The sequence below is a fragment of the Canis lupus genome, chromosome 13, assembly GCF_048164855.1.
Source record: "Canis lupus baileyi chromosome 13, mCanLup2.hap1, whole genome shotgun sequence".
NCBI lineage: Eukaryota > Metazoa > Chordata > Mammalia > Carnivora > Canidae > Canis > Canis lupus.
In genome coordinates, this window is record NC_132850.1 from 38,167,138 (window position 1) to 38,311,316 (window position 144,179).

Consider the following 144,179-nt stretch of genomic DNA (forward strand, 5'->3'; position numbering starts at 1 on the left):
ATACAAATCATTTGTTCCTCTGGGACTTGTATGTTTACTGGGCAGGAAGTATGTGATTATGTCGTACTAATTAGTTTCTAGGTGACAGAAAGAATGTAGCACAATTGAGACTAAGTTTGTTAATTGTGTGCTGTTTAGTTTCTTTATTTACTTGTTATGGAAGAGTTTTTAATTTAATTTTTAATCCACAGGAAATCTCGGGTGAGTATACACCTGGATGACTGAGTACTAACCTTCGTAGGTTCACTCATAGTTTATAACATGCTTTAATAGCTAATCTTATGTAATCCTAGCACCAGTCCTCTGAGGCACGTGTTATTATTGTTATAAAACTCCCTTTACAGATGAACAAACTGAAGGTAGAGAAATTAGAGTAAGACTTGAAGATCCTGGGAGCCCTGGATAGCTTGGCAGTTTAGCACCTGCCTTGGGCCCAGAGCGTGATCCTGAAGTCCCAGGATTACATCAGGCTCTCTGCATGAAGCCTGCTTCTCCCTCTGCCTGTGTCTCTGCCTCTCTCTCTCTGTCTCTCTCTCTGTCTCTCATGAATAAATAAATAAAAAAGTCTTAAAAAAAAAAAAGACTTGAAGATCCTACAAGTAGAAATGTACCATATTACCCAGTATTCACATCTCCTATGGTTAATAATTATGAGGAATGGTAATGAACGGCCAGAAATTATCATTTTATTTTCCTAATTTTCTCAACTACTTAGAACTATGAAAAGAGGAGATAATAAGAAACCATTGCATTGCAGTAGGGATGGGGAATAAAATTATTTGGGTAGAATATGAATTTGGAAAGGTTCACAGCAAAGGGAAAAGAGCTTCAGTGGGCAAAAGCTGAATTAAAAGCCAGTGGAACGCTATTTGTAGTTCAGCAGAAAAGAGGTCTGAGAGAAGGAAGGAGAAAGTAAGAGCAAGCTTAGAAACAGGGACCCACATAGAACAATAACAGGGGATAGACAGGGAAGGACAGAAGAAAGTGAAAAATAATGAGCGAATTCAGTGAAAAAGAAGTCTGTCATTAAACCAAGGCAAGATGGGAAATTAGAATTAGATTAATAATATGTTTGGTTTCTAGTGATTTTTTCTTTAACATTTCAGTGATCGAGAAATATTCATTTAAAGGATAGACAGAAAGTCATTATCTGAAATGGAACAGAAAGAATGGATAGGAGCCCCTTCTACCTACAGCATAGTGTTCACTGCGTTTGTCTCCCAAGCAAATGTTTCCTGAATATGTATGACAAAGCCTTTCTGACAAATAATACAGAGAGTAGTGTTGCCTGAAATACGGGAAAAATGCTAGCTAGCATGGAACCCAAAAGCCCTCAGATATGGGTGATGTGGGAAGAATATTATCTCGGAGACAGCAGATTTTGCTATGCTTATAAAAAGCCTTGGGCAAAATGTAGATATCACAAGAACCTGAGACTGTCATTCTATAGGGGAAGCATCCTGTGATCTGACAGGCAGAGTGGGTCCACCACAGAGGATTGAGCATCACAAACTCAAAGGACATCAGGCTTGATCTAACACCTTTTGTAATCTAGTGCTTTCCTTGGGAATATTTCTATAGATTCATAATAAAAAAAGAATTTGGGGCTGAGGTTATGCTATACGTTGTTACCTATTAGGTCTCAATTAAATAAGCTTCAATCATCTTAGGCCCTCAAGTGGCCCATCAGGAGAACATCAGAAATAATAGATTTTTCCAGAGAAACCAAACCAATAGGATGTGTGTATATACGTAGAGATTTAGTTTAAGGAATTGGCTCAGGTGACAATGAAGACTGGCAAGTCCAAACTCTGCAGAATGGGCTGGCAGGCTTTACACTCAGGAGTGGACGTTGCAGGTGAAGCCTGAAGGTTGTCTGTTGGCAGAATGCCCTCGGGCCTTCAGCTGAGTGGATGAGGCTCATCCATATTAAGGAAGGCAATCTACTTTACTCAAAGTCCATCAATTTAAATGTAAATCTCATCTATAAACCCCTTCACAGAAAGGTCTAGAATAATGTTCTCCCAAATAGCTGGACTCTATGGCCTAGCCAAGATGAGATATAACATTAACTATCACAACTAGGTTGGTGAGATTTTATATTTATTGACTTTTCCACTATTTAAATTCTCTTACATAAGATCTAAAAGGATGTGTGTGTGTGTGTGTGTGTGTGTGTGTATGTGTGTGCATGATTACTTTATCCCCAAAGGAAAGGGAAACATCACTGACTGAGTAAAGAAATCAATATGAGAATGTAGCTTTTTTTGATGTATATGGAAAGCATAATAATAAACGTGTAGGTTAGGACATAACTTTCTGACAACAGATTCCATTAGCTTTGGAAGGTGGTGTCTGTCGAAACAACGGTATGAATATGTAAGCATTGAGATGTATATTTTCATTTTAAAGGAACAGTCTTCAGGTATGTATAATAATGGAACATTGTAAAATTCACAAGCTGTCCCAAAGAATGGGACTTGAGTCTCCAAAAGAAAAAGAAAACTTATCATTGTTTTATAAAGCTACATTGCTACTATTACTACTCCTGCTGCTACTACTACTAGTAGTAGTAGTAGTAGCGGCTAACGTTTGCGAAGTGCTTTACATGCACGGTAGCTATACAATCCTCCAAATAGCCATCCTCAGTCTCTAAGGGAGGAAACTGACCACAGAATGGCTAAATATATGCATTAAAGATACTTAACTTGTCTTGTATCACTAATTCCTTTGAGAATCTGGATCTTTTTTTTTTTTTCAGAAAAGTTTATAGTCAGGAGCACCCACATACCCTGTGCTTTGTTATCTATTAATGAGAAACAAACTATCCTCCCAAAACAACAATAGCGTTGTTTTTTTTTTTAACTCCTCAGGAGTGTATGCATTGACAGGTGATTCTTTTGTTTTACCTGGTGTCATCTGAGACACTGAGGCAGCTGGAAATTCCAAAATAGCCTCACTCACGCTGCTGGCAGTTGGTGCCGGCTACTGGCTTTTGGCCAGGGCCTTCAGGGCTCTTCCTCATAGGCCTCTCCATTTACCTGCTTGGACTTCAATCGTCTGGTGGTCTCAGGGTAGCTGGAATTTTTACGTGGGAGCTGACTTCCCTAAAAACCTGAAATCTTAAAACTTGGTCTCAGAACTGACACAGTTACTTTCTCTAAATTCTGTTTGTTAAAACAGATCACAGAGCTTGCCCAGATTCATGAGAGGAAACTACACAAGGGCATGAATGTTGGGAGGCATAGCTCATTTGAAGCCACCAAATTTATAGCCTACTCTGTGTGCACACAATTTTGAATAATAATTTTGTATATTATTTAATATAGTAAATTTTGTATAATAACTTCAAGCAGTATGCACATCCCATAAACCCATGTAAAGACCCCAAGGACTAGATAGACTCCAGGTTAAGAATTCATGACATAGGATCAAGAAAGAGAACCCTTTTACCCAGTCGGTTTAGTATAGAGAAGATGGGGGACGAGTCTTACTGTAAAAGGAACTGCACACACTCAAAAACATTGGTGAGACAATGCATGGCATATTCCAGGGGGAGTGAGAGATCAGTTAACTGAAAGACTAGGAATCAAGGTTGGAGTCAGATTATGGAATATTTTTAAAGACCGCCTGTGGCGCTTGAACTTCGTTCAGTAGGCCCTGGGGAGCCATTGCAAGTTGTTCTTGTTTTTTTGTTTTGTTTTGTTTTTAACTAGTGTAACAAGCACAAATGCAGAAATAATTTAGGAGAATTACAAGAATTAAGAAACAAGGAGAATGGTGTAGAGGGAATTATGTTAAGGAGCTTTTTAAGGTTGTGGAGTTTTGAGTCAGAAATCAGATTTAAAGTCAGGACTAACAAAATCACCTGATAAAGAATGGAGGCATAAAAATTTACTGTAGAAAAGGATTTTATAGTGCATGATGTGGCAAATATGTAACAATATAGAAGGTATTATATACCTAGTATCGTTTGTGTGATTGGATTAACAAAGAGCTCAGTCAGCCTTTATGGCTTCAATTGATATTTACAAAAAAAAAAAAAAAAGAAAAGAAAAACAAGAAGGGAATTTTGGAAATTGCTTTCTGCTCAGAGTTAATAGAGTCCTTGAGTGCTGAGCTGTAAAGGATAATGAGTCTAAAACTAAAACATTCTGATTTTGGTCCCTAAGAATAAAGAACAAGCCGGTGGGGTCAGAGCAAACCTTGAATGTTAGGTTACTTTCACTAACTGGCAATGTTAAACCTACAGCAAAATCCCAGAGGGCATAAAACCATTGGTAATTGTCCCATTTCGGTTTGTCAACCCATAAAATTGAGCCCTAAGATGGTTTTGGGCCCTAAAATGATACTTGTCATAGTATTGAGGGGATATGTATAGGGGGTGAAGTGGGAGGGCCTAGAGCTCATGTCTGTTGCAGGGATGAAATTTCTTCTGCAAGCTGAATCTGCTTCTTAACATCTTGGAGCCACCGCCATTGGCCTTCTCTGTCATCAAGCCTTAACTCTCTCGGTATTTAGGAGTGGCTCTGCCAGAGGGGGGAATGGATTGAGGCTGAGCTGTCCACATTAACACTTGAGCTTTCAAGATCTATTGGCCAATATTTGAGAGATTGGACAGGATAGGGTTGGAGTGCCATTTATGTCTTAGGGGTGTGGAACTCATCAAAGTCCACTGGGCTGCAGAGATTTTTCTCAGTTCTGGTACTTCTCATACTTAAAAAGAATGCTTATATCTCACCCCAGAAATTCTCATTTAATTGGTCTGGCATACAGTCTTGGAATGGGAAATTTTGTGTGTTTGTGTCTGTGTGTGTTGTTGTTGCTGATTTTTTAAATCTTTTTTTTAATTTAATGAGGAACAATTGGCAAATATAATCGAATATATTTAAAGCATACACCAAGATGACTTGATATACATATACATTGTAGAATGATTACCAAGATCAAGATCTACAACACTGGAGTAGGGAATTTTAACAACCTGTCCAGGTGGTTCTACTAGGCAGCCATGTTTGGAAACAACTGTTTCCTATTCTTTGCTTGTTAATATGGGACTCTTACTTATTGAGTTACCCAGCCATGGGTCCAGTTGTTGAAAGCATCAAAGTTACATGGGATAAACTGTTCTCAGGCCTGTCTCAGAAGATGGAGGACGGCAATAGTAAGTGCAGTGTCTGTGGTATCATAATTTACACACATGCAGAGAATACACGAATTATGTCTTAGAGGAATTTTGGCTCTCTGCTTTCTTACCGGTTACGTATCTGAGGCGGCTGCCAGGCAAAAACCAACCTGGTAAATTCAGTGGCAACAATACTTGCCCTAAGAATGAAAACAAAAGAAGAAGGGGGGAAAAAAAGCCACACACAGCTATCAGATTTTTCATTTAATGTGCCCTAGTTTTGGTGGGTTGTGTGTTTGTCCTCTTGTACTTGATCCAGGGAGTTCCATTCTCCCTTCTCAGCAGCACATTATCACTTCTGGATTTCCATCCTTTCCTGAGCTGTTTATAATTGTCACTTCCTTGTTGCAACGTGTAGCTTCTGGCCCTCAGTCTGCTAATTGTACGTTAAAGCTCTAATTCCATTTTGGCTGTTCTGCACCGGGTCTGGCCTTTCACCTCTCAAATCTGAGTTTTCAACACAGTACCCACTAGCTAGCATTTTAATCAGCCAATCTTTGTCACTCCCTTTCTCTCCCAATCCCTACACCCTCCCCTTATAATCCTATTTCATCTCTCTTTTTCTAACTTTCAACAACCCAAATACAGCCTCTCAGGCAAAAGTCACATTCAATAACTTTATGTTTCCATTCCCTATATTAGAGCACACTTTTTTTTTTCTCACTTCAACAGCAACAGCTTTTATGCTGACATAGCAAGAGCTTTGTTCTCAGTATACAGAGAGCTAAAATAAGTGTGTCTGTGTGTGTATATATACATTGCAAGAGAAGGAAAGAGAAAGAGGGGGTCTATAAGCTAAAATACGGGCAAGGGTAAAGGTCTGTGCTGGGCTCGAAAACTGGTTGGACAATCTGTCTTAACTTTACTTGAGAACTTTTTGTATTGAATTGCCCTCTTGGGGACTCAATCTATTCAAATTGATCTTTTCTATGAGTAGGCACATCATTTTAGAAATGTTTCTGTGAAGATGTGCTGTTTTCATGCTTAGAGAAGCACACTGCGTGCTGAGTGAGACCGAAGGAAATGCCAAATTAATGCATTATTTCTGTGGCAATGTTCTTTTCCCAGGAAAGGACGGCTTTAATAAGGCAGGTGGCTGTGTGTGCCATGGCGAGCCTGCCACTGTAGGAAGCTTGGTAATCCTCTCCCCGGAAAACCCAGCGCTGGTGTTTGTTGTTTGAGGCTCCTGAATGTAATATTAGTTTACAGTCCCACTCCTGACCATATTATATAAACAGTGGGGGAAGAATGACAATGGAAATTATGGCAGAGACTGCTTTTACTCAAGCCTTTCAAAATGGACAGCGTTGTTTAGGGCTGTGGGTCTGTTTTTCAGCACCCTGCCTGAGACAGTGAATGGCTGCTGTTTCCAGCCAAATGCAGGCGATGTTGGGGCCACTTCAAACCATCAGCTTGACAATGTTATCAAGCGGCTGAGTCCCTGCTTCTGTCAGTAAGCCATCATTATTCCTCGTGTGCCAACTGCAGGAGAGGGCCACCTCGACAAATACACCATTATGTTGCATTTTAATGTGTGCCAATCAGCTTAATTCTGGCCCTGACATTCGTCTCAGGTACTGCTCTTTTCCACAACAGATGTCTGCGTGCTTCCTTTCGTTTCAGTTCCCGAAGGTTTCTGAGAGAGCAGGTAGGCACTGTGAGAGGTCACCTCCAAAGAAACAGGAAGGAGCTAAATCCATGGGATGGTTGAGCTTTTTCCAATTAAGTTCTGTGATATAATTCGAAGTCCCGTCAACATTGGTGGCTGAGCAGTCTGCACATTCACTGACATATCTGGGGATCATGTGCTGAGATACCCATCCAGCCATAAGGAACTTCTGCCATCAGAGTTCACCCCAGAGTCTCCTGTCCTTTGGGGACTTGTAGGTTCTCTGAGGGCCTAAATTTGTGCCTTGGGGAGGGGTGTCAAATGTGGATGTGTTGTTTGCCCTCACTCAACATTTTACACTTGGATGTGGAGGCCTCCAGAAGTTATTTCCTTTGAGCTTCCATACCTTGATTCAAAAGGGCTGCTACCTGGGCACAGTGGTGGCTGGGTTGGCGCTTCTGGGTCACAGAACCTGTCTTCCTTGAGGAAGATAACAAAGTCAGTGAAAATTTCTATACAACCAACATTTCTATCCCCTCTGTCATTGGGGGAATGGGGAGAAATTTTATTAAAATATTTGAGTCTGATAATCACTGCATTTTATTTTTTTTTAAAGATTGTATTTATTTATTCATGAGAGACACACAGAGAGAGGCAGAGATAGGCAGAGGGAGAAGCAGGATCCCTGTGGGGAGCCCGATATGGGACTCAATCCCAGACCCGCCAGGACCTGGGAATCGTGCCCTGAGCCAAAGACAGATACTCAACCTCTGAGCCACCCAGGCGCCCCCTAATCATTGCATTTTAAAAGGTCTGAATGTACTTCAAAATAAGACTTAAAGAAGCATACGTACTTTGGTAAACATCTTGCTTATCTTCAGGTATTGTCACTTATATATCAGAAACTTATTTAAAAAAAAAATCACCTTGAATTTCCTAAATGAGTTGAACCTCCTTGGAGGTATTCTAGGCAGTCTTAGTTAAAAGTCTCTTAGCTCTCGCTTTGTAAAGACATCTCTTTAGCCGAGGGTTCCCAAATACTGTGATAATCTACAAGGAAAAGAGAAATGTGATCAATAGAGTAAATTTTTCTTAAAGGTAGATTTATTAAAACTAAAGTTCTGTTCTTTATTTTGAGATTACAAAGTGACCACTTATAGTTGAATTGTCCTTTATGAAATGATGATGGCAACCCATGGTGATTTATTTTTTTAAATGTTCTAACTTGGCAAAATGAAGTTTACACTCTGGGACAGTATACTTAGTCCATCTACTCAGCCAACTAAATTAAAAAAAAAAAAATTTTTTTTCTGGTTCTTGAAATCCAGAAGTCTAGGAACCACTGTTTTACCAAATGAATTGAAAATTTCTAAAAAAAAGATTCAAAGATTCTGTGGGTTCTTCCAACTGCCAAATGGTAACAAACTAAACCAACCCAAAGAGCCAATTTTGTAGTGATTCAAAATGTGAATCTGTAAAAAAGTCACATTGTTTTTTTTTTCTAATTAGCAATTTTCTACTCAGTAGCTTCTCTATCCCTGCTGTTGTCTTGCCCATCAAATATCCAGCTAGTAGATGTTTACTAATTAATGTACATGAAATACAGTTCTTTAACTTAGTCATTAAATGCTTGCCTTTGTGTTATATGTAGCTTTAGCCCCTTTAAAAACGTGTGAACTTAAAAACAAAAACAAAAACAAAAACGTGTGGACTTTGACAGAATCATCTAACACACTCTTAAAGTGACCAAGTCCCTAGCCTATTTTAGACCTTACTTTCTGAACACTGTGGCCAAGGTTTTAAACAATGTGATTTCTTAATGATGGTGTCTATACTTTCAAGCTTCTACCCAGTATTACATAAGACATTAATGATTATTATTACTTTTTACCCCTTCACCCATTTCTCCATCCCCCACTTCTGACAACCACCAATCCTTTCTTTGTATCTATGATCTTTGTTGTTGTTGTCATTGTTTTTAATATTCCAAATATAAGAGAGAGATCATACAGTATTTCCCTGACTTATTTCACATAGCATAATGCCCTCAAGGTCCCTCCATGTTGTAGCAAGATTTCATTCTTTTTTAGGACTGAATATCCTCTGTTTATGTGTGTATCATAATTTCTTTATCCATTCATCCATTAATGGACACTTAGATTGTTTCCATACCTTGGCTGTTATAGATAAAGCTGCAATGAACATGGAGGTACATATATATTTTTGAGTAGTATTTTCATTTTCTTCACATAAACACCCAGAAGTAGAGTTGCTGGATTGTATAGTTCCATTATTAATTTTGTGAGGGATCTCCATACTGTCCTACCAGTAGTGCATCAGTGTTCTTTTTTCTCCATATCCTGGCCAACATTTTTTATTTCTTGTCTTTTTGATGCTAGCCGTTCTAACAGATATGAAGTGATATCTCATTGTGGTTTTTATTTGCATTTCCCTGATAATTAATGATGTTGAAGACCTTTTTATGTACCTCTTGTCCATCTGTATGTCTTTTTTGGAAAAAATTATGTTCTGATTTTCTGGCCATTTTTTAAATTAGATTGCTTGTGGGTTTTTGTTTTGTTTTTGTTTTTGTTTTTTTTCCTCTTGAGTTTTCTATGTGTTTTAGATATTAATCTCTTACCAGATGTGTGATTTGTAAATATTTTTCCCGTTCAGTAGATTGTCTTTTTTTAAAAAATTTTATTTATTTATTCATGAGAGATACCAAGAGAAAGAGAGAGGTAGAGACACAGGCAGAGAGAGAAGCAGGCTCCATGCAGGGAGCCTGATGTAGGACTCAATCCCAGGACTCCAGGATCACACTCTGAGCCAAAGGCAGAGGCTCAACCACTGAGCCACCCAGGCGTCCCTGTAGATTGTCTTTTTATTTAATGTTTTCCTTTGCTCTGCAGAATCTTTTTAGTTTGATGCTATCCTACTTATTTATTTTTGCTTTCATTGCTTTTACTTTTGGTGTCAGATTTAAAAAATCATCACCAAGATGTATGTCAAGGAGCTTACCACCCATATGTTCTTCTAGAGGTTTTATGGTTCCAGGTCTTAAGTTCAAGTCTTAAATCCATTTGAATTAATTTTTGTGTATGGTGTAAGATAATGGTCTAGTTTCATTGTCTTACATGTGGCTGTACAATTTTTCCCATCACCATTGATTGAAGATACTGTTCTTTTCCTATTATATATTCTTCATTCCTTTGTCATAAATTAATTGACCAATATGTGTGGGTTTATTTCTGGAACCTTAATTCTGTCCCATTGATCTGTGTGTCTGTTTTGAAGCCAATACCATACTGTTTTAACTACTATTGCTTTGTAGTAGAGGTTGAAATCAGGGAAGGGGATGCCTCCAACTTTGTTCTTTCTTCTCAAGATTGCTTCAGCTATTTGGGATCTTGAATTTCTATATACATTTCAGTATTTTTTATTCTATTTCTGTGAAGGACGCTATTGGAATTTTGATAGGATTTGCATTACGTCTGTAGATTGCATTGGGCAGTATGGCCATTTTAATGATATTAATTATTTCAATCTATGAGCATGGAATATCTTTCCATTTATTTGTCTTTTCTTCAGTTTCTTTCCTTAATGTCTTGAAGTTTTTAGTATATAAATCTTTTGATTCCTTGGTTAAATTTATTTTATTTTATTTATTTTTATTTATGTATTTATTTTAGAGGGGGGAAGAAGGGAAGAACAGGGAGAGAGAATCTAAAGCAGGCTCCACACCCAGTGCAGAGCCTGACACAGGGCTCAGTCTCACAGCTCTGAGATCATGACCTGAGCTAAAATCAAGAATCATACACTCAACTGACTAAGCTACCCAGGCACCCTCCTTGGTTAAATTTATGACTAGATATGGAAGACATTTTTAATCTGCCCAGCATAAGCTTCCATGATGTGTAGGATTCCATACTCAATATTTGAATCACAAAGCTGGTTTTTTTTTACAGATATATCTTTAAAGTCTTTTGACAGATACATCTTAAAGAGTCACACAGATATAATTTAAAATTTGATCATGTTCATCCATTGCTGCATAACAAGTTATAACAAACTTAGTGACTAAAAACAACACAAATTTGTCATTTCAGAGTTTCCGTGTGTCAGGGACCTGGTCACAGCTCAGGTGAATCAGGGTCTTTCATGGGCAGCCATCAAGGTGTTGGTCAGAGCTGGGTCTCATTTAAAGACTCACATTGTTGGCAGAATTCTGTTTCTGAAGGGTTATTGGAAATAACCCTTCAGTTCCTAGCTTACTGTTATTTTCAATGTGAGTGTCACCCAAATGGCTACTTGCTTCATCAAAGCATGCAAGCTGAGAAGGAAAAAAAAAAAAAAAAGTCAACTAACAGGACAAAAGTTACCATCTTCATAACAGAATCATGAAAGTGGCATCCCATTGCTGTGCTATAGTTTATTTTTTAAAAAGTCACAGGTCCCACCTGTACTCAAGGGAAAAGGATTACACAGGGATATGAATATCAAGAGTCATGGATGATTGGGGGCCATCCTAGTCTGTCTGCCACACATCCCTGGAATTTGGAGGGATGAAACCTATGAGCCATACTTCATTCTTTTTTTTTTTTTTCTTACCTTCTTAGTGAAAAGAGATATTTGAGTTCATTTGGGAGAAGTTAGTCTGAAAGGTCTGAATTGTAAAATCATATAATGGCATGTAATTTTGCTACTTATGGTACAGAATATATTAAAATTAATGCAAATAAAGTATTATCAAGAAAATTTCCTATCTGGCAGTCTTTAATACCTGCATGGTATTCATTTGTGATTATCATTTTGTTTCCATTCCAGTCAATAATTGAGGAAGTGTTTCCTGTGTTCTTTATTCATGATAAATGTGGTAGGGAATACAAATTAAGATTATGACAAGGTTTACTCTCTTAAGAGACTTGTATTTAGAAGCAAATGGTGGTAAGAGGGAACCAAGCACACACAATTATAATGGAGAACAAAATAAAATTATACAAGCTAGTGCTAAATACGTTTAATAACACCCTCAATTCTGGGTACAGGAAACATATCAGTGTTGGGTGAAGTTACTAAAAGCCTTCTGGGGGAAGTAGAACTTGAAAGTGAATGCAATGTGGATAGTAGGTAAAAGAAAGAAAGAAGAAAATAAAGAGAAAAAAGAAGGTAGCAAGAGCCTAGAACTCACAGAGCAGACTGAAGAAACTGCAGTGAAAGGAACAGGGACCAATGAAAACTAATGGATAGTTTTGCTTTGAAGGATGTTGAAGGCCGGAGTATAGATAGTGACTTGACAGGCAAAGGAATCATTCAAGATTCTTCAAGAGAGGATAAGGGCGGTATTTAGGGGAGTCTATTTGGTGGGTATGTACATGATGGATAATGTAAAGAGCCTGGAAGAGAGGTGTGGGGTAACAAAAATCTGAGCTAGATTGGGAGCAGTGGAAAGGATAAATTACAGCAATATTTATGGTAAGAAAATCCATAGTTTGCAGATGAACTAATAGCAGCAGAGTCTGTGTTCACCTCTGCCCTCAGCCATCCCCTTCTCTTCATTTGAAACAGACAGCATTTAGGCAGCTCTAGGCCTAATTAGGATTCCTGTTGATCAGTTGGTTGCACTAACCAGTTGGTATCTCTTGGCTCTGATTCCTTGGACATTTGTCTATTAAAGGCCAACAGCCTCTAAAGAACGATTGTCGGGATCCCTGGGTGGCGCAGCGGTTTGGCGCCTGCCTTTGGCCCATGGCGGGATCCTGGAGACCTGGGATCGAATCCCACGTCGGGCTCCCGGTGCATGGAGCCTGCTTCTCCCTCTGCCTGTGTCTCTGCCTCTCTCTCTCTCTCTCTGTGTGACTATCATAAATAAATTAAAAAAAAAAAATAAAGAACGATTGTCATTTTAGGCATGATAACAGGGGTCAGTAGGGACCTTTATATGCTCATCAAATCAGACTGTATATGTGATGACATGCAAGCTGTAACAGTGCTTTTTAAGGTGTTCTGCAAACCCATAGTTTCCATAGCTTAATAGGTTTTCTGAAAACAAAAAATAGCCAAAACCATATATATGTTCTGGAAAGGCCCATGGTCAAGTAAGTTCGGGAAACCCTGAGTTAAAGTTCAAAAAGTTCAAAAGGTCCAATGTTAACAAACCACCAATAGGAATGTGGGAAGAGCTATAATCAAAAGTGTTTCCCAAACTTCTTTGCCAACAGAATCGTGCGTGTATGTCCTTGTGTGTAGCGTTCATGCACATCATCTATAGGACTAGTGTTCTGCTGAATACACTTGAATAGATGTCAAGCAACAAGTTTTAGTGAAGTCAGCAGCTTTTTAGAAATTATTTTTTTGGCTTATAGGTCATTAGGTTTCTTTTGTTACTTCCTTTGGTATTTTATATAGCTTCATTTTAAAGCTATTTCTTTCCCAACAGTACCTATGTCAGAAATTGGAAAACAAAGGAAAAGAAAAGAACAGGAAAGAAAGAAAAGAAAGATAAGGAGGGAGAAAGGGGGGAGGGAGGGAGGAGGCAAAAGTAACTCTTTGCTTGGTGTTTCTTACAAGTGTTTTGAGAAAAAGGCCTGAGAAGAGAAATGATTCAAACTGAGGTTGCTACCTAACCGAGATGTCAAGTTGCTCAGTTTTCAAAAGTCCTTTGTGGGATGTGTGGGTGGCTCAGCCAGTTAAGTGTCTGCCTTTGGCTCAGGTCATGATCTCAGGGTCCTGGGATCAAGCCCTGAATTGGGCTCTCTGCTCAGCAGAGAGCCTGTTTCTCTGTCTCCCTCTGCCTGCATCTCTGCCTGCTTATGCTCTCTTTCTCTCTGTCAAATAAATAAATAAATAAATAAATAAATAAATAAATAAATAAAATCCTTTGCTTTTTTTTCTCTACCCTTATTCAACACGCACACCTGAGTTTAAATCCTTCCCGCATCATTCTCTTGCTGTGGGGCTTTGGATAAGCCCCTCCACTCCCTCCATTTCTTTCTCTTGTTTTCTCCTCTCCATTAATTTATATTTTGTGAAATTTGTTTCTTAGGAGCTTCCATAGGAAGAGCAAGTAACCCTTTTTAACTCATAATTTGAGTTAAAAGTTTAGGGTTTTTTTTGTTTTATTTATTTTTGTTGTTATTTAAAAAAAAATACCTCCTTTGAGCTATTTTCCTAAATTTGGATTCCAGATTATGGGCTCTAGGGTGCTAAGGAAAGCAATTATAAGAGATGGTGGTTTGTAAATAGATAGGTGTTGGCCAGAGGTATGTTCAACTGACTTACTTTAGTAAACATATTCTCACCTGCTTTTATCATTCAAAATGTGCTGTTTTCTTTGCAAGGTCAGTGTCAAAGTAGAAAATGTTTTATATGTCCATGTCCTGTCATGTTTACTTCCATTTGCAAGGTTTCTAACATGATTTAGGTCACTTAGTTTTTTGTATATGTCTAGTTTCAGAGGGTGGCATGAGGAGAAAGGGAAAGAAACAGTTACTGATAGGATACTAAAATGTTTATGATTTGATTTCTATGTACTAAATGAAAACTTGATGCTCTATAACAAGACCTACAAAATCCTCCATTCAAAGCCCACATAATACGGGTTGCCATTGTCAATGAAATCAATTTTATTTTCATCATCTTGGTCTTGCATAAATTGTTGAAAAACAGAGCTAATAAGTGATATTCCTGTTAGCTTGGGATATCATCATTTGAAGATTATTTCAACTATGTTATAGTTAAAACCATGACAGTGGAGGAAGCGGCCCACAGAGACTGTGTACTTGCATGTTGAATATAAGTTCTAGGAATGTAAATTCTCTATAAGACTTCTAGTTCAAGACTTTTTTTTTTTTTTTTACCTAGCCAGATTTTATAATATCAAGAGAAATCAGTCCTGACACATAGAAAGCTGAATCCAGTAAATAATAGCTCTTATTATTATTATTTATTGAGCACCTTCTATGTGTGGGAATGCAGCAGAGAACAGCAGTGCTAGGTGCGACAACACTGGTTTAGGTCTAAGAATAGCACAGAATTGCTGTTCTCTCAAGGCACACATACTAGGTTCTCACTCATTTTTCCTACACTGACTTTCAAGCCCTCTAGCTGTCCCTGAGACCTACAGTTGATTGTACAGTGCTATGTCTTTTCATAATAGAAGTTTTAAAATTATTAGCCACCTGAAAGACTAAGGTGCTTTATCCATTTCTTGTTTATTCATTCTATTTCCCATTCCTCATGACTGTTATTGAGCTTAAATAGCAGTTAGTTTTCTGTTAATATTCTCCAGTTTAAGGTTTCCTTGTGTTTCCCATCCCTGGCCTTTTAGTATTAGTTGAAATGCACCTGTACTTTTAAGTTTCTAATTTATTGAGTTCAAATTCTATCATCTTATGAGGCTACCTCTATGAAACTTTCCCTGACCTCCAACCCACCCTAGATTGAGCAACTACTCTTTCCACCATTCTCTGCCTCTATTATACTGCTTTGCATGACTGGCATTTAATTATTTAGATGTCGAATTCACAGAGCACAGGAGCTATATATTCATCTCTGTGTTGCTATCACATAGCATAGAGTCTGAATCATAAATATTACTTGAATTGGACTGAATAGACACCCAAACAAAACAAAACAACAACGAAACGCTGCCAGGAATCACAGATAGGAATGTATTTGTCTATTCTTTACCTTGTCTCCAAGCCACACCATATACAAAGCTGGGAAGGGAACCAGGTAAGAGAAAACTCATTTGGAAAATTCCAGTGAATGTAGCCACAACTGTTAGAAGAAAGAAGACTCTTTTTTGCTTCTTTTGATAAATATTAACCAGGAAAACTTAACAGGCAACAGTTTCCAAGAGTTTGCACCAAAGTAGGAAATTTTCAGTGTATTTAATGGTTTGTAAATATTTATTTTTTAAGCATATGAAGACACAAGTTGTGAAATCTGAATGTGTATGCTGGAGAAATGCAGAATTTGCCCTTCTGACAACCTGCTATGAATTTTAACAATATTTGAAATATTTTATTGCTAATTAGCCAATTTGATCTTTGGCTGCTGCCTTAGGGGAATTTACAATGACCTATTAACAATTTAACACTAGGCCAATTAGGTAAAATTTTCAGCTTCCTGAAAATGCGTAAGTATGTAATAGAAGGAAATGATGACATCATATTTAGGTAACTTTGGTTTAACGGTATCCTCCTCATTCCCCCTAGGAGATCTGGATAAACTTCCCAAGAATCACACTTCTGTGGCCAGGGAGCATTCGTAGCCCTCCACATGTGGCTGGGAGTGGTTGTGTGGGGTCGGGGAGTGGGGTAGTGGTGGGGTTGAAGGGAGTGGGCTTACTTCTTCCTGCATATTCTTCCTCCTTCCCTCTGTCTTCTTCCTACTCCCTTCCTCTCCTTCTCCCTCTCCCTTTCTTCTCTACCACCTCTTTTTCTCTCTCCCTTCTCTCTGTCTCTCCCCTACCCCACCTTCCTTTTCCTTCTGCTGAACTACCATGCTGCCTTATCAATTTATATGAAGCCCAGCTCCTTCCTTGGTTTCTTAAAAAATTCACTTGAACCTGAGTTTAGTGACTTTGTTAATGAGTAGGAAATGCAGTAGGGGATGAAATAAAGTTTGGTCATAGAGGATGTGAAAGTTAGTCTTCCTGTTGCATTCCCCGTAACTCCTCTTCTTCTATTATATCCTCCAGTATAATGGTTTTTCCATTTCCCACATACAGGAAAGTTCTATCTACATTCAGAGCTCAATATCTACTCTAAGTTGGCATATCAAAATATCTCCCCAATGAAGATAAGGCTTTTCTTGAAATGAGCTCTAGATCCAGCCACTACATTTTTTTCCTGTATTGTTACTACTAAATATTTAAAAAACTAGTTAGTGTGAGTTTTGTTTAAAGATATATTAAATTATATATATTTTTTATTTTGTTGCAATAGTACTTGGTTTGAGATGGGCAGAGGTAGAGAGTGACCTGCACTATGAAAGTTCTGCAATTAGCAATGTTTTTAGCTCTATCCTATTCATTTTAGTATCTATTTAGTTATTTAATATGCTTGAACACAACTGGTTGTGAGGACCAATGAATAGTGTATTGGCCAATGTTCAGCCAGATAAGTAGAGTGCATGTATGTGTGCATGTGTATGTATATTATAAATAAAGGGTTTATTACAAGGAATTGGCTTACATAAATGTGGAGGCTGGCTAAGCACATCCATACTCTATAGAATAGGAAGGACATGGGCAGGCTGAAACTCTTGGCAAGGGCTGAAGGGACTGTTCACAGACAGAATTTCTTCTCTTTTTGGGAGAAGCTTCAGCCCTGATTTAAAAAAAAAAAAAATTGAATAGTTTTACCCATATTATTCAGGATTAAATCTTCAATATTTTTAGATTTTATGTGACATCAGTTGGTCAGGAGTTTTAATTATATCTACAAAGTACCTTCACAGAAACACCTAAATTACTGTTTGATGGAGTAACTGAGGACTGCAACCTATACTAGTTGCTATATTAAAAAAAAGTCATTACAGATGAATAAACCAGATAAAATGTTTCCCAAGGGATGGTGGTTAGAATGCATTTTAACAAAATTTTTAATAGTTAAATTATGACAAAAAAAGGAAACATACATACCTTAGAAATCTCTGATTTATATTAAACTCTTCACCAAAGGGTTTTTTCTTTTTCCTTTTTAAATATTTTATTTATTCATTTATTTATTTGAGAGAGATAGAGAGCTTGCTGGCAAACAGTGGGGAGGAGCAGGGGGAGAGACAGAGAGGGAGAATCTCAAGCAGACACCCCACTGAGCATGGAGCCTGACACAAGGCTAGATCTCACAACCCTGAAATCATGACTTGAAATGAAACCAAGAGTGAGACAGTCAACCGACTGAGCCACCCAGGTGCCCCCTGAAGTGTTTTTCTAAGGAAGCATTTAAAAATACTGATGGCAAATACATAAATTAAAGAGCAATTGTGCTTTGTACTGGCAAAACAATGCTTATTGTTTTCATTGCATTCCAGAGTTCCACCTAAATTTGTTATGATGGCCTGAGAAAGAAAAAAAAATGGTATTAATTTCTTTTTTAAATGGACCACTAAGATTATTCATAATATACAACTCATTAAGCCAATAAATTCATTCATTCAACACATATATAATGCGAACACAGTGTATGGCAGACACTAATTCTGTGGATAAAACAGTGAATAAAACAAATGCTGACCCTGCCTTCAAGAATTCTGTAGTGGTCAGGGAATAAAGATATATATTAATCAAATATTGACACAAATAATTCTCACAAACTGTGATAGTTTCTATGAGTCTACAGCTCCTGACCTTCTCTGGGATGCCAGAAAGTTTATCTGATGACAGATGTGTAAGCTGGGATCTAAAGAATGAGCAGAAATTATTTGGGTAAAGAAAAGGAAGAAGAGGGGATCGTTCAGTGGTTGAGTGTCTGTCTTTGGCTCAGGGTGTGATCCTGGAGTCCTGAGATCAAGTCCCACATCGGACTCCCTGCAAGGAGCCTGCTTCTTCCTCTGCCTGTGTCTCTGCCTCTCTCTCTGTTCTCTCATGAATAAATAAATAAAATCTAAAAAGAAAAAAGAAAAGGAGGAAGAGATTTCTAGGCAATGGTAAAAACCTGCTTGAGGAGCTTGACCAAAACCAGGGAGGCTGGAACATAGAAAGTGAGAGGGTACATGGCAAAGACAATGCTGTAGCAGCTGGCAAGAGCTAGTACCTTGAAAACTACATTAAGAACTCTATTTTATCTTTATCTTAAGAGCAATGGAAGCATTAAAGGAATTCAAAATTTTACACAAGGGAGTAACCTAATCAATAGATCATTTGTAGCAGGACTTTGCAAGATAGAGGTTCTACTTAAGCCCCTCAGGCAAAGATAGCAGAAGTTCAGCATCTGTATCAGTAAATCTTTGTGCCTTACCCAGGGCAGGCATCATGGCAATTATTGTCCCTGACGAAACCCAGACTTTATAGTCTCAGAACATTCAGACAGCCAATACTAATCAGTGTTATTTGGCACTTAAAACAGACCCTATTTTACCAAATTCTTTTGCTTTACTTAGTAAAAATACAAAATTGTTTGGGATAAGGTTGCTGGACAAAATGCAGGACACTAAGTTACATTTGATTTTCAAATACACAATCTTTTAGTGTTAGCATGTCCCATGCAATATTTGAGACATATTTATACTAAAAAATTATTTCTCATCTAGGTGAAATTAATATTTTACTGGTTACTTACACAAATCTGGCAATCCTCATTTGAGGGGATTAATTGAAATAGCCTAAATTGAAAAAGCCCACAGCATAGTACCTGCTCAAAATAAAGGTTTAATAAATGTTTATTTATCCAAGTTGTTAGTTAGTTCTAAAGGTATAACTTTAGAATAGTGCAGAAAGTATTGGTTTCTGACTTACCTTAATTTTTTTCATGTATTAGTTATAACAAATAATCAAAAAGTTCTGAAGCTATTGTTCAGCTGCTTTCCCATTATTCTTTGGTTTGACTAGTGGCTCTCCATCATTCTTTACTGTACACAAGGGAGTGCAAAAAACCCATAGTTCATTTACTCCACCCATGTCCACTTTATAATTAAAAAAAGAAGATAACATTACTGCATAGGAAGAGTGCTATAGGGTTAACCCACGACACACCAACTTGAGAAAGATAAAAACAAATAGAAATTTTATTTTTTATTTTTATTTTTTAAAGATTTTATTTATTTATTCATGAGAGACACAGACAGAGGGAGAAGCAGGCTCTCTGTGGGGAGCCCGATGCAGGACTCAATCCCAGGACCCTGAGATCAAGACCTGAGCCAAAGGCAGATGCTCAACCACTGAGCCACCCAGGTGTCCCCAACAAATAGAAATTTTAAATTCAAAAAAGATCATGACAGTTATTTAAATCATCAACTCAAGAAAATTCTTGATGCCATGAAAACAAGTTATCCTTCCTGAATTTTGTGGAATTTCCAGTAATCTGCAAGTGATCATACACCATAAGAGGTTTTTGTCCCTGTCAAACACTGTGTGGCAGCCAGCTATCTTTGAAGAATATTTAATTATATTCTTCAGTCAATTCTAGAAGCTGCCTACTTTTAGTTTATGATGCCAAATTATAGTGACTGCTAACTGACTTAGGAATTTACTAGAAAATTAACCTTGGTGGTTTATGTAAATGAAAGCCTACAGAATTATGGGTGATTTACCCAGAAGGACTGAAGCGGGGACCTGGAATCATAGCTCAGGCTGAGTGTTATTCAGTGCTCCCTTGTGGCCCATACTTTGAGAAGTACTGACCTGGGCAGAAGTACCAGCATTCAAACTCTAAAGTATATGGTAGACATTACAATGTCTAAATCTATACCTTCAGTTAAACTTTATGAAATAGAAACAATACTTTCAGGCTTCTAATTTTATGAGCAGGAATTGGGGAAAATGTGAGTTAATAAAATATACCAAGCACTTGGACCTCTTGGGTCCAAAATGTATTATGAAGGCACATTATCTATTATATCTCTAATTAATTCCAGGTCTCTGAGCTGGCTGGAATCAGCACCAGCTCTCTTCTGAAACAGTTTATAGTATCAGCTGAACTACCATCTTTCTTCATTGGATTTGTCCTGGCTTGACTATACTCGTATTATATTCAAGACTGATGCACTTTGAGTTCCTTTGCGGGCTCGCCCAGATTCTTTTCAATATAAGGGTCCTGTAATTAAGGCTAGGAGGCGTGTTTTTGACTGAGTGCCCTGCAGATTGCTCATTAACATGCCATCTGAACAATTTAATAACCTTTTTAATTAATCCAAAATTGGCATGTCCCCCTTCAGGCTACAGTGCAGCTTTTGCAAGAGTTGGTCTCTTGGTAGTTCTCAATTTAGCTTATTATTTGAAAGCTAAATCTGCCCAGGCTAATGAGCGTGACCAATTCCTCTTACCAAGACCACATAGGAGTCTCCATCTGCACTTCACTAAAGGATGAGAGGACCAGATGTCTTGGGGTGATATTCTGGTTCTTGGCTTTTTAAAGACGTTCCCATCAGTCTAGAGATGAAAGAAAATAATTTATAGAGTAGTTGAAAATCACTTTTTACTTTCACTTTATTATTATTATTATTATTATCATCATCATCATCATCATCATCATCATCTCACTTTCGGGTTTGACATTTTAGACTCTTTAGTTTCAATTAGTCCTTCATAATCGGTGCTAGATACAATTTAAAATAATTTAACGGTTTTTCTAATTTGATATCCTGAAGCTTTAGTATTCCTGAAGAAACAAAATTGCTGTCCTAATGTATTTGAAATATATTTGTGGCAAGGTTGAACTTGTACTTTTTTTTTTTTTTTTACCTTGAAAAGGTAGGACTCAGGGACAATCACTCTTTGAAGCCTGAAAAAAATAGATGTGTGTGTGTGTGTGTGTGTAAATGTGCTTGCATGTACGTTTGGGCTTGTATTTTACCTGGCCACAGTCACCAATATTTGAGCTTCTTTCCCTCAGCTGAGCAGAAGATTACTCCCTTAAAATGTGCCCCCATTGTTTCTGCAGGCCCATAAAGGAATGCCTCACATAGACTTACACTCTTGCCCGTCAGTAGCATTCATCATGGTCTATCCATTTTCCTCTCTGTTTTCAAACTTACTTGCCTCTGCCTGGAATAAATGCTTCCAGTTGCTGTTGCTGAGAATCCCAACCATTTATTCTTAAAACAAACATGAGTTGAGTACGTACATGTGCCAAGTGCTATGTTAGAAGTTCATAAAAATCCAATATCTTTGTCCATACTGATACCTCCATACACTTAAATAAATGTTTATCTCTGTAAAGTTACAACAATAGAACTAGTTATTATCTCCCTACAGGGAGAGGTAAGATGCCCTGTCCCCACTAGCTAACACCTGCTGGCCACTTTAAAGCAGCTTGTTTCATGCCCCCACATTCTTAAAACTCTCTTCAAAATAGCCCCGATAGCTTACAAAACAAAGGAAGTTTTAAAATAAAGGTTTTCCTGGTTATACTCCCTCCATCAAAGACTAAGATTTTAGGACAAGATTTACCTCACTTGAAGCTGTGAGCATCCTTCTGGGTGATCATCTGTGTGAGAAGAAACTTGTCCTTGTCCAGGAGTATTGCCTAGGAATAGAATTCTGCTCAACCTTATGATATGACAGTGGAAGGTCTACCCTGTCCTACAGCGATCAGCTTGTGTATATATAGAGAGATACCGATACACACACACACAATTAGCTTGCATATATGTATATGCACATATATATACAACACACACATATATATGTATATATGCACATATATAAAATATATAAATGTAAAATATTTTGCATCTGGAAATGTCAAGTCCTATCAGAATTTAGCACTGGCTCAGGCCCTACCATCTCCCACTTGCCACAATTAAAAATCTAGAAAGCTTCCCCAGTTATCCACATTAACATTCCCCACTAGAATAGTGCCTTTGTTGCAATTGATGTACAGATGGGGGAGAGTGTGCAAGGCGGGGAAGGGTTGTGTGGGAAATCTCTCTAACCTTCCTCTCAATCTTGCTCCCAGTATCTCCCACAGATCTTGAAAAGCAGGCCAGGTGACACCCCAATACCAGGGTCCATCCTTAGGTTGTTAGTGTCAGCCACCATAATGCCCTGGGTTCTTGCTCCCAAGTACAAATACAGATTTGCTTAGCAGAAGGAGGTGGGTAAGGACAAAGCCTGACGGGTGGTAGGAACTGGACAGTGGGGCTCACTGCTATTTGTAAACAGGAGGAAGCCTGATTCCACCTGAACCTCTGGGGAGCCATCCTTTTTATATGTAACATGACACTGGTGGGCTCGAGAACCCTGAAGAACAAACTATCATTTTAAAAAAACATCCAATGTACCCACAGGACTGACATCTGTCCGCATTTCCCACACAGCTCCAAGTGAAGAGCCACGGTTCTTTCAGCCGCACTCCCAATACTCTTGCCTCTTCCTGCCTGCCTGCCTAATTAGCATGGACAAAGGCTGCAGTTCCACCAGAGGGGGCCTCCTGGTGCAGCAGTGGAGTGCTTCTCCCTTCTAGTGAATTCCTCCCTTCTGTCTGTGAATGGATAGTGAGCAAAATAACTGACAGTAGAAAGTGCTAGAGGCTATGTTAGATAAAAAAGACAAATAGCAGAGGCCCTTTTGGCATATATTTTTAATTGGAAGAAAATGTAGGCCTTTGGTGACAGTATTTGCTACATTTCCCTAAATCCAGCACTTAAAAAAAAAACAACACACACAAAAAAAACAAGAAATAGGGTCACCAGGTATATGGAAAGTGAATGGGTGTTGAATCACAGGTGTTCTTGGGTGGGGTATTTAACCTCTGGTGTACAGCAGCTGTGTTTATAACATGAGAAGGCTGGGCTCTTGTAGAAGGAACTGTGAGAAAGCACACAGTTCATGAGATACATGGTTCTCTTCCTTATTTCCCCTTTATTATTTATTAAAAGATTTTATTTTTTCATGATATACATTCAGAGAGAGGCAGAGACACAAGCAGAGGGAGAAGCAGACTCCTTGAGAGTAGTCTGATGCTGAACTCGATCCCAGGACACCAGGGTCACGACCTGAGCCAAAGGCAGATGCTCAACCACTGAGCCACCTAGGTGCTCCCCTTCTTTCCCTTTTAAAGGCTAGGGAAAGGGGCATAAAACCCACAACTGAGGGCTTGCCATTGGTCTCTGTAGGGGAGGAATAGGTTTTCTTTGACCTCTTAAGGTTCCTGGCTGGGTCTGAAAATTAAACTGACAAAGATTAGCAGAAGGAAAGCATACAGATTTGTTTTGTATGACACGGGAGACTTCATAAGGAAATGAAGAACAAGGAAACAGTTAAACCTGGGTATTTTTGTGCTAGATTTGATGATAGGTGGGCAATCGTGGAGGACTGTGATAGGTTAAGGACTACTGAGTAAGTCTAGTAAACTAGTAACCTGTAGGGAACTTAGCAAGGACCTGTTTGCTCAGATTCTTCCATTCTCCCAGGTATAGGGAGGGCACCTCTCAGTGAGGGTTTTGTGACCTGTTTCAGGGAAAAGGGGTGAGGCAGGGGAGGAGGTCAGAACCACCCTCAGTTTATAATACTCAGCATGCCAAGGTGCCATATTTGGGGGTAGCATGTCCTGAACCCCACCATCTCCAGTGACTCACACACAAGAATTTGTGCACAGATACACTTACCAAATTGTGCATCCTGAGAGGAAATGCCTTTTCTCCTTTAGTCCCCTACTCTCGGTTCTCAGAATCTTCTTTATTACAGTCTACTTTTGGGTATGTGTGAGGGGATGAGAGGGATCCATTTGGCTAAATGTCAAGTTGACTTCCGAGCCTCTGTTTCTGTGGGCAGAAGCCCTGCTAGGGCAGGCTCCATGCTGCTGAATGTTTTTCTGTCATTTTCAAAAAGGAGAACAGCAAAGATGCAAATTGCTGAGCCTGCTCTGGGAGATGGGCATACAAAGAGGCAATTCAGGAGGACAAGTGTGTGGGGAAAGAGGGGGGCAGAGGAGGGAGGCAAAGGCAGGGCGCATTCTTCAGGTTCTTTCTTCTGCCTTTTGTTAGAGGATTTATTGGGCTTGTTAAGAACGAAGGAAACACTGGGAGGCTTGGTGGCCTCTGGGCTTAGGGGGCCCTTCAGAATTGGAAACTCATGGCATCTCAGGGCTGTCTGCCTTTTAGGACTCCCTGAGAGCCCTGGGAATGGGCTTCCTAGAGATGCAGAGATGCATCATATTTTTGTTCAGGGTGGCAGGAATATGACACAGGATCTGGCTCAGGCAGGCAGGTAAAAGTCACAGCCTCCTGGAGGCCGTCATAGCCCCCCATGTCACCCCCAGCCCTGACTCGGTCCTCTGTCCCTCCCCACCCTGATCCGGGCTTCTTTTCAGCAGTGGGCCTCCTCCTCAACCGGGACTGTGCCCCCTGAAAGAAACCCACCCAGGCTGCAGAGAGTGAAGACCCTACTGCTGCCAGGAGCATTTTCCCTTCCACTTGCCCTCAGATGCAGCCCTCCCACCAGTGGGGTTTTGATTCCAGCAGAGGAAGTGCTCCGTGGTGTTGGAACACCTGGTTCTGGTCCCAGCCCTAATTGGCACTGTGACTTTGGGCAAGTCGCTTTCCTCCTCTGGGCCTCAGTTGTCTCCTGTAAAACGAGAGGGTTGGGCTGGGGTCTTCGGAGCCTTGTCCTGCCCTGACTGTGGAAACCTCAGTGGCTTTAATTGCCTCATTAGAGCACCAGGGAATGCCTTTCCAGTAATTGTCTCCCGGACTCCTGTCTTACCCACTCCCTACTGGACTCTGCCTCCAAGGAAACAAAAGCAGCTGCTCTCTCCTCTGGGGCTTTCTCGGAACTGCCAGCCCTTCCTGACAAGGACGTATGTGCACAGGCTTTCTCTGTCTGTCTCCCTCCCTCTGTCTGTGGCCTCTTTTGGAGGGTGGGTGGTGCCCCTATTGAGCCCTGCTCTTTCTGTTTTCTGCTTCTTTGGCTAGCATAGCTGGCCTCTGTCCCAGGTGAGATCAAAGTTTCCTTTATTCCTCTCCACCGGCACATGAATTTGGCAGTGGCGCTTTGCAAATAACTATGTGCTCCAGACAGCTGCATCAAGGCACTCCAGGTGAGAGCTGAAATAGCTCAGATGCAAATGGCAGGAAATCAAGAAACAGTTAATCTCATGTCACTGTCCCCGAAGAAGAGCACATTCAGGGATTTGGCAGCTACCCTTAAGAGATGGTCTCTTCACTAAAAACCAGGATATTTCATTTTCTGTTTTAAGATAAGGCCCAAACAGTGTAGATGGTGCAGTGTTAAAATTTGCTAAATGAGCTGGCCCTATGAATCTCTTACAAAACTCTTAATATGTGTAGGAATGTGTGTGTTTCCTGAGAGGTCAGGAAACCATTCAGGTGTGTTCTGCTGGGCATGTGCAGGGCTGGCTAGGCAAGAGATCAGAGATGTGGGAGGGGTTTGTAGGAAACTCAGGTCTAGTTGGACACCAAAGAAACCAGCATGTCTGGGAGAATCCAGAACATCTGAGGGCTGAAAACAGAGAGTGAGTCTAGGGAAGGCAGCCGAGGCAGGAAGGGTCAAGCTCATCTGAGGAGATTATGGCAGGTAGAGTCTAGCATCCAGCAAGGCCGAGATTGAGACACTGTGTGATTTCCAATCCCAGAAAAGAGCAACTGCTGTTTATCTTTCTCAAGTGCCCCTGGAGGATGGGTGTTCATGGGTGGCAGGTTTGTGCCCAAAACCAGAGCTTTATGTCTAACAACTACTCCTGATGTATCCAACAGCCTTTTTTCAGTCATGTGGTATGAGATTAAAGAGTGGAAATCTTGGCTTAGACAGAATGGGTTCAAATTCTAGATCAGCCAGTTTGCTATTTATATCTACTAGCTCTACACCTCAATATTCTTATCTACAAACTGGGAGTAATAATAGTGATTTGCCCGATTTGTTGGGAGGATTAAAAGTGCCTAGTGTAGTGCCTACTATGTTGGAGGATTCAATAAATGGCAAATACCATTATTTTGATATTTACTTACTAGGCTTTCTAATAAGAGCCAGAGGACAGCAAGATTCTTAGGACACTTCAGCAGGCATCAGAATCCTTTGGAGGACTTGTCGACATGCAAGTTGCTGGGCCCCACCCCAGTCAGTGTGGGATATGGTCTGTGGAACCTACTTTGAGAATCACTATTCTCTATCCTATATTCAAGACAATGTCCAAATGAGACAGTTATTTAACAAACACCTAACTAGCCTTTACCATGTGCCAGACTTTGTGTATATACACAATGCATAGCATTACAACCCTTGACTCATTTACTCCTACGGAGACCCTACGAAGCAGGTTCTGTTACACCCACTTTACAGAGGAGTAGCTTCTCAGTGAGTTTTTCAGTCTCTAGACTTGATAGTGCTTACCTAGGTCCTTGCTGTAACCCTGTGCAAAGGCAGTATAGCTGCTGTGAAAGGAGTTGAGACTCTGGAGCCCAAGTAGGGTTAGAATCCTAGTGCTGCCATGTTTGAGCTATGTCACCTGAAGCAAGAGAATTTATCTTTCTGGGCCATTTTCTTTGTCTAAAAGAAGATGAAAAAAAAGGATGAAACTCATAACAGCTTACTGGTAGGAGTTTGTCAGGAACAAAATGAGGAAGCTCATATGAAGTGCTTGGAAGAAAACAGATGCTCATGAAGGATAGTCTCTCATATGTTCCACAAGTCACTGGCCCTCATCTTGCTGTGCCACCAGTAATGGCTTTTGCTTGATGGTGGTAAGTATTTGTTTCTCTCTGCACCCCCCATCACCTTATTCTCAACCCAATTTTACTTTCTCTTTATCAATTTATAGCATCTTAGAATGATAGAACCAGAAAATACCTTGGATCATTTATTCCTGACTGTGCATCCAAGTCACCTGGGGATTAAAAATAATAATAATACAGTTTCCTGGAATCCTGTGGCAACTGGATTATTCTTCACAAGGCTCCATCTTTCCTCCTAATTTCCATGGGAAAAACATAATTTTCCCCTTCGATGTTAGCCTAGACTTTGTTGTGGTCAGTTGGATATTCCACAGACATGAGGTAGGAAAGGCTTGAGATGAGGTTGTGAAGTTAAGCTGGCTCCTTGGCACCTCTGGTGTTGCCATGAGAAGACATGCATGATGTAAGACATTGGTCTCTGGAGTAGGATAACATGCACGCATGCCCAGCAGAGCTGGACTGCCCCAGCAGATGCCAGCCCTCATCAGGCAACTCTTGGCTGACCCCGAGATGTGACTGAGCCAGCCCAGATCAGCAGGGCCATGCAGCTGAGCCCTGCCAAGACCGGTTACTCACCTGTAGACTTGTGACCTAAGTATTATTGACATAAGCCACTGAGATATTGTAGTTCTTTGCTAAGGGCCTGATTTTGGCTTTATTTCCAGATATTCTGAGTAATAGGCTGGGGAGCCCAAATGCATGTTTCTAAAATTCTGCCCCCCACTGCTCCCCCGCCTCCCCTCCCCAGATGCCCCATGCGATTCCATTATTTAGCTCGATTTAGGCACCGTTGCTCTTGGATCTCATCTCTTACAGGGAGATGTTGAGGCCCAGAGAGGTAAAGTGACTTGCCCAAAGTCTCAATACCTGGCAAGGTTAGTATTAGAATCCTTGGTATGCTATATGAATACTCATTCTACTATATCATACTCTTCTTTCTTAACTTGGAAGAAATCATTCATGACTTCATAACTGAAATGCTTTGGGCTGAAGGACTACAATGCTATGCTGACGTTAACCATTGGAAACCCACTGATGGGAGGAAATACACAATGGAAAGAAGAGTATATTGACTTTGGTTGTAATTGTATTTACTGTGCCACATGTCTCAGCTCAGGGTAAAAAATGTGGTCACTAGATCGTGGGATTTAGAAGGAATTTAAAGTACAGTGTTCTTTTTCAACTTGGGAAAGTTTATGCGATTTCTAGGCAATTATTTCCTGTAGGAATAAAAATATGCGTTACTCTTTCATCCTATTCCTCTCACTGCAGTTTCTCCTCATTAGTGGTTTCCTTCCTCTTGAGCTGCAGTAATGCCCTCAAAGTACTGAATCTATTACTGCTGAAGTTGGTCTTTGCGGGCCTGAAAGAAATGCAGATTGGCAAACTGAAATGTTGGTCTTGATTCAGACTTGTATTTATTGAGCACCTGCTAGGTGCCCTGCTCTATGCAAACTGCTCTCACCATAAACTATTTTTATTAAGTGTATAGGCATTTACAAGGAGTAGGTGTAGATTGTGTAGAAGGAAAAGAGAAAAGAGACACTTATGGCTCAAGGCTGTTGTTGCAGACTCTTTTTGTGACATTTCTCTATTTGCCAACACTCTCTTGTTCAGTCTTCCCCATCTATTTAGGAGCGAAAAATCATCTCTTTCCCCACATCACCCTCTAGCCCAAACATAACCTTTTCCTGCTCCATTTACAATACCTAGGACTACTTACATAAATAAAGCCAGATAAGGTGCTAAATATTTCCTGGCTAATCCAGGCAGGAAAGGGGATACTTCCTGGTCTAAGACTCTTAATTGTGTTTCATGTGGTTCAGGACAGTGTCCCCTCAAGTCTTATCCCACTTGTTTCTCCCCTGTATGATCTCTCCTCCCAACTCAGATTTCATTTTTTAAAAAGTATTTATTTATTTATGAGAGACACACACACAGAGAGAGAGAGAGAGAGAGAGAGAGAGAGAGAGAGGCAGAGAGACACAGGCAGAGGGAGAAGCAGGCTCCATGCAGGGAGCCCAATGCAGGACTCAATCCTGGACCCCGGGATCACCCTGAGCTGAAGGCAGACACTCAACCACTGAGCCACCCAGACGTCTCCCCAACTCAGCATTTGAAATGTTATATCCCCAGGCTCACAGCTCTGAGAGGAGTCTTCCATAGCATCTCCCTGCTGAAATCCTTCACTGCCATTCCTTTATTCCTCTGCTCAGCTCCCATCTCATCTCCCCATTCTGCTCCAGACAGTGCTGTCACTTACTTCTTACTCCTCTACTTCTTCTCCTCTTTAGCTGGACTACACACACATGTACGTATGTGCCCACATGCCTGTGACATGATAATCTCTCCTTTCCTATCTTTCGTCATGCTTTCTCCCCAGCCTAAGAATCTCTGCCTCTGCGTGTGGTCTCAGTTTCCCACAGGAGCCCTGTGATGTAAATGAGTGAAGCAGATGGGTGTGAGACAGCGGATGGTTGGGGGGCGGGGAGCGTGGCAAACTGGTGAGGACACAGCAGATCTGAGGGGCCCTATTGCTACTAGACCCTAGTGAATGGGTGCTGTGTAACTCAGTGTTGACATATCCTCTACATTTTTAGAAGCTCGAAATTCAGATTTTGTGTGAAAGCTCCAGACTTTTAAAGGTGTGGAAGTACACTAAAAATTTATTAAAAATTGTGCGTGCATCAAATAAGCAAACCTCCTCTGTACCTTTTGTTTATTCAAATCCTACCAAACCTTAAAGTCCAGCATAGGCCGCCTCTCTCTCCTGAAGCTGCCTTTGATGATTTGGGTTGCTGTGTTCTTTCCTCTCTGGCTCCTTCTACAAAGAGACCCAGATAGTTACGTATGTATTCAGGCTAGAAGCCGAAGACCTGGAGACAAAACTACTTACAAGCTGTGCAGCATTGGGCAAGGTAATAAAACCCCTAAAAGCTCTAATTTCCTTGTCTCTAAAAGAGAGGGGTTAGCCATAGTGTGTCATAGGCATGTGAGAGAGATTAAAGAGAACAGAGATAGGGACGCCTGGGTGGCTCAGTGGTTGAGCATCTGCCTTTGGCTCAGGTCATGATCCCGGGGTCCTGGGATCAAGTCTCATATCAGGCTCCTTGTGGGGAACCTGCTTCTCCCTCTGCCTGTGTCACTGCCTCTCTCTGTGTGCCTCTTATGAATGAATAAATAAAAACTTTAAAAAGAGAGAGAGAGAATAGGGATATAAAGTACTCAACATAATGTAGGACATATAGTAAATTCTCCATAAACATTAGCTATCATTACTTAATTATCCCACAACCTTGAGCATCATAACATAGTGGTTACAAATCAAAGATTCTAGAGCCTAATTTCCAGGGTTAAAACCTCTACTTTCCCACTTTCTAGCCATGTGACTTCAGGAAAGTTACTAAACCCTCTGTGCCTTATTTTCCTTATCTGTAACATGGGGATAATAAGACTCACTGAGTTATTGTGAGAAATTGCCTCCTGGGTCACTTTTTCTCAGCTCTGGTGTGGCATTGTTCTTTCTAACCTTGCGCTAGTTATCAGTGTATAGCTCTCAGCTCCAAATTCAGTCTTCAGTCCAATCCTGCAACAGTGGACACTGAGCATTTGTCTTTTATAGAGAGCATGGTGCTAACCATTACCAATAGAGAATGCTAGAGGAGCATGGCAGGAGGAGGAGGGGGCTTCTCTTCCTGGCTTTTCCTTCCTGTTCCTATGACCTGCCTGGTCCACGAGGGCTAAGGGAATGTGCATGGTGGTGGTGATGGTGGTGGTGTCTGTGTGTGTGTGTGTGTGTGTGTGTGTGCATACTCTGGTGCTGCTCTGTGTCAGCTATGTGCTCAGAGTGTGCAATCTCTGGGCCAACACGCTGACCTGGCCTCGGCTTGGTGACCACCTTGCAGATGTGGTGCAGGTGACCCAGGTTACCACCCCGTCAAGATGCAGACACTGCCTACTTGAGGCCTGTGCCTATCCCTCTGTGTGTCCTCCCCCAGCATTAACTCAGCTGTACCCGGTGGGCTGGTTTCTGCGTGCTCTGCCACTGTGGTCCAGCTCGGGCTCAGCCAACCCAGCACACTTCTCACTTATCCATTTGCTCCAGTGAGGTCTGATCCTCAGGTGTAGGTACTCTCACTTAGCCTTTGGGTACTTGTAGAGTGCTCTTCACATCTCTTTATTTACTACCCTCTAATAGTTCAATAATTCCCTACATTAAACTGCTCCTGTTTAAATTGCTGTGTGATTTCTGTTTCCTGATGAAACCCAGACTGATACATACCTTGCGTCTAAATCTACTGCTTAATAACTCAGACATTCTGCTTACAGGCTCTTCTCTGGATGTATGTACTCTGACACTGCATCTGCTTCCTTTCCTACCGACATATATCTGTATCTGCTACCAACGTATACTTGGGTGCTTAAGGGGTGCTTAATGAGATCTCATATACCTGGATGAATGTGTGTTTGCAGAACCCTTTAACCAAAACAGACTAGTGTGGGCTGTGAAGTAGACTGTTTCTTCTCAATGTGCTATATGTGGTAGAGAACCGTTTTTAACAATTTCAAAATCTGTCCTAAACCAATTCTTCCGTGAAGTATAATAAAAATGAAGTACTAGAAACATAAAATTAAAAAACAAAACAAAACAAAATCTGAGCCTAGATTTTTTAGTATTGGATTCAGTAGACATAATGACTCTATGAAACTGCTGTGAGAGTTTCTAAATACCCTTAATTTTTGTACACGTCTTGCTATATTGGTAGTGACACAGTGTAAAGAGCACACTTTGAGCAGCACTGATCTGGACTATTCACCATTGCGAGGAGTGATACCATGTTCTATACTTTACTTTCACATCGGATCCTCTCATTGCACCTTGCTTGCATTTTGGCGTTTTATTCTCTTATTTTACAGAGACAGTGACAAGATTCTCATCCATGCTCTGGTCCTGTCCAGGTGCTTCTCCAAGCACATGCTCCTACTGAGTGTCATTTCTTGGAGCTACCCTTGCTTATTGCAGTAACTTTGCTGTCTTTGTCATGGTCACAACCTCTCTTCTATTTGTCAGGAGGTGGTAACTGTGGCAATAAACCATCCTCATATTTCCCTGGGCTCGAAGCCATTGAATTCATAAACAGACACTCCACCACTCTTCCTCCCACCCCCCACTATGTTTGTAGCAGATAAGAGCCAGAATCTGAGGGTTATTTGCATATGTGACTTGTCTTGATAGCATGGGATGCACCTACCATTACAGCCAAAAGCCATGTGGCAGAGCCTGGGTTCAGCCAATCAGACAGGAAAATACAAATGACCTGGCTGTGATGTCCAGCAAAAGCAACATAATTGTAGCTTTAAATGTTAAAATGGAGGCTAGCAATAGTACCCAATCTCCTTGTCCTTCTATTCTGATTTGAGTACGACATCCTCCTGTCTCTTAATTATTATCATTATACAAGTCTATCTAAAACTATATTTATAAAATTCTTTGTAATTCATTGCGATTCCACTGAGTTTATTTCCCCATCGGTCCTCTGGGTGTGTGACCTGCCTTCCCAGCTCAGTTTGTCAGCCAGAGATTTATTCTGCATTCAGTAGAGCTTCTATCCCATTGTTGGTGCGCACTAGATTGTAATAGAAATGCCATGCCACCGAACTGTGAGTTGAAGCTGTATTACAATGATACTGCCCCAATTTTACAGATGCTGCCCAGTGCCAAAGAGCTTTAATAAAATACTCAAGGTCACAGAGCAAATCCAATGTAGAATCAGGGGTGGGACCAGCTGTTGTGAATTTTGAGCCCAAATCTCTTTTCATTGTATCAGACTGCCTCTCAAAAACCACATGAGATACTCTTATCAATGTTGTTTGGTGGGTGTTGAGTTCACTGCAGTCGATACTGTCAAATGAAATCTTCAAATGCCAGAAGTATGCTGTCAGATGCTCTTCACCTTTATGAACTCCAGCGTTACAAGCAGCAGCAGCACAGACACAACCAGGAAATCTATACCCACGGTTAATGCTGGTTGTTAAAAGTATGTCTGCTTGGAAGTTATTCTGTGGTGACAATGATCAGCGCTAGCATTCATTAAAACAACAGTGACAAAAACAACAAAACCCACAACCCACCTGAACCAAAATCTAAACTACTAGGACGTTATTCCCTGGCTCCTGCAGAGAAACCTGGAAACATGTCCCTAATAATCCGCATAATCCAATTCAAAATAATGGTAATATTGAATATGATTTTTTAAGCACTACTGTTTTCCTCCTTTCCCAGGAGGGGGAATATTCTGATCACCTCTCCATCCCCTCAGTCACTGGTACCACTTAAAATAGAAGTATAGAAAACTGGATTAAAGATAGTGTAATGTAAACTGCTAGCATTGCATTCTAGGTGTTTAACATCGATTGTGTAACTATTTAGAGAAAATACTGTGATGGATTTTTTTTACTGACATTCACTCTTAAGTCTTACATCTGTCTTGTAAGGTAAATTTTATAGATGGAAACATTGAGTCCTGGAGAAGGTAACTTGCCCATGATCTAGATGATAAGTAAATGGATTTCAAATTGGGTCTTTCTGGTTCTAAATCTTATCCTTTTCCTGCTCCACTCTGCACCTTCCCTTTAAGAAATGGTAAGTCCCATTAATTAATGACAGTGTTTTATTTATTTACCTTTAACAATAATTCGTGCATTGTTGGACTTACACCAGGAGTCAAGGTGAACTGCTCAAAATATAGACAAACTCTGGATACTAAAAGAAGAACAGCTGAAAAATATGAAAAGTCAGTATTCTGACTCTGATTTATAGGTTCTAGTTTACGTTATCAACTGCCTATCACAAAATCAAAGGAAAATGATGAGAAAGGAATTGTAATTTTCCTGGCATTTGGAGATTTGTTCTTTCTCACTTTGAAGCTTGACTATTGAGGGGACATAAGGAGGAATTTGGATTGGAGAAAATGAGGCCTTCTATGGGAGATTTAAAAGGTTTCTTTGTCCTGGGGAACCTGCATGGCTCAGTGGTTGAACATCTGTCTTCAGCCCAGGGTGTGGTCCCGGGGTCCTGGGATCGAGTCCCACATCGGGCTCCCTGCATAGAGCCTGCTTCTCCCTCTGCCTGTGTCTCTGCCTCTCTCTCTGTGTCTCTCATGAATAAGTAAAATAAAATCTTTAAAAAAAAACGAGGTTTTCTTAGTCCTAACGGCATTCCCTACCCCCTTCCCAATTCCATATGTGTCTCCCCAACTTTTTCTCTTGTTTTGACTGAATTAGACTAAATAAAAACAGATTTAAGAATTCACCTTATCCATGGAGTTGATGGATTTCTATGATGATATCTGCAGCTAATTTGGGGTAATGCAGAAACAGTAACAATTGTAAGGATATCTTGAACATATCTGACTCCTTTTTTTTAGCTTTATCAAGGTATAATTGACAAATAATGTTAGTATATATTTAAGGTACAGAGCTTGATGTTTTGATATTGTCTACGTTGTGAAGTGACAACTATCATCAGGCTAATATATCTATCACCACACATAGTTACCCTTTCTGTGGTGGTGATGGTTACACTTAAGATCAATCCTTTTAGCATATTTAAGGTATAGGCTACAGTATTGCTAACTATAGTCACACTACTGTCTGTTAGACTTCCAGAACTTATTTATCTTGTATAATTGAAACATTGTACCCTTTGACCAATATCTCTCCATCTTCCCTTTCCACCAACACCTGGTAATCAGCATTCTACTCTGTTACTATAAGTTCAACTGTTTTAGATTCCACACATAAATGACGTCAGGCAGTATTGGCCTATCTGGCTTCCTTCCCTTAGAATAATGTCCTCTAGGTTCATCCATGTTGTCTTAAAGGCAAGACTTCATTTTTCTTCTTCTTTTTTTATTACCAACAATAAGATTCTCTTACACATTCTCTTCTGTCAGTGGACATCTGAATTGTTTCCATATCTTGGCTATTGTGAATAATGCTGCAATGACCAGGGGAATGCAGATACCTCTTTGAGATACTAATTTCATTTCTCTTGATCTATAACAAGAAGTGGGGTTACTGGATCATATGGCAGTTCTATTTTTAATTTTTTGAGGAAGCTCCATATGGTTTTTCATAATAACTGTACCAATTTACATCTCCATAAATAGTATATAGGTGTTGCCTTTACTCCACATTTTTGTCAAAACTGGGTATCTTTTGTCTTTTTGGTGATGGCCCTTCTGACAAGTGTGAGGTAGTATTTCACTGAGGTCTTGATATGCGTCTACTTATCCCTGCTGTTAAGTAGAGTTGACTATCTTTTCATGTATCTGTTGGCTTTTGTTTGTCTTCTTTTGAGAAATGTTTATTGAGGCTCTTTGGTTTGGAAATATTTTCTGTCATCCTGTAGTTTGCATTTTCACTCTGGTCGTGGTTTCCTTTATGGTGCTGACTCTTTTTAGCTTGATGAAATCGCTCTTGTCTGGTTTTGCTATCTATTTTTGCTTTTGTTGCCCTTGCTTTGGTGTCATATCCAACAAAAAGTCTTCCCAGACCAATGTTTTCTTACTTTATTTATTTCTAGGAGATCATGGCATTCCAAAGACTTCTATAGAATATGTTGACAGTTTTTTTTCAGAATTGATGGGCAGCAGTTAATGACTTCATTTTGCATGTGTCAAGACTGAAGCATCTGGCCATGTTTGTCTGAGGGAATGCAGTCAGTGATAGGGAATGTAAGTCAAAATCTGGAACTCCCAATTCCTCATTTGACATCAGTTTAACAACACATTAGGTGTTTAGATCTTATTGGTATTTGCAATCATTTCAATTTCATTACAAATTTCTGGCGGAAATATATAGAAATATCATCAAAACAGAGTTTCTATAATTGAATTCTAACACTGTGCTAGTCATATGATGCTTAATAAGCAATGAATATGTGAAGATGTTCTAAATGACGTCAAGCAGAGTGTTGGGTCCTCAGAGAACACTAGGAAAATGTGAGACATATCTTACCTTCAAAATGCTCAGAGTCTGATTTGAGAAATTAAACTCACTGCTGCAAAGTCATCACAGCCCAAAATATGTGGTGGTGACCAGAATAACTAGAGGAGTCAAGGGTCAGAGAGATTGACTAGAAACTTCAGGGTCTGTAGAAGACATAACTGTTGAATCTTAAATGGTGGATAAATTTCAACAAGGACAAGAGGAGGGGAAAGAGAATATCTCATACATTTGCATAGTGTTTTTGCTGGCAAAATACTCTGATGTTCATCATGATATTAATACCTACAATAACTCAGCAGGAAATGTTACGAAGATTCTCATTTTACTGATGAGGATCCTGAAGCTCAGAGAAGTTAAGTAGACTCTCTCAGGTGACACAGCTTGTAAGGGGTAGAGCTTAGAGTCAGGTCTATGCCTGATGTGTGTTCCTTTGTGTCAGATTTTGGAAGGTTATAAAACTAGGCAGAGGGAAATTCTTGTTAATCCTAGACTACATATATAATATAATAAAAATGGAGTGCAGGAGAGTTCGAAAGAGGAGACAGGGAGATGAACCAGGATTCTCCCAGCCATCAAAGCACCTCTGTTAATTCTGTCATGTGTTCATAACATTTGGTATGTAGACCATCTCTGGTCTATCTATTCCGTCAACTATAAGCTCCTGGCAGAGGGCTCCACTGTTGATTTCAATAAGGTCCAGCATACTGCTCATCTAGAAGGAGGGGCTGATAATATTTTGAGTGAATGAATGAAGTAGTTACAACTTTGATCTTGGCATGAGGTGATGATAGTCTGGTGACAACAGTGGAATTACAGGAGTGAAGGTAAATCTGTGGAAACTAGTGAAGCAACAAAGGATAGAATTACCTAGATGGAGCCCATAAAGAACCTTAAAAGCCCTGCCCGATATTCTGTTTTTTAGCCTGGATGGAGGAATAAATGGGTGCTTGTTTGCTGTTATCCTTTAAACTGGACATATACAGTTTTATATTTTATATTTCAAAAATAAAATGGGAAGAAATCAGAAATAGAAAATATAGGTAACATTTGGTGACAGACTTGATATGAGAGATAAAAGAGAAGGATAAAATATAACAAAACAACTTCAAGTTTATTCACGTGATACACTGCCTGCCAGATATGGGACATTTGGAGGCAGAGATGAGGTTAATTTTGGACATTTTCAGGGAGCCATGTGACTGCAGATTAAAGTTGTGGAGCCACTTCTCTATCCTGTGGTGTCCCTTGTTTCCTTTGTGCCTGTCTCCATGACCTGGGGAGTTCCCTTTCTTATTCCAAATGCCAGCATCTGCTTTACATTAGGGTGCTGTTCTTCCAAAACAGATTTGGTAGCCAAATCATTCTTGTTAGCCCCTCTCTTTTATTAATGTCCACCCCCCCCCAAAAAAAACTGATAGAGATTATTTGGAGACTTTACTGCTGACCTCTGTGGGACTATATAAAAAAGTTAGCAAAAATTAAAAATTTGCAGAAATTTTACCAAGTTCTGTAACAGTCCAAGTCAGCATTTCTGTGTTTTTTAGATAGTATTCAGAAGTCCTGAGAGCCTTTCTAAGATGATTCCAAATAATAGTCTAAATTTTTATATATATAACTAATCCTGGCTGTTCGCTTGTAATGTGCCAGATGGTATTCTAAACACAGGACATATTTAAACCTAAAAAAACCCCAACCCACCCTATACATATATTATACATATGCAACAATTATATTTATATTATAATGATATAATTATAGTATATATAATATATGTGTAGGATTTTTTGAAGTTTAAATATATATAATATATATACACTACATATATATGCTACATATATGTACTATATAATATATATTATATATAATAAATGTACATACTACACTATATGTATTATATAATAGAATATTTATATTTATGTTTATAGTATAATTTTAATTATAGGATATACAAAATCGTGTAGGGTGTTTTTAGGTTATGATTAATAATTATATATTATATATTATAATTATATAAAGTTAATAATTAATTATATACTATAGTATTATATTATACATACTATTATTATTTCCATATACAGGGAGGAAATTGAGGTATAGAAAATGTGAATGCTGAGCACCAGGTCACAACTAGTATGTAGCAAAGCTGAGATTTTAACGCAGGCAGCCTGGTTTTAGAGTCTGTGTTTCCCTGTCTTTAGAGTGACCACTGCTCAGGTCTGAGGCCAGAAGGCTGAGGCCAGGGAACTTTGTAAGGTTTGATGCAATCCATGGTTCCTTTCTAAATCTCATGGTCCAAAGATAGACCAGTCAGGCTCAAGTTGTCATTTCTACACTTAGACATTAGTCTCTTGGGTTTTTAGGCTACTGTAAAGATGCCTCTCTGACCTTCCTCCGGCTAGCCCCAGAAATCCAAATCTTGTCCCAGGTTCTCAGGGAAATCCCTTCTTTATCTGGTTTATATAGATTTCCTCCCCTGGGTTTTGAAATCATTCTGCATAGACTTGAAATTGTCTCTCCTTCATTCTTCGTTCACTTATTCATTCAACAAATGTTCAACAATTTATTATGTGCTAGGCATGATACTAAGACTCTAGGGGATGTTTGGATAAATAATTCATCACCCTCTTTCTCTAAGCTACTCACAATCTTAAGAGATATACATGTATATAAATAAATACAGTTTGCTATAGTAAATGCTGCAGAGGAGGTATGTACAAACAGTAAAGGAGGTACATTCGGAACATAACCATGTTGAGGAGTAGGAGGATTTTGCAGTAGAGATAACTGTACTTTGGATGGGTTGAACTTTTGTAGATTTATCAAGATGGTGGAAAGTCATTCCAAAGACAGAGTAGAGCTCATGCGTAATTCACCATTGCAGAGAATCATGAATGTGAAGAGTTAATTCAGTGATTCATTCACTCATCCATTAATATTTATAAAGTGTCTACTTTGTGCAAAGCCTCATGCTACATGCTAGTGATGCTATGCAAATGAAGAGTTCATTTGCCTTGATGGAAATTTCTGTTAAGCACTAGGAAATATCGATTTCCTTGCCTTTTCCAGCATCTGGAGGCTGCCTGCATGCCTTGGCTGATGGCCCCTTCCTCCATCTTCAAAGCCAACAGTATAGTATCTCCAAATCTTTCTGACTTTTTTTTTTTTTTTTAGAATTTATGTATTTAGGGATCCCTGGGTGGCGCAGCAGTTTGGCGCCTGCCTTTGGCCCAGGGCGCGATCCTGGAGACCCAGGATCGAATCCCACATCGGGCTCCCGGTGCATGGAGCCTGCTTCTCCCTCTGCCTATGTCTCTGCCTCTCTCTCTCTCTCTCTGTGTGTGTGTGACTATCATAAATAAATTTAAAAAATCAAAAATAAAAAAAAATTAAAAAATTAAAAAAAAAAAGAATTTATGTATTTATTTTTGAGTGCGAGAGTGTGCATGAGTCGGGGGAGGAGCAGACGGAGAGGGAAAGAATCTTAAGCAGATTCCCTGCTGAGCGTGGAGCCCGACGGAGGGCTCTGATCTCACAACCCTGAGATCATGACCTGAGCCAACATCAAGAGGCAGACACTTAACCGACTCAGCCACCCAGGCGCCCCCAAATTCCTCTCTGATTTTTATCCCCACTCTGTCATCCTAGCTCTTTATTTCTCTCTCTTGCCAGGTGGTGGCTCAATAAATGCCTTTTATATTGTGTATGTCCCCAAAGGTCCATGTATAAGACTTTTTTCAAGACTTTTTTTCCTTGACCTTCCAATCTTTTTACTTCCAGGTCCCTAACCAACCAATGTAACCATTCACAGCTGTCCAAGTGTCTATACATGCTTTTATCACACAAAGCAGATGGCCTGATAGGCCACCCAAAGTTTTGTCCAATGAGAGGATTTTTCTCTCACTATTGTCTTTCAGGACAGCGGAAGTGTATTTTTGGCTTGTATTTACAGAAGTGAAAACTCATTTGTAAACCGAGCTCTATCATTTTTCTTTTACTACCAGCTAGTTATAAGAGACCCCACTATGGGACTATTGGTGTGACGGGAGGTAATGGTGCAATAGTAGTGACATGGGAGTCTGGACCACTTGCTAGTACAGCTCACTTGTGCTCTGTGACCCTTCTTATGACTGACCCCTAATGTACTATTTCTGTCTTGTGATGGATCATTATTAGGCTGTTTAAACTTATGATTGTATGGACAAGACATGATTGGCAGTTGTAGATACATAGACACATGATTCCTGTGTTTAGATACTCATCTCTAAGACCCAGTAACATGCCAAGAACTATTTTTGAATAGTGTCTAATTCTCTGATACAGATTTCACAGCCTTGCTCCTGAATCCTACAGGGTCTACATTGTGGTTCTCCCATTGGGCCTTGTCCCATGGCTCCTTGTGAGGAGTTTAGGCCTACTACAAAGTTAGAGGGAATAGCCCACCCACAAAACTATCCTCACTTTTGACTTCAACTTAATGTCTCTTTTGGGGTTGGGGTGCAATTCTGAAACCATGCTCAGTTTTGATAATTTGTGAGAAGGACTTACAGAACTTACTGAAAGCTATTATACTCATAGTTATGGCTTTTTATAGAGAAAAATACAGATTAAAATCAGCCAAGGGAAAAAGTACATAGGACAGAGTTTGGGGAACTACCAAATGTGAAACTTAGTTTGTTCTCATTCTGAGGAGACTGGATGCATTACTTTCCCAGCACTGATATGTAACAGTACACACACAGTATTGCCAATTGGGAAAGTCATTTAAATCTTGGTATTTTGAGTTTTTATTGGGATCCATTAGAAAGACAAGATTGATTGATTGTCCACATACTTGATTTGTCTCCAGATCAACTGATACCACATGACTCAAAGCCCTCACTTAAAATCAGTTGGTACTATCTATGGGTCCAAGGCCCCCAGGCAAACAGAGATTACCTTCCAGGAGGCAAAGGCAAAGGCCAAACCTCTCTTTGTACAGGGTTAATTTCTTTACTACACACTCTACACGGCATTTTTCTCCACCACAGGTATCTCTGTTACCACGAGGTCTGGCAGGTTGTATGACCCAAGCAGCAGGTTATATGACTCCTTGCACTGCAGCTCAGATCAGCTTGGACAGTCTTCCATGTCATTTGGTGAGTGGGTTGGAGCAGAATATCTAAGCATAGGTTATGTTGCCTCTAGAACCCTACACCCTAAGGTTTTCCTAGGGTTTTCCTTGACAGTAGGCATTCAGGTGATCCATCTCCAAAATGCTTCCTTCTTATGGGTGAAGGTATGATATGCCATAACTTGTCCTTTATTTTGAAGGGGATGTCTTGGCATGTTCCGGGCCCCTAGGCTCTTAAATTTTTCATTAAGGAGGGAACCCTTGAATCCTCATAGTTTCTAATACCTCCTCAACTTGCCATATTTTGATCATCATAACCAATTAACATAATGTCATTGATGTAATTGACCAATATCATATTCTAAAGAATGTCTAGATGGTCCAAGCCCCTTCAGACTGTTTAATAACAGAGGGTGGGGGAGATAAGATCATAAACATATATTGTTTTCTTGCCCCATGTAAATTGAAGACTGTTTCAGGTCTTGCTTCCTGATAGGATTGGAAAGAATGCATCCGAAGCTTTGTTGACCTGCTCTAGCGAAGACATCATTTCTGGGCATTTCTGCAGGCTCAAGAGGTTTAGGGAAATCTGACAACTCAAGGTTTTCAAGTGCACCTATCCAAATGTCTCCATCCCAGGTTTTGGGTCCCACTTCTTCCCAATTAAGTCCCTGACCATGTTATCAGAGACTTGCTAGGGTTGAGAATTCAACCTTTATGAGTGCTCTTATCTCATCATCCTGGCCTGGCTTGATCCTCAGCTCCTTTCTGCCTATGGCTGTAGGAGACAAGAGCCTTTTCTGGTGCTTTCAAGGAAGCTCTCTGGCTTTGACAATTCACCTTCAATTTGAGATAAACTATTCTCAACTTCCATTGTCTTTTTCCATTGTATTGATATTACCCAGTAAGAGCCATTCAGTTCCAAAGTCTTTCCCCAAACCTCTTAGACTCCTTAGATAGTGCATCTGCCAGTGGATTTTTCTTCCACTACCATCCCATTCTGTTTCACCATCAATGAAAGTTTCATATACACTACAGCATGCCCAGGGTTATCAGTCTAGAAATGATGGGGCTTTCCTGCCGCAGGCGATCGTTCTCCCAAGTCCCATGTCAAAGTCAGCTTTCTAGGATCCCTCCCAGTACCGAACTCTTAGGTCTCATTTCCCAGGAGACTGACTCTGAGACAGGGATTTGCATACAGCCATTTTATTGGTGGGTGGTCTCAGGGACCATCCCAGGGAAGGAGTAAGGGAAACAGGATTAGAAGAGAAGATGAAGTTGCAGTAGAAGACTTGGCCAATCCTTTATGGAGCTCCATATGGCCCTGAGAGTTGCCCTCATTTGAGGAAAAGAGCCTGGGCCCTTATAACCTAAATTGGTGGTCATTATCCATGCAGGCTGCCCCAGGGAAGGGCCAGGCTTTGGGAGTTGCATCTCTCTTTCACTGAGGGCTATGGAAGCTTTCAGGTCTAAGTTGACAGCAGTCAATATACCAGGCTACTCTGGGGGAGTGAGCACCTCTATCCTGAGTGAAAAATCTGGGAGGTGAACCCCAGCATCTTCTACATCCTGCTCTGTGATCAATAACATTGTAGACAAGGAGCTTCTATTGGCCAGAGTCTATCAACATGAGCAACCACGTGTAGCTAACCCATGTTGGACATGTTTCTCCATGAGAGAGAAAGAAACCTTTGCTTTGTTAAGCCTTTGATATTTCAGCATTCATTTACAGCCTTAGTATAATCTAACCTTTTCCAGCCAGTAGATCCTACGTAGTAGTCATTATTTCCATTATTATTTCTAACCAAGATATTTTATATAGCAGCTATTACTATTTCCAACAGAAGAGTTAAGTGAGTTGATTAACATTACAAAGTAATAGGCAAAGCCAGGATTCAAACTTAGGTCTGCCTAAATAGCTCTATACCCTCACACCCACCCCCTCTTTTTGTTTTTGTTTTGTTTTGTTTTTTCAATACCACACTCTTCTGTGTGTTGGAGTACTTCATTAAAATGTGCTCTGTTCAAACTAAAGACATCCTTGAGAACTGTTATGAACTTAAATCTAATCAGCCAATAATATATAAATATATTTATCCACTGTCTTGTGAAAACAGTCAAGAACAAGAATTGAAACAGTAGGGGAAAAAGATAGGGCAGTGCCCAATAATAGGAAATAGAAAAGGAAAATAGAAGCATTCACATTATAGGACATAAAAAGTTAAGAGGAGAGGCTGGCAGCTCATACAGCAGTTAAGTGTCACTTACTGTTGGTTCAGGGTTCTGGAAGAAAGTAAAGGGTTATTTTTTGTGATCTCAGGATAAGCAGGGGATTCTTAAACAAGAACCCTAAGCAAAAATCCTAATACTGATGGATTTGACTCTATCAAAACCAAACATTTCTGCTTACCCCAGGACATATGGACAAAGTTGACAATTGAAGAGGTATCTGTGCTGTCTAAAAACAACAGGGGGTTAATTATCTAGAATTAGGCAAGAAATTATGGTAAATCAGTGATAAAAAAAAATTAGAAAAATGAAAAATGGGGATAAATAGGTAACTTCCAAAGTAGAAATCTGATTGACTAATAAATAAATGACAAAGTATTCAACCTTGCTAGTAAACAGAAATGCAAACTACACTGAGATACTACCTCAGACCCAATAAATGTGCAAAAATTAGTCAAATCATATCAAGTGCTGGCAAAGTTGTAAGGATGCAGGCACCTTTCAGGCACTTCAGAGTGAAGCATAATTAGAACAGCCATTCTAGATGAGAATGTGAAATAGGGTGTGCGTGTCTCATAACCTGGAATCCAGCTCTTGAGAATGGACTTCTGACAGGCTGGCTCAGGGCCACATGGAGGTTCAATGCAATGATGTTTGTGGACTATCAAGCCCTGTAGGGGTTGGAGTGTCTGTCAGTAGGGGAATCAATAAGTAAAATGAAGGCAAACAATTGAAAAGCTCAATCTCAGTCTCTCTCTAGTTTGGGCACACGTGTGAAAGGTAAAATGAAAGGATATATATTGAGTCTGTTAGCATAGAGGTGAGGAGGGATGAGTATAGTTAAATAAACTTTATGTATCTGAGGTCTTAAAAGAGAAGGAAAAGGAAACCAAATAAGAATTTAGCTGTAAAATCTGTTCATATCTATAAATTATTAATCCATAAACCACTAATAATACTTGTTATTTAGAGTTACATAAAGACTTTTTTCTGATCCCTATCCTTAATTTCATCCAGTAAATAACTCTTTTGAGGGGACCCCTTTTTGCCAAGACTGATTAGCACTCTACTGAGGGTTTGGCTGACATGATGACCCTCACTGCAGACCTATGAGGAGTGGACATATCACAGTCTTTATTGTATAGTTGAGGGAAAAGCACAGAGAGGTTGAGCAGTGTGCTCATGGTTGTGCAAGTTCTCAGTGGCCTGGAATTAAAGTTGACCTAACTCCCAACAATTACATTCTTTCTTCATTATCTGGCTTAGTTCTAGTGTCTGTAGAATGTTGTACAAAAGCAATCACAACTCTTGGAGTTTCAGAGTCCTTATGTTGCCAACAGAAAAAATGGGAAAAAAAAGTGAGTTTTTTGGGGGATGGGGTGGGGGACAGTTTTGAGGCAAATTACAGCCATACACTGGGACCAGAGACTCATCAAGGCTCAAATATCCAACGAACCATGCCTGGCAAAGTTCAGACTTGATCTGAGGAAAATGGCTTTCTCTTTGGAAAGCGCTATGGTTGGCCTCTCAGGTTTAGCCTATTTCTCTCCTTGGGAGCTCTCCATTAAGAATTAATTTACTGGCATAGAGAAATATAATCTTCATAATCTCCCTAGCATCTAGTACTGCTGTCTCTGTTTCCTTTTTATGTTCTTTCTGTACTTTTCTCAAAACTCAGATACTGCGCAGATACGCAGAACTTGGCTAGTAATTTATCAAATACTGTCATGGGAACAGCAGCAACTCACATCTGGTCTAGGGCTTCACAGTTTACAAGACCCTCTCTGTACATTATGGCACTGCATTTTCCTAACTGTCTCTGGAGGGGATGCTCCCCACAATATGCAGAGGAAGAAACAAAGCTTCTAAGAAGTCATTTAAGTATTTCCCTTAGGAGTAGAGCGTGGATTTGAATCTTGCTCCGTATTCTGTGTTATCTTCTGTAAGCCATGCCTTCTCTCATAAGAGCCAGAAGAGTTTTATCATTTCCAAAGTCCTTTTCCATATGGAAAAAGGACTGGATGCTATTCCTATCTCAGAGCTAACATACAAATCCGTGTTGTAGTTGAATGACTTGTCCCATGTCGGACCTTCAGCTGGGGCGAGAGGGTGGGATCAGAACCCAGGGATTCGACCTCCATACCCTTTATTTTGTTCACAATTACAGAAAGGAATACTCCTCCAGTTTAATGTGTGATTTCTCTAATGTTAATCAGAGATTGTGCCTATAAAATTATGCTTAAGGCTGATGAATGATGCTACCCCCCTCCTGTGAGACTCTGAGGGTGAGAGGCAGTTTCAAGAGAGAAAATAACCTGTTGTAACTTACTCAGTGGGGCTGGAATTGGAGCTCAGAGCCCCTGGGCCCAGCCCCTTTGTCAGTGATGGTGAGGCTCTGAAGAACAGCCTGCCAGGGAGCAGGAAGTAGGCTCTAAGATGGAGCAGCCTTGATGAAGGTTCCCACAGAGCTCTGTGAAACAACTGAGATGTGAAAGATGGTCCAAGAGATCTGGATGAGTCAGGGGATGATTAGTCAGTGGTACTTTCCACCAGCCCCCCTTGGTTCTCTGACTCCCCTGGGGCCTGCCTGCCTGCCTTCTCATCCAGGTTTTCAATTGCTCATTAGCACTTCCAGCAGAGGGTGTCAGAGGAGATGAATGCTGGAGCTGTTGGATCCCTTCCTTGAAGCAGGTGCATTCTGGAGTACCAATGAGTTCTTTCTTAGGCCTCTCAAGTCAATAATCCAACATCCCCAGAGTAGAGCTCCCTGACCCTGGGAGAAACAAGTTGCAAATCAGGTTCTTATTAGTAAGCTTAGAACTGGGTCTTCTACGTGAAGACTTGGCTTTTAAAGTCAGTGACCAAGATATGGTTCCTGTTAGACTGGGAATCAAAGGTGAGATGGAATCTTATATAGAAGAGGCCTTATCCATCAATGGTGCTGCGATGGTAGGCTAGTTAGCCTAAGAGCATAAACTCAAGCAAACTAGGTTTCTCAACTGTTCCCAGTGTTCCTAACCTTGGTCCTTTATTGATAAATGTGTGTAGGTCATAGGAAAACTTGGTAGATGGAGTTTTAATGTCTCAGGGCCCCTGTTATCCCCATTGGTGGGTAAACAACCCTGAACTCATTTTCTGACTGCACATGTGTGGTGCTATCTCTGTAAGTTAAAGGACAGTCCTGCCATATCATTGCAGTATAAACCAATTAGAAGATCGATCTCACAGATGAAACCTCTGCAGTGTCCTGGGATCTGTTTTCTCCTCCCCATTTCAGTAGCCACCATAGAACCTTCTATCTAGCTATACTCATGGGCTCTTGTATAACCCCTACTCCCTGCCCCTATCCCTGGCATCCACCCAACCTAAGACATTCAGATTCTCTTTCTCAGGCATGGCTTTCAGTGTGCTTTTTAGCAGTGATGAATTGTCAGGAGACCAAAACCTGCATCCCTGTCTCCTCTGAGCTTTTAAAAAACTTTGTTTTTACTGTGTAGAGAATTTCCTCTTGCATCCTTTTCAAGCAGTTTTATTAAAAGGAAGGGACATGAGAGTCTCTTTCATTATACGATGAGCTTCCCCTAGAGCATGGCTAGCCTTCATCTTGTGTGACAAAAAAATTCTAGCCCAGGGCAGGGTCCATTGTAGCGACCCATCATTTGACTACAGAGTCAGAATATTTATTGTGAATTAAAATATTGTTTTATTAAATATTAATATTAAAATATTGATTATATTTAAATATAATTAAGTAAATATACATATACACACACATATGTCTTGTTACTTCCTCTAGAGCAGGGAATAGCAAATTATAGTCACCCAACCAACTACAGCCAAAACAACCAGCAACTTGTTTTTATAAAGAAAGTTTTATTGGAACACATCCACATTCATTCATTTACATATGCTGATAGGTTCTTTTGTACTATAGAGTTGAGTAGTTGCAACCAAGATGGCCTGGATTATTAAACAGAAAGTATTTACAATGTGGCATTTTGCAGATTTAAAGAATAACTATTCTGAGGGCAGGAATTATGCTTTATTTTTGTATCTGGTCTACTTAGCAGGAAGCACAATAAATGCCTATGGGATAAATTAATCAATGAATCAATGTTTGGTGAGGAGCTATAATCCAAACACTTGTTTTGTTTTGTTTTTGTTTGCTTGTTTCTTTCTTTCTTTCAGATGAACCATGATGGATAACTTTCTGATAATGGATCTATTTTCATTCATTCATTCATTCATTCATTCATTCATTCATTATTGAAAATCTACTGTCAGACACTATTCTTGGTGTTGAGACAAATGGTGAATAAAACTGACATGATCACTACTCTCCTGAATCTTTGAGTCTTCTGAGGGAGACAAACATCATTGAAATGTCAAATATATTGTGTTGATTGTAGCAGGGAGAGAAGGGTACCAGTAGGATTGTCTCCATTAGGGAATTCAAGGAAAGCTTTTCTGAGAAAGTGGCTATGGAACTAAACACTTAGGGAAGAGTAAGGATTAACTGACCAACAGTTAAGAGAGGAGTGAAGAACCAACTACCCTTTCAGCCCTGTTGGCTAAGAAAGGGCTCAAGAAGGGACTGTAGGAGAAGACAGGGGTCTGGTGGAGAGCCTTAGGAACTTTCTCTTTCCTAGGTATGATGGAAGACCAATGAAGGATAAGCAGGGAATTGCTAGTAGAAGTGGAGAGGGATGGATTTCAATACAATTTGCATTTTGCCAAGATCACTCTTTTCTTCAGAGCAAGATTTTTTTAGTGACAGCTGCTTTCAAATATTGATTGCATATTTCTTAATAAATCAACTCAGGAAAATGACAGTCATCTTATTAAATATTGTGATAGCAATACCTTGCACTCGTTCAACCTAAAGAAAAATAGCCCTCTGTTTTCACATCTAATGCTATCTCTTTTAGTAAGTACTACACCTGTAGTGTGATGAAGTAGAACATTTGAGCACAGTTGGTAGTGTCACTCTCCCATGAATCGCAACAAGGAGCATTAGTGGAAGTCTTTGGCCATTAGCTTTAGTCCCAAGGATGATGTTTCTGGATGTGTTCAGTCTGGAAGCTCCTGGTCTAAGCTAGCTGCTTAAGGAAAGTTTGGGCTCCAGTGTCTATGACAATCTCAGTGATGGCAACTTACTGTTGCATTTTGTTCTTAGGTTCAAAAACCTTTGGCCTGGACCTGGTGAGCCACTTTTTGCTAATTATTCTGTGGCTAGGCATCCTTTTAATTCTCTTTCCTTTCCTTTTGCTCCCCCCCCCCCCTTACCTTTCTTTCTACTTAGTCATTACAATTTCTCTGTGCTGCCTTGCCATCTCTTCTCTTACAAGTTTCTCTTTACTTCTCAGCTGGAGCAGATGCCTCCCTCTTGCTTTTCTGAGAGCTGGGATATGGCTGTTGAGGCATAGGGTGGAGGACATAGTGGCTAGGAACACAGGGAAACTTGCCCTGCATAAGGCCAAGACAGTAAAACAAGACACAGACTCCATTGTTTTTGTCTTTTCCCCTTAATTGGACCAGGGTGGCTGGATAGTTGGTAATGTCACATAAAACCCCGAGAAGTCATGTTGGTACACTGGGTCTACTGACCATCCAATAATCTGGGACAGCCCCTGGAATCTGGAAAACACGTGGTCAGCACGTACCTTTTTTGGAAGCAGCTAGTTAATGAAGAAGAGTGTCATGGTTTTCTCTTTGGTGGTCACTCTATCATATCATTTATTCGTTATTTGATGAAGACGCCTTAATGAAACAGCAGCCCTTGTTTAGAAAGAGAGGGATGTTACTCATTTCTGAATTCCATTGTCTTTGCCATACCTGACTCAACTCATACTTCCTTTAAGTCTCACCTAAAATTTGTTTAGCATTTTAATTGCAATTCAATGAAAACTTGAAAATTGTGTCAATAAAATACTGTGAAAGATTTTCTGTTTGAAAGATTCTCTTTGGGATTAAACTATCTCTTTGGAAGGTTTTCTTTTCTTTTCTTTTTTATATTATCCATAAGTGTATATGATGCTCAAATTTGATTGCCAGATCTATGTTTCTATTCATCTTCCTTTTCAGGCACAATTTTTTCTCTCTTTAAATTTTTTTCTTTGAAATTTATTTACTCATTTATCATCCTTTGGTTCACTAGGTTCTTTTTCACTCTAACCATGATTCCATTAATCTCTTGGTCCAGAATGCAATAGTTGGCTGCAGAGAGAAGGGAGAGAAAAACAGATTCAATTTGGGAGCAACCCTGATGATCAAAGAAGAGATGAGGTCTCTGAACCATGAAAGATAAGAACTCAAAGAAGTCTGATATTCATGACCTTGCTCTATATTAAGTGTCCAGAGTATCATAGTTAGTAAAATTACAATAGACATCCTCCTGTTCTGGTCAAAACAAAACAAAAAAAAATAGATTGAAGGAAAATATTATAGATTAATTGGGTTACAAGATTTTGACTAAGACTAAAACTGTTTAAAGACTCATTCAATTTTTCTCTTTCTCTGAACAGAGCTGGTCTTGAATTGATGACATTCCCCATATCTCTCAATGTTAGTGAAATAAAAGCAAATTTGCCATTTATTTTCATTTAAGATACCATCCAATAAAAGTTAATTTAGGGTTACATAAAAGTATAACTTGGCCTGTTTGGTTCTGATGTGGACAGAACAAATTGTTCCCTTCTTGATTTCAGATGTAGTGAGGCCAATTAGCTAGGTACTATTAAATTAGCCACAGACAAAATGCTGCAACCCTACACAGGCCGGTGTGATAGAAATCGAAAGTAAGACAAAGAGCTTTTCCCACCTTCAAGTTGGTTGGGATCAGCTGTTTGAATTATCCCACAGAAGAGCTAGGGTGACTGACTCACACGTTAAAAAAAATGGTTAGGTGGGATCCCTGGGTGGCACAGCGGTTTGGCGCCTGCCTTTGGCCCAGGGCGCGATCCTGGAGACCCGGGATCGAATCCCACGTCAGGCTCCTGGTGCATGGAGCCTGCTTCTCCCTCTGCCTATGTCTCTGCCTCTCTCTCTCTATATGTGACTATCATAAATAAATAAAATAAATTAAAAAAAAATGGTTAGGGCATCCTTGAGGATGCCATATGTTGTGTGCTTCACAGTGTGCTGCTGACAGTACATGACAATCCCAGACCTGAGGTGCTGTGCCACCCCAAAATCCAGTGGACAGGAATTTCTCTAGGCTTTTTCATCACTAATGGAGGCACACTCTTCAATTTCTGATCTTTATCACAAAGTGAATTAGTTAAAATGCAAATTCCCTCTGCCTCAAGAAATCTGTATGTGGCCTGAATTAATAAAATATTATTTTAAAGTACTGCATTGAAAAGATGGTTAGAATTCGTCTTGCCTCTCTGTCACCATTGCCCTGGACACCCTAACATTCTGCAGTCGTTGGCCCTGCAAACCTAACCTATTTGATTGCAGCCTGGGTCTAAAATGAAGTTGTTCCAAAAGCTTCTCTATAAATATTCATTTCAAAAAGCCAAGGGTGACAGTGGTAGAACAGGACCGTTCTGCATACAAAGCAAGTGTATATGGGCCTGTATCATGAAAGGCGCTTTTGCTTCCCTTTTTCAGCAGGCACAGGAAATTCTTGTGCCTGTCATTCCTGGCGAGTAGCCTTACTCCTGCAACGGGGAGCAGTTGGCCTATTGAACGAGCCGTGATGGATGTGTACTGTGTGCCAGTAGCAGGAGCGTCTCCTTTAACGGGCATGGTTTGCTGCATATTTATTATGTATTATTAGAGTCTTCATTGTAACCTAGCCTCGAGTGAAGATTGCAGTGTGATTTCCATTGTAATTTCTTATTTTCATTCACTCATAGCCCTGAGAAATGAGGTGAATTCTTTCATGAGGGCGCTGAAAGACCCTCTTCTTGTATGGTGGCTATTCACCTAGCTCAGTCTGACCCGATGAATGTAACTATAAAGGCACTAATATATATTTTCAGGAGATTGAGAGACGAATGCATGAGTCAGTGATATTTTGCTATGGCTTTTGCATTATATTCACTCTATATTTTTACTGCTGATGGGTCTCTCTATTAGCATGGAGGTTTATGTCACATTATGGCATCCTCTTTAATGCCCAGTCAAGACCCGACCTGCCTGCTAATGGTTGAGCAAAAGGATAGGCCGGAGCAGAGGGATCTTTGTTCCATGTTAGAAAATATGAGTTCATGAGGCCTTTTCTTGCTGTTCTCCATGAAACCCTTCTTCGTTGGATCACTGCTTGACTTACTCCCTTTGTCTCTATGATTTTTGTCCATTGCTCTAAATTCAGTGTTCCAGGAAATTTAACTCTGTTTTAAAGCTGGTTAACTTGAAATGAAGAATTCAGCACAAACATTGAGGTGCTGGACAGATTGATAGGAAGTGGTGACATAACCAGTAAAACATTTAATAATAGGAAGATAAGGGCAGAAGAAAAATAATGGGATGACATGGGATGTGATTAAAATATCAGCAGAATAACATTATTAGATTAAGTTCCAGTTACCCAGAATGTGGTTTATTGAGCTCTAAAATAAAGCTCTCCCCACCTCCCCTACCCACAGGGGGCCATGTTGTTGTGTTGGTTGTATGATTCAAGTTTGAGTAGAGACCAGTGGTTCTCAGAGTAGGGTCCTTAAACTAGCAGCTATAGAAGCACCTGAGAATCAGAACTGCAAATTATTGGGATTATTGGGTCCCACTTCAGACTTACTGCATCAGAGACTTTGAGGAGGGGACATGCAATCTACGGTTTAAAGAGAACCTCCAGGTGATTTTAATGCAGAACAAAGCTTGAGAACAGCTAGCCTAGGTCCTGGACACTTAACATTTTAATCTTTAGATGTTAAGAGAGGCTTAGAATTTAGTACCCTTGAGTTGATCTCTTATTTATGATTTGAACATTTTATTACCAGCGTTGGTCAAACAAAAGGTGGGGAACCTCAGACACCAGACTTTTCTTGGCTACCTTATCTGGTTAATGGGGGACTTCTAAATCAATGACAAGGTAGGTGGCTCTTGGAAAATATGATTCTGATTTTGGTGGCTGTATTATCAGGAAAAGATGAGGATTTTTTTATTTCAGTTTTTGTTGTTGGTCCTTTGTACAACGACCACAGAGTAGACAGTTTAGGTAAAACCACTTCTTCCTCTAGCTCTTTTGCATTTATTAAAATGTGGTAATCCAGTGTACCTGTTAATAGTGACCTCTGCTGTCCAGAAGCAGTACTACAGCCACACAAATCCGCAGAGGAATTAGTTCTTGTTCAGTAAGAAGAAAATAATGGACTTCTTGAAGTTATCTAGGAAAGGAAAGTGGCATGATTTACTGCAACTATTATTTGGCTCTTCCCAAATGAAAATGCATTGTGTCTGTCCTGAAAAGAAAAATGATATTGTTTCTCTTTCATTCCAAGTTACCAGATATCACCTTTGAAGGCACTCCTCAATAGAATAGGAGATTGCTACAATTAAAAGAGAAAGTCCACGTGATTTCCTAACTACCAAGAAGGTTCTCAGTCTTTAACACGTGGCATCATTGCTTACCATCAGGTCCTTATTTCTGATCTGAAATAAAATCTTATAACTCACAAAGTAAAATCAAATAATTTTTTTTTTAAATGCTCCTTTCAAGTATCTTAACGTGAATTGTGCTATTGGTGGGACTAGGGTTCCTGGTATCCATTAGGTGATAAAAAAAAATATCTGTTGGGGATCCCTGGGTGGCTCAGCGGTTTAGCACCTGCCTTTGGCCCAGGGCGCAATCCTGGAGTCCCGGGATCGAGTTCCACATCGAGCTCCTGGCATGGAGCCTGCTTCTCCCTCCTCCTGTGTCTCTGCCTCTCACTCTCTATGTCTATCATAAATAAATAAATCTTTAAAAAAAATATCTGTTGAATGGCCATCTAAAGGCAAATGCCACAAAGTTAGAGAGGTTACATGTGCAATATCTAAGACAATCCTGCTTATGATAGGGAGATCATCAAGATGGTTGATTGCCTCGTTGACATAAATATAGGATTTGACTTGGAATTGAAGGACCATCACTGAGATTACCCTTTCTCTGTGTGTAAGCTTTTCCAGTGGGTAATTTAAGCACTTTGGGACAGGTATCAACTACGCTAGATTACTTGGCTAAGATATATTAACCCTTTGGATGCTACTCTTATGTCAGTCAATTTAGAAAGTTTGTTGAATACCTTTTATGTATCTAATGGTATAGAAATACAGTAGAAGTTTGGACTCTGGAGTTAGACAAATTTTAGCACTGATACGTGGTTCTTCTCCTTATTTGGGGTCTCAGGCAAGGAACTTCACTAACATTGAACCTTGGTTTCTGTATCTATAGAATGGGGATAAGTTATATTTATTGTTAAGAAAAACTTCCAAAACAGGGAATCAAAGGAAGAAGACATAAAGTCTTCTTTATGGACAAGAAAGGACATAAAGTCATTTTTTAATGCCATGTTAAGAACATTTTCTAGAAAGTACACCTGGAAGGACATCTGTCTAGTTAGGATAACAAATTTGCACGGTGGATGAGGGTTTAGATATTTTCCAATTCTGTACAAGTGGTGAAATATGATGACCTACATCTCTGTCCAATAGAGAAGATAGCCCCCAAAGTGACGGTTGTATTGTCTTATAGGACATTAACTAGTTTTGCAACTAAGTAACACTTTCTCACTATTTGTTTTTCTTTCTTCCCCTACTCCTTTCTCCCCTCTCCTGCCTCCTACAGTTCTTGCTTCTCATCATCCTTGTGAACTGGTTTGCCATCCTGCTAGTTTTCCTTAATAACGAGCTAAGTAAAATTCGACACATTCTCACTGTATATTTGTATAAAAATTGTTTTTAACATTCAGAAAATTATGCTTTGACATATTACCTTGAAAAGCTTTTGTCAGAATTGGAATGAGAGCATATGTGGGAACCCTCCCAGCACAGTGGTTGATATATAATATGCTTATTTCTTTTTCTCTTTCCTGGGTTAAAAATGTTTACACGTTGTTCCTGCTCTTGAGGAAGTAAAACTCCAGCTAGAACAACAAAAACGATCACCTGTGAGATAATAGGAGAAGGCTTAGGAACTGAGCTGTGAAGCACCCACTCTGAGGGCAGAGTTTAGAGAGAAGAGATCAGGGCCTCATGAGGTTGCTCCTGGATTTGGGCTTGATGAAGCTGATCCCTAAGGCAGGAACCTGCATATTAAACAAATATCTCCAATGACATAGATTACAAGCTGAAGGGCAATATCATTTAGCAGAGCAAATGGAGATGTTAAGGAGACTCCAAACAAACATTTCAAAAGTGACAGTTTTCAGCGACAGAATATTAAGTTGGAAAGAGGACTAGTCCTATAGTCTAACCGACTCTGGCTGTTGGGTTAGGGAGGTAGGAATCTCACTGCAAGATTTCCAGTGTACTGACAGCGTTTATTCCTCTATGACTGAATTTAATTTCTGTGTGGAGCCGTCTGTCTTCCAGGAGGCAGAAGTTTAATCCCTGATAATAAGAGAGGCCTCAGGGTGGCCCGGGGCTACCCGTGAAGCCTCAACCTTCACAGCCAGCCTGGTTGTCTATCTGTCCTGGGTGTACTCACTGAGGGCCTAGGAGCCATGGCACGCATTGACTGGAGAGCGGGCTGCATTTCCCCTGGCATCGTTACCTGCCCAGGCTGGCGCCTAAAACAATCTCACTAGACAGGTGGTTTCCATTTTGGTTTCTGTAACCACTAGGGGTCCACAAACATAAGCACAGAGGCTGCTGGGCTACTTTCCATATTTCCTCAATTTTTCTTGACCGTCTCCCATTCTTTCTGTGGACTGAACTTGTTCTCCGGGTGATCCAGACTGTCCAAACATTCTTAACCCCGAGATCTTCCTACAGATACTCAGATAATCGAGGAATCCGAGTCTGGTTTCCTTTGAAATGTAGATGTGTCTCTCTTCAGTCCTCTGAGGGCTCAAAGATTTAGGATCAGCATTTCAGAGTGCCTTTGTTTTCCTCCTCTGCATTTAAAAGTGAAGGGTCCACCTGGGGCTGATACAAATGGCTTAGGTGGGGGTAGAGTGTGCTTTGGAGAATGTAGAATGTACCCCCACCCCCACTGTTTGTGCCCTTCAGTGTATAAGATTTAAAAAAAAAATCATTAGAAGCGAATAGGTTAGAATGAGGAAGGTAAAGAAAGTTGGCTACCTTGGACTGAGAGAGGTGCTTGGGAGAAAAACACGTTCTAGGAGCATTGTGCATAAAGGGGGTCCTGGCTGCTAGGGAATCCAGTTTTTTTTTCTTATCACTCCTTCCCCATCCCCTGTTTATCTACAAGTAGCTATTTCTGGCACATGTTCTAAATTTAGAGGTTCTGTTCCCAGTTCCTTTCTAGCCCCTGTCCAATTGGGAAAAGGGGCTTATTCATTCATTCAGCACATATTAATACGCATTGAGCATATAGCAATGGTGGGACCTCATAGCTACAGCGAGTGAGACAGGTGGAAGCTTTCTCCTCTCCCCCCCCCACCCCGCTGCCTCCTTTTGATGGAAGGGACACTTCGTTCTAGAAGGGGAAATTCTAACCCCTTTTTAAGTAAAGGAAAATGTTACAGGCTTCCCAAATTGGAATCCATGGGTACTTTGAATCTCTGCAGACCATAATTACCCCTGAGATGCCCTTTCCCTCCTTGATCATCTGGGACATCCTAAGGCCTTCCTTTGATGCCTTCTTTACTGTGCATCAGGGTATCCCCCTCCCAGTGTCAAGACTGAGAGACTGTACCCCCTGACTTTACAGCATCTTCACACCTCGGGGACACATCTGCTCAAGCACTTAGTTCTCTTAATGCAAATATTAGTTTATTTCAGAATATATCTATTGAGCCCCTACTTGGAGATACTGTAGAGTACAGAAGTCCCCTGCCCCCACTCCCCACCTTTATCTGCAGTTTTGTTTTCCTCAGTTTTAGTTACCCATGGTCACCCACAGCCTGGGAGCCGGTGATTGATGGCTCTTCTGAGGAGTCGTCAGAAGGTCTGTACCAGGCATCACACCAAACTATTTATGAAAACCATCACATTTAATCTCCACAACCACCCCCAGGAAGCACTTATACTTAGCTTCACATTGCAAGGAAGGACAGTGTTTCTGACTGCCTCACTGAATTGTCTGAAGGTAGATGCCTTGCTTGGCCAAGGGAATAATGTTGGCATCAAGCCACCAATGACGGCAGTGGAAGCAGTGAGGGGAGAACAAGCAGAGAAGAATGATCTCATTTCCTGAAGACGATTCTAGAATTGCCTTGAGATCTTCATGGAGATGAACATTAGAAAGTATCCCAAGGCCAGTGGGTGGGTAAGCACAGGATTCTCCATGACACTTGGGTTCAAGTACTGACTCTACTGTTCTCTGTGTGATTTTGGGCTAAGTTACTTGACCTCTAAGCCTTGATTTCTTCAAGGAAATGACAATAACCCACCCTTCAGGTCAAGGGCTATTTGCAAGCTTCCATTGTTTTGTTATCTTAATAGAGGCCAGAAAGAAACTAGTTTGGGAACTGACAACTTTCCATTTCCAGTCCATTAAAATTAACTATCAGTGAGAATCGCTGTGTGGGGAGGGTCTTTGACTATATTCACTGCTAACTGATGTGAATACCTGAAGAACCAGCCCAAGAAATATCCCATAATTGAGGCATTCTGGGCTCCTGATGACATTTGACTTTTTAAGTGCTCTCCTTATATTTAATTTTTAAATTAGCATGCTATCATTGAGTCCATGACCACAAAAACAATACTGAAACTAAAAACAAAGAGATCTGGATTTTTATCTTAGCCTAATCAGTCATTACTTGGATGACCTTCAACAAATCATTTAACTACCCTAGCCCTTCATTTCATAATTCACACATGGGATCATAATCCTCTTATCAAAGCTTCATGGTTTCAGAGGGGCAGGGACAAAATGAGATAATATACATGTCAATATTTTGAAACTGATAAAAGTACCATGTAAATTAGTGTAAAGTTGGAGATGTTCCTTGTTGTTAAGATAGAAATCATGTATTCACTTATTCCTCTGACAAATCTTTCAGACTCTACAATATGAAAGACATTGTTATAGACATTAGCAGGATACAAGGACCATTGCTATTTACAGGGTGGTAAACAGAGGAGAGGTCAGTACATAGAAACTACAAATGTAGGCATATTGGCAGCATGTCTACTGAAGATACAAGGCACAGGATATAGGAGAAAGAGCTAAGTCTGGGGAGGTTCAGACAGCCTTGGAATTGAATTCAAAAGATGAATGAGATTACTGCACTTGGAAGTGAGAGACACAAAGGAGAAAGGAGTTAAATTATCGATGGAATTCCAGCCAGACCACAGATACAGCAGGAATGATTTCCTTTGCCTGGAATCACTGATGAAACAACTAGCCTTAGAAGGAGAGGATGGTTAGGAACCTTATGATCTGAATAATTTCTTTTTCTAGTCCAAGGATTTTGAAAAGTGTTTTGAAATATACTTAGCCTTTCTGCTCCTTATCACTAGATAGCTGTATGCTATTGTAGGGATAATCAGCAATACCTTTTTTTTTTTTTTTTTTTTTTAGCAATACCTTTTTGAATTTGGGGTTCTTACATGCTATACCTAGGCCATGATGCCTTAAATAAATCTTCGTGGGCAATACCTAGAAATGGTATCAGTTTTTACTAAATGTTAGAATTTATGAGCAATTTTTAAATAAGTTGGGTCAAGAGACATGATCATGAAAGGAAAAATGTTGTTATGAGGGGAAAAAGAACAAGAGATCATGAAAGGAAAAATGTTGTTATGAGGGGAAAAAGAACAAGAGATCTACTGAAAAGATAGATCCCTTAATACCCTGAGAAGGATTTATTAGCCCACTTTCTTCCCTTCTGTTGCTGTAATAAAATGAGAAGATAATAAAAGACAAGCAAGTAATGTGTCAGGTTGGCTGGTTGTAACAAGAGAGGGATAAAAAGAGTGCCAGGAACCTTGGTGGGTGATGTCATCCAGGAAGTGCAACCATAACTTGGATCTGGGCTTAGTTACCAGATGTGGGAGAGTGCATGCAGAAATGGCTGCAGTTGTTCAAGCCTCCCAAGATCACCTCCCCTTTGCATGCCCTCCTATCAAGAGGTGATACCTATTTCTATATCCATATATCCTTAAATCCCAGACTGGCCTTGTGCATTCCTTTGGAAATAGAATGCTGTGGAAGTGGCAAGGTGCCAGTTCTTGTGTACCCCTCTCACTCTCTTGAAACTCTGCCCAACTGCCATATGAACAATCCCAGGCTAGCCTACCAGAGGATGTACCATGTACCTACCAGAAAGGCCATCTGGACCAGACTTGAGTTAGTCCTTGTCTAGAGATGTGACAGGCCAGCAAGGTCAGCAAAACCCCCTACCAACCTGCAGATGACTAGAAGAAAGCCCAACCAGAACCATAAGAACCACCCAGCTGAGCCCAGCCCAAATTGCCAATCTGCAAAATTTTGAGCTAAATAAATCATACAGGCTAGACAAAACATATCTGCAGACTGAATCCAGCCCTCAGGCTATCAATCTGTTATCTATGATCTGCCCTTGTATATTCTTCATAAGCTGTCTGTAGACCTGGCTAGAATCTAATTAGACTGACTGTCATTCTTCTGTTTTCTTAGGAAATGATTACTTCAGAGCTATTCTATGGTCACCTTTCTTGTTCTCCTGCTCCTGTTGCAACTGAACTTTCCCTCTTTGTTTCCTAAGCTAACATTGTCTCTGGTTCCTGAAGCTCTGGTCCCCTGAACAGAGCAATGCTCACTGTAATGCAGGACTTGCCTTCTAAATTCAGCTCTCGGCTTTCCATCTTCCCATCACCCTCTGAGGCTGAGCATTTGGGGACCATAGAGGTCACTATTTTATAAGTAATAGCTGGAATAGAAAGCTGTGTGGGTAAATAGGTTTATCATCATTGGAATGCTTCTCTCAAAAATCTCTGGAATCGTTCTGCAGGGTGAGAGGGCACCACTAAAATGTGTATCAGTTATGAAATTGTTCCTAATAGCCACTTTAGATAAAATGGCTGTTGTCATTCAGACGATTCAGACATTTCATACCTTATCCTCCTGCTTCCTCTCTTTCTTATGCTTTCTCCTTCATTCTCTTAGCTATCAAGCTTTTATTAGATGTGCATGAATTGTATATATTTGTGTTCCTTTTCCTAGTTTAGTAATATTTTTTTTTAAATGTGTTCTGCTCAGTAAATCCTTTCTCCATACATTCTTTGTTTGGTTTATAAAAAATATCCCGGCATCTGTGATAGAATAGCTTGTAAATAAACCTGGTGTGTGTGTTTGCATGTGCACAATAAAATAAAGTCTTACTTCTAGATGTCCCCTTATTAGCTTTCTGGATGGTGTTTCGGTGGAGAATTACATTTATATTGAATCTGAGAGTGAGTGCACTTGTTTTCTGAAGCTCATGTCACTCTTCAAGTGATGCCTTTTGTCGATTTGTGGGATAGATCATTCAAAATTTGAATTTTATTTTAAAGCCATATCACCTTAACATGAAATTGTTCTCTCATCTTTGGTGGCTGGTTAAAATAAAATTCAGGTTGTAGTTGAAGAAATATTTTGATTCTGTTAGCTGATTAGCTACATATTTAGACATGACTGAAATTAGAAATTATATGACAACAATCCTGATTCTCATTAATGCAGCAAACTTGTTCCCAGGATGCATTTGAAGGGATGTCATGACGGTGAATGACTACTCACTCTGTATTACTCATGTTTTGATCCTTATTAACAAAGAGTTGGTCCCACGTTCATGCTAAATTGATTGGCTTATTCACCACCCTTCCACCCCAACATCTCAAGTCTTTGTATTGGAGTTCTGTTCTTAAAAAAAAAAAAAAGAAAAAGAAAAAGAAAAAAAAAGTCTTTTATTTCAGTTCCAAAAGACTGAAAAACTAAGATTGTTTCCAGTGTATGAGGCTCTCCCTGTAGTACTCTCTAAAGACGATATCTCTGTTGTCTGTATTTAACTCACTCCTGAGATAAGCTCCTCTCCTCCTGCCACCACATTCTTAGGCTAGGTCAGAAAGGGAAGATATAAACATTAGACTCTTGAAAAGCTCAGATGAGCATCTGCAATATGATTTTAAAGAGAGCAACCCTCTTCCTTTATGTTAGGTCTTAAAGGAAAAAAAAATACTGCATTGCATCAGATATGCTGCAAAACAGGACCTCAGAAGCAGGTGCATGTGGGAAGCCTGAGGGCCGAGACACGGTGGTCTGTAATTGTGTCAGAGCTTCTGCTCTTTGGGGCGAGGGGAGATGACAGCAGGTGGACTTGAGTCTGAGCTGGGACATGGATTCTTATATGTAATTTTCCAAATCTTTCCTTTTAGTAGGACCAGCTCGGTTTCCTACAGTTCTGGGGAAATGGGAGAGTTATTGGGCTGTGTGCTTTATTGACTAGAGACCAAACGGGGCCACAGATGTCATAATTTCCCTATTATCACTTTGCTGAGCACTTCCTGGCCTCCCTTCATTATCTTGCTCCACATTAGCAGTTATAAGTAGCTTCTTTATAGGATCCAAATGCTATTGACTCCCTTTGGCAGTGCTTCTGATTGTGGGACCCAGTGGGTGGACGCGCAGATGCATGGCCCCTGGGTTTCTGAAGTGGTTTAACATGGAATCCTCCACTCACCTGTCTCCCCTAGCTAGAGGGACATTTCCTTCCCCAAATTAGAAAGACAACTATCTTGTTCCTTTTCTTTGCAGACCAGAAGAGAAGGGCATAAACACTGGGAAGTGGAAGGCACAGAGGAGGGCTGAGGGTTGTTACAGACGGTGTGTAGCCCTTTGGGGGCCAGATGCCACCCAGGATGGCTCCTCAGGTGCGTGTGCATGAGAGGGCCAAGTGGCCCAGCTGAGCAGGTCAGACAATTGACTTTTACATTCATGCTCTGAGCCCCAGTCACTATTTGAAGCTTTCTCTTCTCTGAGACTTATTGAACTTAGAAAGTTATTCTTTCATGAAGGAGGCTATAGCTAGTGCATAAGGCTGAAAATTCAAAACATGGACTTCTGACAGAATCCTTGGTAACCACAATACATATTTCTTTATACTTTTCATGTTATCATTGGTTGGGGTTCTTTGGACACTAATGAGGGTGATCTTGGTTTTCTCTCCTCTTGTTATTGGTTATAATGCAGATTGGATGTGTCTGTATGCAACTTTTTGCTCCTTTAGCAAAGAGGTCCAATGGGATTCAGAGCCTAGAACAGTGCCTGGCTCACCATTAAGCCTCAAAATCAATACCATCGATTGGATGAGTGAATAAACCTAACTCCACTGGGCACTAGCTGGAAAAGCCCCAATTTCCTTGTCTTTATGAACATGGATCATTGTAGCAACTCTGTATGGCTGCTGTGGAGAGTTAGATAAGATTATGTATATAAAAACCCCTAAGGGTACCCACTTGTAATAGTCATTAAAGTTGGTTTGGGTTTTTTCCTTTTTCTTCTCACCCCTCCTGGGCTTTTTATAAGCTGCTTGGGGAATAATGGGTGCAAATGTTCTGCAAAATCGACACACAAACACCGTGGTTTAATCATTGTCTGGTGGGTCCTAGTGGACAAATGTAGAAGTTCAATGGCTGTATGTATGGCCCATTTGAAAGACTGCCCATTCTCCTACAGGCAAATGAGCAAGAGAAACAGAGTGAAGTCTGCCTAATGGTACTTTTGTCAGAATAGGTGGGGGAAAGAGAAGGAAAACTCGGCAAGTATAAACGTTCAAGAGTTTAACTGGAATCTCAGATGGCTATGCCACCTGAATTGCTCGTGATATTTCCTTTGAAAAAAAGATTTGCTTGGCCACCTTGAGCATCCAGGACTACAGAAGTATGACTTGCTGTCCTCTCTAGAAACCTGTGTTCTGCTAGAGATGAAACAAGCAAGCACAGGGAGAATGAGCAAGTTTGAACAGAGTTGCATTTTTCAAAAGCTCTTGGAAGAAAAATAACTATTCATTGTGGTCTCTGCTCCACTAGCAGGTTTATAGAATATTTAGGGTGAGGAAGCCTGTGTCAGGGTGTGTTTGTGTGTGTTTATGGGGAAGAAAGGGAAAGCAGGAGAAAGCTTCATTCCAGGGAGAAGGAAGAACTGGAAAGCCAGCACTGAGACTGGAAAACAGAAAGGATCCAGCTTACATAACGGGAGCCAAACTGGGGAATCACAGAGAGGGAGAGAGAAGGAGAGAAATAGAGACGGGGGCGGGGGGGGCGGGGGACATAGGAGCAGCAGGAAAGGAGAGAGGAGAGAGAAAGGCATGGTGGATGCACACAGCAGGGGCATGTGGCAGCCTCACAGGCAGGGGAGCGGGTGTCAGTCCCGGAGACGTCCTCTGCAGGGGAGGTCCAGTGCAGGCAGACAGCAGATGCACACAGCGGGGAGCACAGAGGCTCCACGGAGCCGAGAAGTACAGAAATTAAGAATCCAAGAGACCTGTTAGGTCACTCCCCACTTCCCCCCACCCCCTGCCAGTGTTTCTCCGGTCCTTTTGTTTAGCATATATTTTGAAACGTCTCCTGGATCACTACACCCACTCCTTCCCCTCCAAACCCTTGCCAGAGGATGAGGTTTCTTTCCACATCCTGTAGGTTCTGAATATACATCCAGAATACATAAAGAAAGACCAGGAGAAAAATAAAAGGGTGGGGGGAGGTCCTGGATGCAGAAGCACACACCTGTTTGGCACTCATTCCGTGAGCGCAGCGTGTTCAGAGGTGTAGGCTGCCTAAGCAAGATGCTGCTGGTCCCAATGGCATTGTCTCCAAAGATGATGATCCACACATCTTCAAAATGTTATTTAAGGAGTGAGTTTGGTCCCTTTTGGGGGGAGAAGAAGTAAGCGGGAAGAAATAAGAGCTGGAGAACCTGAAGTGGGAGCAGAAGGACATGGTGGGTGAGGTGGAGAAGAGGTGTGGGAGGCAGAAGAAACCTTAGCTCTAAAAGGGAGAAAATAGAGGGGTACAAAGGGAGATGTCAGAGGGGAGAAGGAGCAGGAATATAGCATATACAGACTCATTCTGTAGTTTGCTTTGAGAGTTCAGAGCACATTATCCATTGTCAGGAACATTTTACAGCTAATACAGTAGTTCTCCACTGGGGAAGAGTTTGCTCACCAGGAGATATTTGGCAATGTCTGCAGACTTTTGGAGTTGAGCCAGCTGGGTGTAGGGGTACTAGGAGCAGCGGGTAGAGGCCAGGGGTGCTCTGCGAAATGTCTTATAAAGCACAGGACTATCCCTCACAACAAAGAATCATCAGGCCCAGAATGTCAGGCCCAGTAGTCCTGGGGGTGAGAAACTAGTGCACATAGACACATGTGTGCATGCACACACAAAGTGAAACGAAGTTTGCACAAATAATACTGATCCATCCTTACTTTGTATAATGCACTCTGATGTTTGTATTCTAGGTTATTCTATCATGGCATTAAATAATGTTGATCACAGTCCACTATGTCAATCTGTTGACCTACTATCTGAAAAATATGGTGGAAGGTGATAGAAGCAGTACAGAATTCTCTGCTCCTTGAAAAGTATGTGACAAAGTAGTACATGTTCATTAAAGTTCTAAGAACTTTATGACCCGGCCCCTGCCTGCCTTTTTTTTTTTTTTTTTTTTTTTTCTCCTCCTATTTCCTCCTTCTCTCTCTCTTTTTTTTCAGTCTGCTGCAGGCACACCACCTTTTTTATGTTCCTTATCTTCTCTGGCTTTGGCTATCTGTCTGGAATGTGCCTCTCCTAGTTTTGGGCATGTGTAGCTCCTTCTTAGCCTTCAGGTCTTACCTTGTATACTTTGTATCTCTCCCCATCAGAATGAAGCTTCTGGAGAATTGGGGATCATATGTGTCTTGCTTACCCCTTCGTCCCAAACATTTATCATAGTCCTTGGAACATAGCAGTCACTCAAGAAAATAATTTCTGCGAGCTTCTAGATGAATGACCAAATGCCTTCTGGACAGTGCAGAATGAAACTCAGCCATGTGGTATTCTTGGGGCAATATTGGTTCAGAATATTTCTGCCTAAAATATGACTAAAGTGCACCCAAGGGTATAGTTAATAGCTCTTATTCTGCCTCTTCTCCAACATCATCTCTTTCTAAGGCACATACTTTATTTTAGCGCTGTTTGAAAGGAAAGCTTGCCCTTTCTATTCTAGAAGCACCTTGAGAAGGACTGGCATCTGCAGTGGGTTTCATCTTACCTTGTGTTGTGATACAGGCATAATTCATAGATCTGTCTTATCTCTTCAAATCAGTAAAATGGGAAATCCTTTCCACTTCTGGAGTGGATTTATATAAGATTTATTTAGACATTTGACATGGCTGGTGCCTCATTTGAGTAGCCAGTGATCCCTTGAATAATGAGGGCACTATCAAGTATTTTTTTTTTATTCAACTTTTACCATTGAGTTACTGCATTTAAAGTGGAGGACAGTCCAAGCAGATAATATGGTCAGAGCTCCTCTCTATGGATGAGATGACTGAGAAAGGGCTGGGGGTACTGAGTCAGATAGATCTTATAACCCCCTTACAAGTGAGGTTTTCTTATGTCTAATCTTAAGACTAGAGGATGGAACATTAAGAGTCTGTGACATACTCAAGCCAGACAGCTGAGAAACGGCACATCCAGATCCAACCCCAGGTCTTCCCCTGACTCGGCATTCAAGATGGAGAGCTGCAGATTGGGGAGATAGCAACATTTATCTAGTGCCTGAAGCCATGGCGGTGGAAAGGTCCATCAGGTAAATTGTGTAGTGTGAGGAGAGATGGGAACCTTGGAGAGAATCTAGTAGGCAGTGTTTAAATCCAGGCAGAGGCCTATAGCCTGAAAATGGTGACTGAGAATGAGCAGTGGAGATAGACTGGGGAGGATGAGGGGGGAAAGCATGGTATTGCAGAAGCAGAGAGAGGAGAGTTTCAAAAGATAGAAACAAACCAGAAAGTCTAATACTGCAAGAGACAGGATCAACAGTGTTCTGGTTGGCAGTGTCATAAGGATCTGGCAACATGGGAGTAAGGAAATGTTCAGTGACCTTGAAGGGAGCTATTGGAGTAACCAGATTTCAATGGATTGAGAAGTGAATGGGAGTTGAGAAAGGAGACAGAGGTGAACAGAGTTCAATGTTTGGTTGAAGAAGAAAGGGGGAGATAATTCAAGATCGATATGGGCTGTGCTTGTTTGTTTGCTTGTTTTTCAGATGAGAGAGAATAATATAAGATTAAGTGCTGTCAAGAAGGCCCGATGCAAGGTTGAGGTTATGAGAAAGGAGAGAAGAGCAGCTTGAGGAGAGAAGAGAGGTTGAGGTTATGAGAAAGGAGATCATCAAGAGCTCAAGACCCTGAGTTGAGGATGGGTGGGTTAGCATTCTCCAAATTAACAGGAATTGAGGGTGACATTTAGGACACAAAACAAACTGAGAGTTTCAGCCTGATGTTAAATATCATGTGTTCATTTTCCATGAAGTCAAATAACCCACATTCAGATAAACCTTGCCTTTTCTGGAGAGACCATTTCTATATACTTGTTCTTTCAAAGTGTTTATAACCTTCACTTACTTATCTTTTTTTCCTTATTTTTGTGTCTGTTCTTTAGTTGATGTCAGATCCATGAAGCAGGGCCCATGCCAGGGAAACAGTCTAAATATTTAGGAAACTTTCCTCTTTGAAACAATCCTATTTGGAAGCTAAGTAATGCTAAGACATAGCTCACATAAGTATGTCTTAAATTCATGTTGAAAAATGAGAAAAAGTAGGGACGTCATTAAAAAAAGTGTGCATGTGTGGATTTGGATTGCATTGAACAAGTATAAGCCTAAGGTCACATAAAGCAAAACAAAATTCTCAGTACAGCTTTTCTCTCCACCTTTGCTTTTTAGCTTGATAATTTTCAAATTAGAAATCGTTAATACTAATTTCAAAAAGGTGGAAGGTCCTGGGTGGAATTCTTAAAATGGAAGCTTTATATGTTCTCTTTCTCCTCTCTCAGGTTTCTCATCTGTCTCTTGCTCTCTGTCTAGCTTACCCCATGTGCAGAATGAACTTGAAATTGCCTGGAAGAAAACTGGAGTACACACTGTCTCTGGTCCTATTTGTTGATGTGATTCAGACCATTGAAATTTTCCCCTCAGCTACTCAGGGCAGGTCAGGAAGCTTTCCAATCTTTCCCTTTTGAGAGGAACTTTCTGTTTTACAGACCACACACTGATCCTTCAAACCAAATAAGATGAAAATGCTGCATCTCTTCCCAACTCACAAAGAGATGGGTGCCTTGGGACTATGTGGGCAGCATTGTGAAGGAGAGGGCAGTGGGCACCATGCAGACAGCAGGGCACAAGGTTTCAGTTTATAATTAGGTGCCAGTACATAAGTGGAATGCTCAAGGGCGTTTAAGGAGACAGGGCTGGATTTAAATTCCGCTCTGTCACTTACTGGCTGGTGACCTTGGCCTGCACCTTAACTTCTCTAAGCATTGGCTTCGTCATATGGAAAATAGAGGATAATTATACCTTTGTAGAGCTGTGAGGATTCAATGAGATCATCCATGAATACTACCCATCCAGAGCCTCAACAAATTCTAGGGCTTTCCATATTTGCATTCCATTTTGCACCCTGTATTACTCTCCTCCTCCAGTTCAATTTTCAGTGAACAATACTATTAAATAGGTAGTTTATATCAGTTGTGTGGTGTGGTAACAAGGACCCAACGTGAGGGAATTCAAAGGAGAATTAGGACAGAGAGGGGGGCAGAAGGTGAGTTCAGCTTGGGGCATGTTAATTTTTAAATGCCTCGGAGACTTTTAAGAGGGGAGCCATCAAAACTTCTGGAGAGGTACCAGCTTGGAAGCTATTAGCATATCTGTGGTGGTTGTTGAAGAGAGTAAAAGTCACTACTTGCACCCCAGGGAGTGCCATAAGCCCGATCTGACAATGACACATTCTAGGAGACTGAGGCATGTGGCACAAGGGAGCCAGGAGAGACCATGGCAAAAGGATGGAAGAAAGAAAGAATTTCTAACAGCACAGAGCTGTCTCTGTTGCCAGGTACAGCAGAGCAGCTTAGTAGGATGGTAAAAAGTGCCCTTTAATGTTTCTAGGACATGGAGCTCATTGGTGAACTTGACGGAAGCGTTTCTAATGAAACAGCAGGGGCAGCCACCAAAACCCTGGGAAGAATGGAAGGTGAGGAAGCGGAGACAGTGAGTGTCAACTCCTCCTTCAGCAGAGAGGGTCACAGCTAGAGAAGGAGGCAGGGTCAATGGTGCATTTGATAGTTCAGAAGGCAGACGGTTGAGTGTGCTCAGAGGGGAAGGAAACTAAAGGGAGAAGAAGAGGTCGAAGACGTAAGAAAAGGAGTACAGTTTGGGGAGAAGTTGAGGGACATAGAAGAGAATAGGATTTGGAGCACAGGATGAGAGGCTGGCCCTGAACAAGGAGTGAGGGTACCTTATCCTCTGGGATCAGAGGAAATATGTTCAGGCAGAGATGTTTGAGATGGGAAAGGATGCTGGATTGATGGAGCTCACTGCTAATCACTTATTTCATCTTTACCCATCAAGATGTGGTGAAGTTTTGGAATACTTATTGAAGGATTGTAATATTTTCGGGATTTTGAGGGTTTTATGGTATTTTCTTAGTTCTAGACTCCTTGCTCATGTTGCATGTGTCCTGCAGTGTAAAGGCCTCCATGATGGCTGTGTCCTACCATGCTGTGGCCCAGGCTTCCAAGCATGGCCTCTGCATCCTTCACCGGTTTCGTTTTTCTGTGGCCAAACTTGAGCATTTATTTTTTTATTTTTTAAATATTTTATTTATTTATTCATAAGAGACACACAGAGAGAGAGAGAGGCAGAGACACAGGCAGAGGAAGAAGCAAGCTCCATGCAGGGAGCCCGACATGGGACTCGATCCTGGGTCTCCAGGATCACACCCCAGGCTGCAGGCATCACTAAACCAGTGCGCCACCCAAACTTGAGCATTTAGGGTGAAAGCTCCATTGGTTTTCCAAGGACAGCATCCATTCAACAGCAACTTATTAGCCCCTTCTTGGAATAAAGTGGGTGAGTTGAATCACATAGTTTCAATTTTTGTGGAGCTTTCAGTCTGGTGAAGGTAATAACAAAGCTAAATTCACATCACTGACAATGGTAAGGCCTGTGAAAGTAGAGCACACGTATGATGATTGGGCCACAGAGGTCTCAGAGGGGTCTGCAAAGTCTGGAAAGATTTCCTCCCTGAGGTAGAGACCTTTGACCGGAGAACTGAAAAGACCTAGGAAATTGCTGGGTAGATGGAGCTGTGGTGGAGGACCTGATGGAATGAAAAATCCCAGGCAGAGAGAACAAGTTGAACGGTTGTCCAAAGTCAACAAAGAGCATTAGGCATTTTCCCCCCAAAGGTCAGTCATTTGAGCAAAAGATGGTGCAATAAAAGGGCATAAAATTGATTGAGATAGAACAGACCATGCTGAGCCTTGTTAGCTATATTAACACTTGTGAACTTTTTGGTGAGATCGGTGAGAGGCAGTCAAGGAATTTAAAGCTGTATTCAGGCCTAAGGATAAGGGTAACATGTTTATTTTTACTACTTAGAAAAAAGATTGCTTTTGTACGTCTTGTGGAGAACTGTGGAAGGGAACCGAGAGTAGAAGGAAAAGATGTAAGAGATGCCTTGATTATCCCCGGGTGAGGATGCATGTTTGGATGAGGGTGGTGACAGGGGCTATGGAGAAAAGAGGATTGACTTCAGATCTGTTTTTGGAGATAGAATCATCCAGGTTTAGACCTGGTATTCCATGAAAGAGAGCTATATGCAAAACGACCCCAAAGGTCAAAGAAACTATAAAACAGAAGAAAAAGACCATGTCCACTTAACAAGAAATGGTTTATTAAGGGGACTTAGAGAGAGCAGCGTGTCTTGAGTCATCACAAGGTGAGGAGATCTCCACAACCCTATCTCCCATAAGACCTGCCTTTATAGTCCTAGGGGCTACAGAGTATGTGCTAGGAAGCTACCCAGGAGGAAATGTTTGAGAATCAGTTATATCTCCAAAGCAGATCAAATTTGTTATGCCCTGGGGGGTATATGTAAGGTTAAACAACACCACCAAAAAAATGTGGGAGGTAGGGGGGTGGGCCCAAGAAGGCTTCAGATCACAGAATGTTCACCATAGCAGTTTTATTCAAGATGGCATTAGTCTGGTTCACACACATCGGCATTAGAGAGAGGGTGCTGTCATGGATGACTCTCAGGGCTCTGTGTCTACTGAGCTCAACTGACCTACAAGTACTTTGACACACCATCACCCTATAGTAGTGTGATATCCTTATTGTATAAATTTATTGCTTATGAATCTATTTTTTGAATTCAGTTGTATTTCCATCTGAATTATGTCTTAATAAAGTAATATTGATCTGTTTCTTCCAATATGTTCTCTTTCAAGCTTCGGGAAAATACCCATCTTAACTAAGACTCATTAAAACAAGCCTTGAGTCATGTTATTTCAATTCTTTGTGATCTAAATTATTTCATTGCTGTGCGACCTTAGGCAAGTCATTTAGTCATGCCAGCCTTAGTATTTTTATCTGTAAAGATAAAAATTTCTGGGTAGAAATTTCAGGGTTCTGTTGGGGATGCACTAATATAGTAACATGGTGAAGTTGCATTTTATGAGATTATATTCCAAACTCAGTATTTAGAATCACCTAGGAAGTATTCTTGCAGCCAATCAAGTATATAGATCTAATCTCCTGGTTACAGGAAAGTCAAGGGACAACAGAACAAATTAGTTCGTGTTAAGAGACGATCAGATAAATTCAGCATGTGGGATATTCTGTCGGAAATTGAGCCTGGTCTCTTCAACAGTCAATATCATGGGAAGAAAAAAAAAGAAGAAGAAAGAGACATATCAATTAAATGCAGTATATGAAACTTGATTAGATTTGATTTGAAAAACCAAAAGATATGCTAGAGACAATTGGGGAAATGTGAATATGGATCACATGGGTCATATAGGGATTTACACTTACTTTCAAAAGGTGTGATGATGGTATCATGGTTATTAAGAGTATGTCCTTATTTCAGGAGCTGCATTTTGAAGTATTAGGAATGAGTGATGTGATGTCTTTAACTTTGTAATGATTCTATCAAAATAAGGAAGTAGAAATGGAGAGATTGAATGAGGAAGCAAATGTGGCATAATGTGAACACTCACTGTAGATGCTGGATACGTGAGTTTTCATTGCCATATTCTTTCAGCATTTATATATAAACCGAGAGTTTCAGGTTAAAGACTCAGCACAAAAGGCAAGAATCGAGTTATCATCAGTACAAGACCAGGAAGTTGGTTTCTGTTTAGGCTCCACGTTGTATGTAAACATGGAGCTTTAAATAGACTCATACTCAATGTTAGAGGAAGACTCTAACACTATTTGGGGCCCTTGGACACCTGGAAACGAGGGACCAGCAGATCTGGGTGGGCATCCCACATCATGCTCCTGTGGAGGCTGATGCTCATGGAGGGAAAGGCAGGGCAGGGGTGCTTGTACTGTGCAAATTGCTAATTTCTTTCCTTATAATTCATTTTGCCTAGCTGGCACAGGTGGCTCACCTATGGGTTCAATATGCATCACATAGTTGCATGATGCAACTACAATATGATTTATTTTTGGAAACTGCTCATCACTGTGTATATAGATGGTAAACATTGTTTTATTTATTTATTTTTAAGATTTTTATTTATTTATTCATGAGAGACACAGCAAGAGAGAGAGGCAGAAACACAGGCAGAGGGAGAAGCAGACTCCCTGCGGGGAGCCTGATGTGAGAGTCAATCCTGGATCCTGGGATCATGCCCTGGGCCAAGGCAGATGCCCAGGCATCCCGGTAAACATTGTTTTAATAGTGTAGTCCCTCAGTCTGTCTGCCCAAAGAGTCCCAATGTTTGTATACTGTGTTCCCACTGACCTATCTACCCCCTGCGATCAGTATCTACTTCCTATTCTGTCTTTTTTCCTTAGAAGCCAAATGCTTTAATTATGGAGGAGGGTAGAGTCTTAATCATATGGCTGTTTTCTAGGACAAGTCATCATGGGCTAGCGCTTGAACAATTTCTTGAGGCTAGGGTATGTCCAGGTGGGTGCTGAAGTTCTGAGGGACTTTATTTAAGAAAAATAATTCATAATTACAGATACAAAAATAGATAGGAAAATGAATATTTATTTAGAATGAGAAAATAAATCACATTAAAGTTAAAAACAAAGTCTATAAACATTGTAAGACCCAGAAAAAAAATAACTTCACTAAAAAACTCCTCTAACTTCCTGACCTGTAATATATCTATAATACTTTTCCCCACACATTTTTTGGCTGGATTCTTTAACTTTTAATTTAACAACAATTTTGTAAAATATTTCCTATGGGAAAAAGAAAAGATAATCTTACCTTTCCTCTAGTGTTCATTATTGAAAGGTTTCTAAAGCTTCTCTCATCTTAAAAGTTTGTTAATGGTAATGTCAGATACATTACTGGAATTATTGTTGAATTTGTGAAAGCTTCTATTTAGTTTCTTTCAGAGATGAGTTATAAGGCTTTAGGACATTTCAAGTTTTTCATGTGCAGTGACTAATCACAAATTCTCTTGGAATCGACAGCATTCATTAGCCAGGTTTTCATCAATGTCATGATGAGTTTTTTGTTGGCCCTGAAATTTTATGTCACTAGGCTGGGTGAATCAGTGCATAGGCAATAGGAAAGTTCCTGCAAGTCATTCCTGTATTAGGACAGCTAGCAACAACTTAAGTGTACACAGAAATGACAATAAACCATATAAATACATTTTTTTTCTAAACCAAATGAAATGTGTTCTCAACTCAACTTCCCTTTCCTGCAAGTTATCTCACACCACTGACACCACCAGGCGCAGGGTGAAATATGATGGGAAATTAGAAGGGAACAAGATCATAGCAGTAAAACTATGATTTTTTTATTTCTGCACATTCTATTAAAATATGTGAACATGTTAACACATTGCTAGAGCCCTTCCATGGCTTTGGAAGGGGTCTGTGCACACGAAGTCTGTGAAATTTAACTCATCAGCTTTCTGGTAAATCCTACTGTGCTTGAGATAAGCTTTTCTCCATTTCACATAGACTTAAAACATCTGGTAAAGTGTCACATGTACAGTGGGCTCCTGATAGTTGTTCAGTTTAGGTTGATTTGGGGAGAACTATTTTACACAGTATTGTAAATGTTATTTAAGAGCCTCAAATAAAAGAAGCCATGGAGAAAATATTTCTCAAATATTATTATTCAAACATTTCTATAACTTCTATATCTATAAAGAATCTTCTGGTGCTGTAACCTGTCAAATCCTGTTACACACTAGAATCTCCTGGGATAGTTTTAGAAAAATACCAATGGGTGCAATATGGGCAATGATTTTTTTTAAAGCTCTCCAGGTGATTCTAACGTTTAGCCAGAAATTGATATCCACTGTTCTAATGAGTTGAAATTCCTTTTATTTTCTATTTTTTTTTTAATTTTGCTTAAATGTCAAAATATTATTCTAGTTCTCCTTGAAATTCCTTTTATTTTCTATTTCTATTTTTTTTTTTTTGCTTAAATGTCAAAATATTATTCTAGTTCTCCTTGGACTCTTTTGAATGAAATATAAGGACATGATATTCAGGAAATGTGTTGCACATGCATAGCACAATAGGCATTATGTAAAATATATCTCTGCTAGAAACTCTTCTGGTAAAAATTCCTGCTCATGAAGAATGCAGACCATGGTGTGCTGACAGGGTGAGATATGAAGCAGACGATGTGAACAGCTCCTAATTAAAAATAAAATTAATTTTCTACCAAGCATCCTTCATTGTACTTGAAGGCAAATGCAATTTTTTCCCTGTATAATAAAAGGTGCCTTGAAGGGGGTCAGCTGCAAGGATATTTCAGACAGAAAAGTGTCCAGCATGATAAATCCATTCTAGTTCATCAGACACCCACGCTTTCTCCCCGTGGCTCAGGTAACCTGTGGCACTGGGGCGGGCTGCCACCTGACTGCTGTTTTCCCATATTCTATCAAGGTGGATTGTGCATTACAGATGATTAAGATCTGCCTGTTCGATCTGTCTACACTGAATATGTTGTTCTTATTTTTCCTGAAATGGCCAATTTGAAGAATAAATACAGTATCTTTATGATGATTACATAATATTAGAAATAAGAACTTATTCATGAGACATTTAATGCTTTCAAAAGTATTATATGATGCTGCTTGAATATAGGTTTAATCTTTATATTTTCTTAGTTATTTTTCTCTTAGTTATTTTTTAAATACGTGCCTACTGAACTTCCAGTTATTTCACTTAAAACCACATTTATGAATAAAACCATTTTTATATGTACATGTAAGACTATATATTGTATGTACACAAGTACACTCTAATCCTAGAAAGTAACTTTTAATATTAAGAACTTACCTCAGATGTGACACTGGCCCATGTTGGCCTGACTTCATAGGCTTACAGCTGAGCAGCTTAGCTACTGAAGGGTTTGAAAGCGGTTTCCAGTCCAAGAAGGATTTATAACATGGTAGAAGGAAACAACAACATAAAGAATGTCAAACTGAAATAAATTCTACAATAATAATAAAAAAAAAAGCAAGTATTTGAACTTGCTCTGTGCCAGAGCCAAAGCATTTCTTTCTGTTTTGATCTTTCAAAACTCGCTGGGTAGGGGGGTCTTAAAGCTGTAATAGGAGCATCTCCCATCAGACATATATTTCTTGGAAGAGGAAATAAGACTGCAAAGTACATTCTCAGCCAATTGGACAGAAAGGCTTCTCAATCTGAGGGAGGATAAAGAAGCCAGAAGTACAATTTGATGCATCAACAGCAAGTATTCCAGGAATCCAGGAAGAAAAGGTGGACACAGGAAGCGGAATTTTAGTTAGTTGTAAGAAGGGATTTCTGAATAATTGCTAAACTGCCTTTAATTTCCTTTTTACTTTGAATGAGAGGTGACCTGGTCAGGACAGAATCTCAGCTTCTCTACCATGGCCCAGAGAAGTCTTCCTAAAACATGAAAACTGATCATGTTAGACCTCTGCTTAAAACCCTAAAATAGCTTTCCCTAATTTTTCTAATCAAGTACATGAAACACAAGATTATTCTTAAAATATAAACCCTCTGCCTTCCTCTCTTTTCCCACTCCTTTCTCAACATGCTAAACTACTTTCAGGACACACAGACACATGTGCACGCACACACAGACATGTGTACACCCACGTCATGGTTTTTCGGACTCCTCTGCCTTTGCATATTCTGTTTGCTTTTTCTGGCTCATGTGACAAACTTCTCTTCCTTCAAGGAAGACCTTGTGTAGGTGCTATCTCTGTGTGAAGTTTTATCTAAACCCTAACTCAGGATTAATCATATCCCAAATTAGTAAGTCTTCTGAATTGCTAAAATTTCATAAGTTCCTTTATATGATTTTCAACCGTGTTCTAATACCACAAAGGGTGAGGACTCTTAGGGACAAGGACCATTTTGTTTTTTAGAGATCTTCAGTACGGACTACGGACCAGCATGAAGAGGCACCCAGTAATTGCTCCATAGCAGCAAAAGGACCAGAGTGTATATTCCCATTCACCCTCGCTCAGTCTATTCTCATACACTGAGTGAGCCTGCAGGATCACAGGTGAACAGACATTTCTTACACAAGTGCATTAGCTTATTTGCAATTCCACTTGGATAGCAACATAGCTATAGCAGGTGTTATTGAACTCTATGTCTTAACTGGGTACATATTTTATTGCTTTTGCCAAATTATTTCACGAAAAAGTTTGTCTAGAAAAATTTTTATAGACTATGGTGAGTTAAAGAAGGACACATGTTCTTTACCATGCCTCCCATTGAGAGGGAGAGTCTAATTCTTTTCTCCTTGAATGTGGGCTGGCCATTGAGGCATTTTTGACTAAAAGGATATAGAAGAAATTGTATTCTGGGGTTTCTAAAGCTCAGTCATGCCTGAAGCTTCCTTCTGAACCCTTTCAAAGACTAAGAACCTTGAGCTGTTACGTAAGATGCTCACCAACACTGAGACCACCATTTTTGAAAGTCAACATGTAGGTCCCTGACTGAGGGAACCAGTAGAGCCCCATCCTTTGAACCATTCCTGCCTAGGGGCTAACTTGTGAATTAATCCTTCTTGGATCCTCCAGACCACTTTATCTGCCAGCTGAATGAATACTGCCTGGTTACTTCTGTCAATACCACCTAGAAGAATCACTCAAATGAGCCCTGCCTAAATTCCTGGCTTATGAATATATGCAGTGCTAATAAAATGGTGGTGGTTGTAAGCCATTAAGCTTTGGGGTGGCTATATAATAGGAGATGACTGGAACACAGCCTCCTTCTCCCCACTTATGCTGGATTGCTCAGCATCATTATCAGCTAAGTCAAATATAGAAGGACCCCTGCTCTCGGGAGTCCTTAAATTATAGAATAAATTTACTTTCACAGGTTCTTTTTCCCTGTCCTTGGTGAAGCATATATTTTATTCCTTTCTCAGATAATAAACTTTCAGACTTATTCCCTAAATTTTCCAGCCTTTTGCAGCTTTACCATTCTCGTCATTTTCTTCTATCCCATGACACTCCCACCCCAGTTGTGTTGTTGTTACGGACATCAGTAACACCTGAGTCTCCTTGCTTTTCTCTTCAATGTGGCTCCGTAGAATTTTCCAGGAGCTAATGTGGTAATGAGTATTTGAATAGGCTATTTTAAAAAATGTTGGCAATTCTGTATCCCTGGAGGACTTCAAAATTGGATAAGCAATAGGTAATCTATTGGATGGGTGGTTCAATACAAATTCCTCATGCCAGAGTCAAAGTGCCTGGGTTAGAAAACCTCTAGCTATTCCTTTCTGCCAGAAGATTCTGTAATAGATTTAGATGCATAGAACCAGTCACAGCCTCAAAACATGTAAACTATCAGTTTCTTGATAGCATAATTCGATCACAAAATAAATAACTACTTGAATCATGTTTTTGATATATATTGGAAGAATCTAATCTTTTGAGAACATGTTTTATTTTTTGTAAAGAACTGTAAATATGAGGTTCTTCCAACTATAATCAATGTTTATCACTATATTGATTTCCTTTCTTGTATTTTGTAGTCCACTGTAATTTTTATTCTCTGTGAATATTTCCAAACTCTATCTGCAATTTTTCACTTCTGGTGTATTTAATTGTTGCTCAAATGTGGTTTTTTTATTGTTTTTTTTTTAAGATTTTATTTATTTATTTGAGGGAGAGAGTACACAAGTGGTGGGGGGAGCAGCAGAGGGAAAGGGAGAAGCAGGCTTCCCACTGAGCAGGGAGCCTGACATGGGGCTCAATCCTAGGACCCCAGGATCATGACCTGAGCTGAAGGCAGACACTTAACCAATTGAGCCACCAATGTGCCCCTAAAAAATTTGGTTTTATTTTTTTAAAGTTGTTATTAAAATTCCAGTTAGTTAACATGTAGCATAATATTTATTTCAGGTGTAGAATAGAGTGATTCAACATTTCCCATGCTCAACATGACAATTGCATCCCTTAATCTCCATCACTTGTTTCACCCCTGCCTCCCCCACCCCCAACCCGCCTCCTCCCTGGTAATCATCAGATTGTTCTTTATAGATAAAAGTCTGCTTCTTGGTTTGCTTCACTATCTTTCTTTTTCCTTTTTCTTTTGCTCATTTATTTTGTTTCTTAAATTCCACATATGAATATGGTATTTGTCTTTCTCTAACTCATTTTGTTAGCATTATGCCCTCTAGCTCCATCCATGCTGTTGCAAATGGCAAGATTTCGTTCTTTTTTTATGGCTGAGTAATATTCCATTACATATTTTATATATATATATATATAATTCATATATAAATATATAAGTTCTTTTATCAGTCAGTGGACACTTGGGCAATTTCCATAATTTGGCTATTGTAGATGATGCTGTTATAAACATTGGGGTACATGTATCTCTTTGAATTAGTATATTCTTTGAATAAATACCTAGTAATGTGATTGCTGGATTATAGAGTAGTTTTATTTTTAACTTTTTGAGGAACCTCCATACTGTTTTCCAGAATGGCTGTACCAGTTTGTATTCCTACCAACAGTGTGGGAGGGTTCCCCTTTCTCCGCATCCTCACCAACACCTGTTGTTTCTTGTGTTGTTGATTTAGCCATTCTGACAAGTGTGAACTGATATCTCATTATGGTTTTAATTTGCATTTCCCTAATGATAAGTGATGTTGAGCATCTTTTCATGTAACTACTGGTCATCTGTGTGTGTCCTTTGGAAAAATGTCTATTCATGTCTTCTGCCCATTTTTTAATTGGTTTGTTCATTTTTTGAGTGTTGAGTTTTATAAGTTCTTTACATATTTTGGATAAAAACTCTTTATCAGATATGTCATTTGCAAATATCTTCTTCCATTCCGTAGGTTGCCTTTTAGTTTTGTGGATTGTTTCCTTTGCTGTGCAGAAGCTTTTTATTTTGTTGTAATCTCAATAGTCTATTTTTGCTTTTGCTTCCCTTGTCTCAGGAGGCATATCAAAAAAGAAGTTCCTGTGGCCAGTGTCAGAGATTACTGCCTGTGTTCTCTTCTAGGATTTTCATGGTTTCAAGTCTCATATTTAGGTCTTTAATCCATTTTAAATATATTTTTGTGTATAAGAAAGTGGTTCAGTATCATTCTTTTACATGTTGCTGTCCAGTTTTCTCAACACCATTTGTCAAAGAGACAGTCTTTTCCCTATTGTTATATTCTTCCCAACTTTGTCAAGGATTAATTGACCATAGAGCTATGGATTAATTTCTGGGTTTTCTATTTTGTTCTGTTGATCTTGTGTCTATTTTTGTGCCACTACCATGCTGTTTTGATCACCACAACTTGTTAATATAACTTGAAGTCTGGAATTGTGATGCCTCCAGTTTTGCTTTTCTTTTTCAAGATTGCTTTGGCTATTTAGGGTCTTTTTTTTTAATTTTTATTTATTATTTATGATAGTCACACACACAGATAGAGAGGCAGAGACACAGGCAGAGGGAGAAGCAGGCTCCATGCACCGGGAGCCCGACATGGGATTCGATCGTGGGTCTCCAGGATCGCGCCCTGGGCCAAAGGCAGGCGCCAAATCGCTGCGCCACCCAGAGATCCCGCTATTTAGGGTCTTTTGTGGCTCAATACAAATTTTAGAATTGTTTGTTATAGTTCTGTGGAAAATGGTGTTGGTATTTTGATAGGGATTGCATTAAATGTATAGATTGGTTTGAATGATATAGATATTTTAACAATATTTGTTCTTCCAATCTATGGGCATGGAATGTGTTTCCAATTCTTTGTGTCATCTTCAAACTTCTTTTATCAGTGTTTTATAGTTTTCAGTGTGCAGGTCTTTTACCTCTTTGGTTAGATCTAGTCCTAGTTATCTAATTGCAATGATCATATGGTTCTTATCCTCCTCTCTTTTATTAATGTGATATATCACTTTGATATGTGAATGTTGAACCACCCTTGCAACCCAGGAATAAATCCCACCTGTTCTCAGTAAATGATTTTTTTTAGTGTATTGTTGGATTCAGTTTGCTAGTATTATTGAGTTAAAGATTTTGCATTTATATTCATCAGAGATATTAATCTCTAGTTCTCTTTCTGTGTGTGTGTGGTGTCTTTGTCTGGTTTTGATATCAGGATAATGTTGGCCTCATAGAATGAGTTTGGATGTTTTCCTTACTTTTCTATTTTTTTTGGAATAGTTTGAAGAGAATAAGTATTAATTATTTTCTTAAATGTTTCATAGATTTTACCTGTGAAGCCATCTGGTTCTTGATTTTTGTTTGTTGGGAGTTTTTTGATTAACTGAGTCAGTTTCTTTGCTGGTTATTGGTCTGTTCAAATTTTCTACTTCTTCCTGTTTGGTACCTGTTTTTGGTAATTTATATGTTTCTAGAAATTTATCCATTTCTTCTAGGTTGTCCAATTTGTTAGTATATAGTTTTTCATGATATTCTTTTATACTTGTTTGTGTTTCTGTGGTGTTGGTTGTTCTTTTTCCTCTCTCATTTGTGGTTTTATTTATTTGGGTCCTTTCTCTTTTCTTTTTCATAAGTCTGGCTAGAGAGATATCAATTAATTTTTTCATAAAACCAGCTCCTGGTTTCATTGACCTGTTCTGTTATTTTTTTAGTTTCTATATCATTTATTTCTACTCTAATCTTTATTGTTTCCTTCCTTCTGCTGGCTTTAGACTTCATTTGTTGTTGTTTTTCCAGCTCCTTTAGGTGTAAGGTTAAGTTGTGTATTTGAGACTTTTCTTGCTTCTTGAGGTAGGCCTATATTGCTATAAACTTCTGTCTTAGAACTGATTTTGCTGCATCCCAAAGGTTTTGGACTGTTGTGTTTTTATCTTCATTTGTTTCCATGCATTTTTAAATTTTCAAAGGTGGTTTTTATTCACCTTGTGTATAAGAGAATAAAGAGGAAGACCTTTACATGTTTGCTTTGGTGACTGATCTGTGCACTTCAGAAATCAGCAAATTTTGTTTTCCCAATTTATGGCAAAATGGTCCTCTTAGAATGTGGGGAAGATGGAGAATTCTGCTTTCTCTTTTCTGGTCTTCCCCTCAAAGAAGTAGGGAGAAGCAACACTATCAAGAATAACAGTTTAATTGCTTGTTAGGTTGAACTTTAAAATATACCTAGTTACTGCAGTAAGCAATTTTTGTCAAAGCAACCAAGGTGGCCAGTCATTCCATCTCCTCCACCAAAAACAAAGGATATAAAGATTTCTCTCAGTGTAATGTGTTAAACAGCCAGTGGAGAGCTATGGGTTGATCCATATCCCAAAGCAGCAGAATAGAACTAGGGCACAAGGTAGAGATGAGGAGACTACATACTTTAGAAGACCCAACGTTTGCAACCGCTGCCAGTTCTTGCCAATATGACAAAATTTGGTTGTTGTAACAGAGAGACTAATAGTTATACAGGTCTTACTTTCAAATGTAATTCAAAGTGGGGTTGGAATCAGATTGGAACAGACTCATAGAGGGATTATTCTCTATATCCGTGTTTCAGAGGGAAAGGCAATATCATGTAGAGCCTAAGAGCCAGAAGCAGTCACCTAAGGAGAGCAGCCAAGTGATGCACTTCAGAGCTGAGAACAGCAGAAAAGTCCCAAGACTCATGAAAAAGAGCAGGAAACAAAGGTTGTACATTAAGATGGGAGCATGCCCCCACGGGTGAAGGAGCCAAGACTGACAGAAGAGCTACAAATACATCAACTTGAACAAATGGAAGCCAGACAGTGCAATTCCTACTCTTCTATTTAATATAAGAAATACTGTGTGACATCGGGAACGTTTTTAGTTCCTCTATGCCTCAGTTTCCTGGTCTATAACTCCTAAGATTATTGTGATATAGTAAATGCATTTATTTTTGTAGCCCTTAGACCTCAGTATCATTTTTATTATACTTACTATTATAGAAGATTCCTTGAGTCTTCTTTGCTATTTATATTGTTTTATGCTTTCTGTGTGTTGTATAGATAATCAGTTGTTTGGTTGATAATATTAGTCAGCTAAGATAACTCTAAAATTAATCAAATTCTTTTATTTTGAATGGAAATTTAAATTCTTTTATTTCAAATGGAAGAGAAGCCATCTGACAACTTAGTTCTCTCTGCCTACCTAATAGCCTGATAGCTGAAACCATAAAGGGGAAAGAATCAACAGAAAGCTGAACCAAACTTCCTAAAAGATATTTTGTTCTTTTAACCTTCCACACAGTAGACCAAGTAAAACCTTAGACATATAGTTCCTCTGATGTTGGTAGGGAGCCTTTGACAACAGAGGCAAAATGATTTTTCCCCCAGAATGTTTATAAGTTGTAGCAGCTTCTTTTCCAATTAAACTGTCAATATTGTGAGACCAAAGGCAGTATGGATAACACTCATCTTACACATGACCTAAGATAGATACAGTTGTTGGATGAATTGTTTTTTTTTCTCTCGATCAGTATTTATTGAGAGTCTGTTACGACTGGGTACAGTGTTCAGCAGTGAAGAAGACAAACAAGGAGCCCTCATGAAGCTTCTGTTCCAGGAGGAAGACAGATACTTGTTTATTTATTAATAAACAAGTAAATTGATAGTTAAACAAGCAAACAAATACTAGAAGGATGGATGGATAAATGTTTAATGTAATGTCAGATGGTGATGATTGCTGTGAAGAAAAATATGCAGAGCAAGTAGGGAGAGGGGGATAGAGGCTGCTGTCTTAGGTTTGTGATCAGGGTTGACGTGTCTGAGATGATTGTTCAGAAGAGACCTAATTGAACTGTGACAGTGAGACATAATGTACCTGGGAAAAAATTGTACCTGATAGAGACAATGGCAAATGCAATGACCCTGAAAGGTAGTGAGGCTGGGTTGGAATAAGCTGAGGGGACCATAGGTAGAAGAACAGGATGGGAGTAACCAAAGACCAGATAACATAAGGCTACACACATCATGGGAGCTTCTAGAGAGCTTTGAGAAGTGGAGTGAAATGGTCTGACTTACCTGTAGAGGTTCATGCTGGTTGTGCGAAGCATCCACTTCTAAGGGAATGGATGGATATAGAGCAAGAGTCAGAGAGTGGCTCAGCAGACCCTAAGGAGTGCTATTAAATGACTGATTGCATTAATATTTCTGTGGTCAGGTTCTTCTGAGTCACAGATGCAAAAAGAGAAGGAGGTAGACCTTTCCTAGGATATCTGCTAACTTTCTTTCTAGGTGGTGTGGACCTTGAGATTTATAATTTTCTTCGCAATTTTTAATACAACATTTTAGGTGTCTTTCTTGAGTTTATTGTTAGGATAGCATAACATATTATAAAATATTATCACATTTTCCAGTTCATCTGGTAATGAACTATTTGCATATCATTTGAATAAATCTGGAGGTTGGATCACTTGGCTCTTAGCTGTGCAGAAAAAGTTAAAATTTGTTTATATTAAGTATTATAGTTGCATAAAAGTTATCTAGTATTCACCAATCACTTCCATAAAAATTTGCCAAAAATTGCTTAACTAAGATGTAGAAGAATAAACATAAAGGAAGAAACCTGACTGTGGTTTAACATTAAAAAGACTGAGACTACACTTTCCCTAATTCAGTGGGTATTGTAGCTACTCTCTAGGATTGTGGAATATGTGCTAGTCCCTAAATTAAGTGAAGAAAACTAATGTTGCAGGCTTCCATGGGCTATTCCTACAAGTCTGGGTCTATTTGTGAACATACTTCATTCAGCCTGGAACAGAAGGATATTTCCAAGTGCCTGAAATCATAGTTATTTTCTAATTGGAATACATCCTAGTACAGTAGGAAAACACAGTTTGGATATTAACTTATGTGGCCTCATATAAATCACTAACCTCAGTTTGTCTTTCTGTAAAATGAGATTATTAATAAGTACCCGACCTACTTTATTTAATATGTGCTGCAGGTTGTGTCTTTGCATCAGGCACTCTGCTAGATTCTGAAGATCCAGAGTAAAATAGTTTTGATACCTACTCTTCAGAAACAGGGCTTTTTTGAGAAGAAGATAAATCAGTCAAGAATTACACTCTAGGCTATTGAAGTTGGCAGAAGTTGCTCTGCAAATTTAAGAAAGTGGCTGGGGATGTGAATAAGAAAGCTTTTGGGATCAAGTAACATTTGAAGTAACTATTTAAAGCAAGGGTAAGGGAGATTAGAAATAAGTGGGAGGAAGGCACATCAACAAGAAACAAAGGAAAGCACAAAGTTCTACAATGGGAGTAGCACTAAGAGTGTGTATGTATGTCTGTGTGTGTGTAAGAGAGAGAGAAGGAAGAAGGGAAAGCGAGAGAGACTGGGGGAGAGGTGAGGAGTGGAGAAAAGATAAATTGATTGAGAATGGACTAGAATTAGTTTTATTTATGAATGTCTAAAAACCCAAAATAGCAGAGGCTTCAACTAACTTTAAACAAGATGGAGGTTCATTTCTTTCTCATATAAAAACTGAAAATAGGGCTTAGGACTAGCATAGCATTTCATGGTGTCAAGGACACAAGTTTCTTCCATCTTGTTCATGGGGCTTTGTTCTCAAAATCATCTTACCATCCAAGATAGCTGCTCCAGCTCCAACCAGGAAAACCACATTCCCAATGGCAAGTAGGAGCAAAGGAAAGAAATCATTGTTCCCAATCCCTATTATAGTTACATACACTAATTATACTTATATTCTGGGACCACGTCTAGGTGGAAGGATGATGTGAAAATATAGTCTTTATTCTAGGTAGCCATGTGCACGGGTAAGTGGAGATTGCTATGACTATGTCTCTGGGAGACACTGGCACCATGTGTGTGTGCACCCCCATGTGTGTTTACACCCATGCAGGTGTGTGAAGCTGTGCACATACCTAAGTGGCAAGAGGCAGAGGTGAAGACTGAATTAGATAGCTAAGAAGTTACTTTGCCAATGGAGAAAGGACTCAATGAAATTAAGGAATGATTCTAGGACAAATGTATTTTAGAGGTTATACATTTAATATATTTTTAAAAACTATACTGAGTTTAAAATACATTGACAGATACATCTCAACTATATTGGCTACAGCCAATTCCTTGTTTATGTTCCCATAATACTTAATACCAATATCACTATATAACTTATTTTTCCTATTAATTGTTTACGTCTCTGTTTCTCTAGACCATAAATTTTCTAGACTTTAAATCATGATTTTGGTGTAGGTCAGTTTAATCCCCCTGACTGATGTTTCCTTCCACATGGGAAGAAAGCCATTGGTATAATTCTTCTGGACTTTCTCCATCTCTTGGAATACAGTTGGGGATGGGAGATGAATGGCTTAACTGGGAAGATTTAGGGTGAGGAAGTGGACATCAGAAGGTGTATCTCTTCCTCTCTTCTCTCTCTCTAGGAAGTCCTATCCCCAAAGACCATATATTCTGCTCTTTCCTTCTAAATAAAGGTTTCAAAGTTTGGGGAAAGAATTCAGTTCAGGAATACCAATACCTGGTGTACCGGCAAGGACTATCAAGGGAAAAAAACCCAGGAGATTAAGTTGGAGGAGGACTATCTATAAGGAATGACTGGGATAGATTGCTTTAAGCATTGGGGAGGAGACCGGACTTGTTGGCAATTTTAACTTCGAGAGTTTCAGCAGTGTATGGTGCTCCATATCCAGCTGAGGGACTATTTCTACTCATTTGTTCATCTGACAAATTCTTAGTGTTTGCCAGCTGCCAGTAGTTCTGGGCACTGGGAATGTTTCAGTAACCAAAGCAATCAAAACACCTGGCCCTCATAGAGCTTACATTACAGCTGAGTCAATAAACAATTATATTTACTTTTTGATTTTTAATAATTGCAAAGTGACATGTCAAGTAAGAAGCAATGATTTCGAGAAAAACAAAACAGGGAAAGAGGGTAGAGAGTGCTGGGGGAAATGATGGCTTTCAATTTTAAATAGGGTGGTCAGGAGATGCATTTCTGATAAGGCAACATTTGAGTGAAAGCTTGAAGCTGTTGAAGAAGTGAGCCAACATCAAAATCTGGGGCCACAGCAAGTATGAGCTTAGTTAGTTCATGGCTCTGTCCAGTTTGGAACCTTTTGGGATCAATGGCCCCATGAGTATCTGCAAAGGAGCAAATGCATGCTTGGGATGGGGAGAGTCCTCATGCAGGGACACCATATCCTGGCAGTGGCATCTCTTTCTTTCTGGAGAAGACCCACACCTCTGGTTAGTACTGAAGCCCAGTGGGTCAAGAGAGCAAACTTTTAAGGTATATAATGGTGGGCCTGGAGGCACTTTTGCTGCAATCCTATACTTCAGTCCACTTCAAGGGGCATTGCCAAATGTGACACTCCTGGCCTTGTTTCAGCCCTTCACTTCCCTGGGGAAAAGGAGTGATGAATGGGGTTGGTGGATTGGAGTAGGAGGAAATGGGCATGTGTTACTCTGCCCTTTCCTTCCCGTTCTGAGGATCTGGTTGGTGAGTGTATGCTCTAGATTGCCCTTGGTCATGTAGTAAACCTTATAACTCACAAGGGAGGGCTCTGGTCATTTGGAGCTCTCTGTGGCTAGGTGATAAGTCTCCCTAAGTCTGATATTGGGTATTTAGAATTCTTGTCTGTGTATATGACACAGTTTTCTCTAGTGGTTTTCTCAGGGGAAAAAAAGGGGGATCTTCATTTATTACTCCTTTTGTCTTACTTCTCAGTTAACAGAGAATTGGGTGAGGAAGAGAAGTGCTATGTATTGGAAATCCTCAACCCCCAGGATTGCGTGTGTGTGTGTTGCATTATCCATGGAATAGTACATGAATGAATAGATGGATGAGAGACAGTTGAGTTTGTGCTTGAATAATTGGCTGTGAGATTTTTTGGAACTTCAACATCTAGCAGAAGGGGTAATCCAATTTTAATAAGAGTGGGCAAAGCTCACTATATAAGATAAAGAAAAAGAGACCAAGGAAGGGATAGTTGCATAGAGTCAGATTTTTTCATTCAGAGGGGTGAAATTTTATTTTCACTGACACACCCTGTAGCATTTAAGTTGGAAACGATGACTCCTTTAATCAAAGTTGCTATAGATATTTTTTACATACTTGTCCAGATCCACCCCAGTGGGAAAATCATACCCTTGGTCGTGGATGTTTTTGAAAGTTATGCTCACTCTATCAGACCTCTGTTCTTAAAAGTCCCTGAAAAGTAGGGTACATATGGTCATTGTTCCTTTCTGACACCTTCACCTAGAAGTTGGTTTGTCCTGCAACTAGAGCTGAGACTTTGCTTTTTCGTTGGGAGGAGGAAAGAAATGAAGGAGCTGGGTGTTATGAAAAATGGTGGATTTTGTGATAAAGAGGGGACATTTTCTAAGCTACACAGTGAGGGAAACATTTGAGAAGCCACAGTTTTGAGAAATTGCTGAATGGTCTGAATACCTGAAGAGGTGTGCTGCCAAAAAGGTAGTTGAGATACGACATCCATGGGTCACCTTCACACCAGTTCTGTTCATTCTTGGTGTTGAGTGATTTCTTGACTACATTAAAAAAATTTTTTTTCTTCCTTTCTCCATAGTTGCTGATGAGCCTTAGGGCTTAGACAATAATGAGGAAGTCAAAACAGGAATTGTGAGAAAAACACTTTGCTTTTCTTTTGTATTTGCTGAGCATTAGAATTATGTTTCTGTTTTTAAGTAGAAATTGCAGCATCAAGAGATACCATAATACACATTTTGGTTCATTTGGGTGGTTGAATTAGGCATAATGGGATTTGCTTATATTCTCCTGGCTGATAAATGTGACACCATAAACCAGCCTGGAGCTTTCTTGTGTAAACAAAAGACCAGAGAAATTAGCATTAGGACGAACTGCATTAATAACATGCTATTAGCTTTTGAGGTAGATTTAGATTCTTTTCTCTAGATTGTAAAAATCCTCCTCTGCTTCTTCTCTTTTCTGCTCTGTTATCTGCTGAATTCAATGCTATAAACACAAAAGTGCTCAATAAATAAAACCCGATGATGACAGGCTTGGATACAAAAGCAAAACAGTACTCAAAATTGCTAAAGTAAGTTGGGTCTAGTTAGATTGTTTTTTTAAAAAGCCATGGTGGTATAATTTGGTAGAATTTCTATCCTCTCTTAAATGGTGACAAAAGCCAGTACTGTCTCTGTGAGGCCCCTGGAGCGTCTAGAATGAAAATGAATTAGAAGAAAGGGTCCAGGAGAGCTTTGTCATGAGAGGATGTAGGGTGACATAATTCTTAAAATTCTCTGTGAGGAGTCATATACATTGATAAGCTTTTCAACACTTCTCAGAGAGGGCACGAATAGAACAGAATTAACTTGTGTGAAATGATGCATTGCCTTGTTACATCTAGCACGTGATCCCTGATTTGGGGGGCTTTACCAATGCTCCTCTGAAAATTCATTTTGAGTACTTCATGAATGACAGCTGGACTCGGAGACTCATCACAACTTTAGTTATATAGAGTTGGTAATCCATAAAATGCCCATCCCTTTAAAAAATGACCACTTTTGAACAGATTTGTGAGAAAGGGGACCTTTACTTTTAAATCGTGAAATCATATGAATGGGAGTAGGGAGGAATTTGGAAGAGGAATCATCCTGAAATATTATCTCAATTCCTTTGGAAGACTAGAACTAAGAATAATTATACCTAATGTAGGGATCCCTGGGTGGCACAGCGGTTTGGCCCCTGCCTTTGGCCCAGGGTGCGATCCTGGAGACCCGGGATCGAGTCCCACGTCGGGCTCCCAGTGCATGGAGCCTGCTTCTCCCTCTGCCTGTGTCTCTGCCTCTCTCTCTCTCTTTCTCTCTCTCTGTGACTATCATAAATAAATAAAAATTAAAAAAAATTAAAAAAAGAAATTATACCTAATGTATTATTTAGGAATTCTTTATTTTCGTAGAAATTTGGCTTAAACTAAGGAAGAATCCAGCTAGAATTTTTCAAGGTTGTGCTTCAGGGATTGCTTGACTGATCCTTTAAAAGACATGAGGTTGGTTTAGCGGCGGTTTATGGTTGGATTTTCATAGCAAGCATAAAATAGTTGAAGCAGCAAATGATTTGTAAGCCTGTATGATGGGTGACAGTGGGGAGGGATATATTGTCCTCTCTAGCAGCCCGCAAGTATATGGCCAGTGCAAAACCACTTCTCTGTCTGTGAGATGACCTTCTATATTTTTTATTTTTGATAATTTTAGATTCTAGCCTTCCTGTATGATTTGTGTTTACTTCCAGGCAGTGTTTCTTGCAATTCTTTTGTCCTTAGACATGCTTTGTAGACCAGCTGAGAGTGAGAGCAAAATAAGTAAATGTTTCAATTGCCAACTTCATCAGCCTCTTAAAAAATATATATATGTATATATGTATATATAAACATATATTATACATATAACATATATATAATATTAAAACACATAATTTTATATATATATATATATATATATATATATATATATATATATATATATATAATTTCCACTTCTTAAATTCTTCCCAGGTTATCTAGAGACCTCTTAACACATGGGAGATTGGGCTGGGTCTACAGAGTGCTTTAGATGCTCCCATTACTTTTTTCAGTAATGCATCTTTGTTCTTCAAACCCCACCTTATTCATGCAGCTGTATACTAATTATTATTTTCTATGCAGCTATTTCAGTTTAGTATATATAACAGGGGAGACACTGACCAACAGACTTAAAATTGAAACTTAGTTCAAATTTGTGAGACTTTATATATTATACTTAATCTCTCTGGGACATAGTTTTTACCTCTGTATAATGGAATTCTTAATAATTGTTTCACAGAGTTGTGGTGAAAATTCAGTTGATAAGAAGCTTTGTAGGCCGTGAAGGACCATACAGGTGTTGGGTATGTAGCAGAGACTATTTGTCCACCCAAATCCATTCTTCTCTTCTTATAATGGAGTTCTGTCTGGAGCCTGCCTGGCGCTGTACTTTCCAGCCTCCCTTGTAGCTAATTATCGCCCCATGTTTAAACTCTTGCTAGAGGAATGAAAGAGGGAGAGTTATGTATCAGATTTCCTCCACTTACCTTTCAGGGTTTCTCTGGCCATGGACTTCAACTTGCCTCCTTTCTGATAGGCTGGAAGGGTTATCTGCAGAGTTGGAGACCACGTATGGTTACAACAGTTTCCTGAGTCAAAAAGGGGGCTGATCTAGAACATTGTCCTGGACCACTGTGTGAAGAGAGATGGATTCTATTTTGTTTGAGCTTTTGTACTTTTGAGTCTATTTGTAACAGCAGTTTAGCTTACTGTAACTAATACCCGCATTATTTTTGAGTCCATGTTGATAGAAATTCATAGAATAATAGAGCTGGAAGGAGCCATAGAGGTCATCTTGCAAATAAAAATAATGCTAAGAGAGGATAAAATTTTTACTTGGTCGCGAAACAAATTAGTTACAGAACTGGAATAAAATCCAGTTTTCATTATACAGCTTCACCCCTTTGAAGGGTGAGTAATAAACATATGGAATCGAGTACCTGAGAGATGGTACATGCACAACATATGAATAGATTCAGAAAGTTCTTGTGTAAACTTTTTATAATCCCTCTAGCAATGGCAAGTTAGGGAAGTGGCATTTTGCCTCGCCTTTTACATTGAGACCAAGGGGATAACCAGGACATTGAACAAAAACTCTGGGGCTTCTTTTATCAACAGCCTCAAGCTCGAGGGACCCTGTGTCAGATTAAAGAATCATAACCTCTTTTGGTTCCTTGTGAAAACAACTTCAGGGAAAAATAGGCAACTAGCAGTGGTATTAGGTATGTTTTAGCCACAGCTTCTGAGAGCTTCTGTGCTCAAAAAGATTGATCTAAAATGGCTTCTTGAAATGTAACCCAACAAGAAAGAGATGAGATTATGTTTTTAGCATTTGAACCATAACACGCTCACTTTGTTTTAAAAGGTCTTATGGGACCAAAAAAGCCCAGGGAAACAGAAGTTGCTGTTCTCATTAAATGAGAGAGGTATTTTTATTCATTGTTTTTATTCACATCAGTTAATTTAACATGCCTTGAAGGGGCCTCTTCCAGGGTAGCAGTATTAAAGTAGCAGCTTACTCACTGATTATAAACAAACATTAGTCAAGTTGACTTATAAAAGTTGGTGCATGGATTAAAAAGCAAAAGAATTACCTTCTACCTGACAGATGGGATGAGTCCCAAAGGTCTCTTCAGGCCTTGTAACAATATGCCATGTAAGAAACTTAAAATGAAATCCAAACTCTTTAACCATGACTCGTAAATCTGTGATCAGGCTCATACCTACTTCTCGCCCTCTTTTCAAGACCCTGCAACCTTGAGTCACTACTGAGAAGTCCCACTTGGGGGTTAGTGGTTTTATAACCACACCTCTATCATATACCACAAAGATTTGCACATTGCTGTTACTGCAACTAGCTACTTTCTCTTTTTTTGGGTCTCCATTTAAAAACCACCCTCTTAGAGATGTCTTTTTTGACCACCCTCCCAAAGCAGAATCATTCCACTTCATATTTTCTTTAGTTCAGTTTATTTCATTCAAAGCGTTTATAGAAATTGCCATTTATTGTATATGTGTCTGCTTATTCATTTTTTTTGCTGGACGTTAATCTCCCTCCCTGGACAGAAAGTTAATTGGCTAATGAACCATTTTGACCGTAAAAGGGGCAAAGTTCAATCCAGGGAGAGTCTGAAAACTCCAGTTGAGGCCAAGATAGAGCTTAGATAGAGAGACATTAAAACCAAGAGACTAGTAATAGAGAGTGAGATTAATTAACTGATAGGGTTTCCTTGGAGTGAAAGACAGGCTTGGGTGTACTTGAAAATAGAAATTAATCTCACATGGGAACCTGGCCAAGACGACCGAAAAGGTCAACGACCTGAGAAGAAGCCAATATACCAGAAAGCTAAGTCAGGGAAAGAAGCGAAGTCTCGGATGGACTGCTTGAGACTCATTGCCATGTTCAGCTCTTCAACAGAGCATGTTGACACTTCCCTGGATAGCCAGTCCAAGACCATTCTCAATATATATCTCTAGGGTCCTGGATGATTGAGGTGGGCTAGTAACTTCACCTTCCTCTCATGGTGTTGCTATTTGTCTTTGGGTCAGACTACTGAAGAGTGGTTCTTTCTTCTATTGGGTATCACCCTGGACCAGTTCTTAACTCTGTGCACACATTCCAGCCATTGGATATTTTCCTACAGCTCTAATAGCTGATTTCTCTGAGAGCAGCTTTGCACCTTTGGTCTATAAATCTTGAGCTACCCTTCTATCTTTCCTAAATTCTGACCACCCTGTGCCCCTCTTAGACATAAAACTCTCTTCAAGTTCTCTTTCCTTTAATTAAAAGTCACCTTTGGCTTCTTGGAGAAGAACCCAAGGATCCTCCTGGTTTGTGGACTGCCCTCTAGAGCAGATGATTCTCTTTAGACTCTGCCTTTTTGTTGTTATAGTAACAGCAGATGTGCCTCTGGAATGTTGTGTTTCTCTGGGAACACTGTTGTAAGGATCATAAGAGGGATTTACTTGATCCCAACTCTATTCCAGACTAAAAAACAAAAATAAAAACAAAACAAAACAAAAAACAAAAAAGAACCATGTAACCACAACTGTATTTATTTTCTTGCAATATAGAACCTGGAGAAATTGACAGGGTAATAGAACCAAATCTTGGCAAGATGTAGGACATGTAACATGATGAAATTTGATATCTAGCCTGTTCTACTTTACTGAAAAATACATAATGCTGATAATTTACCTGTACTCTGATTATCAGCATAAATTGTGCAATAAAATGTATGGTATAATGGAAACTTCAAAAGCATCAGATGATAAATGATAAAACCCACCGTGGATTATTTTACTTGGCTTCGATTTTAATATTTGTCAAATGAAGGAAACAATGTATTTATATCCAGAAACCCATATTATCCTAAACATATTTGCTAAAACAGGAAGCATAAATTGTAGTTAAATTTAGTAATGTCTGATGGTATGCTTGAATGTTTCTTTGTGATTAAATGTGAACAATTGCTCCTTTAAGTTAAAGGTCTGTGTATATGTGATTAATCAGATTGAAATGAAAGTGCAGACAGCTCATGCCATGCCTAGTTATCAGAATGATTGATTTTAGTCTGTGCTTCTAGGTGAAAAAATATCTGTTAATAACCCCAGCAGCCAAACCCCTGATGTCACTGATAGCTCAATGATTTGTGCACATGCTGCATTATCGAGCTCATTTGCAGGTAGAGGGTCTACACAATGATCCATTGGATCGCAAAATTATAACATGAAAAAAGTGACATCCAGATTTATACAAGAGTTATGACTTCAAAGTGTGTTTCATCAGTGAGAAGTTTAAAATTGCTGCTGTTGTAGCTGTCATAGGCATGTTATTTTCTTTGGTTTGTATGTAGGCAAGGCTGTCAAGCTTTTATCACACAAACTGGTGTTTTTGTGTACCATAGCTCTCTGCCTGCTGGTGACAGCCAGTCTCTAAATCGAGTTGTTATTAAGTCTTCAGTTTTAAGAAGTACTTTACCAATGTGGTTGAATTACACTTGATCATAAACACCTTAATGTTTTATTGGGTATAAAGGAGCAAAATACGAAAGCAGCTCAGTAGTGAGTATTAGCGGATTGCTAGTGGGGAGTGCTGCTCTTCATCATGACAGAGAAAATGGTATCATACTCAAAAGTCTCTGTTCCGGGTCCTTTCAAAATGGAGGACCATGATTAGGCAGATGCTTCTTGTGTAAAACTTGGGTGTCTTCTCCATCCTGTAACCCCCGATTTTCTAGACCTAGCCACTATATCATCTAATTGTCAAATACTCCAGCCCTATGCCCTTCTGCCAAGAAATATATCCTCTCTCATAGCTACTAAGCTGTTTGTTTCTGGATGCATGTGGATCCAAAATATCTGGGGAAATTTATCTGGCACCACCTCTCTTTTAGATTGAAAATTTTTTTCTTATACCCACAATTGCTTTTGATGCTTTGCTACAAAGAAACCAAGAGAAATTGACAGTCATAGAGCCAAATCTTGGTAGGAAAGCAGTGAGATATCTTTTTCATGATAAAATATTATATGTAGCATGTTGTACCTTTATGGAAAGAAGTGTAATGCTGATACTTTATCTGATTTTTATTATTAGCATATATTGCAAGGTAAAATATATGGATATAAGGGAAACATCAAATGCTTCAGATAATGGATTCATTTATTTAGTTTCAACTATTACACTTGTAAAATGAATTAAGTAATGTATGCAGAAACCCTTTCTTAGAAGATTTCATACAATTGTATTTGATACAATACCTGGCACACAATAGGCATTTTGTAAGTAAGAGCCATTATTATTAGTATTACTATTGTTATTGTTATTATAAGCAAAAAGGAGTATAGTTACATGTACATTTATGTGTTGAATGGTGAGGTAATTGAGACCGAAGCAATACAACTAGAGTAAATGAGAATTCTTAAAGAAACACATACCTTAGGAGTCAGCACAGTCCTCCCAGAGCTTGCCTGGCTTGGATCTTAAGTAGCTTACATAGGTCTTGACTTAAATCTCTGTGGTTGTTGCAGTAGCTGACAGTATGTCTATGTGATTATTTAATTTTACAGCCAAGTAGTATGTGATTATTTAAATTTAAATTAATTAAAATTCAAAATAAAATAAAAAATTTAGTTCCCTGGTCATAAGAGTGACTGAGCATTCCAAGTGCTCAGTAGCCACATGCAGCTAATGGTTACCATATTGGACATCACAGAGAACATTTCCATCATCACCATGATGCATTAATGAGGCATCACTGCTCTAGAGTAAAATCTGTAAAGAACCTGGGATTTATTACCTCAGGTCTGCAGATTACAGGGGGAAAAAAACTGTGCAATCAAGTGAGTACCAGACCTGTTTGTGGAAATCAATAAACAAGGAATTGAAGGTGAACAGATTGTACCATATAGATGCAGTTTAAAGGCCTTGGCTTCTCTTGAGTGACTCTCACATTGCTGGTGGAAGTGTACAGGTAAACAGCAAGCATTGCCAATAACCATTCAGCATCACCTCTCAGCATTTCATAGGGGGAGCCATGAGTACTAAGGGGCTGCAATGGGAGGAAAATGAAGCCTAAACCCAAACCCCAAATGGGATTATCCAAGAGAAAAATAATTTGTGGCAAAATGAATCTGGAACCACATGGGTTATGTTAAAAGTGGCCTTTTCAAATACAATGTGATTTGGTAATTTCTTTAATGTATCTGAATTTATCATGCTTAGAAGATGAGCAAAGTCAGTGCTGGTTACTCATTCTTATTTTTTTAACTTATCCATCATATCATCATGAACTGTGCTACATTTATTAATGATACTCAGTTAATCCCAAGAGAGGCAGGAGCTAATGTCTGTCTTACTCTTGAAAATTACTAGAAACGCAACCAATGGTATTGCGTTCAGAAAAAGTGACTAGAATTAAATACGTGTGACACTAATGTCACAGAAACAGCATAAAAATATGAGTGACTTTTAAAAGGGTATTAGGGTTTTCTCCATAAAAGTTTCCTAACTTTTTTCTTAGTTTTTCAAACAATTTAAGTCATTTCAGTTAGGGAAAATTGCAGAAGTCTGTCTTGAAAGATTTCACCACGTGTAACCTCCTAGGGAATTTGAATACGATAAATTTTGCTGAACTTCACTAAATTGAAAACTGAAATTGTCACTTATTGGAGAATGCAGTGGGTTGTATGGTATTGTCAGCATATTAAATCTTGGGTGAAAGTTATAAATATTATTGATTGTTTTTAAATTAGAGAAGTGTCTGTGCGTTCAATATCAATTTTAGTTCATTTCTTAGAAATCAAGAAATACATTAAAATCACAATGCTGGCAGGGATCTCTGCCAGCAATCTTATCTTTTCACTCTAAGCCAGGCTGGATAAAAGTGATTTTCAGAAGCTTGGTGGGAGCACAGAAATGGGATGGTGGAAAGAACCCTGGACTATATGTAACCTGTACTCTAGTTCCAGCTTTATAACAGTTTTCTCCCAAATCCTACAATTTCCCTGGGTCTCAGTTTCTTTATTGATAAAATGAAGGAAATGGACAAAGTTAGTTTTTATAGCACTTTCTAACTAGTTGCCTATTGCTGCATTACAAATGACCACAAACTTAGTGGTTTCAAACAAAGCCCATTTAGGGCAAAGGACCTGAACAAACTTTTTTCCAAAGAAGACATCCAGATGATCAATCAGTATATGAAAAGGTACTCAAATTACTAATAATCAGGGAAGTGCAAATCAAAGCTACAATAAAAGATCCCATCATACCTCTTAGGATGGTGTTTATAAAAAAAAAAAAGAAGAGAGCTAACACTAGCATAGATACAGAGAAAAGGGGAACCTGGTGGCAATGTAAATTGGTGTAGCCATATGGAGAAGAGTATGCCAGCTGCTCAAAAAATTTAAAAATTGACTCAGTAATCCCACTCCTGGGTATATATATTTGAAGGAATTGAAATCAGTATCTCTAAGAGATATCTCCACACTGAAGCCTATTGCGTCTATATAGCCAACTTATGGAAACAACCTAAATGTCCATCAAGAGATGAATGGATAAAGAAGATGTAGTATCTATGTATCTATGTATCTATCTATCTATCTATCTATCTATCTATCTATCTATATACGATGGAATATTATTCAGCCATGAGAAAGAAGAAAATCCTGCCATTTGCAAAAATGTAGAGTGGACCTTGAGGGCATTATGCTAAGTGAAACAAGTTGGATAAAGAAAGACAAATACTGTATGAACTCGCTTCTGTGTGGAACCTAAAAAAGCCTAACTCATAAAAACAGTGGGTAGAATGGTGGTTAATGGTGAGGGATTGTGGGAAGGGAGTGGGAGAATTGGAGAGGTATTGTTTAAGGGTACGAACTTGCAACTAGTAGATAAATAAGTTCTGGATGTCTAATGCATACCATAGTGACTATAGACAATAATATTGTATTATAAACTTCAAAATTGCTAAGAGAATAGATCTTAATTGTTCTCACCACAAAAAAAAAAAATGATAATAATGTGAAACAATAGAGGTGTTAACTAGTGCTATCATGGTAATCATATTGCAATATATAAATGTATCAAACCAATATATTATACACCTTAAACTTATATAGTGTTATAAGTCAATTATATCTTAACTAAAAAAATTTTTTTTAAAACCCAAACATCAATACCCATTAATTATTTCACAATTCTGTATGTCACAAATCCTGGTCACCTGGGTTCTCTGCTAGGGTCCCACAAGGCCAAAGTCAAAAGTAATGGCTAAGCTGGTCTCTTATTTGAAGACTCTGGAGAAGAATTGACTTCTAAGCTCATTCAAGTTGTTGGATGGATTAGATTCCTTATGGTTACTTGTTTTGGGTCCTTTTTTTTTTTTTTTCCTGGCTATCAGGGATCACTCTTAGCTTCCAGAAGCCACCCACATTCCTCATCACATGACCAACATGGTCTTCAGCAGCATCTCAGATCCTTCTCATGCTTCTAATTTCTCTGACTTCTCCTCCTATTAACAGCCTGAGAAAACTCTCTGCTTTTAGAAGACTCAAATGATTACATTGTGCCACCAAGTTAATTGCCCATTTGATAAACCCCAGATCACCTGGTTAGTAATCTTAAGAATATCTCCAAAATACCTTTTGCCATGTGACATCATCAGGGACATAATAACTCCTCATATTTACAGTTGAAGGAATTAGGAATATTTTAGGGAACTACTTTGTAATCCTGCCTACCATACTAATTTAAAAAATCTTTGATTCTCTGTCTTTGAGGCCAACAGGAATACCTTTCTCTCAAGTTCATTGCTTCTCTCTCTTCCTCTGGCAATCCTTTCCTGGTGTCTAATGTTAGTTTCTCTTACTGCAATGCTTTCTGTTCTGTCTGTATTCTCCTAAAATCAGGTTTCATCTCAGTGCTATGAGACATGAGATAGTTCTAGAACCTGTTGCTCCTCTCAGTGCAGTATTAGCATTTTCTCAGCAATGTAAACAGCAATGTAAACAGAATCTCAGGCCGAAGTGGGGAAATGGAGAGCAGTGATTTTACCAACCCTAACAGGTGCTTGGATGGATTGCTATGTAAGAAAGGGAAATGACACCTTCTTACATGCTTATGAGTGATGAGGAGGGGGAAAGCAGAGGGACAGAGCAATCCTACCTTCATGCCCTATGAGTAGCCTCTGTTCAGGGCACTTATAAGGAACCATTTTAAATGAAGTTGACCTTTCTTCAGCCCAGCCTCTTTGTGGTGATTTCGAGTGACTTAGGTGGCTATGGCAATGCTTTGTATAGTGATTTTTATAATACAAATAAATGGAATAAAATCTGATAGTACAGATGATCCAATGCAATAGATGAGAATGAAAATCACCACAGTCCTGTCATTCAGGGGTAACCACCATGCATATTGGGTTGTATCTCCATCTAGATATCATTCTATGATATATGCACACATTTTTAAAAAGATTTTGTACAACATTTAACAATTATATAATGAACATTTTTATTTTTTAGGTCAGTAAAGATATTTCCAGGATATTTTAAATGGCTACCTCTGGATATTTCATCTTGTGGATATACTAGCATTTATTCATCATTTCTGCTAAACATTTAGGCTATTTCCATCTCTCAGTCATTTTTATGACTAATGACTCAGTAAGTGTCTCCGTAGTTAGATCTTTGAGCATTTTCTTAATTATGTAGGATAAGTTGCTAGAAGTGAAATTATTTGGATAGAGAATACACACATATGTAAATAATTTGAAATGTATTGACAATGCCTTCTAATTGTAAAATGCCCATTAACTAGTTAAGTGTAATGGAAAAGAAAAACCCACTGATTTTGTGGTAGAAAGGTTGATGGGAGCTCCTCTTTCATTGCTTGCTAACTCATTAATTTTTATCAAATCTATTTCTAACCTTCAATGTTCTCATCTGTAAAATGGAAATAATATTCATGCTAGCTCTTACAGAAGGGTTATTATGCAGATGAAGGGAAGTGGGCTATGGGGCAAGAACTTTGAAAATTATGAAGCTATGAATAAATATAAGGCATTGATTTATCCCTTCTGCCCCGACAGGGGCAATGGTCTTCAGGAAAATAGTCCGTTGTATCCCTCATTTCATTATACCTCTTCTGAGAACATTCTATGGTACTAGTATCCTTCCAGAGCACTCTATGGATTTGATGGCACTTCACTGAGTACACCACTGGCTCTAGTCCTGATCCTAAAGCATGTTTCCGTATTTGCATGCCTTTTTCTTTTCTTGAACAATAAAGTCTATGACTTGGGAAGTCTGTTCTGTATGGTTACTGTATTTATTTATTTTTTGTCACCTTGCTTTTTTAAACTGGTTGTTCACTCATTCCCCTGTCGCTCTATTATGTTCTCTATGAGGTTGTCTTTATTGGTACTCATAGGTGGCATTTAGCATTCATATGGCACTTTTCATCTTGAAAGCACTTTACAGACATTAGCTAATTAATTTTCACATCACAGTGTGATAGGTAGGTAGGGAGCTAATCTAAGCATTTGTGCTATGGTGATGAAAGGCATGTTACGAGTACAATCAATTATTTTTTATTATTCTTTGGAGGAGGAAGAGGTGGTTATGCAATTTGCCCCAAACCACAGAAGGTATTTGCATTATAGTTGAAACCTATAGTTGAAGTCTAATCTCATAAAGTTAGGTGTATCACAAGTGCTGTTACCAGTTCCAATCTGGCTTTCTCCCAAAGACAGAATTATGGGAGTGAAACCAACCAGCCGGTTCCCCTTTCTACTCCACCTGGGGAGCAGCATTATTGACACTTGAAGTCACTTTCTTCCCTTCTTTCTGTTTTGAATGATGACACTGATTGAAATGAACCTGATGAAAAGTTTGAAAATATTTCAGAAGGGACTCCCAAGTTTATGAGAGAAAAGGTTGGGCAGCAGCAGGTGGCAACACCCCATACAGGGCATGTATGGTTGGATGGTAATTTGCTTTCAAAATCTGTCTTTCTAATTGGTGAAATGATGATGTCACTCTTGCTTGGGCAGATAGGTAAGTAGTGAGGTAAAAACCTTTTCTTTGGTTTGACTTGGCTTGGCTTTCATGAGCTGTACATGAGTTTTGGAATAAACTCTAGGGATCCTAGAGTGCAGAGAGAAGGCAGGGGGAGGATGACCCAGGAGCAGGGGCCATAGAGTGTGCTCCTCTCTTCTGTGCCTCCCCAGAGCTGATGGGGGTTTCCCAACTGTACTCTCATCTTGAGGTACAAATCAGAGATTCCAACATTGATATCAGAAAAGACAGAATACTTTCAAAACTGGTTTTTATGAAGAAAGTGGTCTTGGTTGGGATTCTCCAGGATTCTCCTTTCTGCAAAGTTTACGGATGGACTTCAGACAGTGATGGGCCTTGAGCCCACAGGCTTTCTTTCTTCAATGACTTTAATTGAAGCTCTGAGAGCATCACATTTTTGTAGAATATATGATTCAGTTTCCTGTGTCCTGAAATGTGCTTAAGACTTGCACCAGTAGTAGTTTAGATTACAAAATCTTTAGACTTTGAAAGTTTGTGGTGGGGGTGGGAGTGGAGGGGGAAGCCAGAAAGAACAAGTCCTGGTGTTTGATGCATTTTCTAATAACTCTTTTCTGATAGTTGGATTCTCTGGTCTCTACAATTTCTCATGGCAGTGAGTGTCAATCTGAACACCTAAGCAGATGGCCTAAATAAGAGGGGAGATTTGACATTTAGCTGTTAATTTATTTTATGATGTGGGCTGCCATGTATTATACATGAGGTAAATAAAAGTGATGGACTAATTATGGAAACATGTGCTGCCTTCCAATTACTCTTGGATTCCATGTTTAATATTTTGAAGTATTCCAATTACAGAGAGATTTGTCACTGCAGCAAACTTTTTATCTGTGGAATTTCAACTAAATCTGCAGTGAGCCTCAGCTGATTTTGTTCTGCTAAGTAAATGAACATCCTAGACTTTTCAGCACAATTGGGATTTTTTTTTCCTGGTTGAATCATATTTTAGACTTATATTTTTGACAACCTATTTCACAGTTGACTGGCCTCCCCCTCCCAATCTGGGATTCTGGTCCACTTTCAAATAGGAGATCCACATTTGTTATCATAAAAGGGCAATCTTGTCATTTTAAAAAGATCACTTCTGGTTAATTCAAGATCTGTAACTTGTTTTGGTCTATTAACTTTTTCATATTTCTTTCAAGAACAGTTTGATTGGGAGAGGAATGGATCAACATGGCAAAATGGTTCAACATTATCCAAATGTCTAGTTAAAAATGTTCTATATATTTATATATTTTAAAGCAGAAACAGCTAAGTTCTTTAAAGCTTAGGTTAATAGTAATAGTAGCACCAGAATATTTGAAAACTAGACTAGAATATTTTTTTACTTTGTGTCTAAAGACTTCATAAAACTTAATTTTGTTTTATTTTGGAATTGCAGTCTAATTTATGCCAACTACAGAACCCAGGGACATCCTTCTTAATTTCATAAAAATTTGAAATTTCATAAAAATGGAAATTTTTTTGTTTGTTTGCTTTTCAGTGTAAGATAATTATTGCCTCTAATCCAAACTTATCAATTTTAATTTGATCTTTTGCAAAAAGTGGGCTTCACCCAATGAAGCACACTAGCTTTATTACAGAGGAAAACACTATGCATTTTATGGTTCAAGCATTATATCCATAAATGGTTGCATTAGTTTTATATTATTATATCTAATCTCATTCAAAAAATCATTTGAGACAGCTTATACAAATGCATAAACTCAAATTGGCAAATTATAAATGAATTACAAGTCAGGAACAGAGACCGATAGAATAGAAAGTCAAAACTTAGGGAAGAGTATGAACATAAAGAGGACATTGTTGCTAAAGATGAGCCACAGATTGGCTCTGTGTTTCTTGATATCCAAATGAAAAGGGAAACAGGATCAATTCCATAAGACAAATGATATATATGAAACAAACATCCATTCCTCGGGGTAAACAAAGCTTTTTTTCCCCTGGTAATTAGGTTGCTTATATTAGCATGCTACTTTATGAATATTAATATATTAGTATACATTTTTTGAAATAATTTTTATTATTTTTGTGTCATTTTTGCTCCATAACAAAACCCAAGCATGGTAGCTTAAAACAACAAATGTTCATGATTTCTCTGTGTTCTGTGGGTTGGCTAGATGGTTCTTTGTGTCTGTGCTGATTTGAGTGCGGCTGGATGGTCTAGGATGGTGTAGTGTGGTCTGAGGTAGGAATTCTGGGATGCCTGAGTTCTTCGTGTTTCCTCATCTTCCAGAAGGCTAATCAAGTTGTTCATATGGTGAGAGAAAGGTTCCCAGTAGAAACAGAGAGAAGCTCCAATAAGCGAGGACCTTATCGAATTTGTTTATATCAAGTTTGCTAATGTTCTGTTAGCCAAAATAAGTCATATGGTCAACACAGATTCAAGGAATAGAAAAAGACTGTCCCTCTGGAGGGTGAAAGCTGCAAAGTGTCATTGCAAAGAGGCCTGAATGCAGATAAGAGAGGAATTCTTGTGGCTCTTTTTGCAAACAATCTACGACAATTGGGAAGCCAGGGCTTTTCTTTTCTACTACTCCCCATTGATCATTTAGGCTTAATCTAAGCCAGGAGTAGAAAAGAATGACATTGTGTCAGCTATCAATTTGTTGCCTCTGAGCTCAGAATGCACGCTTTAATATATATATATTATATTTAATATATAAATATATATATTTAATATATATATTGAAGAAATATATATATGCTATATGATAACCAATGAAATTCCTCAAAACTTTTCTCCTTATTATGGTAAGCTTTCTCCATAGAGGGCACTGGAGGGATCTTGTAAAAGGAAGAGGCTTCCTGCAGTTTCGGATGGGCTAGAGGTCAGCAGCATGCGTGTAAGGCACTCCATAGAGCCTGGCTCAGCCACAGGCCCAAGGTCCTTCAGTGACTTTACATCTTTGCCCGGTGTTAGATCATTCTTCTGTAGTCCTCCAGAACCACGTACAGCCTGCAAGGAACTGTCAACACCCTAGAGAGTCACACATTCAGCTGTTACTATGTCTACAAGCACCAGCTTTTCCACCCTGTGCAGCCTGGATGCTCTGATGACTCCACCTCTGTCCCACACCCAGAATTCCATTGCATACCCATGTCATTGGTCGCCCATTATCTGTTCCATCTGGCTACACTAAGCCAGGCAACTTTTCTGGTGGCCAAACCACCTTTCCTCCAGTGATGTCTGAATCCCTCCCAAGTTTGTTCTTCCTTGTTTATTCTCCAGCTACCCTAGGGTACTACATGGAGTTTCCTTTATCTTATAGTTGCTTTTTAATCAGGGATAATAATTCTTGTAATAAATTCCCCCTGATTAACCTACCATGTGGTTTCTTTCTCCTCATTGGGCCCAGATAACTCTAGGCATGATGTAGAGCAAATGGGAACACTGAAGACTGCCTTCCCTGAACTTGGTGAACAGATACACAAGTCAGGGAGATGGGAAGGGGAACAAAAGGAAGAAGGATTGTGGGGAGAAGGGAAATAGAGGTAAAAGGAGCTCATTGTTTCTCTTCTTTCACACCCAGTTCAAAAGCTAGGGATGTATATTTGGGGAATTAGGTGCCCAGTCAATGCAGAATAAGTGGAATTTTCATGCATCACTGGTAACCATATATAATGGCATAAACTCTGACAAATGTCTGGCACTGTTATTTTTTTTTCAATGAAACTAAAAATATGAATATCCTCTGACCCAGAGCTTTCAATTCTAGGGATCTACTCAAGAGAGATGAAAATGTAAGTAAAAAAAAAAAAGAAAAGAAAGAAAAAGAAAATGTAAGTATACAAAACATTTACACAAGAATGTTCTGCTTTTTTCATAATAGGCCTAAACTAGAAATAGCTCAAGTTCCCTCAAGGAAAATTAATAAAATGTGGTATATTCATATAGTGAAATACTATTTAGTGATAAAAAAGAGGTGACTCTTAATACATACAACATGGGTGAAACTTCCAGACAACCATTCGTCCCTCCATCTTATTTATTTTTTAAGATTTTATTTATTTATTCATGAGAGACGCAGAGAGAGAGAGAGAGAGAGAGGCAGAGACACAGGCAGAGGGAGAAGCAAGCTCCATGCAGGGACCCTGACGTGGGACTCAATCCCAGTACCCCAGGATCACACCCCGGGCCGAAGGCAGGTGCTAGACCGCTGAGCCACCCAGGGATTCCCCCATCTTATTTTTTTGATATATTTAAAAGTAAATTGCAGTTACCTGTACACTTCCTGCTGAATATTTCAACATATTTATTATTAAGTAGTTCTGTTTGCTCATAGTTAAGTGAAAGAAACCGTATGAAAAAGAGCACATATAGTATTATTCCATATGAAGATCTAAAAGAGGAAAATCTAATCTTGGTAGATAAAAATAACAATGCTGGTTACCTCCAGAGAGGTAGGGGTGGTGATTGAGTGGGAAAGGACCTGATGGAATTTCTCGGGGTGGTAGTCATGTTCTGATATCTTGATAGATATTTGTAATAAGAAGTAAGTATGTGTATGCATTTGTCAACATCTGCAACTGTATACTTCAGATTTGTATAATTCATTGCATGTACATTTTACATCAAAAGAAAAAATGTAAAGTATAACTAGTTAATAAGTATGCAGGTGGATAGAGGAATAGATATGTGATAAAAAGTATCTTTAAATGTTAATGGTAGAAACTAGGTGGTGAGCAAAAAGCTCCCAGCTCTGCTGGATGTTTAAAAGTTTCATTTATTCATAAAAAAGATCTTTAAGAGTGCCTGTTTAGGTCCAGGAGCACCCAGTCTAAGTGTAGTTGCCCTGGCTACAGGGCAGGGTCGGGGGAGGGGGAATGATCGCAGGTCCTTAGATGAAGTTGTACCTACAGCCATTCCCACGCGAACATTAGGGTGGTATCAGAGAGTCGTAGTCTGATGAGTCCAACACACAGTTCCTGGAGTCTCATGCCTTGAGTGTGATGTTCTTGTCATGCAGAAGTTTTCATGGGTCCTGAGGAAGAGGATCCTCCCCAGATCCCGACCCTGCTGGCACCCTCTTCTCAGAATTCCAACCTCCAGAACTATGAGAAATAAATGTTGTTTAAGCTACCCCAGTCTATGGTATTTTGTTATAGCAGGTGAACCAACTAAGAAACTGGATCAACATCAAGGTAGCTTAGATTGTACTCATATAAAGTGAGTAAGTGAATAAATGAATCATTGACAAAAAAAGTCACACACCAGCACTCCTCCACTCCACTTGAAGCAATTTGAACAGGATCAATTCCATAATACAAATGATCTATAAGGAACAAACATACCTGTTCTTCAAGGTAAACAAAGACTTTTTCCCCCTATTAATTAAGTTGCTTATATTAGAATGTTACTATATATAGTATTAATATATTAATATACATTTTTAACTATCAATACAAGTTTTATTACTTTTGTGTCTTTTTCATCTCATAAAAAAACCCAAGCATGGGGGCTTAAAACAACATTTATTATTTCTCTGGAGTCTGTGGGTTGGCTAGGTGGTTCTTTGTGTCTGAGCTGGTTTGGCTGTGGCTGGATAGTCTGGGGTGGTCTAGGGTGGTCTGTTATAGCGGCTGGAGCTTGACTGAGACAGGTGGCCAGAAGCCAAATGAAGAGTGTTTGAAGGAGAAGAGAGTAATCAATTATGTCACATGTTACTGATGGTCCAGGGAACAGAGATCAGCACTGTCCAGCCACTTTGTAACAGAGACTAACAAGCATCCAGAGCACATTCTGTGCATCCATGGCTCTTATCGTCTCTCCATGGGTCACATAATGCACCCTTCGGAACTCCACTTATCCAGTCACCCCCTGGAAGGAGCATGGCTTGTTGAGCAGATCCAGAATGCCAAAGATGGCATTTAGTTAAAGGGACTATTGAAATAATTTCATTGGATTAGCGTTACCTGTTGGACTAAACGGTTCTGCCCAGCAGGAGGAAGCTCAGAGGGAGGATGAAGTATCAAATAAAGAAGAAAGAGGAAGCTGCATTTTCTTTACACATCTGAATGTGTGATTAAGTAATTAAATGACCCGACTTCATTAATAAATAGTCATACTCTGAAGGGTCTATTTTTAATGCACTTGATTAAATGTAATTTTGATTTTTAAAAGTATAATTAACAGTATGGATCCAAGTTTATCCTGTGTGTTGGTTGTGGATGAGCTGTGTAATTTATAATAATGCGGAGGTGGTCCAAATGTATATACAACATACCAGAAGGTCTTAGGGCAGCCCTGGGCATTCAGTAAATATTTGCTAATTAAATAAATCCTGTTGCATTTTTAAAGTTTATTTTTTTCCTGGAGATTCCCACTGTCATGGATGAGATCATAATACAGATGCCTCTCTGAGAGGCTTGGTGTTTTCCTGGCAATAGGAGAGCCACAGTAAAGTTGTCAAACTTAAAGAGAGGCAGGTGATGATAAACTGATTTCTTAAACCAGCAAAAAGAAAAGTCTTTAAAAAGGAATGATTAATTAAAACACTTGCTTAATTAAGTGCTCTTTAGCCAGACCAGGTCCTCCAGTTGTTCCTAATGAATAGAGCTTCAGTCTGTAACAACCTCCTAGACTCACAGAAAGTCAAGACTATGCATGTTCCTTCCTTTCAGAGCAGGAAACTGAGGGTCGTGGAGACTCTAAGATTGCACCAGGGTACTGGTTAGATGAGAACAGTGATGGTGCTTAAACAAGACCCTTTGTCAGTTTTTCTTCCAATCCCCTGTCAGTGGTCCTAAGTTTATACTGCGTCAATTTTCTTATGAACTCATTCAGATCATTCATGTTAAAGACACTCAACAGTTCTGATATGTGTGTGAAAAGAAGGAGCTAAGAAATCATCAGCATCGGCAACATAGTTATGTCTATTTAGTGCTTATTTTCCACATTCCTTGACTTGTAGAAGTTAAAGGGATCTGTCCTATTGAGCAGAGGTTGAGGACTCAGTCACACATTTCAAAGCCTTGGTCAAAAATGAACAGGCCATTGGAGGACTACAGCCTCACAGAGCATATGTGTGTGCTGGTGGAGCAAGGGTCTGAGAGTCAGCCTCAGCAGCATGTGCTGGCTCACTGTGGCACCATCTTACAGCTTTCCAGAATGTTAGATTTCTCTCTTGTTTTTTTTTTTTTAAGATTTTATTTATTTATTGGGGGGGGGGGAGCACAAGCAAAGGGGAGGGGCCTAGGGAGAGGTAGAAGCAGACTTTCTGCTGAGCAGGGAGTCCAATGCGGGACTTGATGCCAGGACCCTGGGATCATGACCTGAGCCAAAGGCAGATGCTCAGACTGACTGAGCCCCCCAGAAGACCTAGATTGTTGGATTTCTATGTCAAGTTTCCAGTTTTGTGTGTTGGCCACTAATTTAGAACCTCAAAAAATTGGATAGACAAAACACTGTGCAAAATTTAAAAAAAAAAAAAAAAAAAAAAGGACAAACCTGTCTGTGGGATGATTTGGCCCAAGGCTTCTTCTTTGCGACTCTGATGTAGAGGTTTGGGATTATTTTGTAATCTCTGTCAATACAATATTCACTAAGAATTTCCTGCAGGCCTAGTATTGTAGGAAACACTGTGGGGATGGAGAGAAGGGAAACCTCCAGTCACTTAGGGCATGTTTCTTATCTTCTGGGAATTCCTAACTCAGTTGGGAAAACCAATATGTGTGTATGTATGCATATATATATATATAGCTGGGGAGGCACATAATCAATGTTAGATTGGGTGGGATAAAGTCTAGGACTTTAGAGGATGGTTAATAGAAACAAATTGGGGTGTGGGCTGATAAGAGATGTATTGCTTCTCACTTCCAAATATCTTTTGCTTAATCTGTGAAAATGGATCTGGGCCCTTTAACATCATGCCTTGTGGGCATGATGTTAAGCTGTGTCATTACAGAAAGAAAGGGTTTTGCTCCCTGGTTCTGATGTGCTGGCTTGGCAGGCCCCCACAGCTGCTCTCCAGGGCCTGGCTTCTCCAGTTCCCAGCTCCTTCTGTTCAGAGCAACCAGCAGCGCCAGTGGACCAGGAGCTCCTCCTGCCATGTACCTCAGGCAATTTTGCAGTGGATCACCTCCAATGAGACCTCTGTGGATGAACAGCTTTTCCTGATACTTGAAACAATGGATTTCTGGAAAGTTCCAGAGGGAGGATTTCCTTCAAGTTCCACCAGCACAATGTCATCTGCCATTCAGTGGCCACAGATCTCAGCCCTAAGGGCCCCTCTCCTGGATGCTGATCCCTTATTACTCTAACTCCTTGTTATAGTTAGTACTTTCTTATATTAAAAATTCCCTGTTAAAAAAAATTCCCTGTTAAAATTACTCTGTAATTTGGGTCTCCCGGTATGTTTTTCCTGCTTCAAACTCCTAATTATTTTTCATTATGCTGTATGGGTGCCCTTTGCTCTTCCTCCACTCTTACCATTTGGTTTTAGTGGGCGCTGTCCACGTTGGTTCTCAAACTCGTGGTGATTGATTTCTAGAGGCAGGTACCTTCTCCAGAGTCCTTCCTTCAGTTTTTTTTAAAACTTGAGCTGTGATACTGGAAAGATTCCATATTAAAGTTACAGTAGAAGTTATGTGGGTATGTAACTTTGTCAGTACTCCTTAAAATTTACCCTAAAAATGGGTGCATTTATTGTATGTAAAATATATCTCAATATAGGAAATTAAAAAAAAAAAAAAAAAAACAAAACTTGTTCTCTGGGGCTGAGTTTAGGAGTATAAACTGCCTGAGGCCTTAATTCCAGCCTGCTGGGGAAGGGCAGCCTGAGAAGAGGAAGGTGACTCGAGCAGAGGTGAAGAGAGGCAGGGAGAGGGAAAGTGCAGATTCTGATCCCTGGTTTCTTTGGTTTCCGAGAGTGGATCTACCTGCCCCTTTCTTTCCTGCTCTTCGCCCTCATGAGCTAAAAAAATTCTTCATTTTGCCTAAACTAGTTCCATTTGATTTTCTTTAACTGAACTGAAATAATCTGTAAGGAAAAAACTGTGGGCTGGGCTTCTCAGGGTAGGCAGGCTTTGTTTCGGGGATGAGAGGGAGCTTGATCATGTAGGCTGCACAGAGATAGAGGGAGACAAGCACTGTAGGTAACCATGTAGAGGAAGCACGGTGGAAAGTGAGGATAGGTGTGGCATTTGTGGAGACTGGCCCACAGAATATAGCAGTTCCCAGCAGAGACTTCCAGATCACTTGGATTTGGGCTTAAATATTAACTTGGCTAGTTGCGGGCTTGTGTCTTGGGATAGAGACCTAAGGTCTCTGAGCTTCAGATAATTGTATCAAGGTTAAATGAGATTAAGTATCTAAAACATGACAGTAACTGGCACCTTAATAGAAAGGATAGTAAAACTAACAGTGGTATTTATTCATGTTTGTGGTTTTTGGAAAAGCATGCAGAAAGATACGGTTATTTAATTCCAAATGAATTATTGATATAATTGGTGCCCATTCTCTAGGAAGTCTGAGAAAAATTATTAGCCGATTGCAATGATTTAGAGAAGTAGGTGATTCCTAAAAGTCACCCATGGCTCACCAAGTGCAGATCATGCCAAATTAGCTTTCTGGTCCCTTATTAGTTTTATGAGATGAAAGGAGAAGGGAAATGTCTTTAACATGGTCTATCCTTTTGGGAAGGTTGTAAAGTGATCATATAGGCAGGCTTAGATAGTTTCGGCCAGTGGACTTCCCTTTTCACAGAGTATCCTAAATTTCTCAGCTATGTCCAATTTTTAGAAAGCCTTTTCTCTTTTTTTGACATGAAATGTCTGCAAAAAGAAGACTGGTTCTTCCTCCCTCCATTACTTGAATACCCCTTTTCTGTCTTCCTTCAGATATTTTCTCCTCTGTTATATTAATCCTCAGTTCTTCCCACTATTTTTCTGTTTAAAAAATTCTAAACATGTCCAAACATCCTCCTCTTCAGTACTTTATTGTACCATCAACCTTCTGAACTGTAGAACCTCTTAGAATGGGATATTTCTGATGCTTTCAGACCTATGCAGCTTATGTTCAAGGACTGATACACAGGATGCATTAATATTTTTATCTTTTGATTTCAATGCTATTAACATTTTAAAGGAGCTGTGTCACATTGTTGACATATATTGAGCCTCAGAAGAATGAAATTTAAATTCTACCTTTCTGAATCTAAATCTATAGCTGTGCTATAATTATTGATTTTTTTAAAAAAATCTAAAATGTATAGTAATACCATTATGCTTCTTGTTAGTTTCAGCATAGTAACCCAACCTGTCAAAATCTTGATCCTATCATCTGTCATGTTAGTTATCGCTGCCAGTTTCGTTTCATCCTCATATTGGATTTGCATGATCCTGTATCACAAGCCACTGACAGAAGTGTTGAATGGGACAGAGAACCAAGTGTGGAGCCCTGAAGCATGTCCTAAAGACTTCCTTCTACATTGACATAGTTTTGTTAATTGGCACCCTTTCAATAACGTATTTCAGCCAACAAAGAATTTTCTTACTTGCTCTCTGTGCATCTTCTCACATGGGTATCAAGAAAAACTTCCTTGGAATTGTGGAAAGAACCCAGATTCTAAATTCTGGTTGTATTAGTCAGAATTCTTCAGAGAAACAGAAATATGTATACACACACACGTATATACACAGATTAAAACATTTATACACACATGCCTTCAACTGATTGGATGAAGCCCACCCACATTATAGCAAGTAGTCCACTTTACTCAAAGTTCACAGATTTGGATGTTAATCTCATTGAAAAACATCTTCAAAGAAACACTCAGAATAATGTCTGACCAAAACCTGGGCACCATGGCCCTGCCAAGATGCTACATAAGATTCAGCATCACACTGAAGTTAGACATACCTGGCCTGGCATGAGAGCTACCACAGAGAATTGGCCGGTCCACATACTTCACAGAGTCATTATGCTGAGAAAGTGAGTAGACACTGAACTATACAGTCAGTGTATTACTTACCACCCATGTGTCCCGGGCTAGGACTGCAGCTGCTAGCAAGAAAAACACATTGTATTAGTCTATTTTCCTAAGCCTTGTGCCCTTGGACACCTTTCTGTAATTGCACAAAGCCTTGGAATAACCCAGCTTTGGTCTTACACTTAGCTTCCAGTTCTGACTTAGCTTTCTTATAGCTGTGTGTCCATGGACTAGGTTATTTATTTCTCTGAAGCCAATTTTCTTTATCTATAAAATGGGATATATACGTACCTGGTTGTAAGACTTAGATTAAATGAATTAACATGGAAGAAATGCCTGGCTGGCTTGGGGTCTGGCACACAGTAGCTATGTGGGAAAAGGTAGCCAGGATGATGATGTGTACAATATCCTCCTAATCTACAACCTGGTATTTCCTCCAAAAATAACCTCTCAGTACATTCTCTGTCTCAGTATTTCTTCTCTACTTGGCTTAAGTGTGGAGCCCATTTAGAACTGTTGGCTACTTTGGATGACCATGAGGGCTGCTTTCCAAACATTTCAACAAGAGACTCAGGCATTGAAATTCCTTGCCTGGCTTAGGCAAGGTCTGTTTGTCAGAGTCAAGGGACAGGGAGACAGGCCCGTAGGTTCCCATTGCCCAGAGCACACAGCTGGCAAGTCTGTTTAAGTCCTTGCTGAAGTCCCTTTTGACACTCATAAATGTAGAATATCCTATTTTATCAAAACAATGAGTTCTGGAGAGACACTAAACACACGACAGCCATGCAAGCTTCCCAAATGGAGCAGAACACATGGCTGCAAGTTAACGTTTGTAAATAAATTATTAAGTCGTACAAAGAAGTGCAGAACTGAGAATGGCTAAATAACAAGACTTTTTTTCCCCCTTAATTAAAAGGAGTTGGCTGACTTAAAATGCCAAAGGATCATTTGCCTTTGTGGAGCAGGGACACTTGCTAGCAAGCAGTAACTCCCCTCTGATAATTACATAGCAGCTTAAAATCTCAAATACATAGTGTTTGTAGCTTGACACGCTCCTGCAAAAAAGGGACAGTGCTTTGAATAAGTCAATTGTTAATGAGTAGAAAATCAGAAAACATCTTATGTGGCTGGATTTTTATAAGTCACAATTTCAAAACGTCTGAGGACATAGTTCTTCTATAAAGGGTATTCTTACTCCAATAAACTGTGATCCAGATTAATTTTTAAAAATTTCCTAATTTTCCTAAGCATGCTAGCATTCTTGTCATCTTTCTTCTTGTCCCTCCTAGTCTTCTCCTCTATAGAAAAGCCGTCTTGACAGTGACAGTGGTGGTGTTTGTGCACACCTGGAAGGAAAAAAAAACCCAAACCTAGTAAAAGCTGGTTTGTTTTCTTTTCAGCAATTCCTTGCCCCCTTGGCTTTCTCTGCCTTTTCCTGTGAAGTCAGGCCTTCTTACAGATAAGTGGATGAGAAAGAAGGAGGTGGGGCAAGTGGCGGGGGGGGGGGGGTGGGGGGGGGAGAAGGAAGGAAGGAGGGAGGGGAAGAGAGAGAGATACACTGATAGTAAATGGAACAGCAGGAGCAAAGGGGAAGAGGAAGAGAAATCTTGACAGTGCCTTTGGCTATTTTCTGGTGTCCATTGGGTGCGATCGAATCTGTGATAACTTATCAAGGGTAGAAAGAACTTTGTGCTTTTGGATGAGATTTTCACATCTGTGGTCTTCATCTGTGTGCAACTCCTGAGGCCCTCCACTGACAAATTCCCTCCAAGCCATAGATAATAAGATCACAGCCTCAAAAAAAAAAAGTCTTCGAGGTTGTTCTGTAGTGAAAAGGAAAAGGACGAGGGCCTTGTAAGGGGTGACTCCGCCAAGGTCACTCAGCCAGGTGTGTCTGCCGCTGCACTAAAATCCACATTCCTCGAAATCAGGTCAGGGTGTTTGTTACTGCCCTGTGCAGATTTCTGCTAATGGCTCACCATTCCCATTTTCTCTAGTCTGATGTCCCTTTGAGCTATTCTGAAACTACATGTTAGTTTATGCATTAATTTACTTTTCTTACACTTTTCCAGGAGGCTGAGGTATGCGGGCAGTCATATGACCTTTAAATAGCTTAGTTTAGCATGAAACATTTTCCATTGTCATCATCCTCCCCGGGCCTCACAGGGCTGGTGCTTCAAGACCCTAATCCTCTCTCTGTCCCTTGCACAAATCTATCCCACTTTTGCATCCTTGCACTTGCCACACCTCTATCTGAAAAATTGTGACAACAGTGGCAATGCCCAGCATTCTTGGTTGCATACGATGCCTTAACCAGCAGTAATTGATTGGGAGATCGCCAGGATCAATGACCTAGTGACTTAGAATATCGGCACACTGACTAACTCTGCAGGGGTATTAAGAAACCGCAGCGCTGTCAGCTCTTGCTTCTGGGGCTAACGGGACTATTTCATTGTGTTATCCAGGGAGTGTCAAGGTATATCAGTTAGGGGTCAGATAGGAAAACAGAAACTGATCAAGGTATTTCAAGTAGGAGGGATCTTAAACTAGGAGATTGGATGCATGCAAAACCATGGGAACAACTGGAAGCTGGAGAGTCAGATAGGGTTTCTGCTAGCTGTCAGTTTTGCTAGTTTCTGCTAGCTTTAGTTTCCTGCTAAAGTTGCAGGACCTACAGAATGGTCACCACTACCTGAAACACTTAATCAGGTGATTTTTCAGAGATCACTGCAAAATCTTTTATCCACCAACTGAAATCCATGCATTTGCTTGCCTCTGCTGGAGAGCACTAATATCACTCTATTTTTTTTTTTTTTCCTGTCTTCTGTATATCCTGGAGGCTCTTTTTATTGGTGCAGTCTAGCTTAAGGTACAAACCTTATAGTAGGCATTCTGGGAAATGTGGTTTCCAGGCTTTTAGACTATGAGGTACAGAGGATGATATAGAGGAGGGAATGGTGGCAAATTGCCAACAATCTGGCACAGATGGTATCCATATTTCTTCATATTGCCATGGGGGAGGAAGAGGAAAATCCTTTTTTAGCTTCTATTTCCATCCTAGGTTGGCAGTGACTTTTCTTATCAAAAGGAATTTAAATGTCTTCCTCTCATCTCCATAGCCTGCAAAAAGAACAGTAGCTGCAAAGATAATAAAGCCACAAAAGACACTGTAAACACAAAAGACAAATGCTGTAGGGGCTTCAGTCATTCCCAAGTTAATACTTTAGATCAGAGGCCAAGAAATGTTTTCTGTAAAAGGCGAAATTGTAAATATTTTAGGCTTCATGAGCTGTATGGTCTCTGTCACAACTACTTAGCTCTGCTCTCCTAGTGCTAAAGCAGCTGTAGAGAATATATACATAAATGAATAACTGTATTCCAATAAAACTTTATTTACAAAAAAACAGGCAGTGGACCATATTTGGCCTGCAGGCCATAGTTTTCTGATTTCTGATCTAGGTCAGATCAGCAAAAAAACTCCCCAAAACTAACAAAACAAAACAAAAAATTTCAGCCACCTAGTTGAGTTATGTGGGACAAAGTCAATGCAGGGGGCAGTGAGGAGAGTACAGAATGAACAAGAATTATTTGCCAACTTGTTCCAGTTAAGGATATGGGGATAGAGGCTGTTATTGTACTTTGGTGAGGAGGAAGCAGAGATTAATAACAGAATCCATGTACCTCTTTGTAGTTCCTTATACATTTGAACATGCATCATACCTGAGACATACAATTCTCATGAAAAGAGTTTGAACCTAGCGTTCTTGACAAAACCTTTTTTGTACCATTTTCAACAGTCTTTTTATGGCAGGCAATGAAAACCCAATCCAAATTGGCTGAAGCAAAAAGAAGGATGCCTTGGCTCTTATAACTGAAAACACCAGGGGTGTTCCCGACTTGCTGCAAAGTTGGCCCTAGGTGTGCATGCAGTGTCAATAGAAATCAGTCTCTCACTGTTGGGCACTGCTTGTCAGTGTTCTTCTTCATTCTCACTCAGGCAGACTTTCCCTTTGGGGTGACACACCTATGATCTGCCTGCCTCACACGCCCAGTGGGAAGGGGGTACCACCTTCCTCACAGTTCTAGCAAAGCCCTGGGGCAGATTTTAGTTGACCTAACCCGAGTCTCAGGCACAATACAGAACTGATTGTTCGGGCAAAGAGGGAAGAAAAATGCTGACTAGCTACACCTCGGTTATGGGCCCCATTGTGGGTGGGATTAGCCCCATCTCAAGCACACAGACTGAAGATAGGGGAGGAAGTATTGTTCCTAAAAGGACATCAGAATGTTGTCATCACATGGCACTAAAATGAAGGCTAGGTAAATAAAGAGTGAGAGTCTACCCGCCGGAATTGCTCTCACAGGGGTCTGATTTATCCCATGGCTGCTTCAGCGCAGACAACTCAACTAGGTGGATGGTATCCTGAACACACACAGTTCAGGCTCTGATGTCCCCCCAGCAGCAAGCAGGTAGCTGGTGTGGGGCAGATTGGTAAGTTAGGCTGAGGGACCAAATGGAACTTATTTAATTTGAGTAAGTGTAAAAAGAAATGGGGTGGGGGAGATACATTTCTGAAGATTTTTAAATGGGATGAAGACTATTGTCCTCTCCAAACCAGAATCATTTGTCATTTGTTCTGGTTTGTCTTTAGTGTTCATGAAAACAATAATATGAGAGAGAGAGAGAGAAAGATGAAGACAAAGCGGGGGGGAGGGGGGGAGATCACAATTTCCTTTACAGGAGGCTATGGCACTTGATCTTAGCTTTCCTTTAGCTTATTCATTGAAGTGGATAGAGTTTGAAGCTTTTAAAAGCAAAGAGCATATAGATTTCATTTTATCAGGTTAAAGAGATGTGGGTTTCATCATGCCTGAAACAGACCCTACCCCACCAACCGTGGATATGCAATTTAAGCGTGGCCACCAGTACAGTGGTGTGAGCAAGCACTGACCTTTTAGATTAGTGCCTGAGCCTTCATTAAGAAGAGCATCCAAAATGACAGGCATGCCTCTAAGGAAGCCCAGCATTCCACAATGGTAGCCCAAGCAGTGAAAATTGACTTGGCGTGGGATTCTCCTCTCCTGGGCCCCCATACTGGGAGCCAGGAGCACAAGACAGCATGTTGGCAGATTCCAATCACTTAGGAGCTTTCCTTTATGACGCTGCTTTGTAAGAATGTGTCTAGTTAAATTCACAGGGTCATTGACTGTGGCTTTCAAAACATGAGGTTTTATGAAGGAATGCAGACCTGGAATCCAAGGTTCAGAGCCCAGACCTTCAAACAGATTAATCGCCATGGGGAGTATCGTAAGAGTTTTCCAACTTTGGCTTCATCCTTTGCCCTGGCAACTGCAGGGCTCCTATTCAGCAGACCCAGGTGTCCACTATGGTCTGTTGGACAGAGCACTGGGCGGGGAGCCAAGATGTGGGATGGTCTCATTTCAGTTCCCCAGCTGGCTCCCTGTGTGCCCCCTTGAGCAGATTCTTAACTGCTCTGTCTGTGTTTTCAGCTTATTAAGTTGAGAAGAGAACAATAATGCCCTAAGACACAGAGTTCCAGGGTGGGGTGCTGAGGTGGGACAGGTGGTTGTGTGTGTGTGTCTGTTTCAGGGGGGTGGGGAAAGTGTCTAGAGGGCAAGTAAATCATTTGTGATGGAGAAAGCATCCTGCTCTGTCTAGTGAATAAAACAAGTGACTGTTTGCTGCTCCTACATTTCCTTCTGATAAGCTGAAGAAGAGCGATAGGGAGGAAAAAGAGATAAATAGGACTGGGGGACGAATGAAGAATTGAGAGTCTATCCTGTGAGCTTAATATAACCTTCCTTAAGAATTTTCTTCAACCTTGTATCAAAATTTAAAACTACACTTTTCCAAATTTGAATTTAAAATAATATTTTCCCCCAGCATTGCTAAATGTTAAACACATGTTTATCACACCAGTAAAATAATTCTAAACGTTAACTAAAATGCAACTTTAATTAGCAGGTAGATTACCATCTGTACAGGACGAGGCAACCTGTGGCAATCACTGTGGCCAGCATTTATCGAGTGTCTGCTCTGTGCCAAACTTTAGTGTGGATTGACTCATTTCCTCCCAAAAACAGATACATAAAATAGGTTTTCACCATCATCCCTGTTTTATAGACTGGGAAATTAACATAGGTGTATAGAAGTTAAAAAAATTTCCATGTGGGCCTAGGATTTGAACCTGAGCAGTACAGTTGATACTAGAGTCCACTGTGCCAGTGATTGCCCCCATCTACCCGGTAGCATCACATGAGACTAGGAAGACCTGGGAGTGAAGGCACCACCGAGAAAGAAGCGCTGGTCCTGGGTAGGGTCTCCAGATTCAGCAGGTCAAATGCGGGATGACCAGGTACATTTGAATTTCAACTGAACAGCAATTAGTATTTTACTATGTCTCATGCAGTATTTGGGAGCAAACTAAAGAAATACTATTAATCTGAAATTCAAACTGAGGTGGGGGTCCTCTATTTTATCTTACAATCCTTTCCTTGGGAGACATGGGTGCTACTGAAGAGAGAATCTGTTCCCTCAATCTTGGCCAATCTGGGATCCCAAAGAAGAGGACCTGCACTGTGAATTCCTCTTTACCACTTAACCACTCAGAATCAAGCACCCACCCAACTCTAATTGCTTCTCCAAACCATTGACATTTAAAATGCTTTTGGGACTTGAAGTGAGTATAGGTGAGTGAGCATGAGGGAGGAGTAGGCATGTGTAGAGAAACCTCCTCCTACAAATGAACCACTGTGTTTGTGGTAGGAGTTCAGGAGCAGTCTCTACCCATATAGTAAGTACTGTCGGCCTGTGTCCTCTAGCTGCCTGTGGCTCAGAGACGTGTGTTCTTAGGCTCAGGAGTTATTGCTGAGGCCTGGCCCTTCGTCCACCGAAGTCTTCACCTGTCTTTCTTTTGTACTTAGCTACTGTCCTCCTCCACTCATTTATGTTACCTATCTGTACCCTCCTGCTAGCCATTTGAGTCAATGACTACTTTTAGACAGACTTGTCCCCAGAAGATAACCAGAATTCAGTGTTAATTCTAAAACCGCACTGGGTTTGATGTCATAATTTAAGCAAATGCATGCAGGTCTTAAGACAATTTATGCAAATTCCTAATGATCCTCCTAGGTCAGATACCCAGCTATGGCCTTCGGTAAAATCCTGGTGCAGCCCACAGGTAGAGAATGTGTATAATTGAGCGCTGGATTGAGTCGGGGTTCTCTGAGCCTTGAAAGAACAAATGGTATAAATGTTAATAAGGACTAACATGAAGAAGAAGCCCTACAGGCTATACTGGGACATCTTTGGTTTCAAAGCAGTGAGGCACTTAATCTCTGATTTATAAACAACCCAGAACCAGATGTAGGAATATCCATTTTCTGTGAATATGATGTATCCTGCTTATGAGAAACTTTCTCCAAAGAAATAAAGAGAAGATCTGCCAACCGTTTAAATGAAGAAAAATGAGCCTTTCACTTTCATCGTGCCTGCCTTGGTGTAAGCTAGAGTATGAATGGAGAAGACGTCAACCTTACTGATGGTTCCACATTCTGGACAGAATCCTATTGTGTATTCTTGATTGAGATCTGCTCAGTGGTACCAAAAGGTGGCTTAGGGTTTTAAGAAATGATATTAACAAATCATATGCACAATTTCACCAGGCAACTAATTTTATTTTTTTGTTTTATGACGCCTCACTGTTGTATCGACACCATTTATGAGTATTAGTGGATTAAATAAAGTGATCATCATGGAAATGATTGGGAAATTGTATAACGTGAAAAGGCATTGATGGAGAACCTTAAACTGCCCTTGTCTTTGCTCAGAACCCAACTTCTGATCTATAAATGGACAAATGAAAAGTAACATTTGGACCAGGGAGAAAAATGCATCTCGGATTACTTTTCCGTTTCTAGCCTTGAGAGAGATCAGGGATGAGGGACTATAGGAGGTACTGGAAAAGGGAGTATAAATGCCAAATCCTGTCATGTATTTAAATCTGGCTGGTGACTATTTATTTTCATGTTCCTTTCATCCTCACCCAAACCATTAGGTAATCAAGTTTAGACTATTCACATATGCATATTCAATATTTATCTTCAGGCCATTTAAACCAAGGTGCATTTCTGTGATTAAAAGTGGCACAATAAGGAGAGTTATGAAAAATGACTATAAAAGAAGAAAATTGGAGAGATAAGCTAAATAAACGAAACCAATTAGAAAACAGGCTTCGCAAAGAGATGAAAATACATGTAATTTTGTGCAAGAAGTAGATAATGTTAGTTAAAGGTTTATAAAGTAGTCGGAGAAATGAGTCAACCATTTAAATGTGAGGAAGAGATGAACCAGAAATCAGTGGAGTTGATGGAGTAAGGGAATACATTATTTGAGATTCAAGCTTTTAAAGAGGGTTTCAATCATGTTTTGAGACAGGATGTCAGAAGACCAACATGAGTGAATCACAGACATCAAGATGGGAGGTAATGAATAAACTTGAAGGAAAGAAACAGAATGATTCTGAAAGGATGAAATGCGAGTGGTAATGAATGACACACTGAGACTAAAATATGAATATTCAACAGTAATGTAAGATCATCAGATTAAATAGTTAAGAAATGATATGAATATAATAGGAAATAGAAAAGACAGAGCAGATGGAAAATAAGGCATTTTCTATTTCTCTTTTAGGATTAAGAGTTCTGATTGCAAATGGAGGGGAATAAATGTCAAGATAAATAAAATTAATGTACTTTTGGCAAATAAAGGAAGCTACTACCCAAAACAGATGAAATGATGCTCCTACACACACACACACACACACACACACACACACACAGTTCTTATTTCTTCCAGGAAGCAGTCTCTGAAAATTCTTACATATGTCCCATTTATTATTGTATTTGGACCCTTGAAAAGGCACAATTTGTAGCTTTTTTTTCTTTAATTTGCAATTACTTTTGTGATCTGGATCAAAATATTTTCTCATTGTTACCATGCATGGGTTTCATGGCTCCTCCATTATTTTTCAAGGGTAAGGAACAGGGCCTGAATTTTGTTTGTCCTTTTCCCTAGCCCTGTAGCACTTGCTTGCAATGCTTTTTGACTGTTTTATTGAATGTTAGACAAAAAAAGAAATTAGGTATGCTAAAAGAGTCATGTTTTAGGAGAAAGAGACTAAAATTGAAAGGAAAAAATAGATTCAGAAATAAGTAATCTGGATTAAAAAAATAGAAAAATATTAACTGATGAGAGCTAATTCAAGCAAATGTCTGGCCATAGGGAGGTCACTATGACCATGATGAACAAAGATGTTTCAAGTTGAAAATGGACAGTTAACTCAAGCATTATTTCCCCTGACAAGGAATATCCACATAGTTACACAAATGGATATTTTTCTTTCTGTTGGGCAGACAAAACTGATTACATAACTTTTGTCAAAAGGGTCATCTTCTTGCTCTGCCAATAACAATAGAGGGTTTTGTACCTCATCAAGATGAATGTTTTAAGCCCCTGTGCCTGACCTTGAATTTCTCCCAAGTATTTTTCAAAGGCATTGAAAATTCTCATCTAAAGAGTAAAATGAATCTAACAGTTGAAACTATGGAGAAGACCAGGCTGCTAGACCTCACCAGCCAGGGGAGTAGTCTACTGATGTTCCTTTTTACATGAAAAAAGATCTGGTCTTTAATGGGAATCCTAGCTATAAAGGCCCAAAATTGATAGTGACTTGTTAATTTAGAGGTGGAGGCAAAAAGGAGCTAATACTGTATGAAGATATATTCAGGTAATTTATAGGGAGTCTGTCTGGAAACCTTAGACTCAGGTACTGTTTGATTACCTCTCCAGGCTCAGCCTGCTAACAGACCTGTTGGCAGAATGTAGAGATCTCTATTCCCTATGTCGAAAGAACTCTTAAGTGAGGTCCCCCATATTGGGTCTCAATAAAGCCATCTTCCTGTTCTCAAGTGATCCCCCGTGACTGTGCGATGAAAGGAATCCATTTGTGGTTTTCCAGTGCAAAACAAATGCGAATTTTTTCTGTGAAACAGTAGTAGTCCGTATTATAGAGCCTTAAGCATTCTTTATGACACTGGCAAAATTTAAGTAGAGTGTGGATCTTTTCTTTCCTAAAGTGCTAATGTGGCACTTCCTGTAATCAGAGTAGGAACTGTAGATATCATTATACACTCTAAAACTCCAAAATTTACTTTCAGCTGAGTTTCAACATGATTCAGGTCCTTGATTCCATCAAGTGGGGGCAGCAATTGTTTCAATGGAATGCGACTGAGAAACGGTGAATTTATGAGCATGGCTTCCAGAAGAGAGAAAGCACATTTCATGGTGCCTGCTCAAGGCTTTGGATTGTGGGGTAGGGATTTGAATGGTCTATTGCCTCATATAAATTGAAATTCTTTCTGGGTTTACCTCTAGTCTAGGTTTGAAAGGGCTGGGACATCTGTTTCCCCCTCCCACTGCCTTCCTTTTTTTTTTTTTTTTAAATCTCTCTCCATTAGCATTGCAATCTTTCTCCCCCCCCCCCTTTTTAAATAAAAGAAGCCAGTTTTGTTGTTCTGTTGAGAACTCATTTTTATTTTTCTTCTCCTCCATCCTTCCCTCCTTCATTTCTTCCTCAAGCCTTTCTCTGGGCTGGGCAGTGTTGATAGTGGGGAGACAGAGTCAAAAGATGATGGAACTGTAAGGAGAAATAGACCAATCCACTACTATAGATGGAGACTTCAATATACCTTTTTTTTTTTTTAGTAATTGACAGAGAAAAAAGAAACCTCTGGGGCTCAGGCTTGGAGGAGTTAGAGATGTGCATCATCCATTGTGGTGGTAAGTGCACTCTCCCTGTGCTTTGAGGAGAGGATGACCAGGAGGGTCTGAGGAGGGTTTCTGAGTTAGACGGCAAGCTCCCCAAGGGCTCACAATACTTAGTCGACACTGAAGGAGGTTAAGTATTGGTGGATGATGGAAGACTGATGAAGGAACAGGTGGAGAAGGAAAGAAGGAAGAATTAAATGAGACAGTTTGCCTCCTGAAACATAAGTGAATTAATATTCAAGTGCATGAGAGCCATACTGGGTATGAGAGGTTAGCTGCTTGAGAGGGGAAAGCAAGAGCTAAAGCTTTGGTGGTTCATATATCTCTCTGTATTATGGGCTATGTGTTTATACCTCTTAACCCTCAATTATTGTTGAGTGGCCTTTGTAGATTCTCAATGAAAAAAGTATAGTTGGAATAAATGAAGGTGATTGGGACCATTGGAGGATTTTAATTAGGGGAATAAAATGGTGAAATCTGTATTTTAGAAAGGTGATCCTGGCATCAGTATGAGGTGTGGCTTTGCTGCTTTCAAGCACAGATTAGAGCAGTTTGGGTCATAGCCCCCACTTAAAGAGGGAGAAAGTGTGTGTGTGTGTGTGTGTGTGTGTGTGTGTGTGGCACAGAGAGAAAATGGAAAAATCAACATGCCTTGCTCCATTCTTGGATATATGTGCATTGCTCCACAACATATTTCGTACAGTGTCACAGACACAGTGGTTTAGGAAAGCACTTCAGAAACATCGGATTGGAGTTTGGAGAAGTCGAGACAGCAAGACAGCAAGACATCTACAATCGAATTAATAATGAAGGCCTGGACAAGGCAGCTGCTTGTGCAGCAAGGAACTAGGTTGGGTTCATTTACTGCTTTATCATATCTATTCTTGTGTGGAATTTTACAGGACCCTGAGTAAGAGAGCAGAGTTGGAAGGAGCCTCTAAATCTAAAATTAGGGAACTTCTGACTTCAGTCTTCCTTTGCAACAAAGCTGGGATATCTAATTTCATCCTAAAGCACTTAATTTGTTTTAGAAAAAGAAATCTAAAAAAATATATGTTAAAAGTATTTCCAGTGAGTTCCATGGTATTTAATTTCCACACCAGTGTTGAAATGACCAGATTCATAGGCATTTTGGAGCAGGAGACATGGCTGAGGTAGAAGGATTAGGTTTCTCAGGTGGAGGCGGCTGTATTTGTTTCCTAGGATTGCTGTAACAAATTTCTACAAACTGATGTCTTAGAACACAGAAATTTTTTCTCTCACAGTTCTGGAGACCCAAAGTCTGAAATCAAGGCATTGACAGGGCTACATTCCTTCTGAAGGCTCCAAGGGAGAATCTGCTCTTTGCCTCTTCCAGCTTCTGGTGGCTGTTGACATTCTCTGACTTGTGGCCACATTACTTTCAATGCTGCCTGCATCTTCATATCGCCTTCACCCCTCATTTGGCTTCCCCTCTGTGTGTCTTTATAATAACACTTGTCTTGATTTAGGGCCCACCCAGATATTCCAGGATGGTTTCCTCGTTTCAAGATCCTTAACATAATTAGACCTGCAAAGACCCCTTGTTCAAGTAAGGTAACATGCACAGATTCTGAGGAGTAGGACATGAATATATCTTTTTTTTTGGGGGGGGAGGGCTAAACCATCCAGCCTTACAGAGGGAGAGTGCACTTAGGCCAATATTTGTATATGATATTTGATCAGAAAAGACCTAGCCTATGTATGTGGTGTGGAGTGAATGCTTGTGTTCTCCCAGAGTTTGTATGCTGACACTGTTATCTGTGGTATGATGGGCCTTTGGGAGGTAAAGTCATAAGAGTGAAGCCCTCATGGTGGATTAATGCCCCGATGAAAAGAGACCGGAAGGTGCGTGTTTCCCCTCCTTCTCTGTAACATGTGGATACAATAAGAAGGCAGGCATCTGCAGACCAAGAAGGGGGCCTCCACCACCCACATGCTGGAACTGTCAGGGCCTTGATCTTGGCACCTCTCAGCCTCCAGAACAGTGAGAAATTAATGTTTGTTGTTTAAGCCACCCAGCCTATGATGTCCTGTTACAGCAGCCTGAGCTGACCGCGATAGCAGCCAAGCTAACACAGAGTGGAAAAGGATTTATTCTGCCGATGATGCTGAGCATTGGTGCTGAGCCAGGCAGGTGGAGTGGTGAGCAGTGAGCTGAGATTCGATGTTGAGGGTTTTGGGTTTTTTTTTTCTTTGTTATCGGGGGGGGGGGGGGGGGGGGAAGAATGGGACATTTATTTTCCTGTGGCACTATTCTGGGAGATTAACCCCAAAGATGTGATGCAAAAGTCTGTTAAGAAAGGGATGCCTACGTGTATAATTTGGGGCAATTGCCTAGCGTCTCAGGTTCTCAAAATCGTCTTCTGTCAAATAAGTGACTCGAGGTGGATTATTCTAAGTTCCTTTCCACTCTTACATTTATTTTTCCTCTGTAAGAATGTTAGAGCAGGTGTGTAGCTCCCCGGCCCCCTTTCCTTTCTTCTGGTGTTGCTAAGTGCTGGTGCTTGTACTTTGTTTCTCTCCCAGTGAACGGGTCTCCGGAGGGCTCCAGGATGGAAGCTCCCCCCTTAAGCAGATTAAAAGTTTTATGGGCAGACTATAACTCGGTAACGCACGTGTACATACATTATCATTATGACTTCGTGGAAAAGAAGATGCAGTTTGGCACAGCAGCCGGAGAGCAGACACCAGTTTGCGTGTGAAGCACGCAGCCAGGTCCACGGAAACGTTAGGTGTCCGGCAGTTGCTTGCTGAATTTGAACGCGGAGGTCTAGGAAAGGAAGTCACTGTAGGGCTGACTGCGCGGGAAGCCTCCGCGGGGGCACGGTCAGCGCTTGCCCGCGGCTCCCGAGACTTCAGCGCGGGAAGCCAGGCTTGCACTTGCCCGGGTTCCCGCGGCCGCGAGGACTCTGGCCTTGGCGCGCTGCGGCTCCGCAGTGGCCGGGGACCCCGGACTCAGCCCGACGCGCCGAGGCCGCGGCTCTGCCGGCCTGGAGCAGCTGCGACCCTCGGCCCGGGCGCGGCACCGCGGGTCTTGCGGCTTCAGCGCGGCCAGCCCCGGGCGCCGCCGCTCGCCCCACGCCCCGCACACGCTCCGGGGCCCCCTGCCCGAGCCCGCCCTCAACCTGCCTCCCGGGCAGAAGTGGGGCGACGGGAGAGGAAAGCGGAGCCAGCCCCGCGGGCGGCCCGGCGGCGCGGCGACCTGGGCACGGCCTCCACCCCCGGCAGCGGCGGGCACCTGGGCTGCCTCCCTGCACCCCGAGTCTGCGCTGGCGGATCCCTCCGCGGCTCGTCCGCCTCGGCACAACCGCAGGCTCCCTTCTGTGACGGATGAGACCTGCTTTGTTTGCTCGTTTATTAAAAGGCTTATTTATGTATTTGAGAGAGAGAGAGCGCGAAGGAGAAAGGCAGAGGGAGACGGGCGGAGAGAGGGAGAGAGAGAATCAAGCAGACTCCCCGCTGAGCACAGAGCCGGATGCCCGCCCCGTGTCACGCCCCGGAGATCCTGACCCCAGCCCAAACCAAGAGTCAGATGCTTAACTGACTGAGCCACCCGGTGCCCCATTAAACCTGTTAGTTTTTAAAGAAGCTAAAATTTGGGCAGCCCGGGTGGCTCAGCGCCGCCTTTGGCCGGGGTGTGGTCCTGGAGACCCGGGATCGAGTCCCAAGCTGGGCTCCCAGCATGGAGCCTGCTTCTCCCTCTGCCTATGTCTCTGCCTCTCTCTCTCTCTCTCTTTCTCTCTCTGTCATGAATAAATAAATAAGATCTTAAAAAAAAAAAAGAATAGGAGTATTCCTATTATTAAAAAAAAAGCTAAAATTTTGGACAAGGGAAACCTCTACTAACTACTTAACGAATGGATAGATGAATTCGAAAGGCCTTGTGTCTGTACCAACATATGATAGTTCTAAACAAACTCAGTAGGATGGATTCCTCTAGAAAATGAGGTAAAGGTTCAAGAAAATCCATATGACATTGAGACACTTAACCTTTCATCATGCAAGATCTGCTCTTTTCACGAAATGAGTCTGTGCTATTATGCTATGATTCTAACTACATTGGGCTATAGATACTTAACCAGAGCAGACATTGGGTTTGTACCAGTCTTTAGTCAAGATGTGGTTTTTTTTTTTTTTTTATTGGCATGATCTCAAAATGTTAACTTGTCACCTTCCAAGGCTTTGCCTTGCATGTCAGTGCTTGCACTCATTTTTATGTGGCTTCCAACTGCTCAACAAGCTTCCCCTGAACCAGTAACTAAATCCCTCTGCTCTCACTACTCATTGATCCTAGATAGGTTTCCATCATAAAATCTGTGATATTATATTAAACCTGACTGTGAGTCTGCCTCCATAAATGGTAGACTACTCTGGTTCTAGGGTGTACTCATTCTTGTTTTCCCAGTTTCTGGTGGCATCGTTAAACCGAACTTACTGTCTATTTCAGTTCTCCCTTCCCTCCCCATGGCGGGGCATTCCTCCTTTTATCCTTCAGCTTCCACAAGTAGGTCTTTGGGCTGCTGATTAGCTGGGTACTTATGGTTTGCCTTGGAGAATGGATGTCAGCACCGGGCTTGGGGTAGAAAATGAGGTCAAGTGACCTATCTGTTTAAGAAAGAGTTAAACCTTTGGCATTATCTGTAAACATCCAGCTAGGGAAGGGTTCCTGGAGCTCACAAGCTATCCCTTGTAGGAGGATTTCTCCTGATAAGAGCTGCTGACAACCTCCCGCCCCTCAAAAAAAGCAACATTCACTCTCTCCGAATCGCAAGCCTTTCTTGACATGTGATACTTGTTTGTTTAGTTGACTTATATGTATGATGCCTACTATGTGCCAGACCCTTTTAGATCTAATTATCTGGAAACCAGCAGGTTCTTCAGAAACAGGCAGCCAATTGAATTGACATCTGCTTTGCAGGGAAATCTTATAAAAGGAGCTTAAAATCTCCGTCTTGGGGAGTCCTCCCATTTTACCATTTTAAAATGGCTTCTTGGTGTTGAAAACTAAAATCAAAATGTTATGACTTCTTTTTGTTGTTGTTAGGATTTTATTTATTGATTCATGAGAAACCCAGAGAGAGGGGCAAGAGGGAGAGGCAGGCTCCCTGTGGAGAGCCTAATGTGAGACTCGATCCAAAGACCCCGGGATCACACCCTGAGCCAAAGGCAGATGCTCGACCTCTGAGCCACCGAGGTGCCCCAAAATGTTATGACTTCTTCAACAACCAGGTATCTCCCATCCTCCAAAGAGAGTCATTCCTTTTTCTCAGTCCCAGAGGATGATTTTAAAAGTTAAAAAGCTCGGAGATCTCTGGGTGGCTTAGCGGTTTAGCACCTGCCTTAGGCCCAGGGGGTGATCCTGGAGACCTGGGATCGAGTCCCACATCGGGCTCCCTGCATGGGGCCTGCTTCTCCCTCTGCCTGTGTCTCTGCCTCTCTCTCTCTCTCTGTCTGTCTGTCTCTCTCTCTTTCTCTCTCTGTTTCTCATGAATAAATAAATAAAATCTTTAAAAAAATAAAAATAAAAAATAAATAAAAGTTAAAAAGCCAGAAACTAGCTTTTGATCTAGTTCATCATAATTTTCCCTTTTTTATTGTTAAGCTGTAGTTTTCATAAAACAGTCTGTTCTATCCCCCACTCCCATTTAAATATTTAAGTTTCTGGGCTGTGGTAAAAATTTCTTATTCATATTAAATATTTTTGATATTTTATCTTTCATGTGACTTTTATTTTTATAATTCTGTTGCTGGAAGATTTACTGACAAAGGAACGTGGTGTTGATTATTCCATGGAGGTTCCATTTTGGTTTTGTTGTTAACTGATTTCCAGAACTTTTTAAAGGTATATGTATGAATAGTGGTTTTCTTTTTAAAGACACCTGAACTCTGGTTTAAAGCTGAGAAGACTTGACTCTGACCCCTAACTCTGCCACTTTCTAGCAAGACAGAAAAGCAATTAGAGTCAGCAGAGTGGGCAATGTGAGAATCAAGTTGGAAACACTATTCTGCTCTCTCTACTGCTCCGCACCTTTTTGTTGCATGGTCTACTCCAACCCCTATCAGTGATTCTGATTGCCAAAGACTTTTCATTTATAGAATCCATCTTTTTCAGAAGATAATTGGAATTGGTATAGCCAAAAGAACTTACAATTACTTTGGTCTTCTGATGACTAGCTGATGTGATGTTGGGCCAATCTGTCAACTCACCTTTAAAATGGAATAAGCTAATTTCTAAAGACCTCTCTGAACCTAGAATTTAGTAACATTCTATACCTTTTGTGGAAAAAAAAAGTACTAGTCATTTGAATATACCTTATACAGTCAAGGTAAGGGTCAAATTCACTTTCCTTACTGGTAGTTTTGTATCCTTTTCATGCCCTACTCTCCTTGAATCTTTAAAAGGCTTTCCATTCAGCCTTTCATATTTACTTATTCAATAATCATTACTTAGCATGTACTGGATGCCAGTCTCTATAGCAGACACTAGGTTATAAAGATGATAAAATATTGTTGCTACTGCTGAGATATCTACTAGAAGAGGTAGCTGGTGAACACTGTACTAGAACAATGTAGAGAGTTGTGAAAAGAAGTGAGTATGCACTTCTTGACTACACCCTTTTCTTATGAGAGGTTGGGCATTTATGAACTTTCTTTGGTCTTCATTTCCCCTGCCTCTGCCTCACTACACACAAATGCACAAATGCACATACACATTTCAGTGCCACTTAAAGCATACAAGGGCCCATGTTGTGCAATGTGCTTTGATTTGGAAAATATATAATGAGAGAGGTGTAGTTTATTTTACCAGGTAGTTGATATCATATAAAGGGAGAGAAGATCAGTTTGTAACTGTCCACACTGTAAAGTAAAATGAGATACGTCTCATAAGTAAGGTCTAAAAACATCGCTGAAGGGGTTCCTAAGATGGAGAGAGCACGAGCAATTTAGAGCATCAGGAAAGGCTTGATGGAGAGGCTAACATTTCAGACAGACTTTCAGCATGGCTGAGAAATTTCAATTAAATATTGGGTGTCTTACAGCTATTGAATTTCAAAGGAAAATTTCAATGTGGAGAAAAATTACTTCATGTTTCACCTTTGGAAATGGTACTTTTCTATTTCTGTTGAAATGTATTTAAAATATCTGATGTGAGTTAGAGTTCTGGCCAACAGAAACCCTTTTAGCTGACTCACCAGGTTTGCCTGGGCACTTCCACTCCTACCAAATACTTTGTGCATTTACTAAAAGACACTTGTATTTGTTCCCAAACTGGGTATAATTTAATTAAATGTTATGTAAAACTGATGAAATATGAGAGAGAGAGAGAGAGAGAGAAGACAGGAGTTGTTATTTTTACAAAAATTAAATTGCTTTAGAAGAGCTAAAGAAAGGTGAGTCACTAAAGAATAGCTATTAAATTGGGAGCAGATTAAAAAAAAGGTAAAATTTTGGGAAAAAGTAATAAAAGAAATTCCATTCAGCAGACCCACGCTTGAAGAAAAAGCTTTGACTTTACCTAAAAATTTGATTAAAATAAAACTTTGGCGTTAAATATATATCATTTTTATGATCCCCTGTATTAATTCACTTTTTCAATTGAGTCTTGCAAATTGCATTGTGTAATGAGGTCTCTACTAACTCTGCCCTAATTCTAAATCCTGCAGACTTTATCAGAGCCTTCAGTATAATATTGCAGGAGTTCTGCAGCAGTTCATTGGTTTGATCTATAGTCCTAGTATATACATTTATCATCAGGCATAAACTCCAACTTTCACAAAACCAAAAGAGCCAAGAGGCCAACACCATGAATTCTGATAAAAGGAAAAGAGAAAAAGAGAGACTCAGAATTCCCTATCCTATATATTTTCTTCTCATTTTACCTCTTCTCGCTGGGCAATCCCTTCCACTTCTACTTTTTTTCTACATGCTAACACCCAAATCTGTATTTCCTGCCCCAAGTTCTCCACATCTTTCTTACTGGGGGAGCTGTACACACTTCATCTAATTTCACAAAGTCTTTGGCTGTTAATGAGGACACTTTTAAACTATATTATAATAGCTTCCTGACTATATTTGCTGGTGCATGTTAATGTCCTTTTCCACCTCCCAAAACAGAATCTCCAAATATCAATATAGCCACTGAACATGAATTACATATAGAAAATGTACATTGTGGATAAATGAACTGGAACACCTAACAAAACACGTCTTACTGGTCATTTTTTTGAACAAAGATAATAAGGCACAAATGATAATGCTGATAAGATTTTGTGTCATTCTCCTATCATTAGAGATTTATAATTTATTATAATGATTACCCTTGATAGGTGCCAGTGTATACTAATGCCAATATTTTTCTATTTTAGCTGTGGGATTTTTTTTTCCAGTTAACAGCCTACTAATTCACTATGAATTATTTTCTTACTATATTTTGATATGCAGCCTACTTTATAAGTTTGAAAATATATTTTCCATACAAAACGACCTAAAAATCATTATCGACATATATCTGATAAAAATACTGACATTTTTTCCCCAAAAATATTTCTTTGTAAAATAAGCATGCATCTTAACTCTGCATGACTTACATGTCAGGGAATATGGTGCTTACCACTCCTGTGGGATATAGGGGTCTTTGAGTTCAAGCCTGTGTCAGTATGTTTGCAGGTGGGGCCCAGCATATCTACTCAACTCTAGCTCTCATTCCAACCCCTGTGTTTTACAGTCAAGTGTAAGCACTGTTGTATAGCCCACCACCATCTGGTGGAAAGACACTGAAATGCAGACCATGGTCTTGGATAAATAACTTTTGAGCAATATAATTGGCCATTTTGATCAGGCTTCAGAGATATAGAAGTTATACTTTTCGATTTTGCTGTCGAACAAATGCAGAGGAAGTAGTTAAATCCAAGCAAGAGATGTGGAGCTGCTTTGTGTGTTTAATTTACTCCTGTGGTTCAGTTTCTCACTAACAGCAAAAAGTGGACTTGGCAGGGGCACACACATCTGTCTCAGATATGAGGTAAATTTCTGTCACAGTCTGTCCCCCCTTCTCCCTCTGCCTTGCACTTTGTCTGTCTGAATTGTCTTTGATCATAGTAATACTTTACGCTGCAGTTGGTTATGGAGAACATTGTCTTTGCAAGACTAGCTGGCCAGAAGGTTAGTGATTTTCAAAGTAATATTATTCTTGGCTGACTGCAGTGTTTTGGTTTTCTCAGCATCCCTCTTCCCTGGCTGCCTTTTGTCACTTGTCTAGCAGCCCCACATCTTTGATTTTCTTGCCTTACAACCAAGTCTTGAGTGCCTAGCTGCCACTTACCTTTTCCTTTCATTGCTACTTTTTCCCAGGTTCCTCTAAGTGTGCCGGTTTCTAATATGCATATTGCAATTTTTCCTTTCACCCTTTTTCCCCATCTAATTTTGCTGCTTCTTGACTTTCCTTTTTAAGTAGGCTCCATGCTCAACATGGAGCTCAAACTCAAGACCCTGAGATCAGGACTCACGTGTCTACTGACTGAGTTAGCTAAGTGCTCCTCTTCTTAATTCTCTTGTTTCATACTTTCTTCAGGAATCCAAGGCCAAGACAAGCAATCTATTTATAACTTGGAGAAATATTATTAACCAAAATTCCTCCAAGGGCCAGATGAACACAGTAATGAGTCAAGCAAGTGGGTCAGAGGCAGAAGTGAGAGGCCAAAAACAATCTGCCCAGGTGGATTGCTAGAATAGGGGCTTAGGGAAGCCTGGCTACCCAGTGTTTTAAGAGAAGAGAGTAATCCAACACTTTAAGTGCAATATCCTGGTTTTTAAATATTGGCACCTAATTTATTTTTAAAACCCTGTGACAGAAAAAAAAAATAGCATAGTGGTACAAAATATCCTGCAATGCCTTTTTGCACATGCTTGTAGAAATGATGCTACCCTTCCTGTTCTTATCTCCCCTGCTGCCCTGGGAGTGGTTCTCATTGTTGCTTAAGTTCAGATTGCTTCCTGTAAGGAGAGCCACCAAGACAATAAGAGTTCAGATCTTCCCTGGATATTCTGGACTGAAGATTTGTGTCTCCCCCCAAATTCATACCTTAAAACTCTAAACCCTCAACCTGATGGTTTTAGGGGATGGGGCCATTGGGAGGTAGTTAGGTTTACATGAAGTCATGAGAGGGTGGAACCCGCATGACGGGGTTAGTGTCCCTCTAAGGGGAAGAGACTAGAGCTCTCTCTACCACAGGAGGACACAGCAAGAAGGTAGTCATCTGCAAAACAGGTAGAGCCTTCACCAGGTACTGGATCTGTTGGCATCTTGACCTTGGACCTCCCAGCCTTCAGAATTGTGAGAAGCAAATGTTTGTTGTTTAAGCCACCTGGTCTGTGGTATTTCGTTATAGCAGCTGAACCAACTAAGACACAGAGTCAACTTCTGGGTAGTTTAGAGTGTACCAGAGTTTAGTGGTAGGGTATTCAGATAGGAACCTTTTTTTCGCCTCACTTCATGTTTCCATGGAGAAGGGCATCACAGAATTTCTTCCTATCTTTTCTGCTTCTTGCCTTACTTCTTCCCAGAGGTAGAAGAATGAACTGTGTGACTGGAACTGCAGGAGCAAGCACAGGATGTACTGTGAAGAGCCTTCTCTGTTCTTTTCCTTTCTGAGCCAGGGGGTGCACCTTCTACTCTATCCTTCCATGTTGAAGATAGGAAGCCTACGGTAGCAGGGCTGCCTGTGACAAGAGGCATGATTTTTATAATCACTGGCTTCAAATTAGGAAGCCCATTGTTTCTGCACACCTAATCTGTGTTTTCCACAGGACAGTAAAGTTCACACTGTGGTCATCATCTGCCTGATGTCCCCATCTCTTCTGTCTCTTAAGTGGTTCTAAACTCTAGTGAAGTGGAATGTACCTTCTTATCTCAGACAGCAGACTTTAGGTCCTTTGATGCTAAATACACTCTAATTTCAAGCCTGTTCAGGAATAATCTATCTTTCTGTGCTTCCCTAAAAGCATTTGTCCCCCCCTTTCTGCTTGTCCCTAGGATGGGCCAACACAATTGTATTCTGGAAAGGGAGATGCCAGAGACGGTATTGTTCTGCCCTGGGGACTTACAGTCTGTGTTTGTTTTTAGTACTCTTCCAAGATCTTTCCTATGTGGACATCATATATGGGTTTATATTCTCTTATGATTCTGTAATTGTTGGCTCTCTTATTATTATTTTCTTCCTCCCAGTAATTTCATAGGCTTGAGTTAACATATTTTATCTCTTCTGATGTTAGATCAGAAAGTAGGACCACTACTTTTCTTCTTCTCATCAAGTGTCATCAAACATCATCTCACATGTTTGTATCAGAAACATTTGTTTCCTTCCAAATCTTTTCATCATGCCCATATTCTGGAGAGAAGACAGAGCGATGGGAGACCAGTGTATAATGTACCTCAGATCCTAATTATATTAATCAAAGCAAAGTTCTATTTAGTCGGGTTCATTAGGCACTAAAAAAATCATCATCAGGGCTTCAGCAATGAAGAAAAAAGAAACAAAATGTAGGACTTTATAAAGAAGACCACAGCTTGGAACTAGAGAAAAAAAATATTATGTTGTTGTTGTTGTTGTTATAATATACCAAAGCTCAGCATGTGGCATTCATCACTGTCCACTGACCATATGTTAAGTCAGGATTGAAGATTTCACTATTGAATTTATAATTCTGTAGAAAATGGTCTTCTCAGGAATATGATAGAGGTCCTCCCCAAATCCACCCTGAATCTTCCACTCCTTAGCCAGCCTTTTCCATGATAATGTATAGAATCCTTATCCATTTAAATTCTACCCCCATCCTTGCCTCAAATACTGCTTTCACCCACCCCTAATTAAAATCTGTCTTTTCTGTGACAATATCATTTACCTAGAAGCTGCCTCCAGTGAGGGGTATCCTTTTCTCTATCTTGAGTCAGATGTTTAGGAAGAAGAATCGTCAATATTATTCCTCACTGGGATTCCTGGATGTTTGTTTTGTCACTATCATTCAGCAAAAAACTTTCTCTTACAAGTGGATACAAATTACATCCACCTTGGACATACCAATCTAACTCAGAGACTTCAGTACCTGTTTCTTCTTTAACCTACTTTGTGCAAGGGCCTCCTTGACAGCAACACCTATATTGATGGCCTCTAGCATCCTGACATTGCTGCTTTTCAACTCTGATGACCTGCCTTAATCTGGCCCTTGATCCATCTACTTAGTACTCCCTCTCTCTTGCTACTCACCCTGACCTTTCCTCTGCCTCCTTTTTTTTTTTTTAAAGATTTTATTTATTTATTCATGAGAGATACAGAGAAAGAGAGAGAGAGAGAGAGGCAGAGACACAGACAGAGACAGAGACACAGGCAGAGACACAGGCTCCATGCAGGGAACCTGATATGGGACTCGATCCTGGGACTCCAGGATCATGCCCCGGGCTAAGGCATGATCAGCGCTAAACCCGCTGAGCCACTCAGGGATCCCTCCTCTGCCTCCTTGAAGTTTTTATTATTTTTTATTTTTTATTGGTGTTCAATTTGTCAACATATAGAATAACACCCAGTGTTGGTTTTTTTTTTTCCCTGATTCATCTGAACAGTTGTCATGTCTTCCTTCTCTGAACACCCATAGTGCTTTGCTTCTTTCTTTCTCTCTCTTACTACATATGTACCTTGTGTTAGAGTCCTCTTGTTCCTCTAGCCCCAATACCTTACCAGAGGTAGAATGGAGTAGAAGAAAAATGTGGAGTGGAATCAGACTGATCTGACTTCACATGCCAGTAACTCTGCTGCTTACTGGATTTGTGATCTTTGATAACCTACTCTAACATTTTAAGCTTCAATGAGTTTGGTCTTTTCCTGAAAGCGAGGAGCAATAATATCTATATTAACAGGTTGGTTTTGAAGACTTAATGGAAAAGTACAGGTAAAGCACCTAACAAATTTTTCAAAAGATTTATTTGAGAGAGAGAGAGAGTCTCAAACAGACCCTTGCTGAGCACTGAGCCCAGTGAGAAGCTCGATCTCACAACCCATGAGATCATGACTTGAACTGAAATCAAGAGTCAGAGCTTAACCAACTGAACCACGCAGGCCCCCCTGCATCTAACATAATTTTTGTTAGATAGCAACCAGAAAATACAAGGAAGTTATTATTACTGGAAACTAGAAGAAAGGACTTTTACTGATCTTCATTCCTATGTGTTGTGCCTTGCTCAATGGATATGATGGTTAATATTTATTGAAAGATACATGAACAAATGAATGGGAGAATGATTGAAAAAAACACTTCCTGCTCATGAGTTATTTTACATCGGAATAAAAATGAAAGCTATTGTGTTAGAAACTGAGAAGTTATTAGTCTTGCCTTTGGTATTAGTTTCCCGAGGCTGCTGTAACAAAGTACTACAGACTGGATGGCTTCAACAACAGCAATTTATTGTCACAATTCTAGGGGCAAGAAGTCTAAGATCAAGGTATTGACAAGGTTGATTCCTTCTAAGAGCCATGAGGAAAGGATCTGCTCCAGGCCTCTGGTGGTTTGCTGGCAATCTTTGGTGGTTTTTGGCTTGTAGAAGCATTATCTAATCTCTGTTTTCATTGTCACATGACATTCCTCCTGTGTATCCACATCATCATCCCTCTGCACAGGTCTGTCTTGCATCTAGCTCCTCCTATTTTTGTAAGGACATTGTCATATTGGATTAGTGCTCACTCTAATGACCTCATCATAATGTGATCATCTGCCAACATCCTATCCCCAAATAAGGTTACATTCACAGTGAGGAATTAGGCTTCACTATCTTTTGGGGGTGCACAATTCAACCTGTAACAGCTTCTAATCTATAGAAACTCTAACATATGTAGGGATACAAAACCATATAAAATAATTGATAAGAAGGAATATATATTTAATCATAAATTATGATTTCATGAATGACATAAACCCCTAAGTATTCTAGATTTAATAAAAATGATTATTTGCAGCATCAAGGCAAACTTCATGGAAAGGATGATTTGAAGGTGGGCTCTTTCCTTAAATAAATGTTATTTCTAAATAACCATGTTTTCTATATGTTGTTACTGGTTAACATTTTGAAATAGCTTCAGATTACTTGAGTTAATGAGACAGCTCGAACAATGGGATCAGACTGTTAATGTGGCATACAATAAATGTGTGTTGCAAGAAAGAAGTTTCCAGGGAACAAGGATTGCTATAGTAACCTGATATATCATTAAAAATGTAATGAATAAATATCATCAGGCTCTCAGATTCACTGCACAGAAAAACTTCAAGACTGGTATAACCAAGTAGTTCTCATGCTGATTTCTCAATGTTTTGTGAGCTAAATCAGAGTGATTGTCCATTAGCAAAAAAGAATAACAATAATATTCAGGTAGTTCAAGACTCCATAAGGTGCATAAAAACTCTTTCAATATCACTGTGGAGAGTGTCTTTGGCCCCAGCTGACTGAAAGGTTTGTAGATAACTCCTGGAAGCTATGTAGCCCACTGGTACTTGAGGTAGGTAGGTAGAGCTTATAGTTTGCAAAACAAAGCCAATGGCCCCATTTGGTCAGGGAAATTGGGGTGTGGGTTGTCTGTGTTAAGACAACAAAAAGCTTTGCCAGATTAGAGCTCCTTCTCCCACTGCTCCTTGGCAGGGAAGCTAATTCCTAGCCCCACACAATGACTACAGCCTTCAGCCTGTCTAAGCAGGGAACCTAACCAGAGTACGTGGAAGGGCCTTAGCCCATTCATCAGCCTTACATACAGAGAGTACATCCCATGCAGAACAAAACAAGCAGTTTCGGCTGGCCTCAGGGAATTCAGTGCACACTCTGGCCTAATTTGGGTCCCCAAACAATGAGTTATATAGGTCCTACTGCCCTGCCAGGGCAGGGAAATTAATTCATAGCCCTACTTACTACTGAATACAGTTCCCAGTCCTGAATATAGTTAAATCTGACCAGAGAATCCAAGCAACTATGAAACATATCCTACATCCTCACTTGTGTAGGGAACCAAGCCAGCAGTCCCATTCAACTGTTCTCAGCCAGGGACACATGCTCCCATCCCTGTCCTTAGAGCTCCAACAATTGCCTTGTCCCAAAATAGACCAAAATAGCCAGTTCTACCTTCCCATGGACATTACCAACAAACACATCTAGAAATGCAAACTGAGATGACTAGTGAAGAACTACCTTTGCCATAGCAAATCTGTGAAGTCTAGAAGAGGAGACTGATTACTCAGATGTGCAGATAAAGTACAAATACAGCTGTGCAAGCAAATGTGACATCACCAAAGGAAACTAAGATATCTCTAATAACTGATCCTGAAGAAATGGAGATCTATGTATTTCAGACAAAGAATTCAGAATAGCCTTCTTAAAGAAGTGAACTACAAGAAAACACAGACAACTAAATAAAATTGGGAAAACAATGAATAAACAAAACAAGTTTGACAATGAAAGAGCAAATACCAAAAGAAAACAAATTCTATAGTTGAAAAATATAATAACTGAACTGAAGAATTCAGTAGAGTTCTGTAGAGAGTTTCAAAAGTAGACTCAGCCATACCTAAGAAAGAATCAGTCACCTGCAGAATAAGACATTGAAAATTACCTAGTCAGAGAAGAAAAAAAAAAGAAAAAGAATAAAGAAGCCCTATAGTAATTATAAGACACAATGAAAAGAAACAATATTCATATAATAGGAATTGGAGAAGAAGAACAGAAAGAGAAAGGGACAGAAAGTATATTTAAAGCAATAATGGCTAAGAACTTCCTGAACCTGGGGACAAAGATGGACATCCAGATCTGTGAGATCCAAAGGACCCCAAATAGGGCTACACTAAGTCACATTATAATTAAATTGTCAAAAGTCAAAGAGAAAGAATTTTAAGAGCAGCAACAGAACAGAGAAGTATAAGGGAACCCCTATAAGATTATTGGTGGGTTTCTGAACAGAAACTTTTTGGGCCAGGAGAGAATGGGGTGACATATTCAAAATATTGGAAGAGGGGGATCCCTGGGTGGCTCAGCAGTTTAGTGCCTGCCTTCAGCCCAGGGTATGATCCTGGGGTCCCAGGATCGAGTCCCACATCAGGCTCCCTGCATGGGCCCTGCTTCTCCCTCTGCCTGTGTCTCTTCCTCTCTCTCTCTCTCTCTCTCTCTCGAATAAATAAATAAAGTCTTTAAAATATGTATATTGAAAGAAAACTGTCAACCAAGAATTCTATACCTGGCAAAGCCATCCTTCAGAAATGAAGAAGGGATAAAGACTTTCCCAAATAAACAAATGCTGAGGGAGTTCATTACACCAGATCTGCCTTACAAGAAAAGCTAGAAGGAATTCTTTGAGTGGAAGTAAAAGAACACTAATTAACATCATAAAAAACATAGAAATGTAGTACCCAACTAACTGATAATGATAACTATATGATTATATTAGATTCTACAATATGGTAATAATGGTGCATAATTTACTTTTACGACAAAAGTTAAAAACAGGGGTTCCTGGGTGGCTCAGTCAGTTAAGCATCTGCCTTCAGCTCTGGTCAGGATTCCAGGGTCCTGGGATCCAGCCCCATGTCAGGCTTCCTGCTCAGTGGAGAGCCTGCTTCTCCCTCTCCCTCTGCTGCTCCCCCTGCTTGTACTCTCTCTTTCTGTACAAATAACCAAATCTTAAAAGAAAATAAAAGTTAAAAACAAAACCAAATGTAGTAACAATACCCATAATTATAATAATCTGTTATAAGTTATGCAATATAAGAAACACGTAAATTGTAATAGCAGTAACCTAACTCTTCCAAAAAATTGAAGCGGGAACAGTCCCAAACTCATTTTAGGAGACCTGTATTATCCTGATAGAAAAATCAGAAAAGGACCATACTAGAAAAGAAAACTACTGGTCTGATGAATATAGATGTAGCAGTTCTCAATAAACTACTATCAAAACCAAATTCACAAGCAAATTAAAAGGAACATATACCATAGCCAAGGAAGATTTATCCCTGGGACTTAAGGATGGTTCCACATAATGTGATACATCACCATTACAGAATGAAGAATCATATGATTGTCTCAATGGACACAGATTTGACAAAGCATTTGACAAAATTCAGCATCTATGATAAAAGCTCTTAACAAATTAAGCATATAAAGAACATATCTCAACATAATAAGGCCATATATTACAAGGTCATAGTTAACATCATACTTGATGATGAAAGATTAAAAGTTTTTCCTCTAAGGTCAAGAAAAATACAAGATGTCCACCTTACCATTCGTATTCAGCATAATACTAGGAGTCCTGGCTAGAGTAATCAGGGAAGAAGAAGGAGGGGGGGAGGAAAGAGGAAGAAAGAAAGAGAGAGACAGAGGAGGGAGGGAGGGAAAGAATGAAAGAAAGAAAGAAAGAAAGAAAAAAAAGAAGAAAGAAAGAAAAGAAAGAAGAAAGAAAGAAAGAAAGAAAGAAAGAAAGAAAGAAAGAAAGGAAAGAAAGAAAGAAAGAAAGAAAGAAAAAGAAAGAAAGAAAGAAAGAAAAGGAAAGAAAGAAAGACTATCAGAATTGGAAAGGAAGAAGTAAAATTGTCTCTCTTTGCAAATGACATGATTTTGTATTTAGAAAATCCTAAAGACTCAACCAAAAAGCTTTCAAGATATAACCAATGAATTTAGTAAAGTTGCAGGACAGAAAAATTAACATACAAAAATCTATAGCATTTCTATGCACTAAGAACTACTTTTCTAAAAAAGAAATAAAGAAACTGATCCAATTTACAATAACATCAAAAACAATAAAATACTTAGGAATAAATTTAACTCTAAAAATTATACGACATTGAAGAAAGAAAGAAAAGAAGATGCATATTCACAAATAGGAAGAATTAATATTGTTAAAATGTCAATGCTACCACAAGCCATCTCTAGATTCAGTGCAACCCCATCAAGATTCCAAGGGCATTTTTTTATAGAAGTAAAAAAGGAAATCACTCCTTAAGTGAATATGGAACTACAAAGACCTTGAATAGCCAAAGAAGTCCTGAGAAAGAAGAACCACGCAAAAGAGATCACACTTCCTGATTTCAAACTATTCTATAAACTGTAGTCATCAAACAGCATGTACTGGCATAAAACACACACACACACACACACACACACACACACACACACACACACACACACAGAGAAAAATAGACCAAAGAAACAGAATTATGAGACCAGAAATAACCCAAGTGTGTGTGGTCAAATAATATTTGGCAAAGGAACCAAGAATACTCAATGGAAAAAACACAGTCTCTTCAATAAATGATGCTAGGATAATTGCTTATTTACATGTAGAAGAACCAGCGTGGACCCATATCTTACACCACTCACAAAAATTACCTCAATATGGATTAAAGACTTCTGTGTAAGACCTGAAACCATGAAACTCCTAAAAGAACACATAAGACTAGAGCTCCTTGACATGGGTCTTGGTAATGATTTTGGGGGCATGACACCTAAAGCATAAGCAGCAAAATAAAAAAAAGGAAGTGGGACTACATCAAACTGAAAAGCTTCTGCACTGCAAAAGAAACCATCCACAAAGTTAAAAGACAATCTATGGAATGGAAAAAATATTTTCAAGCCATATATCTGATAAGGGGTTCATTCCAAAATATATAAAGAACTTCTACAACTCAATAGCAAAATAACTGGGCAAAGGACCTGAACAAACATTTTCTCCAAAGAAGATATATGAAAGGCCAACAAGTACATGAAAAGATACTCAACATACTGTCATTAGGAAAATACAAATTATAACAACAAGCAGCTATCATCTTATACCTATAAGAATGGCCATCTCCAAAAAGGCAAAAGATAACTAATGCTGTCATGGACATAGAGGAAAGGGAACCATTGTGCACTGTTGCTAGGATTGCACGTTGGGTGCAGCCACCATGGAAAACAATATGGAGGATCCTCAAAAAAAGTAAACATAAAACTACCATGTGATCCAGCAATTCCACTTGTGGGAATATATCCAAAGGAAATGAAAACATTAACTTCAAAAAATATTATGTTCATGGCAAAATTATTTCTAATAGCCAAGACATGGAAACAACCTAAGTGTCCATTGATGAATGAATGAATGAAGAAATATATATATATAATAAATGAATATATATATATACACACACACATACACACACACCACTATGGAATGTTATTCAGCCATTAAAAATGAGGAAATCCTACCATTTGCAATAACATGAATGAAACTTGAAGGCATTTTGGTAAGTGAATTAAGTTAGAAAATGAAAGACAAGTGCTGTATGATCTCACTTATGTGTGGAATCTAAAAAAGAAAAAACAACCAACAAAAAACCCAAATGTGTCGGAAAGGTGATCACACTTCTTGTTACTGGAGGAAGAGAGTGGGGGGAGAGGAAATTGGAGGAAATTGCTCAAAAGATACAAACTTCCAGTTGTAAATACATACTAGGGATGTAATGTACAGTATGAAGACTGTGCCAACACTGCTGTGTGATCTATAGGAAGTTTGTTCAGAGAGTAAGTCCTATGACTTCTCATCCAAGGAGAAAATACTTTTCCTTTTTTTTTTTCTTTCTTTTGATTGTATCTTTTCAAGAAGATGGATGTTAACGGGACCTGTTGTGGTAACCATTTCACTATATATATGTAAATCAAGCCACATGCTGTACAGCTTAAACTCATACAATGATGTATGTCAATTTTTTTTCAACAAAACTGGAAAAGGCTCCTCACCAAAAATGGAAAAAGAATAAGCAAACTCCTTCAGTATGACCTTTTGACTAAAATCACTGCCATTATCCTCAAAACATTAATTTTAGCTCTAAGAAATAGTCATAGGAATAGACCTGGTTATATGCTTTTCAAGAGAAATCATAGTTTGCCAACTCTGAAGAGTGCGATAGATGCTGTAGTATCTTGGTATTCATACAGCGTTAGAAGGGAGATCTTTCTGTTAGAGCTCTCATCTGCTGTTATTGGATTGACCTTTCAGTTCCCACCTTTTCTCTCCTCCATCTTAATTCACTTACTTCCTTAGATGTATCTTGTTTGCCCGTTTCTTTAAACTTATTGCATCAGTCACTGAAGGAATGAGGCAGATGCTCTAGCAGTCCAAGCATTAAATAAAATCCAGCCTTTTGGGTAGGAGACATGGAAGGCACAACTTGGGAGTGTGATAGAGGAAACATGGTAGTCAAAAGACAGCTCTTCTCCTAATTTCATCAGCCCTCTCTCCAGTAGCGACTTTCTGGATCTCCCATGGAACATCTGTACTTTTGTTCTCAGTGTCTTTATACCCATTTTGCCTGATAGGAATGTGATGATATCACCAGTGGTCTTTATGGCTTTGCCATGCTCCTCCTAACACAGGGCCTTTGCACAGGCTGTTCCCTGTCTCTGGGATATGGTTTCTTCTCATGTGGCCTAGTTAATTATCCATTTGTCCTTCAGATTACAGCTCCAGCCTTCCTTCCTCAGATAAGTCTTCACCTGACTAATCAAATTCCCTTCCTAAAGGCTCTCCTAACACATGTACCTTTTGTTTATAGCGCTTGTCATGTTGACACCTGTATGACAGTTCGATCAATGAGAGCTCAATCATGGCATCAGCTGTTTTTACTTGCTGCTGTCTTCCCAATTCTGGTATGTAGTACTATCCTGATAAATATTTATTAAACAAGTGAGCAAATAGCTGTGTTCCTTGGATTACACTTAAGAATTTCTGACTTGGATACGCTTGCATCCAAGAATCATTCAGTTTTGTGTTTGCACTGGCACAGTGTGCTGGCAGTTCATGCGATGCGGTCCCACAGTCTATGGTGATAGCCTTAATGGCTGTTGAAAACTGACGCATGATATTGCTCTCTCTTATTTCTGGTGGTAGGTTTTATAAATCACATCTCACAGTTATAATGTTGCCATCCTTGTCGGTGTGGATTATTGATAATACAACGCACATAGTCGTTGACGTAACGTCACCAGAAATTTTCTATGGAGAAGAATGTTAGGCTTTGGTGGTGTTTGGTGTCCTGAATGATTACTACTGTGTTTGAAACTGGGAAAAAAGAAAAATGGCAATAGATAATGAAGGAACACTTTGAAGTATAATGAGTTCTTCAGGATTCGGAAGCCACGTCTCTATGTGGCGGGCAAGGATTAATGTCACAGACCACATGGGTTTAAGAAGTAGGGAGTCTTGGCAGATGTGCCCTCCTCGGTATAGTATTTCAGAATCTCAGAGAGGTTCCCCCAAGATATGAGAAATGTTCTGGGTGTTTAAGAAGTTCATAATCTGGTTGGGAAATGGCCTGTATGGACATAAGTGCGTAGTTCTAATGATGCAGTAACACACACACATTCACACACACAGCATTCCCTGGTAGCCATGACTCTGAGGGAGGGAAAGAATGATCCCAGTTGCCAAGGCCCTCATGACTGGTGGCCCACCCCTCTCTTCTGACTTTGTCTTCTGCTCATTCCCTCTTTTACCTCACACACTGGTCAACTCACTGTTTCTACCCCTGGGCCTTGGATCTGGCCCTGGTGTGCTGTTGCCCCCAGACAACCACATAACTGGCTTGCTCATGTCCTCCAACACTTGACTGCCACCTTTTCAGTGAGGCCTACTTTGGCCACACTGTTTAAAATTGTGACATCAGCCAATCTCACTGTCCACAATCCATCCCTTTCTTTCTCTTTTTTCCTCCAGCGTGTTTTATGCTACCTAATAATGCTACATATTTTCCTTTTCCTTTTTTTATCTTTTTTATCTTTATCTTTTTTTTTTTTTTTTTTTTTTTTTTTTTTTTTACCACCTCCCCTCACTAAAATGCAAGCTCCCTGGGAGCAAAGACCATCCTCTGTTTTCTGTCCGGGTGTCTCTCCAGTGGGTAGAACAACACCTGATACATCGTGGGAGCTCAATAGATATTTGTTGGATGAATGAATGAATGAATGAATGAACGAAAACACTGCATAGAAGAGGAGAAAGTATGCAAGTTCATCATAGAGACCAAGACCCTGGGTGATCTCTGGCACAACCGCTAAGCTCTCTAAACCCCGCGTGTAAAGTGAAGCCCATCCCCCCTGATTTCTGTCACTGCCGAGAATTGTTCTGCGTGCGCTGCCTCGCCCCGAACTGCAGAAACGAGACCAGTAGTCGGTGCCGCTGTCGCGCGGGCGGCCCCTGCCGGGCGTGCAGCCGGCCCTGGCCCAGTCACAGCCATCGTCCTCCCGAAGGCTCTCGGCAGGAACGGAGGGGTCGGAGGTGATCGCGACTTGGAAGAGGCCGCAGCAGAGTCCCCAGAAGCGACTAGGTTACGCGTGGGTCTTGGACGAGCGGACGACGCCGGAGTCCGGCGTGAGGAAGGGCCTCCTGGGCAGCACCTGCGGTTCTCAGCGGCTCGGGCGCAGGAACAGGGCGAGGCGGAACAGACAGACGGCCGCGTGAAGGGAAGACGAGGCAAGACACGCGCAGGAGGCGGGGTGAGCAGGCCCCGCGGGGGGGGGGGGGCTGCCGCGCGTGGTCAAGTCCGCGCGTGCAAGGTCAAGGCCCGGGGAAGGCTGTGGGGGAAGGGTCCGCGTGCCCGCGGCGTGCTCGGCCTTCCTCGGGCCGGTGCTAGGCCGCCGCGTGACACTGTGGTTCGGGACGCTGGACACCTGGGGGGCGTTAGTTAAGATTCCGGAGCCGCATAGAAGTCATACTTCGGTGACAGAGCTCCAGGATGTCTGTGTGCGTGCATGCACGTGTGTGCGCGTGTGTGCGTGCAAGCCTGCGCTCTCAGGGAGCCTCCTGAGCAGTGATAACGTGACCGTGAAGTGACGGCACAAACACGAAAGGAAGGATTTAGGCCAGAAATTGATCTACTGCGAGGAGCACGCAGAGAATTCGCGCTCAAAGACCAGAAGGATCCCGGCGCCGCTGG

At 39.9% G+C, this 144,179-nt stretch overlaps 3 long non-coding RNA genes across 25 annotated transcripts in view; 1 reads left to right on the forward strand and 2 right to left on the reverse strand.

Moving 5' to 3' along the window:
• Positions 1–4,915: 4,915 nt before the first annotated feature.
• Positions 4,916–91,691, reverse strand: LOC140602922 (uncharacterized). 21 transcript variants are annotated; one of them, XR_012005921.1, is made up of 17 exons: positions 91,595–91,691; positions 89,288–89,351; positions 74,108–74,171; positions 63,304–63,445; positions 54,422–54,572; positions 52,727–52,835; positions 49,371–49,719; positions 49,167–49,281; positions 45,833–46,276; positions 26,812–26,967; positions 24,072–24,277; positions 21,913–21,988; positions 21,587–21,674; positions 20,787–20,892; positions 19,261–19,373; positions 7,721–7,844; positions 4,916–7,274 (listed from the first exon to the last, which is right to left on the reverse strand). It is a non-coding gene; the product is annotated as an uncharacterized lncRNA (long non-coding RNA). The 21 variants fall into 21 exon arrangements; XR_012005926.1 differs by lacking the exons at positions 54,422–54,572; positions 63,304–63,445 and adding exons at positions 82,240–82,277; positions 86,648–86,802; XR_012005919.1 differs by lacking the exon at positions 63,304–63,445.
• Positions 91,692–103,967: 12,276 nt separating this feature from the next.
• LOC140602210 (uncharacterized) lies at positions 103,968–115,419 on the reverse strand. 2 transcript variants are annotated; one of them, XR_012005186.1, is made up of 6 exons: positions 115,279–115,419; positions 113,204–113,464; positions 110,257–110,397; positions 107,827–107,946; positions 106,846–106,976; positions 103,968–104,450 (listed from the first exon to the last, which is right to left on the reverse strand). It is a non-coding gene; the product is annotated as an uncharacterized lncRNA (long non-coding RNA). The 2 variants fall into 2 exon arrangements; XR_012005185.1 differs by having other exon boundaries at positions 103,970–104,450; positions 110,257–110,400.
• Positions 115,420–115,574: 155 nt separating this feature from the next.
• Positions 115,575–144,179, forward strand: part of LOC140602924 (uncharacterized) — a 38,025-nt gene continuing 9,420 nt past the window's right edge. The window contains exons 1-4 of one of the 2 annotated variants that reach the window (XR_012005929.1): positions 115,575–120,720; positions 121,113–121,187; positions 141,804–141,897; positions 143,091–143,632. This is a non-coding gene — a long non-coding RNA (uncharacterized lncRNA). Of the gene's footprint in view, positions 120,721–121,112; positions 121,188–141,803; positions 141,898–143,090; positions 143,633–144,179 lie in introns of those variants that run through there. The other variant, XR_012005928.1, reaches the window with a different exon arrangement.